Below are 142,553 nucleotides of genomic sequence, written 5' to 3' on the forward strand. Positions count from 1 at the left end.
TCTACATATGAGTTTACTTTAAATGAGGGAGCAAAAGTGAAGATGTAAAATTTTTTATGGACTAAAAGTTAAGTTGACATATTTATAGGGAGCAAAAACATATTTATTCCTATTATTTATATTTCTTATATTGTTAGTATCAATGAAAAATATAAGTATAGTTTGTTACAATATGAAAGAATAAAATATCTATTATTTATACCTAAATTTTAATAAAAAACCAAACGATTTTAATCAAAATTTTATAAAAAAATATTATTCGTAATTTATACGTATTATATGTATAAGAAGGTTTGTCTAAAGTAACACTGGTAATAATAAAGATTGTTCTCTCATTGGTCATGTTTTAATTACCTTCCAACCAAATTATGAATTATTAAGGTTTTTTCCCTCTAGACAAAGGGATAACACACCAAAAAAGTTTATTAAAAAACAATTCAAATAAAATTTCATTAAATTGGATCAGATTATCCAATAGCACTTGAATGAGATGATAAATGATCATTTTCAATTTAACCAAGGGGGATGTTGTATCTTACGAATGGAACACGGATCCATTCACAGGCAGTTGAGGGCAATTGACCCCACTTATTTTTATTTTTTTTATAACCAATAATGAGATGCTTTCATACTTTGACTCTGACATCAAAAATGGTGATGACCTCACATGGTTCTACCAATTACACTTGAGAATGTTAATATTTTAATTACATTAATAGCATATACTCCTTCAGAAAAAGGAAAAAAAAAATAGGTTTACGAATTGGAAGAAACATCAACACAAAATTCAAGCCATTTGTTAAAAAAAAATACGACATTTTCAGAATATGGAAAACAAAATCATAGAGAACAGTTCAATTCAAGTGTCTTTAATTTTTTTACATGCAGTAATATAAATTTTATAATCTACATTTTATTGCTTTTTTTTGTGATATCTACATTTTATTGTTTAACATTAATGATGTCATCATTTGAATATTTTTATATAAATGTTTATAGTAAATAATTTTGACCTCACTTATTAAAATTTCTGAATCCGTCACGGAATGGGCAGACGAATAACAAGAACATTACTTTAAAGAAACATATAGTTGTACTTTTCTCTTTGACACAAATCATGTCTGTGTAATTGTGAAGATGCATTGCTTAAACCAATTCGTAACATTGACATTACCATTCAACCAAAGATCATGAGTTCGAATCAAGTTTTGAGGATGCAATAACCAAAATTAAATTGGATCAGTTTTTCTAATGTGTCGTTTAAACCGACTTGATCCAAGCTACATCGAAGACGCCGTTACTTTTAATTACTTTTACTCTTGTCATGACTAGATCCGGTAAATTTTCTCAAGATTAAAATGAAGAGAAATGCTAACAACTCTCTTATATGATAAAATTCATGTAGATCACCAACTTTAAAAGTAGATGGGTTAAAGAAGTAAATAGTTCATTAAATATAGAAACATTTGATTTTAGTCCGCATAAAATATTCTTTAGGTTTTTTGTCCCTCTAAAATCTTTCATTTATGAAATTAGTCTCTATTCTACATTGAGTATTACACTAGAGCATGGACTAATTTCATAGATGAAAAAATTTAGAGGAACCAAAAACCTAAAGAATATTTTATGGAGACTAAAATCAAATGTTGGTATATTTAAGGGGACTGTTTACTTATTTAACCCAAAGTAGATTATACATAAAGTATTAAATTCGTACAAATTTCATCCATTAAAAGAGTGAGTGATGTTAGAGATAATGTTAAAAAGAGATTGTTGATAAATAATCATCATTCATTGCATAATATCTTAGATTTATAGAGTTTACCAGTCATTCATAGGTCCGGTTTAGCTTCAAACGGTCCAGTTTAAAAGACTGTTAATCAATCCTTCATGGGTCCGGTTTAGCTTCAATCGGTCCGGTTTAAAAGACGATTAACATATTGAGGCTCAAGATAGCGCAATATTAAAGCCACCGTAAAATTATCACATGTTAACACATAAAAATGGATAACACAACACGCCACAAAATCGTAATCCAATGACTACAAGCGCAGTGGTTATTCCATGCAGTAATTTTGAAATCCTCTTCGAGCAACACATCTAAATCCTCACAAGAATGATCGTGGATTTCATCAAGGAAACACCACTAACTCCGGTGTATGCATGAGTATAATTCGCTCTTTGCATAATAATATTCTGATTTATTGAGTTAGCCGGTCCTTCATTGGTCCAGTTCAACTTAAACCGGTCCGGTTCACCGTAAATCAATCCGGTTTAGGTTGAACCGGTTCGGTTTAAAAATACTGTTAATTACATATTGAGCTAAGATAGCGCAAGATTAAAAGCACCGTAAAATTTCCAAATCTGCTTCATCGCAATTCGCAGATTTATATTAGATTCGCGTCCTTATCCCTGAGATCCAGAACAAACCCTAACCTCAAGGCGCTGCACCTTCACCAATCCCCAACACAGAATCAGGTCACCATTTTCTCAACTCATCAATCTCTTTTTCATCATTTCCTTCAATCAATTTCAATTGCTTCGATTCCTCTTAATTTCCTCAATTCAATTCAATTTAATTATCTCTCCTTAATTCGCTTAATGATTATGATTATTATTTCTATTATGTATTTTACGCAAATTTTGTTCGGATTTAGGTTTTTAGTTTCGAGGAGGTGGAAATTCTCCTTCGTGCTAAACTAATTTTAAGCGGTTTAGGATTTAAATATGTGAAATTGTTGTTTCTAGCTCATAGAATTTTATGTTATTTTCATTTTTTATTTTGTAATATTAGTTTTGTTAGTAATTGTTAGTATTATGCTGAGAGTGGCGATTGAATCTTATGTGAGTATTTATTTACTGAATTTTATAAACTAATTTGGCTATTCCATTTATGAAATTGATAGATATCAAGTGGTGAACTGTACCGCGGAACATGGCTCAATACCATGGGGATGAAATGGAGTATGTTCAAGATGATAATGAGATGGCTGAGGTTGATGATGATATGTATTTTCGTGGCGGGAGAGCGCTTGGTGAATCTGATACTGATGAGGATGACGACGATGAATATGATCCTTTGGTTTGTTTTTAGTCTTTTTTAGCTTGCTAAGCCTTTGTTACAGTTTGAATTCGAGAATTTCTTTTTTTTTTTTTTTTTTTTGTGGGATGTTTGTTCTTCTCCGTTTGAAAAACTTTTGAGGGTGTTATATGTATTTTGCTATTTTTGAATGACATTTGTATTATTGGTACTAGTGTTAAACGCGTGCATCACGGGTTGACATTTGTTTTGGTACTAGTGTTGAACGCGCGTGATGCACGGGTAAAATTACAAGTCATTTACATGATTAATATTTACTACCATGTGGCCATTGACATAATTTTTCCTTCTGCTTGCACTTTTTTGGGGTGGGGGCTATGGATTCCTTATTACAGGAAAACCGAATAACAGATACCACTGCAGCTGAAGCTAGGAGGGGAAAGGATATTCAAGGTATACCTTGGGATAGGCTGAGCATTACTCGTGAGAAATATCGAGAAACAAGACTCGAGCAGTACAAAAACTATGAAAATATACCACAATCTGGGGAACTGTCAGAGAAGGTAAGTTCATCTCGTCTTGCTTAGTGCTTGGAGGCATATGAGTAATGGTTTCGAGAGTATATTTTGACCCTATACCTTTTTTTTTTCTTTTCTCTCTGATCCACAGGAGTGCAAAGTAACACAAAAAGGGGGATTGTATTACGATTTCTGGCAAAACACAAGATCCGTGAAGTCAACAATACTTCATTTCCAAGTACGTTAATTCTTAATTATATGCCTTTTAGTTTAATCATTTGAAGATGCGACAAGAGTTGTTTGGTCCAAATTCCATGTTATATTGTCTGAAGATGCGACAAGAGTTGTTTGGTCTAAATTCCATGTTATATTGTCTCGTGATAGATATGTGCCTGCGATGACTGATAAGTTGTTTTGTTATGTGGGAAAATAAGCTAATGTTTTTCAATTTCCATCTAAATCTAGTTAATACATTTTTGCCGATAATTTAATTAATATTAATTTGTAACTTTTAATTTTTCACCTGCAGCTGAGAAACTTAGTTTGGTCAACATCAAAACATGATGTATATCTTGTTGCACATTACTCAATTGTTCACTGGTCTTCATTAAGTTCGAAGAGATCTGAAGTTCTCAATGTATCAGGGCATGTTGCTCCATGTGAGGTAATAATTTGTGCACTGTTTTGTTGTTAGAGTATCACTTAGGAAAAAATATGAAATTTGAAAGTGTGTTGCTAACAGAAACATCCGGGAAGCCTCTTGGAGGGTTTTACTCAGACACAAATTAGTACACTGGCTGTACGTGATAACTTGTTGATTGCTGGGGGTTTTCAAGGAGAGCTTATTTGCAAGGTACTCCTATTTACTTGTAATTTTCTTCTCTGAAAGTACTGTTACGTTTTGGTTATTATGTAATAGATGTACTAAAAGCCAATGTTTTAAAAACTGATGAGACCTCCAGGTTAAGTTTCAAACAAGATCATCATAAATAAATACAACACATTCATTATAAATCTTAAAATTAAACATACAAAATATTTTTTTTTAATATAAACTCTTATGATATGATAATAGCATAGAAAATATGATAATAACACATTTCCTTTTATATATATTTTTTTACCAATTCGTAAGTCTTCAATCGCTTCTCGAATTCATTCCCATATGTATAATTGTGTATGTATTTTCCTTATGTATAATTGTGTATGTATTTTCCTTTTATAACTTTCTGATTTTATTCCCATATGATTTTAGTTATAGTAAATCAACTTCTTGTCCCTTATCACATGAACTTTTTATGGACCGGGCCCACCTGTAACAAACCCTAATACTTTACTGTTTAGAAACTAATTCTACAAGCCAAGTCATGCCACCGCCAGTGAGCAAATGTTCCTCATTGCATCTTTCTTTTTGCCGCTTCTTCATCCAACACAATCACAAACGACTAAGTGAAGATCCGCGGCGTGGCTATCCATGGTGTAGCGAAGATTGACTGATACAACTTGAGTAGAGTACAACTCTACCACTTTTCTTTTTGATATGGTTACTGAGATATATCATGCATAAAATTACAAATTTTCCCTACTTTTGTTGCACAAATTGGTGTATTGATATTATTCTTATATATTAGATTGTAGCAAAAAAATAAAATATATATTGTATAGTATAGATGTTCACCTTTGTTTTTGAGATAGGGTTGAGCTAAATTCTTAATATGTTTAAGTAATAAGTAAAGTTATAGTACTGATTAAAAGTAACAATTTGTTTTTGAGATACGGTTGAGCTAAATTCATAATATTATTAATTAAAATTATACTGATTAAAAGTGACATTAATCTGAGGTTATATTTTCTTATTATTTGATGACACATGATGACTTGCAGTACTTAGACCGACCCGGGGTTAGCTTTTGTTCTCGAACTACGTATGAGGACAATGCGATCACAAATGCTGTTGAGATTTATGAGCATCCCAGGTCTTTCTTTTATTTCCTTTTTTCCCCTTCTTTTTTTCTTATATTTTAGGGTCTTAAATTGTTGGCATGGTGATAGTAATCACTAGTCACAACCCTCAAGGATGACTGCATACTAACAATCAATTCATCTGTCAGTGGAGCTGTACATTTCATGGCTTCAAACAATGATGGTGGAATCAGGGACTTTGATATGGAGACATTTCAGCTTACGAAGCATTCATGCTTTCCTTGGCCAGTAAATGTAAGCCATTCTACTTGACTTTCTGTGGTTGAAATGTAAGCCATTCTACTTGGCTTTCTGTGGTTGAAATGATAGATAGTACATTATTACTAGAAATGATCCAGGATTTTTGGCAAATTCAAAATATCATGATTTAGCTAGTTCACAGTGCTTTAGGATTACAGATACAATGGATTGAGAAGAGGGAAAGTAAATGGATTTGGCTAGTTCACAATGCTTTAGGATTACAAATACAATGGATTGTGAATAGGGAAATGAAAGGGAAAGAACTACTTAATTATGTTTTGGAAAAGTGAATTCTTGATTACAATGTGATTTGAATTATGTTTTAGTTGAGCTTTCCCCCTCTTTTATTTTATTTTTTATTATTTGACAATATTCTGTCTAGCGTTTTGGCTGTTGCATTATGGTTGTTAAGCTGTCTTAAGCTGTTTGCGAATTGAAATATAGTTGAACAACGTTAGAATTCTATTAGAAAAGAAACTGAAGAGAAAGGCTCTAGAATATGTCACAGTACACTAGTAGAAGACAAGTCTAGAGTTAAGCTAATGTCAGCTAAAACCATGATTTAAATAAAACTATACTCTTATAAGACAAAAGCCAATATTGATAATTTTGCTTGCAAAACAGAAATATCATCTTGCTCCTCCTTGAATTGAATTGAATTTCTTTTCTGATGAATTTTCAGATGTTGGAACCTTGTTTAGTGTTCTATTTTCACAATTTTTTGTTTTTTATGATTTTGATAATATACTCCTTTAAGGCACTAACTGGCTACCTGTCAGGGGATAACTTTTCGTGGGTACCTTTTCACCAGTTTGTAGCTGGAATCTGTTGCCGTAAATATATTTTATACTCTTCATACCTAAATGTTGACTATCATTTCAATTAATTGGAGAGGAGGGAAAAGTGGGTGTATTCATATATTTATGTCTCTTGAAACTTAGAAGTACAGAGTTATGGATTAGATAACCACGTAAAAATCACGTACTGACTAAGAAATTGAGAATCCCTCAGCTGGTGTCGTTTTTCATCTTTCTTGAAACCTTAGATCCATTTATTTTTAGCTATTAATTATTGAAAATATCCCTTATTTCTACATGACGAAATTCTTGGGCAAGTTTGGCTTGAGCTTTTCATTTTCCTTTTTTGTTATGAAAATACCCCTTATTTCTACTTGATTTCCAATTTTGAATATTACTACGTTATTCACCATTTTAAATATTTGTATTGTTAATAGAGAAAACAATTGCTTCCTATACAAATATTTAAAAATAGGAAATAAGTAAAAATAAGAGGTGGTATTTTTGTGACTAAATAGGCCATTGATTTATAACCTTCATTTTTCACGTTTGCGTCTATATTTTAATTTTTTTTTTCAAATGCAAACAGTGGCATCATGGGTATGTTTAATGAGGAATAGACTGAAAAGGAACAAACCAAACCATTCATGTGTATGACCAGAGAGCTTTCGAGTAATGTTATGAGTAAGGAAGAAATGATGGGAGGGTGCAGTAGAATGTACAGGTGGGATAAAAGATTTGAGATGGACATTATTCAGCGATGAATGTAAAAGAAAACATTAATTGGAGGCACAAATTTAGGAGTATGTTACGGTAGCATAGACCAGAGGCTTGTGTATGCAAATTAAGTTCTTTACCTACAACTATCTCATAACTATTCTGTGCATTTTATGTATTAGTGTAGATAAATTTGTCCTTTGTATAGTTGAGCTTCTTATTCAACTCTGTCTTGTCTTAATTTTAGTATAGTTTCAATCTTCATTAGAGTTTAAATACATATATCTTAATTTTTCTGTTTGCTTGTGTATTGTGATTGCCCAATTCTAGTATATGAAAATTTATGTTAATATGTGCTCATTGTGTCTGCAGCATACTTCATTAAGCCCTAATGGGAAACAACTTGTAATTGTTGGAGACAACCCAGATGGTTTACTGGTGGATGCTCAAACTGGAAAGGTATACATATTTAATTTGTATATTTATCTAGAACTCTATTAGAATGAGTCAAGTGTGTGGGTGATTGTTGACGAGCTATTGATATATAATTTTAACTTTGTGTATGTAGACTATTGCACCTCTATGCGGACACTTGGATTATTCATTTGCATCGGCATGGCATCCTGATGGTTTCATTTTTGCCACTGGGAACCAAGATAAAACATGCCGCATTTGGGATGTTCGGAATCTTTCAAAGTCTGTTGCTGTTCTTAAGGGGAACCTTGGAGCTATACGCTCAATACGCTTCACATCTGATGGGCGGTATATGGCAATGGCTGAGCCAGCTGACTTTGTGCATGTCTATGATGCAAAGCAAGGATTTGAAAAGGAGCAAGAGATCGATTTTTTTGGAGAGGTCTCAGGCGTATCTTTTAGCCCTGACACAGAGTCGCTTTTTATTGGTGTATGGGATCGTACCTATGGAAGTCTTCTTCAGTTCAATCGACACCGAAACTATACCTATCTTGATTACTTGTAAATTTGTAACTTTGTGAATACATTCAACCATGTACTTTTGTCTAGTATTTAGGAGTTTGAGTGTTTTGACAGTATTTATATTACCAAGGGAAGTAGAAAGAAGAAAGGTGAACTGACATGGCTCATCATATAGTGTAAAACATGGCTTGAGGATGTTGGGGTGTTTGTTGTGCACCATGTTAAATAATAATTAAAGAAAGGGAAGGAGGGAAATATGAACATCTTGCTTATACATGTTTTTGGTTGGTTACATCTTTATGTTATTTGTGCTCTGTTCTTATTTTATTCTATTTCTAGAATGAGACCTGTTGCATTTGTCGAATTTTTTAGTTAAATATGTTTAGTCTCTACAAAATCAGATTTTCAAGCTTAGTTTCTATAAAATTTAGTGGTAATTTTAGTCCTTTGTAATACTTCGAAAACTTGTACAAAAAGTAGATACTTTTGAACTCATTTGGGGTTGGCCTAGTGGTTGGCTTGGGATCTTGGAGTTTGCCCCTTCAATGTCTCAGGTTTGATTCCCTCTGGTGTTAATTTCGGTGGGCAAGTCCATATAGAGCTAAGCTCTGGCTTAAAATGGGGCATCCACAAGTGGGCGGTGGGATTGGTCTCCTCAGATTAGTTAGTTCTTGGATTGAATACCGAGTTTAAAAAAAATAAAAAATAGATACTTTTGGTCTTTAAAATAGTTCTTGTAAACTGTATATAGGAATAATCACTTTTAAGAATATTGCATTAGTTTGTAATAGGTTTTTTAAAAAAAAAATATAAAATATTTGTAATAGGTTTTTAAAAAAAATGAAAATAACCTCAAATGAGAAGTTGTTAAGAGTAATTTAAAAAAAAAAAAAAATAGGTTTATGATAGGATTTTAAGACGAATGGCCCTAAAATTAAATTATAAGATTTCAATTCTAGCCTTGAGTTGGCCGACCTCTATATAAAAGTAGCTGCTCATGATTTACTAATATACGAATCCTAATTCAACAAACGTTTGTGGAGGTCATATTCTCAATTTCTCGTCCTTGCGTGTTATTTTTTTATGGGTGGAAGTTAGAGTTTTTACTCATTCGACTGGAGAAGAGAAGCTCGAAGAATCATACGCTTGGTGCCCAAATGTTTATGTTTCATGAGAGGAAAATTGCTCTTCTCCTGAACGTTTTTGCTCGTTTCCACCTCAAACTTTCTGAATTAAGTAGTGTTAGCTTCTGGTATAGCCGTAGAACATCATTCAATGCAAGCAACCAAGTCATTAATTACGCGTAATCAATACACTCTCATAATTGATCCAAATTACATCATTTCAACAACATTTCACTCATAATACTCATCATAACATAATCACACGTAATTGATTCAAATTACACAAATTCGTCGTTAAATACACAATCCACAAAAATATATCGGTGTAATATCGACCAAAAAGGGGCAAATACCGACAAATTAGTGTTGTGGTCTATCTAACTATCTACTGTTAGGGCATCATCTTCATCTTCTTCAATTACTTCAAATTCGCCTTTTGGTTTTTGGGAGTGGGAGTGTCGCAATAAATTGGATTGAGATGATTTGTTGGATTTTTGGCGGTTTTGTCTCCTTACACATGAGGTCTTTGAACAAGGCTTGTCTAACCAAAAATGCAAAGTGTCATTACTCTGCCTCATCAATCTTGTGATTCTTCCATTATGTACAAGATGGTGGTAGTGGACAGCCGTCTTTCAAATAAACATGAAGAAAGTGGCTGGGAATCAAGCCAAGACACATGATGTGGGCATGTGGGTTAAGTGGTGGAGCACCTCGGATTGGGAAACAACTCTCACATAAACCTCATTTGGGACTTATCAATTGAACAACAACTCTATTGTAACAAGTTGCAACAATGCGATCCATATCCGGTAATGTCAACCACTTATCTATGTATGCAATTCCACCACTATTTGTTGGAGGGTGTAAACTATTCATGATATATTCAAAATGCTCCTCCGAACCAAATACCGGAAATAGTCACGCTTGTTAGTTTTCAACTCATGAATAAGTACACTACAAACCAATATGTGATTTTCCTAATCCATACTCATGTGTCTAGGTATGACCCGGAATCCACAATTATCATTTCCTTTAACATTCACAATATTTTCAATGTAAGGTCTCATGATCTTTGGCATTTGTGAAATGTATGGTAAATCCGGTTCCGTGTGTATAGTAGGCGTTGAAACCGATGAGCACGATGAATTGCCAACACATGCACTTTTCCTCTTTGGAAGTGATGACTTAGTTTGTGACGAAAGGCTATCGGGAAATTGGGAATAAACACACTCATACATAGATGAGATTCAACCCATATATGACTCTTTTGGTATAGACCTAACCCTTTTATTTGCTCTCTTGGTTACCACCTTATCTTTGGAGGTGGAGACAACATTGTGCCTTTCGAAAATGCTAGTTTACACATCACCTCTTTGATTTGGAGTTTCATTTTGTAAGGGACTTTTTTGAAACGTTCTTGAATGTCATTCCACTCCTCCATCACAGAAAAATTATCATCAATTTCTTCTTCACATACATGTAACCTTTGCCAATGAGGGTCTCTATCATCCAGTTGAATAGGCAATTTTTATTTTATCTTCATAGAAAAAATACATGCACAATGAAACCCGTATGATGTCTTAATCACACAACCGCAAACCTTCTTAGCAAATCCGAATGTCTTGTAGCATTTTGCTTCCTCAAAGATAAAAAATCAATGCGGCTCTAGAAACACAACCTTCCAAATCATAATACAAAAAGTTGGCTTTGTATCTATGTTCTAAGACGGTAAGACTCCTCCCAAAACTTGCTTGTATCTTAGACAGCTAGATAGCCAACATTTTGCCTATTTCATCCCAACATGATGTCAAATCTTCCACACTACTCCTCAAATATTTTTTCAACTTTCCATCAGCCGGTTCAACAATGTTGGTGGTTCTACAGCTTAGATGCAAGACACCGTTTGTCCACACCCTCACAAATTTTTCCTTAATGGTGTTCAATATTGTGGTTTTAACATATTCAAGGAACTTTGAGAAATTTTTTCATACATCTTGAAATCATGTTACCACCACTTGTATATGAATCCTTTGTAGGAGATTCAACCACATCATCCCAAGCTCTCATGATGTTGTTCACTACGTCACTTGCCTTCTCCTCCTTCACTTTTCCCATCAACTTTTACATCCTTCGGCTTCGCTTTAACTCTGCAATCCATGATGAACTTCGCTCTTACATTCTTTCCGATATGAAAATAACAAAGTGAAGTAGCAATTTTAGGAAGAACTTTGGCAACATCATTCATCAGAGCATTGTCCATGTCAGTGACAACCACCTTAGGCATGTTGAGTTCTAAGAAAAAAAAATCAACCAACATCTCAAGAACCCAAGTAAAGTTGCCCTATTTTTCAGAGGCAAGAAAAGAAAGGGCAACAAAATATGTCATGTTGGTAAAGGTAACGCCAACAATCTCAAATAATGGCATTTTATACATATTGGTTTTGTAAGTGGAATCCAAGACCAAAACAGTTGGAAAAGTGTATAGTATATTAATAGACTCTGGATGAGCAAAAAATATGTCTTCAAGCGTGGTTTCGTCACAATTTGTTCTTGTGAAATAGACATATTTATTTTCTTCCAACTTCTCAATCAAGCAATGCATCTCCGTCTTGTCACCACTTATAGACTTTCGCCATCTATCCCGTGCATTGTACACTTTTTTTATAATCGTCACACTTTCTTTGTTTTTTTTCCTTCAAATCCATGATAATATTCCTAGGCAACGCCAAGCACTTTGTCACGTCAACAACTTTTTTCTTCTCCTCCTCTCTTAGTCTACTCGTAAGAAGGTGACAGCCTAACTTTGACTCCAACTCATGGTGGTGAGCTCCATTATGCATGGCCAACCACCAATCATTTGTCTTCTTCTCAAAGTAACCACATATCCTAAACGGACAATCACATTTCCTTGAGCCCATGCCTTCAAGCTTCAATTTCTACTTCGTCTTTGGTGGATTGTAATTGTATACACCACTCCTTTCACATTGCAACGTCAATATCGGATCTTTTTTATACTAGATTTATCTATAGATATAGTAAACCCCGTGATGTAAGATTTTTCCTACACGTCATATAACTATGTACACGTGAGTATATATAGGATCGTTTCCACAGGGAGTTACGTTTAATCATAAGCATTTACACAATCGTTCACATTAAGGGTTTGGATATAATTTGTTTGTTTGTAACACTATATCCATATTTGACACTAAAGTAAAAACGAGAGGGGATCGAACTATTTCGCTTGCGGTATAAGATAACGAGCAAGCATAACAGCAGCAATCTCTCGATCGATTAACAGACTCTAGCTTTATAACCAATATTATCACAATCATTTCTACAATATCCTTCGTGTCCAAAGCGACATCGTTATTTCCAAGTTAGCGTTTAAACATTCGTGTCCAAATTCCTTAAACGATAACAAAGTCGATCGGATAACTTAATCGACCGTGTCCAGCCTGATTAAGTATCCGAAAGCATTAAAATCTTGATTAAAAGTAATTATCAAAGGTTTACAAACTTGTCAAGAGTGATATAACATAAGATAGATTGTTATTCTAGTTCTAGATTCAAGAGTTTGTGTCCAAATCATCTTGAATCTCTTTGAAAGCATTAAAAGCAAGAATAACAACAATATTGAATCATTAAGCTAGAACCTTATATATTAAAAGATCAAAAGATTACATAATAGCTTGATAGTTACCTCAATACTACAAAGAAGGTGATAGTTACATATAGACATGTAAACTAATGCAAGGAATGAAGGAAAGATGAAGATTCCATGCCAAGATCCTTGATGTCTCAATGAATCTAGGGTTGAATCTACTCCTTAATCACTTGCTTTGTGTTTCTCTCTATGAAATAGCTCTAACCTCTCTCTAGAAATGTGTAAAATGTTTTCAATGGAATAGTGAATACCTAAAAGAGAGGTAAAAATGCTATTTAAAAGGCCTGTGTTTTTGCACCTGCGCTAATAGCGCAACTCACGCTAATAGCGTGGCAAGGCGGCCTATAATTTGGCCAATGGGAGCCTGCCACGTTGTTCTTGCCCTGCTGCTACGCTCCAGCCACGCTAATAGCGTGGCTCTCTGGAGCATTTACGCTAATAGCGTGAAATACGCTAATAGCGTAGCTCTTCAAACCCAGCTTCTGCTTCCACGCTCCAGGTACGCATATAGCGTAGCTCTCTGGACATTGTACGCTAATAGCTCAGAATACGCTATTAGCGTACTCTTCAAGAGTGCTCCAGATCCACGCCCCAGGTGCGCTAATGGCGTATCCCTCTGACCTTTGGCATTTCTTCATCACGCCAATAGCGTAGGACACGCTAATGGCGTAGCTTCTTTGAACTTTGACATTTCTTGCTCCTTGCTTGTAATTTCCTGCACAAAAAGGGTAGACTAAGGCTCAAAAGCATAAATGACATATTAACACAATATTTGGAGTTTTCCATAGAGAATCTTGCAAAACAAGTCACTAAAACGCCTAAACTCCTATGCGAAATATATCACTTTTAAACACTTATCAAACTCTCCCCAACTTGGCTTTTTGTTTGTCCTCAAACAAATCAATTGAAAAGGAAACTAACAAGGCTTTGGACAAGGTTTTCAACATGGTGTCAAACAATTCAAAACAAAAATAAACAAATGGTGATTCAAAAATGATCGCGTGGACAAGCATGAAGTCCTCCGCTACTCTAGGTTCAAACTAAGAATGCGACAAATGTCCTAAGCACAAACTATACATCATAAACTTCAAGACATAAACATAACTATCTATGAACCACACCTAACACACTTCTATGAAAGCAAATGCAATATAATGATAACAATGAATGAGGTAATGAACACACATCCAACAATCATGCTAACATCCTATTTAAGTTAGGTGTCCATCCAAATATCGTCTCAAAAAGCATAAAAGCATGGATCAAAAGGTCTTGCAAGGGTTATAACTTGGCCGGGCTACAAAAGAAATGTCATATGTGGGGCAATTGATCAGAAAGCCTATCAAAGAGGAACATTTTTTTGTATCACAACTTGAAATCCATATACTTCCCTACCAAGAATTAAAACCTGTGGTGATTAACAATCAAACTTATAACCTTGACAACTTATTCTATTTTTGATTTTTCACTTTCTTTTTCTTTTCTTTTCTTTTCTTTTTCAAATGTACAATTTTTTCTTTGATTCAATGTTGTCAGGTTATTTTACAACTTCACCAGAACTTAACATATAATGCCTCCTTTTTCTCCCCAACTTGAATACAACAAAAACTCTAATTGAATGTTCCCCTATCCTAAGGCAAGGGACAAAGTACAAAAAGGTTAAGGGTTCAACAAAGTAAAAATATCAAAGTCCTATAAGATTCAACCATGAACTGGATTTTTGAAAAATTTCAGGCAAATTCAACAAGCATTGTGCTTATGAATATTGACAGTTCATGTTTGAGGACTTGATTCATTAGGCTCGGATTGGGGTATCAGATACTCGCTCTTCTCACAGGTAGGCTTTATGTGGTCAAGTAGGTTACTCTCAATTCAAAAAGTGCCTTGATCCTTTCCATGCTTTCAAACAATTCAAAATAATTATCAGATTTAACATAACTAAAACAAGTTAGACGGTGATTATTGGTCTCCAGCATATATACAACAGATTGAAGCTACCTCACATTTATGTTAAGTACTAAGTGGTTCAAAAATATTTATGTCTATGAAAAGAATTAAATGATATATATTTTGTGCAAAGTACAAGTTTCAAATTCTTATTAAAAACCTAGAATAAAAGAAAACCAATACCTTGGCCTTACGCTTTATCACAAGTAATATCATTATCACTCACCTGCTTTTGCTCAAACATGGCTCCATGGAGCACTTTAAAATTTATTGTTCATGAGCAATTTTCTTTTGAGAGACACAAGCAAGATGTAAACAAAAATTTCATCCAAAGCATAAGTTATTAAACCAAAAAAACTAAGTTATTAAACCAAATATAAAATAACAAAGTAACAAAGTAACAAATCAAGCACTAAAAACCACAGTGCTTGAAGAGTACAAAATACAACCAAAATAAACATATGTTCCAACATGAAATAAAAACGAAGAGTTATAAAGCAAAAAGAAAAACATCACGAAAAACTCAAGTTCACTGATCATCCTCTCCAGCATCATCCATATCAAGATCCTGGTACACATCATCATCATCACCCACGACTCCAGCATCATCAGGTGTCGCCTCATCATCAACAGCATCAGCCACCCCCACATAAGGATTTGGCCTGCCCTCAGGCCAATGAACATAAGCCTGGTACTGCTCAGGAGTCATAACCGGGTACTCAGCATTTCCCGGATGCATGTGAGCATTGTAGAGGTCCTGGTGTATGCCCATGTTGCTCCTCCAAATTGCCTCATTCTGGTCCATTAAGAAGCTGTTCTGGTCCCTCACGTACTGGTTATGCATCTGCTGCTCCAACATAAAGGTCTGCAAACCTGAAAAGTCAAAAGAACCAGCAGCCTCAGATGGGCCACCTTCATCATCAGAGAAATGGTATTGGGCTGCCCTCTGCTCTGTTTTCTCCCAAGTGCGAATATGAGTGTCAGTAATGGCCCCCTCAATATCCTCATCATAGGGTCCAGTAATGGCCACTCCATTGGCCTTCAGCAATCCCATAATCAAACCCGGGTAGAACAAAGCCACCTTCTTAGCACCAGTGGCTACTTTCAAAGCCACAGCCTTCATCTCATTAGCAATGATGCGAGCAATATCAACAGGCACTTCTTTCATAATGCACCAGATGAGTGGTAGAACGGCTTTTGGGGCATCGGAGGTATGGGCTCTAGGCAGGGCATTGTGGACTAGGAATTGGAAAACTAAGCGGGCAGTAGCGGTCATCTCCTTGGTAAGTGCATGCCTAATCTCTCCCTTGTCATTCTTTACAAAGAGTCTGCCCTTGTTCATAATATCACGCTCAATTTGCTGAAATTTCCAATTTCCTTGAGCGTTCCTCTTACCATAGGTACACAAGGTGGGCACTGTGGGGTCAGGTGATGGCTCAAGGTTTAAGGCATTATCAAGGAAATCATTGATTGCATCCCTATCAAATGGGATTTGCTTTCCTCGGACATAAGAAGTCCAAGAGAAAGTCTCAGCAAAGGTAGCGGGTGAGGCATCAGGGACAGCATTACAATAGAACTCCCTGATTAGGTCGGTGTTAATCTCGGTTGCGGGCACAAGGAGTTTGGTCCATTTGCGACCAGTGAAAATGTGGAGCATATCAGCATGCTCACCACTAGGATGAATGTCAAAAGTTTTCTCGTGCCAGGTTTTGTACTGTGCCATCTTCTTAAACCTGGCAGAGTGGGCAGGGGTGGGGAAACGGTTTGGGATTGCAGGTGCAGCAGAGGAAGAGGCACCTTTGCCTCTAGGACGCTTAGTCCCGGTAGTTTTTTCAACATTTTTCGGTGCCATCTGCAACAAAACCAGGAAACACCAACATATTGCATAGAAAATATTAGCACAAACTACAATTGGTCATTTAAAAATATCAAAAATTTTGAAAATCTGGACAAGTACGAAGAACTACGCTAATAGCGCCAGTCACGCTATTAGCGTATATTTCGCTAATAGCGTACTACTTCGTTCCTGCAATTTTCAAATTTTCAAAATCTTTGTTCCTGCAATTTCTCAGCACAACCCAGCATATTTCAACCCTAGGTTTCATCCTATGTCTCTAAAACACAGTAAAATCATGAAAAGGAATCAGAATCACAACATTGACACACAAATCATTCAAAACCCTTGTTTTTCAAATTTACAAAATGGGTCAAAATCAAAAGATGAATGTTTGTTGCATGTGGGTTATGATTATTGTTCCTTTTCCAACTATTATCATTAAAGAACAATCTCTATTCACAAATCAAAACTCTAACCCTAACCTAACCATCTCTAATCATGTCAAAAACATGGATTTTTCAAATTTAAGAACAAAGATAGGAAGAGAAGATCAAACCTTGTTAATGCAGAGAGAAGCAACACAAGTGCAAGAAGAAATGATGCAAAAATGGATGCTTGAACCAAAATGAAAAGTGGGTTTGATTTCTAGGGTTAGGGAATGGGAGAGAAGTTTTGATGTGTGGTTATGAGATAATGGACAAATGAAACCGTAAAAGGGGAAAAAGAGGGGTTGTGGGAAGTTATGGAGAGTTAATCCCCTGGGCCCACAAAAATTTTTTTTCTCCCACGCCAAACTCACGCTAATAGCGTGGCTCTCTGGAGCTCTCACGCTAATAGCGCAAATTTCGCTATTGGCGTGAGGCTTCAGGATCAGATTTTCAAAGTCTTTCATTTCTGCTGTAAATGTATATGTACTACTACTATATGCAATAACCATAAAAATACTTACAAAACTGGGTGTGCCTCCCAGCAAGAGCTTGTTTTACGTCCTTAGCTTGACACATTTTGAAGAAATCATGGCTCGATTAGTGAAATCGTCGTCAAACACCGATCAATTTCACCACCGAAGTAGGGCTTAAGCCTTTGCCCATTAACAGTCCAGTTGGCTTTGGTGACTGGGTCCTCAAGTTCAACAGCTCCGTACGGTTTGACCTCTTTAACCATGAAAGGTCCGGACCACTTAGACTTCAATTTGCCCGGAAACAACCTCAGTCTTGAATTGAAAAGTAATACCATTTGTCCCGGCATGAATTGTCTCAGAATGATCTTCTTGTCATGATACTTCTTGGTCCTTTCTTTGTAGAGCTTTGAAGATTCATAAGCTTGATTTCGCAATTCTTCAAGCTCATGCATTTGAACTTTTCTTCTTTCACCGGCCTCCTCTTGATCAAAGTTTAGGAACTTCAATGCCCAAAAGGCTTTATGTTCGAGCTCGACCGGTAAATGACAAGATTTGCCATAAACCATTTGGAAAGGAGTGAGGCCTATAGGAGACTTGTATGCAGTCCTATATGCCCACAAAGCTTCATCAAGTTTAGCCGACCAATCCTTCCGAGATGTAGAGACCGTCTTCTCAAGTATGCGTTTGACCTCCCGGTTAGAAACTTCGGCTTGTCCATTCGTTTGCGGATGATACGGTGATGCTACTTTGTGCTTGACTCCATAATGATCTAGGGCCTTGGCAAGTTGTGTGTTGCAAAAGTGTGACCCTCCATCGCTAATGAGAACTCTTGGTGTACCAAACCGGGTGAAAATATTCTTTTTTAGGAACTTCACTACCGTCTTGCTATCGGCTTTAGGCGATGCTACGGCTTCCACCCACTTTGAAACATAATCAACAGCTACCAAGATGTACTCATTTGAATATGATGAAGGAAAAGGGCCAACAAAATCTATACCCCAACAATCAAACACTTCCACTTCAAGGATGAGTTGTAGAGGCATCTCATTTCTCTTTGACATTGATCCGGTTCTTTGGCATTCATCACAATACTTGCAATGTAAATTGGCATCTTTGAATAAAGTTGGCCAATAGAACCCGGATTGAAGTACCTTTGCGGCTGTTCTCTCCCCGTTGAAGTGACCTCCATAGGGCGAATTATGACATTGCCACAGGATCTTCTTTGCCTCTTCATCATCCACACACCTACGCAAGAGATTGTCCGCTCCAATTTTGAACAAATAAGGCTCATCCCACACAAAGTGGTTAGCATCATGAAGGAACTTCTTGCGTTGTTGCCATTCAAAATCTTCCGGAATGAACCCGGTTGCTTTGTAGTTCACCATGTCGGCAAACCACGGTCTCACATTGATAGCTAGCAACCGTTCATCTGGAAATTCTTCACGAACCTCCGGTTCATTCTTGGTTACCTCATTGTTTGTCAACCTTGAAAGGTGATCAGCTACAAGATTCTCCGTGCCTTTCTTATCCTTGATCTCTAAGTCAAACTCTTGAAGCAACAACATCCACCGGATGAGTCTAGGCTTTGAGTCGGACTTAGTAAGGAGATACTTGATAGCTGCATGGTCAGTATAAACAACAATTTTGGAACCTACAAAGTAAGAACGAAATTTCTCCATTGCATAAACTATTGCAAGTAACTCTTTTTCAGTTGTGGCATAATTAATTTGTGCCTCATTTAAAACCTTACTTGCATAGTGAATAGCATGAAAAATTTTGTCCTTACGTTGACCCAAGACCGCACCAACAGCATAATCACTTGCATCACACATTAATTCAAAATTTAAATCCCAATTAGGAGCAATGATTATTGGTGCGGTGGTCAACTTTTCTTTTAAAGATTCAAATGCATCAAGACATTCATTATCAAAAACAAAAGACTTATCTTTGTTGAGCAAGTTGCTCATAGGCTTTGCAATCTTTGAGAAGTCTTTGATGAACCTCCGGTAGAAACCGGCATGACCAAGAAAACTCCGCACACCTTTGACATTTACCGGTGGAGGAAGCTTTCCTATGACATCGACCTTTGCTTGGTCTACCTCGATACCCCTTGAAGAAATCTTATGACCAAGGACAATACCCTCGGTAACCATGAAGTGACATTTCTCCCAATTGAGCACCAAGCTAGTTTCAATACACCGCTTCAGCACGGTATCCAAGCTATTCAAACACGTATCAAATGACGAACCGAAAACTGAGAAATCATCCATGAACACCTCCATGCATTTACCAATAAGTTTGGAGAAGATTGCTTGAACACACCGTTGAAAAGTTGCGGGTGCATTACACAAGCCAAATGGCATTCTTCGATAAGCAAAAATACCAAAGGGACAAGTGAAAGCCGTCTTCTCGTGATCATCTGGGTTCATGGCGATTTGATTGTAACCGGAGTAACCATCTAGGAAGCAATAAAAGGATTGACCGGAGAGTCTTTCAAGAATTTGGTCCATGAAGGGCAAGGGGAAGTGATCCTTCCGTGTTGCTTGATTGAGTCTTCTATAATCTATACACATCCTCCATCCGGTGACGGTTCTAGTTGGGATCAACTCATTTTTATCATTAGTGATCACCGTCATTCCTCCTTTCTTGGGAACTACTTGAACCGGGCTTACCCAAGCGCTATCCGAGATAGGATAGATCATGCCGGCTTCAAGTAACTTCACTACTTCCTTTCGCACCACCTCTTTCATGTTTGGATTCAAGCGGCGTTGCGGTTGTGCTACCGGTTTAAAGTTTTCTTCCATCATGATCTTGTGCATACAATAAGATGGACTTATCCCTTTCAAATCGGATAACTTCCACCCTATCGCTTCCTTGTTGGCCTTGAGAACCTCTACCAACTTTGTTTCTTCATCGATGGACAAGGAGCTACTAATGATCACCGGTTTTGTACCATCTTTCTCAAGAAAAACATATTTCAAATTAGATGGTAAAACTTTTAATTCTACCTTGGTGTCATCAACTTTGGCTTCTTCCTTGGATTCTTCTTTCAAATCTTCAAGTATGGCTTGATTAGGAAGAACCTCCTTCAAGGAATCTAGCTCCTTCAAACACTCTTCAATGGCACTTGCTTCGTCTTCATCAATAGCATTGAGTGCGTCCACCAAAGCACTCTCAAGGGGTGTTCTATTATGCATTTGCTTCCGAGTAGTCAAGATGACTTCTTCGGTTGCATCCATTTTGAAACATGCACCCTTGTCTTTCGAGTACTTCAAAGCTTCTCGGATGTTGAAGGTAACCTCTTCATCATTTACCTTGACCTTCATGATATTATCATCAAGATCAATCATCATCCGAGCCGTTTGCATGAAATTCCTTCCCATTAAGATAGGCACATCCTCATCTTCTTCGACATCCATAACCACAAAATCAGCCGGAAAAATAAATTTGTCCACTTTTACAAGAACATCTTCGGCCATACCTAGTGGTTTTGCAAAGGATTTGTCGGCCAATTGCAACATCATCCTAGTCCGCTTTATACAAAGGTCACCAACTCTTTTGGCAACGGACAAAGGCATGAGATTGATGCTTGATCCAAGATCAAGTAGTGCTTTACCTACATGTGTTATGCCAATAGCTACCGGTAGAGTGACTCTTCCCGGATCTTGCTCTTTCTTTGGCATTGTTCTTTGAATAATAGCACTACAATTGGCATCGATTTGGATCGTCTCTTCATCGTTGATTCTTCTTTTCTTGGAAAGGATATCTTTCATGAACTTCGCATAGACCGGCATTTGCTCCAAGGCTTCTGAGAATGGTATATCAATTTGCAACTTCTTGAAGAGTTCAAGAAACCTTGCGTATTGCCGCTCTTTGTCTTTCTTCGATGGAGCATGTGGGTATGGTAAGCGTTGAGCCACCACTTGCTTCTCAACTACTTGTTTCTTCCCTTTATCTCTCCCCACATCTTTATTCTTCCTCTCCATCTCCTCTTGTAACTCTAGATCTCTTTTTTGATTTTTTTCTTTTTCAACTAATGCTTCTTTATTCTTTATATACACTTCCTCCTCTATCTCTACACTATCCTCCTCGAACTCCTCTTTGTCCTCCTCATTGACAACTTCATCATCCTTTTCTTCAACAACAATATCATCACCTACCCCTATACCTACTACTCTCCCACTCCTTGTAGCTATAGCTTTTGACTGCTATGCCTTGTTGTGCTCCTTAGGATTTGGTTGAGTGTTAGCGGTGAAAGCTCCACCTTGCGGAGGACCTTGAGCCATTTGTTGAGCTAACTGACCAACTTGCGTTTCAAGGCCTTTGATGGACGCGTCGGTGTTTTTCTGGTTAGCCATGGACACTTGCATGAATTGTTTCAAGACCTCCTCGGTGCTTTGGGAATTATTCGGTTGTTGGGGGTTATTTGGTGGTGGATTTTGGTATTGATTATTGAATGGTTGTTGGTAAGGTTGTTGGTAGTAGTTTGATGGTGGATATTGATAGTTATTGTTGTACGGTGTTCTCCAAGGTCTTTGTTGGTTTTGGTTGGCCGGATACCTTCCTTGGAAGTTGGAAGTACCCGGATTTTGTTGTGAGGTTCCGGCTTGTTGTGGTTGGTTAGGCCTTTGTTGGTTTCCCACATAGTTGACCTCTTCCCCTTCAAAAGAACCGGGCTCGGGACAATAGCCGGTGGGATGATCCCCCGTACAAAGTCCACAAGTATAGACTTGAGCGGTTCCTCCTTCTTGCTTGAGAGATTCAAGAATTTGTTTAGGCATAGCTCTCATCTCCTTTTGCATAGCTTCTATTTGTTGAGTGAGGAGCTTATTTTGAGCTAAGACCGCATCGTTTGCTTCTAATTCCAGAATACCGACTTTCCTTTGATTAGGATTCCGGTTGTGAGAGGATTTTCTTGTGTTGAGAGCCATTTGGTTAATGATTTTGACAGCTTCAGCTGGGTTTTTCAAAGCAATAGAACCTCCAGCACTTGCATCTAGCATCGTCTTGGACATGTCTTGAAGCCCTTGACGAAAAAGATATAGTTGCATTTGGCTATCAAAACCATGCTTTGGACAATTCCTTAGCAATGATTTATAGCGCTCCCAAGCTTCACAAAGAGTCTCACTTTGGCCTTGAGCAAAAGTTGTAATTGAAGTTTTAGCCTCAAGATGCCTATCCTCTGGAAAGAACCTTTCTTGAAATGCTTTCTCTAGCTCACCCCAATTTTCCATCAAAGAAGTTGGTTGATCAAGATACCACTCCTTAGCCTTCCCGATCAAAGAATGAGGAAACAATTGCACAAACACACCCTCTTCCTCATCTTCTTTCATACCAAGTGTACCGGCGGTAACATAGAAGTTGGTAAGATGTTTATATGGATCCTCATGATCCATACCGGTAAACTGGTTATGAGTTATCAAGTTTATCAACCCCGACTTCAGCTCAATTGATTTGGCATTACGATTGCCAAGATTAGCTAGCCTCCTCGGACTAATCCACATAGGTAGAGCATCATTATCATTTTCTTGAGCCATGACTACTTCTGGTTCACTCTTCGGAGATGAATGTGGTGAAGAATGTGAAGAATCACCAAGTGAAATAGTATGCACCGAGCCTGACGGAGAAGGAATAAAAAGTAAAGATTCCGGCTGAGCCAGCCTGGCTAATCTCCTAGCTTCCTTTGCTTGCTTTCTAAGTAACCTAGCAGTTTTCTCAATTTCAGGATCAAATTGTAGGTCTTCTTTATCAACGGTACCTCGCATAAACAAAGTTCACCAAGACTATACCAGGTGGTTAGCATAAAAAAATTAATGAATGATATATGTGTATAAGTATATGCATGAAAGAATTTTGTGCAAAATTGACTTAACATGACAAAATTGTTTCCATACTTATAATATAAAAAATACGCTACTCCCCGGCAACGGCGCCATTTTGATGTAAGATTTTTCCTACACGTCATATAACTATGTACACGTGAGTATATATAGGATCGTTTCCACAGGGAGTTACGTTTAATCATAAGCATTTACACAATCGTTCACATTAAGGGTTTGGATATAATTTGTTTGTTTGTAACACTATATCCATATTTGACACTAAAGTAAAAACGAGAGGGGATCGAACTATTTCGCTTGCGGTATAAGATAACGAGCAAGCATAACAGCAGCAATCTCTCGATCGATTAACAGACTCTAGCTTTATAACCAATATTATCACAATCATTTCTACAATATCCTTCGTGTCCAAAGCGACATCGTTATTTCCAAGTTAGCGTTTAAACATTCGTGTCCAAATTCCTTAAACGATAACAAAGTCGATCGGATAACTTAATCGACCGTGTCCAGCCTGATTAAGTATCCGAAAGCATTAAAATCTTGATTAAAAGTAATTATCAAAGGTTTACAAACTTGTCAAGAGTGATATAACATAAGATAGATTGTTATTCTAGTTCTAGATTCAAGAGTTTGTGTCCAAATCATCTTGAATCTCTTTGAAAGCATTAAAAGCAAGAATAACAACAATATTGAATCATTAAGCTAGAACCTTATATATTAAAAGATCAAAAGATTACATAATAGCTTGATAGTTACCTCAATACTACAAAGAAGGTGATAGTTACATATAGACATGTAAACTAATGCAAGGAATGAAGGAAAGATGAAGATTCCATGCCAAGATCCTTGATGTCTCAATGAATCTAGGGTTGAATCTACTCCTTAATCACTTGCTTTGTGTTTCTCTCTATGAAATAGCTCTAACCTCTCTCTAGAAATGTGTAAAATGTTTTCAATGGAATAGTGAATACCTAAAAGAGAGGTAAAAATGCTATTTAAAAGGCCTGTGTTTTTGCACCTGCGCTAATAGCGCAACTCACGCTAATAGCGTGGTAAGGCGGCCTATAATTTGGCCAATGGGAGCCTGCCACGTTGTTCTTGCCCTGCTGCTACGCTCCAGCCACGCTAATAGCGTGGCTCTCTGGAGCATTTACGCTAATAGCGTGAAATACGCTAATAGCGTAGCTCTTCAAACCCAGCTTCTGCTTCCACGCTCCAGGTACGCATATAGCGTAGCTCTCTGGACATTGTACGCTAATAGCTCAGAATACGCTATTAGAGTACTCTTCAAGAGTGCTCCAGATCCACGCCCCAGGTGCGCTAATGGCGTATCCCTCTGACCTTTGGCATTTCTTCATCACGCCAATAGCGTAGGACACGCTAATGGCGTAGCTTCTTTGAACTTTGACATTTCTTGCTCCTTGCTTGTAATTTCCTGCACAAAAAGGGTAGACTAAGGCTCAAAAGCATAAATGACATATTAACACAATATTTGGAGTTTTCCATAGAGAATCTTGCAAAACAAGTCACTAAAACGCCTAAACTCCTATGCGAAATATATCACTTTTAAACACTTATCACCCCGCCATTGCCGCTTGTCGACGAACTCAACCAAGCAAATCATCTCGCTCTCGCATCTATCATTTGTGAAAAAATGAGGCGGTGTTTACTTCTTTATCACGAAGCTTGGAAACACCGGTAATTTTCGCCTCAACGGAAGTTTGAGTGGAAATTTTGACATAAACCGAAGCTTCAATGATATGTTTGACATCAACGAAAGCTTCAATGGAAGCTTCAATGATGACCGGTTTCGGCTCAACACCATCAACGAATTCTAATTAATTGAATAAATATTCAATTTATATGTAATAGTATTTTACATAATATAATAGGTTTGACTTCTTTGTCGAAAAAAATAGGTTTGACTTAGGTGAGAAAAAATTATTTGACTTATTATTTTCACTAGTTAAAGAATATTACCAACTTATATAACTTGGATGCAGTATAGATAAAAAAATGAAGGATAGAAAACATTTTTAAAATATAATTAGATGAATAAATATTCAACTTATATGTAATCCTTTTTTTTATAATTTAATAGATTTGACTTGACTTGATTCTTTCAAAGAAAAAAATAGATTTGACTTGATTATATTTATTTCAACCAGTAAAAAATAATATCAACATGATATAATTTGTGTGCTATATATATAACAACCAATCTGACTAAGGCATACTCAAACCAATAAGATTTGTGAGTCTTGAAAAGATAACAATTACAATATAAGCATCATGAGATTTCAATCCCTTGTTCTTATCCTTGTTGTTCTATTTGCCTCAACAGCAACCAATCAAGCTAACTTTGTAGACGTCAATGATCCACACGTGATTGAAGTCGCCACTTTTGCTGTTACGGAGTACAACAATCAACATACTGAGGCAAAACTGGTATTCGAAAAAGTCATCAGTGGTGTATCCAATGTTGCCGACAATGGGACTAGATATAGCCTCACACTTTCGGCTAATAATAATGGTTCAGCTTCTAACAATTATGATACAATTGTTTTGGAGAAGTCATCGGAGAACTTTAGCCTTATTGCCTTTGCACTTGTTCCTCATGCTTAAATTATTAAGTATTGCTTCTTATATGATCATATAGAAATAAAAGTTTATGTTTTGTATCAAAGTGGATTGACAATCTAAATATATTATATGATCGTTTAACTATGTTTAAATTTTCTTAGAATAAGATTTTATGAAAAGTTCACATTGATTTTTATACTTTTTTTTAAAGAACACATTGATTTTTATACTTGAGTGTTTGAGCATTCTAGAGAGTTTTTTTTTTTTGAACAAACAAAAATGGTATATATATTAATAACTATGGTTTACCCCGTACAAGACGTGCAAAGGGGAGGCTACTCAAGTGTATAAACAATAACATAGTGCCAAATAAACAAAAGCACCACGCAAACAACAGTACAAGGAAGAGAGTACTAGTGGACGCCCATACAAAGGAGCGGATGCTTCCACCAGTCATGATAGCTGTAATGAAAAGTTGCCTGTTGTGACTTTAACCAAGAAAAAGATGTCGGTTTAACCTTTTCAATGAGTATTGTAACACCCCGTTTTCCCAACATAAAAATTTCATCATAAATCAGAGTATTTAAATCACAAACGGAATGTCACATACTTCTTTTAAAACATAAAATGGATAATAATAATTATCTCTCAAATTCAACATCAATATCTAAAATCATGCAGCGGAAAATAGTTCAGCATTTAAAAGTCTTGGCACGCAGGCCTTATTGGAAAATCTCATAATTAGTTCATAAAAGAGACACGTAAGGAATAGAAGTAAAAGCAAGCCCCCATCCCGTTACGTATCAGAGCACCTAGACACCAAGTGAGGAGTCTACTCACGAACGCCTCTAATCTTTATTACCTGCACATTACCCACGGTCGAGGCAACATATACGCAGAAGGGGTGAGATTTTATAATCAATACATTAAGCATATAATCCAATAAAATGCATTTAACAACTTAAACATTAATATCATATCAACAATTAGCATATTTTTCATTTCATAACAAATACAATCATCAAATACCATTACTAATTTTCATCACAAATCATAATCAACTTAACACTTAACTTGACGACACAACTCATCTTTGACCATGCAACTCTATCAACTCAACAACAACTTAACAACACAACTCTTCTTTGACCATGCAACTCTATCAACTCAACAACAACTTGACAACTTAAACATCATGAACTTCTTGATATGCAAATGCATGTGGTACCAATCAACAACAAAATGAGCATAATAGGCTCTTCAACGTGTGAGCACAAAGGCTGCCGGGCCTAAAGCCCCCAACTTTAATGAGCACAAAGGCTGTCGGGCCTAAAGCCCCCAACTTTAATGAGCGCAAAGGCTGCCGGGCCTAAAGCCCCCAACTTTAATGAGTATGCAATGAACTCAACTTCCAACAACTTAGACAACAACATAAACAACTCATACGACTCATAATCATGGACCACTCCTTGAATTCTACAACATAGACCGACTCATGCAACTTCAAGACACTAACAGTCAAAAGCAGGGAACAGCAGCAAGATACAACATTTAATAACATTTGAATGCGTTAACATCATCTAAGGTATGAATTACATCAACATAAATACCATAAAGCATCATTATAACATTCATGCAACCACACTTCTAATCTCAGACACCTGAACAGACTGCAGGGTCTATAAAAACATCCTAAACATCTCTCTTACTTAATTCTAAGGTCAACTCAAGACTACACGTGCGAAGGGATCGCATCGGGACAATTTTGGGCAACTAACAGCCTAACTCGCAGTGGCGAGTAACTCTGCTCGCAATGGCGAGCAAAGCGTGCATTCTGGGTTCCTAAGTCCTTACTCGCAGTGGCGAGTTATTCTGCTCGCAGTTGCGAGCTTACAGGTCACTCGCAGTTGCGAGTTGCATTGCTCGCAGATGCGAGCTCTGGGTTCTAGCTCGCCGTTGCGAGTGTTCTTGCTCGCAGATGCGAGCGATGAATGTCAGTACGGCCAGAAACCTAAAAATCACAACTTTTCACCTATATTCATGATTCCTTCATCCAAATAGCATCTAATTATCATCTTAAGTCATATCTAAGGTCTGTACACTAATTTTGCATCAATCTAACATCTGTTCTTGATTCATTCATCAAAATTGATCCTAACCCTAATTCTCAATTCTCACCAAAACTTAACCTAATCATGCTAAATTCATCCTATAGAATTATACCCTTAATAATATTGAAAATTAGTCTCACCCTTACCTGATAATAGCAGAATCGCAGCCCTCCTTTGGCTCTTCTCTCTTTCTGACTTTTCTCCCTTTTTCTCCAAAAACGTACGTACTACTTTTCCTAACTTATGTCTGTCTATTTATCTCTCCTTTTTACTCTTCTCACTACTAATTGCTCATCTCACCACGCAGCTCAATCTTTAATATTTTTATTTTATTTCTCATATCTTATTTTATTTAATAATAAAATAAGTCACACCAACATAACAACTTCACAACATCAATATACTTCACGTCATTCTAGAAAATCACATAATTTATCTATAAATCATGCAAACTATTTAAATTCTTAAATCATATAAATATATATATAAATAAATATATAAATCCTCGTTAAATTAAGTAAATAATTAAGACGGGCGTTACAACTCTCCCCAACTTATAGAATTTTCGTCCTCGAAAATTTACCTCAAGCAAACAACTCTGGGTAAGACTCCATCATCTTACTCTCCAGCTCCCACGTCAAGCTTTCACCAGTAGTGCCGCTCCAAACAACTCTCACTAGAGGTATTTCTTTGCCTCTCAACGTCTTCATTTTGCGATCATCAATCCTCAAAGGTAAAGTCTCCACCGTAAGGTTGTCTCTAACTTGCACGTCATCACTCTGAATCACATGGGACGGGTCTGGAACATACTTCCTCAGCTGCGACACATGAAACACATCGTGCAAATTCGATAAATGCGGTGGTAAGCCAACTCTATAAGCCACCGTGCCAATTCTCTCAGATATCTGATAAGGACCAATAAACTTTGGAGTCAACTTCTTTGACTTCAATGCACGACCAACACCGGTCGTTGGGGTAACTCTCAAGAACACATGGTCTCCCTCTTGAAACTCAAGGTCTTTCTTACGCTTATCATGGTAACTCTTCTGTCGACTCTGCGACGTTTTCATCTTCTCTTGAATCATTTTCACCTTCTCAGTAGTCTGTTGAACAATTTCTGGTCCTAGAACCACACTTTCACCGGTCTCAAACCAACACAACGGAGTCCTACACCTCCGACCATACAAAGCCTCGAAAGGTGCCATCCCAATACTTGAATGATAGCTGTTATTATAAGTGAACTCTATCAACGGAAGATGACTATCCCAAGTTCCACCTTGCTCAAGTACACAAACTCTCAACAAGTCTTCGAGTGACTGAATTGTTCTTTCTGACTGACCATCTGTCTGAGGATGATAAGCCGAACTCAATCTCAACTTAGAGCCTAAAGCCTCTTGCAAACTCTTCCAAAATCTAGAAGTAAATCGTGGGTCTCTATCTGACACAATGCTCGAAGGAACACCATGCAGCTTCACAATGTCTCGAATATAAATATCTGCCAACTGAGCCACAGGAAAACTAATATTAATTGGAAGGAAATGTGCCGACTTCGTCAATCTGTCAACAATCACCCAAATTGCGTCATCCCCTTTAGGAGTATTTGGCAAACTCGTCACAAAATCCATGGATATACTATCCCATTTCCATTCTGGTACATCTAACGGTGTCATCAACCCAGCAGGTTTCTGATGCTCTACCTTCGACTTCTGACAAATCAAACAAGAGTACACAAATTGTGCCACATCACGTTTCAATCCTGACCACCAAAACAGCTTCTTTAAATCATGATACATCTTTGTAGCTCCCGGATGAATGCTCACGCTACTCCTATGACTCTCTTCCAGAATCATCCTTTTTATCTCATCATTGTGTGGAATACAAATCCTACCTCGGAACCTCAACACACCTTGATCATCGACTTTAAAGTCACCATCTTCAGTTTGATTACTAGCAACCAACAAGTCCACAAACTTAACATCAACCTTCTGTGCATCTCTAATACTTTTCAAGAAATCGTTATCAATTTTCAGCATTCCTAACTTAACGCTCCGAGACGACATTTCACAAACTAAGCTCATATCTCTAAACTGTTCAAGTAATTCAAATTCCTTCACCATCATAGCAGACATATGTAAACTCTTCCTACTTAAGGCATCCGCAACAACATTAGCTTTACCCGGATGGTAATTCAAACTAAAGTCATAATCCTTCAACAATTCGAGCCACCGTCGCTGTCGCATATTCAATTCTTTCTGATCAAACAAATACTTCAAGCTCTTGTGATCACTAAACACCTCGAATCTCGAACCATACAAGTAGTGTCTCCAAATCTTAAGGACAAATACGACTGCAGCTAATTCAAGGTCATGAGTAGGATAGTTTCGTTCATGAGTTCTCAACTGTCTTGATGCATAAGCAACAACTTTACCATCTTGCATAAGCACACCGCCTAAACCCAATTTGGACGCATCACAATACACCGCAAAAGGTTCATCAGGTTTTGGCAAAATCAAAACTGGAGCCGTCGTCAAACGCTTCTTCAATTCATTAAAACTGTTCTCACAATGAACATCCCACACAAAGGTTTTACTTTTACACGTCAACTGAGTTAACGGAAGTGCCAACTTAGAAAATCCTTCTATAAATCTTCGATAGTATCCTGCCAAACCCAAAAAGCTTCTAATCTCTGTAACTGACTTAAGAGTCTCCCGTTGCGATACTGCTTCAACTTTAGATGGATCGACTGCAATACCACTACCAGAAATAACATGGCCCAGAAAACTTACCTCGTTCAACCAGAATTCACACTTAGACAATTTAGCATACAACTTCTTCTCTTTCAGCACTTGCAAAACGATTTTCAAATGTTCTGCATGTTCTTCTTCTGTCTTAGAGTAAATCAAAATATCATCGATGAACACAACCACAAAGCGATCCAAAAATGCATGGAAAATGCGATTCATATACTCCATAAACACGCCAGGCGCATTACTCACACCAAAAGGCATCACCTTATATTCATAATGACCATATCGCGTCCTAAAGGCCGTCTTCTGCATGTCTTCATCTTTTACTTTAATCTGATGATAACCCGACCTTAAATCAATCTTGCTGAACACACGTGCACCCACCAGCTGGTCCATCAAATCATCAATTCTAGGAAGTGGATATCTATTCTTTATAGTTACTTTATTCAGTTGTCGATAATCAATGCACAACCTCATACTTCCATCTTTCTTCTTAACCAACAATACCGGCGCTCCCCAAGGTGAAACACTCGGTCTAATGAACTTCTTATCTAGCAATTCCTCCAACTGTTTCTTCGACTCAGCCAACTCAGAAGCTGACATACGATAAGGTGTCATAGACACAGGCTTCGTTCCTGGAACAAGGTCAATAGAAAATTCAACTTCTCTCTCCGGTGGTACATCAGGGATTTCATCAGGGAAAACTTCAGGAAAATCACACACCACCTGCAACTTATCAATCACTGCTTGATTCTCCAAAGATAAGGATGCCATCAAGGAAAACATCAAGATCCCATCGCGTTCTAATTGCTTCAGCTGCTTAGTAGACAAAAATTCTGCTCCACTTTCCTCTTCAGCAGAAGAGAAACGCACCGACTTACTAAAACAATTAATGAGAACATGGTTGTACTCTAACCAGTTCATACCAAGAATTACATCCATTCCACTCAGAGGCAGACAAACTAAATCAATCTCAAAATCACGATCAAACATAGACAAAGGACATCGTAAACAAACAAGAGAAGTAGTCACCGAACCCTTAGCTGGAGTTTCGACGACCATTTCTCCACTCATATCAGACACAGCAAAACCCAACTTAGAAGCACAATCAAAAGCAACAAAACAATGTGTAGCACCAGTATCAATAATAGCAACTAAAGGAGTATTGTTAATATAACAAGTACCTCTGATCAAACGATCCTCATTTTCAGTCTGAGTACTAGTCAAAGCAAACACTTTCCCTCTAGTCTGAGTCTTCTTCGGATTCGTACACTGAGACCCAATATGACCCTCTTCTTTGCAGTTAAAACACACAATGTTCGCATGCTTACACTCTGCAAGTGTATGTCCTTTACTGCCACAACGAAAGCACCGTTTAATATCCTTAGTACAAGCATTACTCATATGGCCTTTCTCGCCACAAGTGTAACAAACAACCTCAGCACCAGCATCCTTCTTATTTGACCTCCTCTCATCATTAGCTCTTCCTTTTCCTTTGTCAGCAGGAGCACTGTAAGGCTTTGGGCGACTTTGTTGGCCCTTACCCCTCTTCTCACTCATAATCTTATAATGAGCTTTGCTGTCATCTTCATAGATTCTGCATCTGCTCACCAAAGCAGAAAAGTCACGGATCTGTTGGTAACCAATGGCTCGCTTAATATCAGCACACAAACCATTCTCGAACTTGATACACTTAGAGAACTCAGCATTGTCCCCAGTGTAGTGTGGATAGAACTGAGCCAGCTCCACAAACTTTGCTGCATACTCTGTCACCGACATGTTTCCTTGCTTCAGCTCAAGGAACTCGATCTCTTTTCTTCCGCGAACATCCTCAGGAAAATATCTGTTTAGGAACTCTCTCTTAAACGCAGCCCAAGTAATAACTGCATCATCCTGCTCTAGGGTAGGTTGGAGGCTCACCCACCAGTCATCAGCTTCCTCAGCCAGCATATGCGTTCCAAAACGCACCTTCTGATCATCAGTACATTGCATAACTCTGAAAATTCTCTCAACCTCCTTGAGCCACGTCTGTGCTCCATCAGGGTCGTACCTTCCTTTGAAGGTAGGAGGATGATTTCTCAGAAAGGTCTCCAACATTCTCACATCAGCATTCGCACCAGCACCAGCATTTGGATGTTGTCCCACAGCTTGGGCTACAGCTTCCAAAGCAGCAGCAATCGTAGCATCATTTCTCCAGCCATTCTAGTCCTCTTATAGCAAATAAGATTCGCAGCCTCCAGGTCTCTTCTCTGCACAACACACAACATTTAGAATATCATAATAGTGATATTCCAACTCCTAAAGACACAACTCGACTCACTACTTGGCCGGACGGACCGACCTGCTCTGATACCAATTGTAACACCCCGTTTTCCCAACATAAAAATTTCATCATAAATCAGAGTATTTAAATCACAAACGGAATGTCACATACTTCTTTTAAAACATAAAATGGATAATAATAATTATCTCTCAAATTCAACATCAATATCTAAAATCATGCAGCGGAAAATAGTTCAGCATTTAAAAGTCTTGGCACGCAGGCCTTATTGGAAAATCTCATAATTAGTTCATAAAAGAGACACGTAAGGAATAGAAGTAAAAGCAAGCCCCCATCCCGTTACGTATCAGAGCACCTAGACACCAAGTGAGGAGTCCACTCACGAACGCCTCTAATCTTTATTACCTGCACATTACCCACGGTCGAGGCAACATATACGCAGAAGGGGTGAGATTTCATAATCAATACATTAAGCATATAATCCTATAAAATGCATTTAACAAGTTAAACATTAATAACATCTCAACAATTAACACTTAGCATATTTTTCATTTCATAACAAATACAATCATCAAATACTATTACTAATTTTCATCTCAAATCATAATCAACTTAACACTCAACTTGACGACACAACTCATCTTTGACCATGCAACTCTATCAACTCAACAACAACTTAACAACACAACTCTTCTTTGACCATGCAACTCTATCAACTCAACAACAACTTAACAACACAACTCTTCTTTGACCATGCAACTCTATCAACTCAACAACAACTTGACAACTTAAACATCATGAACTTCTTGATATGCAAATGCATGTGGTACCAATCAACAACAAAATGAGCATAATAGGCTCTTCAACGTGTGAGCACAAAGGCTGCCGGGCCTAAAGCCCCCAACTTTAATGAGCACAAAGGCTGTCGGGCCTAAAGCCCCCAACTTTAATGAGTATGCAATGAACTCAACTTCCAACAACTTAGACAACAACATAAACAACTCATACGACTCATAATCATGGACCACTCCTTGAATTCTACAACATAGACCGACTCATGCAACTTCAAGACACTAACAGTCAAAAGCAGGGAACAGCAGCAAGATACAACATTTAATAACATTTGAATGCGTTAACATCATCTAAGGTATGAATTACATCAACATAAATACCATAAAGCATCATTATAACATTCATGCAACCACACTTCTAATCTCAGACACCTGAACAGACTGCAGGGTCTATAAAAACATCCTAAACAGCTCTCTTACTTAATCCTAAGGTCAACTCAAGACTACACGTGCGAAGGGATTGCATCGGGACAATTTTGGGCAACTAACAGCCTAACTCGCAGTGGCAAGTAACTCTGCTCGCAATGGCGAGCAAAGCGTGCATTCTGGGTTCCTAAGTCCTTACTCGCAGTGGCGAGTTATTCTGCTCGCAGTTGCGAGCTTACAGGTCACTCGCAGTTGCGAGTTGCATTGCTCGCAGATGCGAGCTCTGGGTTCTAGCTCGCCGTTGCGAGTGTTCTTGCTCGCAGATGCGAGCGATGAATGTCAGTACGGCCAGAAACCTAAAAATCATAACTTTTCACCTATATTCATGATTCCTTCATCCAAATAGCATCTAATTATCATCTTAAGTCATATCTAAGGTCTGTACACTAATTTTGCATCAATCTAACATCTGTTCTTGATTCATTCATCAAAATTGATCCTAACCCTAATTCTCAATTCTCACCAAAACTTAACCTAATCATGCTAAATTCATCCTATAGAATTATACCCTTAATAATATTGAAAATTAGTCTCACCCTTACCTGATAATAGCAGAATCGCAGCCCTCCTTTGGCTCTTCTCTCTTTCTGACTTTTCTCCCTTTTTCTCCAAAAACGTACGTACTACTTTTCCTAACTTATGTCTGTCTATTTATCTCTCCTTTTTACTCTTCTCACTACTAATTGCTCATCTCACCACGCAGCCCAATCTTTAATATTTTTATTTTATTTCTCATATCTTATTTTATTTAATAATAAAATAGGTCACACCAACATAACAACTTCACAACATCAATATACTTCACGTCATTCTAGAAAATCACATAATTTATCTATGAATCATGCAAACTATTTAAATTCTTAAATCATATAAATATATATATAAATAAATATATAAATCCTCGTTAAATTAAGTAAATAATTAAGACGGGTGTTACAAGTATGCATGGTCTCGATGCCATGTTTTTAAACACACGGTCATTCCTTTCCTTCCAAATAACCCACACCGATGTAAACCAAAGAATCCTGAAGAACTTATGAGTAAATCTAGGCAGCCCCGACATAGTAATGAATTGGGCTAACCAAAGCAAAACCAGAGACCAAAGGGATCCGAAAACGTCACATCCCGAAAATAAATGTGTTGTCGTTTCCTGACACCCACATCCGGACACACAGGTCGCATCTTCCTGAGATAGAACCCTTCGACGCACCAAATTGTCCTTAGTTGGAAGTCTGTTGCGGAGAAGGCGCCACACGAACACAGACACCTTAGAAGGAATCTGCTGATGCCAAACGTCGACAACTTGTGGCCTATCCCCCACTTCAGCCGAGGTAGTAAGAAAGCAGTATGCCCCCCGTGCCGAATAGCCATGAATAGGATCAAGCAACCATCTCCAAGTATCTTCAACATTTTCCTGTAAAACAATATCATGAAGTAATACAATACACTCCCTCACACTCTCCTCCTCCCACGCCCACAACCAACGGCGCCACAACCCCTCCCTCCCATCAACCGCCCCTAGACCTCTCCTCATCTCCTCCACCGAACACTCCTTGTCAACAGACAACTCAAAAAGGCGGGGAAATTTAAGTTTCAAAGGAATTTCCCCAACCCAAATGTCATGCCAGAAAGAGGTACTCCTACCATTACCAACTACCCTTCGAATATTGTTTTCAAACCAGTAACCAACTCCCTCACCCACCCCATCACGAATCCTACTCAAAGTCCGCCACCAAGCCGAACAATGGCCACCTCCCTCCTTCAACCGACCCCCCTCCTCACCGTACCGAGCTTTCAGAACACGGTACCACAATCCCTCTTTATCAATCTATCTATTATTATTATTATTAGGGAAATGTTAACAAGTGTCCCTTAGGCACTTGTTAAGGGTAGTGTATTCTACTTTTTGAAAGTTGAAAAAGTATTTTTTTATTGCAAAATTTTACTTTTCTTTCTACTTTTAGTGTGTTAACTAGTTCCCCGGAGGCGCTGGTTAACAGGACCCTTATTATTATTATTATAAATTGGAATATAGTTATGCAAACCCTATTCCCCAACTTTGAAACAATAGTCTTATTTTTAAGGGGTTTAAGATTAATAAAATAGGACCAAATTGGTGGCTAAAACAAAGATAAATGACCATTTTGAAACATTTAATGGTCAACAAAAAGAATTAAGTTAAGGGATCAGATGATCAATTAAACCAAAAAATTTGGTTAGGAGAGGAGAATCCACCTTGTGTGTTTCCCCAACGACGGAGATTAGTCAAACTAATCGGCACTGAAAATTTCGTACCAATACCATACTAACAAAACAAAAACAAAAAAAAAATTCTTTAAAATTTATTACTTGGTGTTTAGAGTTCTTTAATACTTCAATGAAATTAATAAAATTGCTCTGGAATTTTTTTATAATTTTCTTATAGTAAGGTAAAACTAGTAGATGTAAAATATTGAACGTTCTAGTTTTTATTTTTTAATTAAACAGTAAAAATTCACTTCTTTTATATAGATTTTTTTTTAAGAAAAACTAATGATAGTCTAAAATAAGAGAACTACTTTTTAGTTCCTGAAATCATGTTTAAATGAAATTTTGTCAAACTTTAACCAAATTGTGAATGGTGTAACAAAATATATCAAAATCATGCAAAAATTACAAGTTTCCAAATAAAATTGTAATTATATGATTGATACTATTTTCCTTCAAAAAAAATGATTGATACTATTTATTTATTTTTGGTGAAATAATATGTTTATATTATTTATGCAAACACCGAAGTTTCCAAGAACAAAAGTTTAAAATTTAACTTAAAACATAGACAACTGGACTGTAACCATATATGACTATATCATATCACGATCCTTCGTCCCCGTGAACTTAACTTAGTTGGCAAAGACAATGCATAATATATGCAAGGTCCGGGGTTCGAATCCCGGACAACACCAAAAATATCACGACCCATCATACGAACTAACATATAGAAGTTTGTGATATTACTCAAAATCACAATTGAGAGAATGACTCAACGGGTATTGTTAAAAAAAATGAAAGTTTGTGATATTACTCAAAATCACAATTGAGAGAATGACTCAACGGGTATTGTTAAAAAAAATGATAATGCTTAATGCTTTAAAATTCAACTTATATTTTTGTTGAACAAACATCAGTGTAGAACCTTACTCAAAATCACAATTGAGAGAATGACTCAACGGGTATTGTTAAAAAAAATGATAATGCTTTAAAATTCAACTTATATTTTTGTTGAACAAACATCAGTGTAGAACCTTAAACCTATCATCAAAGTTTTGAGAAATTTTTAGACATTGATTCATAACATGCGGCACTTCTGTGCCTGAACAAAATCCTTTTCAAAGCCTCCTGCACAGCTCTATTTCATTCTCAACTTGTCAATAAGCATTCTTTACAACTTCATCACATTCATCTTTTTCGAACCTTATTCTTAAAGGGTCTTTTTATGACACCAAATAAATTGAACTTTAAAGTTTCAACACTTTCAAGTAAGTGCTACATCAATTGATACCACAACCATAGCCAAAAAGACAGTGCTTTTGCACAAAATTAAAGTAAAAATGATTTACAAAAGAGACATAGTTGTTATCAATCACTGTTGCAATTAAACTCAAAGTAATGGTCATTATCACAGTATTTATTTTTCTACTTAATCTTCCTATTCTCAATAAAAACTTTAAAGTGAAATTGAAAAAGGAAAAAAAGTTCTAAAATCATGCAACACACATTTCCAAATTCCTATAACTACAACAGCATCATCTTTGTTTGAAGTTAACTATAACAGTATCATTCTTACATTTGCATAAAAATGCTTTTCAAAAAAGCACAACAGTATTAAATTCAAATATTGAATTCTGGATTGATTCAGCATCCAACTAGTTATGACTTATGGGTTGTCAGAATCGTTTTTCAGAAATTTGTTCAAAATTTATGTATGATAATAAGGAGTCTATAGACTAGAAGCCCTGCAGAAATAAGAAATATGATGCTTGCCTCATTTTAGAGTTCAAAAAGACCAACACATTTTTCAAATCGACCATATTCAATATTGACATCTAAATTGATGGTGATATGATGCTCATGCTTCACATGCCTATGCCAAAATCTTTGCAACCAAAATAGCTTTTATCAGTTCCACTAAAAATAGTCATACTCATACAAGCTTTACACAGGAGGGATAAAAATGGGTGCAGCTCCACCATTCTCAATTCAACCTTTCCCACAAGATGACTAATTCCATCACAAGAAACAACTGGAGCATCCTGTTTCAGCTGCACATACAGGTCCTTCCTTCCATCCCTTAGAGTCTCAATTTAAATCCTCGGGACAAGAAGTCATCCCTGTCGAGAAAAATGAATCTCATAAAAGTAAGTTCAACAATATCACAAAAGAATGTTCGATAAAAAACCATGTTTATGAAAGGAACTATGTACAAATTTGGAGTAATTTCTTCTTCTCTTTATTACATACACATATATCAAACCACTGCAGGTAGAATAGTCTCAACATTCAGAAATAAGGTTGTCAATAAATTATTTAGGAGTGAAGATCTCAAACAATAAATGAAAAAGAACAACGATTCATACCAAAATTCTTTCTATAAGCAGCAAATTCTTTAGCTAGTCACAAGGTCAACTCTAAAACTAACACATAGCGTACATACGTTGTCTTTTTTGTTGCTTTTGAAATCAAGCATATACACATTGTCAAATACATATACATAAACAATTACTTTGTCAAATACATAGACATAAACAAAGGTAAAGACTCCAAAGTAATTGGAGAATCCTCATCCTGTGATAAGAATTCAATTTGACCAGTGACCACTTTGTTAAACCAGAACCATCAAACTACTAAATTTGGTTAAATTGTGTTTCAATTAAACCAGCACAGTATAACATAGAGTTTAAGGTCAAAGGTCCATTGAACACATATAACTTGCACAACAACAACAACAACAACAACAAAAACTCAGTTAAACAATACAAAGTACCTTCTCTTGCTTGTATGATTCTCCTTCTTCCTACGATTGTCAACAGGTAAGGAAGGTGGGACAAGACTTCCAACACAAAACATAGTTTCATTCATATCAGGAATTCCTTCAACATAACTAACTTGTTCACTCTTCAAATCATACCAAATCAGCTTCTTACAATCGATTTCCAATAGAACCTTACTCCCATCACTGGAATAACCTAGAGGCCTCAAAGATTCCAAAGGTAAATCCAAACTTGATTTAACCAAAGTAAAAAGTTTACACCAACTATCTCTAGAACCATATTCTTTCATCACCCAAACATCAAATTTAGTAGTTTGATAATTCGCGGTCAAACAAAGACACCCACCCAAAACAGCAATAGAAATTTGAAAACTTTCATTACTAACTATTTCATCAGGAAGAGGAACCTCAATGAAAATCTCAAGTGATAGATTAAACGCAGCAATTAAACAAGGTTGTAACCCATCAAGTTTCGGAGTCATTATCCAGTGAAGAGAATTCTCAACAAAAACACCCATGGTAAGATTATAGTAAAGAATATACGGCATATCGGGAAGTGTTTTCCATGAGTTTGTTTTCAAGCTGAAGAGTGTCAAATGTGGATTATCAAAAGTAGAGTGTTGTCGATTGACAACCCAAGAGATTCTGAGGAGTTTGTAATCGGCGGATAATGAATCAAAACCGAATCCGTGAACGCACAAAGCGAAGTTGATGTCAGATTGAGAAGGAGGAGGAATAGGAACAGGGATAAAAGGGATAATCCGATGTTTTCGGATGGTAGGGTTCCAGAATGTGATTTCATTGGCGTCATTAGGGTTAGTGAAAGCGATTTCACCGTTGGAGATGGCGACGAGGCCGTTGCATGAACCGAGAAGAGCGATGTTGTTGCTGTGATGCTTGAAAGGATGGTTAAGTGGAACGGCGGTGGTTAGGTTAGGGAAATGGAGGTGGTAGAGGTCGGTTTTGCGACGGAGGATGAGGTTGAAATTGAGGGAATTTTTGAGGTGAAGGTTGATGAATTTTTGCGAATCGATTAAGGATTTAATTGATTTTGAAGTTGATCGGAATCGGAGAAGTGATTTTACCGGTAAGCGGGACAAGATTTCGGAGAGAATTTCCGGCGGAAGATCCGCCGCCATTGTAAGGAAGGTGCTAGGGTTTAGGATTTTTTCATTTCTTTGAACAACCGAAATGCAAAACCCGCCTTTCTTTCTTTCTTCGTTTATATGTTTTCTTTGTTTTATTTTTTTCCTTGCTTCTTATTCAATTTTAAAGTTGTAAACAAGTGTCTAGAAGTAGGGGTGTTCGCGGTGCGGTTTGGATCGGTATTGAGGCAAAATGTCAACCGATCCAAAATAAAAATCACATGCGGTTCGGTTCGGTTTGGATGAGTATTCTAAAAAAATCCGAACCGAACCGATCCAAATATATGCGGTTTAATTTGGATCGGTTTTTGGATGTCCAAAATGCAAAATATATTTTTTTATTTACTCTTTTTTGAAGAATATAATTTTTTTTTATTAATATTAATATTACACAAACACGGTAAAATAATAGGTTTGATGCAAAATACATTAAAAAAATAAAATTATAGTATGAAAATTATCGATTATTTTTGAAACATATAAAGTAATAATAATATAGATTAAATTAGTGCAATGTATAAGATTAAAATTTAACAAACAACATAATAATGCAATCTATAATACTAATAAAAGAATAAATAAGTATTAATATTTATTTTTGCGGTTCGGTTCGGTTTGGTTCGGTTTTGAAAAAGTGATCCGAAATCCGATCCGATCTTAGCGGTTTTTACAAAACAACATCCAAACGCATCCAAATATATTCGGTTTTTTGCGGTTTGCGGTTTTATTTTGGATCGGTTTGGATTTGAACACCCCTATCTAGAAGTCCTCCATCAACTCGTAAATACCAAAATAACATGACCGGGCGTCGTGACCCGGGTTCGAATATAAGAACTTAAAGTTGTGTGTAAGTTTATTTTTAATGAATTATCACTTCATCTAAGACAAAAAAAAAGTTGTAAACAAGTATCTACGAGGAACGAGTGTTAAAAAAAATAATATTATAAGAAATAATATTTGTATATTTAGTTTTTAATAATTTTTGTGACAACTTTCTCTTTTATACTCACATCATGTTTTTACTTTTTCTCTCTATTGTTTTGGTTTTTTTGTTAATACCTCATTTTTTTTTTTAAATTTATAGTTGTCATCCAAATAATTTATCCAATAACACAACTCATAAAATTATTAGCATTATTCATGCGTGTAATTGTATAAATCAATATTCGAATCAAGTATGATTATAATAAGTGATAGAATTATCCCTTGAAAAATAATAGACAAAATTTCAAAATTCATCCCTTAATTTTAAATAACATTTTTGTCTTTATCTTATATTTTTCGATTTAATCATTTATGTTATAATCTTGTAACATTTTCGTCTTTTATCTTTTTATTTTTTTCGTTTTCGTCTTCTACGTTATAAAATGTCAACATTGTTATCTTTTTTATCAAGAAAAATAAAAAAATCATAAAAAAAACTTATGAAAAATTCATCAAACTCATAAATTAACTCTAATAAAAAATAAATAAACAAACTAACTCAAATTTCCATCATACAAACCCAAGTTTCATTGAAGAAATCCCATAAAAAAGGATATTAATGCTGACATTTTATAACATAAATGATTAAATCGAAAAAAAAATGAGTAAAGACTAAATTATTACCTGATCGTAACATAAAGGATTAAATCAAGAAAAAATACAATAAATGACGAAAGTGTTATCTAAAATTAAGTTAAGGAATGAATTTTGTAATTTTTTGTCAAAATAATAATATTAAAGAGTTAAATATTTTGAAAAATTATGAACTTAAATAAACTAGATTGATCAAATATTGTAAAGCTAGAGCCAATATAATGATTCATAGTTTTTTTGGTGGTCACCGGGATTGAACCTCGAAATGATTCATAGTTTTGCTAGAAGATCTAAATTTTAATCCAGCCTCATTCTTTTTCATTATCCTCTGTATTGCTACCGCTATTCACGATAAATTAGCTATCTTTAAAAAAGAAAAGAGTCAATTTGTTTTTAACGTAACGACGAGGAGATATATACTTCTTTATAATGAATATAAGTTTTTTTTTTTGGACAAAATGCATATAATTTCTGTATTCGTACATAAAAAGTGATCTTTTGGACAAACATGTTTTCTTCAAAATGGCTTTTTATCCTTATGATAATTTTTTTGTCATAAAAAAGGTCACTTTAATAAAATTGTGTCCAAATAAATTAAAAATCATTTAACGAATGTCAAAATCATACATCCACCTACGGGATCCGCACTGTACAACAGCCATGGAGAAAATTTCTCACTAACTCGTCACCAATGCATCGTACAACTGCCGTAGACAATTCATTTTAGTTATATGTATGTTGTAATTGAAGTGTTATACATACATACTTAATATTTCGTAAACACTATGATTTAATTCCTCCGAGCCACAGAATAATGGAGTTATTACTGTGAGAATAAGATTGTCTTTACAGTGTTGGTAAAAAAAAAAAATTCCTTATGATATGAGGTGAAATAGTCATAACTGGTGTATAATACAAAAGTATCATATGTTACTTCTTTCCCGTGAATTTGTTTCCTCCAAAAAAATTTGTAACTATGATATGATACAAACATGTGACCAAGGCATAAAATGAAGCCAAATAAGTCAAATGAGCATCTAGCCATATACTAAAATTTCAGTGTCACAAATTAGCTGTAAGTTGGTTAAAATTTGTTAGCTTAGTTAGGATTACTACATAAAAGTGTATCATATATTCAGAATAATCAACTTTTTTATTCAATCAATTCCAAACAAAACAAAAAAAGCCTCACCTAAAAAAAGTTCTTAGTTCTGCATTCCTTCATCAATTTCTTCTTCCACATTCTCTAAAACTTGTTTCAGAATGTTTTCTTCCTCTGCTTCAAGCTTTTGAATACACTGTTCAAAAGCAGATACTAACACTGGACTAAATATAGAATCATCACTAGTTTCATTTGCATAATTGCATTCCTAATGTTCATTGAAGAATAGCTTCCAAATTTTGGTGTGACATAAGATCCAGGAGCGTATTCTTTCTACCTCCACATTCATCTTTTTTTGAATAACCTTATTCTTAAATGATCTTTTTATGAGAGCAATTAAAATTTGTTTTTTTTTAATGAAACTCCCGCAAGTAAGTGCTACATCAAATGATGCTACAGCCATAGGCGAAGGGACAGTTCTTTTGCAAAAGAGAACCCAGAAAGGCTAAAGCAAATAGAAAATGCATAAGAAACAAACAAAAATCCTATAATTCACTAATAAATATGGAATAAAGGGAGTCGCAGTTGCTTAAAACGAAGCATGAGGAATGCTAGCAAGACTCTCGTTTGAGCACTCTCTCTAGCACTCACTATTTTATTGGGTAAAATCAATGCATGTCCCACCACTTTATGTGTGTTGCATTTCCAATGTGTAGGTCCCACATTAATTTAAACCAATAAAAGAGTGAGTACCAGAGAGAGTGCTCAAAAGAGAGTGTAGCTAGCATTCCTCAACGAAGCACTACCCATCACAGTTGCAATTCAACTCACAGTACTGTCACAGTATCATCACAGTTACTCATACTAATGCTTATCACATTATTATCTTTCAACTTGATCTTCCTATTCAAAATAAAAACTACAAAATGAAATTAAAAAAATAAATAAATGTTCCAAAATCATGCAACACACATTTCCAAATTCCTAAAACTATAACAGTATCATTCTTACATTTGGGTAAAAATGCTTTTAAAAATAGCACAATTTAATTGTATGATCCTTTAAAAAAGGTTTCACTATCTCGTTTAAAATAGTATGCAATATTAAATTTCAATATTGGATTCAAGATTAATTCAGCATCACACTAGTTTCAATATTGTGAGAATTGAGAATAGAAGCCCATTTTCAATATTGTATGATAATAAGGAGTCTATAGAATAGAAGCCCTCTTGAAAAGTTCTTGCTTCCGGATAGAAATAAGAAATAAGATGCTTGCCAAATATTAGAGTTCACAAACACATTCTTTAAATCGACCATTTTCAATATTGACATCTAAATTGATGGTGATATGATGCTCATACTTCACATGCCTATGCCAAAATAGCTTATATCAGCTCTACTAAAAACAGCGGTACATCAGTTTTACACAAGAGGGATAAGTGTGTGACCTCAGACAATTCAAAAAGAGGGATAAAACAGGTGTACCTCCATCATTATCAATTCAACCTTTCCTACAAACCAAGGTGACTAATTCCATCACAAGAAACAACTGGGGCATCCTGTTTCAGCTGCACTTCACTCACAGGTCCTTCCTTCCATCCCTTACAGTCTCAATTTAAATCCTCGGGACAAAAAGTCGTCCCTGTGGGAAAAAAATGAATCTCATCAAAGTAAGTTCAAAAATATCACAAGAATAGTTGATAAAAACCATGCTTTTGAAAGAAACTATGCATAAATTTGTAGTAAGTTCATGGTAGGCCAATTTCAACAACAACTATCTTCTCTTTACAGACACAGATATCAAACCACGACAGGGTGTAATAGTCTCAACATTCAGAAATAAGCTTGTCAAAATAACTATTTAGCAGTGAATATCTCAAACAATGTGAAGGAAAAAAAATTCAGACCAAAAATATTTCAAATTAGGAATCCTTATCCTGCAAACCACGTCATAGCATACATTGTTGTCTTTTTTTTTTTTTTTTGGTTCTTTTCAAATAAACCATACACACATTGTCATATACACAAACAAAAGTAAAGACATCAAGGTAATTAGAGAATCTTTATCCTATGATAAGAATTCAATTTTACCTATTAAAAAAAAAAAAACATCAAAGGTTCATTGAACTAATATAACAACAACCAACCTTTTCTCGCTTGTAGGATTCGCCTTCTTCCTACAATTATCATCAGGGAAGTAAGGTGGGACTAGACTTCCAACAGAAATCATAGCGTCATCCAAATCAGGAATTCCTTCAACATAGTAACTAACTTGTTCACTCTCCAAATCATACCAAAACAGGATACCATCTACCCTCAACAAAACCATTTTTCCTTCAATCGAATAACCTAAAAGCTTCACAGATTTCAAAGGAAAATCGAAACACAAATTAACCAAAGTAAAAAGTTTACACCAACTATCTCTACAGCCATATTCTTTCATAACCCAAACATCAAGTTTAGGAGTTTCATAATTCACAGGCAAACAAAGACACCCTCCCAAAACAGCAACACGAATTGCAAAACTGTTACTATTAACTTCTTCACCTATTTCATAAGGAAGAGGAACCTCGTTGAAAGTCTCAAGTGTTAGATCAAACGCTAGAACTAAATCAGGTTGAAATGGTTGAATTTCCCTCCTCGACGCTACCCAATGAAGAGAACTAGAATTCTCAACAAAAACCCCTATTGTTAAACCATAGTAAAGGGCGTACGGAAAATTAGGAATTATTTTCCAGGAGTTTGTTTTCAAGCTGAAGAGTCTGACATGTGGATCATAAAAAGGGTTTTGCAGATCGAACAAGTGAGAGATTCTGAGGAGTTTGTAATCACCGGATAATTGATCAAAACCGAAGCCATAAACGCATAAGCAGACGCGGTTGATGTTATCAGATTGGAGAATGTTAGGGATTGGAAGAGGGGGAAAAGGGACAATCCGATGTTTACGGGTGTTAGGGTTCCAGATTGTGATTTCGTTGGGTGCGTTAGGATGTGTGAAAGCGAGTACACCGTGGGAGATGGCGAGGAGGCCGTTACATGAACCGAGAAGATCCATGCAGGTGTTACCCTTGGAAGGATCGATGTTGAAAGGGTGGTTGAGTGGAATCATCTTCGAATTGGTTGGATTAGAGAAATCGTCATCGATTTTGAGTTGGTGGAGATCGAATTTGTGTTGAATGATTAAGGATCGATTGGGGGAATTTTTGAGGTGAAGGTTGGTGAAGCTGGGAGAATCGATTATGGATTTAAGTGATTTTGAAGTTGATCGGAATCGGAGAAGTGATTTTACCGGTAAGCGGGAGAAAATTTCGGCGAGAATTTCCGGCGGGAGTTCAACCGCCATTGTAAGGAAGGAGAAGGAAGGTTCTGTTAGGGTTTAGGGTTTTTCATTTCTTTCCTTCTTACATTCTTTTTTTGGTGGTGTATTCTTTCTTACATGCTTTCTTCATTTATATGTATTCTTTTTTTTTTTTTAAGCATTTATATGTATCTTTATCAGTATAATTTTCTTCTTCTATTTTTATATTTTTTGGTACATTTTCTTCTTCTTCTATTTTATTAACCTTTATTTGTTATTATCAACAAATATTTTGTGTGCAACTGAATAGACTAATATTCGAGTCGGTTAGAATTACAATGAATGACAAAGTTATTCTTCACCATATTTGACGGTGCAAATTATTTCTCGTGGTTACATAAGATTAGAAGGTCGTTGTAGAGAATGAATTGTTTAGAAGAATTCTGATTTTGATTTCTAGGTAAAATAATTATTTTGTCAGACTTTATTTTTCTTGTAGACAACTCAAACCTCGGATTACCAATGAGTCATTTCCTCTAAGAATGAGAGGGTTAACACAAAAAAAAAAAAATTAAATAAACTAGATGGACCAAATATTGTAAGCTAGAGTAGACTTTCTTTTTTTGGAATGAAGCTAGACTAGACTTTTATTTACATGGACAATGCCAAAGTTTTCTTGTGAGTTTGTTTTTATTTTTATTTTTTATAATAGTATAGTGACTATAATTTCACTTTTTAAGACAAACTAGTTACAAACCCGTGTTTCGCACGGGTTCAATAACGTATTCGATAAAAAAATTCTTCGAAAGAAGTGATGTTAAAACGACGGAACATTGTTATTCATCATAAAATATGTATGGGCTGATTAAGAGAGCATATAATCAGTTTATGAGATTGGGAATTGACATAATATTTAGGATGAAAACGATTGGAACCAATAAAGGAACCAATGATGTGTGAATTATGATTATATTATCCAAAATTATAAAAAAGAGTGTTGTTGTTATAGAGTTACCAAAAAAGGATTGATACCCATATTTACATCAAATGAAATCAAGCAAAGAAGTAGCATCAATGAGTGAAGATAATCTAGTCTAGGATTAGAGTTAAGGTGATCTGTTGAAAGTGCGGATCATAAACACCAAATCTTTATTTGGGAACGACTTGAACGTGCATGTTTTTAGGTGGCTTCTCTAGATCAAAAATTAACTTATCACCTACCTCTAACATATGTTCTCAGCAAAATTTGAAGCATTGGCCACCTAAGTATTTTTTGTAACTTGCTCTCGTTGTCGTTATCAATCGACACTTATACCTTTTTTGAGCTTGTTTGTCGATGACTGTAATTGTTTTCCGTGTTCCTTTTAGAAATGTCCTTGATATCTCATTTGGGAAGTGCTAGGTACAAAACAAATTGCAGTGTTAATTAGATGTTATATATATATATACATATATATATATATATATATATGTATATTTCTAAAACATTTACCAAAGCATTATAAAGATTTGATGTAGGAAAAGAGCATGTTTTATTTTGTTCAAGAGATTAGGAAAACAACATTATAATTAACATTCACTCAAAAAAAAACATTATAATTAACATGATACAAATTGGAACCAATGAAGGAACCAACAATGTGCAGATTAACGTTACATAATAGTTAGGTTTATAAAAGAGACTACAAGTGTCATAGACTAACCAAAAAGGGATTTTATCAATATTTACATCAGACAAAATGAAAAGAACAAATGACATCCCAAAGTCATGATAGTTTACGACTACAGTCCAAAGCGATACGTCAAAATAGTAGAAATTCAAATAGTTCAACAACAAAGATCTACTTTGGAACAACTCGAACGTGCAAGTTCTTCTGTGACTTTTCGAGATCAAAGATGAGCTTACCACCTTCTTCCATCACTCGTTCTCTGCAGAAATTGAACCACTGCCCACCCAAATATTTTTCATAGCTTGCTCTATCGGCGGTAATGAGGCGACAGTTATACTGTCTCTGTGTCTGGTCATCAATTAGAGTGATTGTTTTACGCTTTCTTTTTAGAATTGTTCTTGACACCTCGTTTTGGAAATGCTAAGCAGGGAAATAACTGCAATATTAGTCTAATGCATAATAACATGGATAAGATGTATGCGAATATAGTTACATATAATTTAGAAAATAAAGGTAGTGTTCTGGACCGACCAAAAGGATTCTTGGCCCATTAACTTAGGCCCAATATCTTCTAAAGCCCAAACTCCACGTTTGGCAGCATTGCTTGCAACATACTTCTTCCCCGCGAGGGGGGTGCACGAAGCAAACGAGACCGGTTCAAAAGAACTCCAATGTCTCTTTGCTCATTCTGCAGGTTCCCGCAATAAACTCTCTGGCGGTTACACTTCCCACGATTTTGTAACCGCCAGAGCCTGGTGTGCCACAATAACGGCTCTGCAGCCCTCCACCTCTATAAATAGGGGACTCAATGCTGTCCCCAAGGTAGAACTTTTTCTTCCTCTCAAACCCTCACTATCTGAATCTTTACTGACTTGAGCGTCAGAGTGCCTGCAGGTACACACCCCCCATCCGTTCCAAGAAGCATTCCAACACATTCTACCACCGTAGCAACCACCGCATTCAAAGCACCGGCAGTCACCTTCTGATCAGGTAGCATAACTGATTTTACGCTAAAGAAAATGTACCATGACTTCTAATTTATCTTCCTATAAAGTCTAGATAAATGCATGCATGTACATTATATGTACCCCATTGACCAATTAACATTGTTGAAACAAATGGAAATTAAGCATCACTTCCGCATGTGCATATATAGCTAGCACCATTTGACATTGATGTGTTCGAACATTTGGTGCAACTCTCATAATACAATCCAAACTGGTTAAGATTGAATTTAGTTGTTTTCCATGTAGTGATGCAGTATGTATCCTAACACAAGTTATGCACATGAAATAAAGAATAATGCAATATGTATTTTTAATTTGTGCGTAAAAAAACTCAAAGCATGTTTGTGCATAAAAAAAGCAGACATTGACTAAGTTTATAAATTCAGTAATTAGCCTAACCTGAGACAGTTTTGAAAAATCGTTCGTTGTACGAAGTACGTTGAGAAGAAGTCGAACTCTGACTTAAGTTCTAACTGAAACTTTGACTCTGAGATTGAGAAGTGTTAAGGTCACGACAACAATTCAAGAAACATGGTCAAAAAACAATCAAATGGGATTGTGAAATAATAAGTTACTCTAACACTGTATTGTGAAATCATAATGCAAACTTACTAAGTCTTAAACTTCACAACAACCGGATGATGTAGGTTGATGAGCAGCCTCGAACCTGACCAATTATTACATATATTTGGGTTGCCATTGACTACAAAATGGAAGCAAAAAACTCAAGGTAAATATATGGTAAATGATAAAGTTACTGAGTATTTTTCCCATAGTGTTACATCAACTATATTCCCACTACATAAGGAAAGACATCTTTCAGGTCATTATCAAACTTATACAAAATCCTATCATCTGATGTTGACAAAATAGAAAATAATACCTTTTCTATTTAGTAATGTTTAGTTTTTTTGAATAAGAAAAAGATATGCATAGTTTGTTACAATATAAAGGTGCAATATATATATATATATATATATATATATATATATATATATATATATATATATATATATATATATATGATAAGCATAATTTTTTTAGGCATTTATACCTTTCTTGAAGAAAAGACATCTACAATTTTACTTTTAATTAAAATCAAAATTTTATAAAAATAATCATTCGCATTATGCAACGCCAAAAAAATTATACGCATTAGCGTAACAAAAAACAGACACACATGAAGTATTACTCTAAACGCTAATATGTGTGTGTATTTGCGAGGTTGAAGAAAGAAAATAAAAATATTTGGTACCATTAAATGATAGCGTGAATAAAAATATTTGTGAGGTTGTTATGATTAAACGATATTTAAATTAAATATATAAGTGATAAAAAGATAATAAAATTCCTTTGAAAAAAAGGTAATAAAATTAAATGGAATCTCCTTAAAAAAATAAATGGAACGGTTAAAAAAATTAAATGAAAAAAAAACATATTGAAATATAATATTAGAAAATAAAACAAAAGGTTCCCAACGTGAATTGAAGAGAGATGCTTGTGAAATAAATTGTCGAGAAGTAGTTTTTTGAAGTAGCATTCAACAACTTTTGGCCAAAGCATGTTCCATTCAATTTTATGCATTAAAAAAAGTACCTTTTTTAGTAAGTACTTAATTGATATTGTACTTGGCCTAACTTCTCCTTAAAAATGTAGAGAAGTTGAAAAAAAAACCGGGTCAAACGGTATCTTAATCTTCCACAATGGCAGTGTAGAAACAACTGAATTTGGGAGAAAAAAATTAGTAAATAGTTTTTTTTTGACAAAAAAAATTAGAAAATAGTTAAAAATAAAAAAATTGGAAAATAGTCAAAAGTTTTTAAAAATATAAAAAAGTTAAATGAAAAAAAAACATATTGAAATATAATATTAAGAAATAAAAGAAAAGGTTCCCAGCGTGAGTTGAAAAGAGGTGCTTGTGAGATATATTGTCGAGAAGTAGTTTTTTAAAGTAGTATTCAACAACTTTTGGCCAAAGTTCATTTCATTCAATTTTATGCATTAAAAAAAGTTTCCTTTCTAGTAAGTACTTAATTGATATTGTGTTTGACCTAACTTCTCCTTAAAAATGTAGAGAAGTAGAAAGAAAACCTGGTCAAACGGTATCTTAATCTCCCACAACGGCATTGTATAAGCAACTGAATTTGAGAGAAAAAATTGGAAAATAGTTAAAAATAAAAAAAAATTGGAAAATAGTTAAAAGTTTTTAAAAATATAAAAATTGGAAAATAGTTAAAAAAAAAATCGGTGAGGTAGCACTCAACCAAGCAACACTAAAAAAAATTATATGCATCAGCGTAACAAAAACACAGACAGACAGCATGAAATATTACTCTAAACGTTAATGTGTGTGTGTAAATATTTGCGAGGTTGAAGAAAGTAAATAAAAATATTTGGTATCATTAAATGACAGTGTGGATAAAAATATTTGTGAGGTTGTGATAATTAAACAATATTGAAATTAAAATAATTGATACTGTGTTTGACCTAACTTCTCCTTAAAAATGTAGAAAAGTTGGAAAAAAGCCGGGTCAAACGATACCTTAATCTTCCACAACGGCAATGTAGAAGCAACTGAATTTGGGTGAAAAAATTGAAAAATAGTCAAAAAAAAATAAAAATAGGAAAATAGTTAAAACTTATTAAAAATTAGAAAATAATTAAAAAAAATTGGTGGGGGCAAAATGGGAAATATGCCATAAAAATGATGAGGTGGCACCAACCACATCCCACCAAATAGGAAAATACAAAATGGCCCTAATAGGGGCAAAATGGTAAAATCATAGGGATTAATATTTAATATATAGTAATTAGATAAACTGGGGACTTCAAGATTTGAACTACAGGGAATGTATCAAATGAGAGGAATAGTTAAAATGAGAGATGAGAGGAGTACATAATGGCCATTAGATTAAATTAATGGTTAGGATTAAATTTAGTTTTAAAGTGTGTTGTCCCTTCTGATCTCTCTCCACACGCCTCTTCAGTTTCTTCTGCTTCTTCTCTTTCTGCACATCACCATCCAAAATTCACCATCGTAGCTCAAGCAAGGGAACCCATTCAGATTTCTTTTTATCACCATTTGAATTAATTATGATTGTGACTGAGAATTATTGTTACGTTCAAAATGCTGAGTCTCAAACATTTTTCCTAAATTATGTTAAAAATGGGATACATTATATTCACATTTTTTCTAAATTATGTTAAAAATGAGATTCATTTTATTCCCTTTTTTCCTTGTGTCTGTTAATCGTACTCCACTGTGTTGGCTTGTTCATGTTGGATGAATTACACATTTGTTGTGAGAAAAGTCACAACTTTGGAGGGGTAAAGATCATCTCCATTTGTAATTTGTTCCATTTGTTGCAATTTGGAGAGAGATAGACACAAAAAAATTAATGATGGTGGGATCCACTTAGTGATATGACCCACCACTTATTTTTTTGTGTCTATCTCTCTCCAAATTGCAACAAATGGAACAAATTACAAATGGAGAGGATCTTTACCCCAAAAAATAAGTGGTGGGTCATATCACTAAGTGGTGGGTAAAGATCCTCTCCATTTGTAATTTGTTCCATTTGTTACAATTTGGAGAGAGATAGACACAAAAAAATTAATGATGGTGGGATCCACTTAGTGATATGACCCACCACTTATTTTTTTGTGTCTATCTCTCTCCAAATTGCAACAAATGGAACAAATTACAAATGGAGAGGATCTTAGCCCCTTTGGAGGAATAAACAAAAATCATGTTGAATCACACCTTTGTTGTGAATTCCATTTGTTGCTTGTATCGATCACAAATATGCAGAAAAATTAGTAATTAATTCATATGATATAGGATGGGTTGGATCTGTGATGTTTCTCGCCGACATGGAAGGGAAGAGAAGAGAATACAAGGAAACAAGAATCATAGGGGCCGAGGGAGCGATCTGGAAGGGTAGCACATTTTAAAACTAAATTTAATTCTAACCATTAATTTAATCTAATGGATATTATGTATTCCTCTCATCTCTCATTTTAACAACTCCTCTCATTTGATACAATCTCTATATATTCCAATGCATTATCTCTATCAAATTAATTTTGTTCACGGAAACTATAAGTATAATTAACTAAAAAGAAAAACTTAAATCTACATCATAACATTGCTATGAAATCTCATTTTATATAATTTCATCTCCTCAATCCCTTAGACCGAATAGAACAAGGTTTTCACACCACACTGTTTGAAAAATGGACGGAATGGCTGAATTATATATTTTTTATTCCATTTTAACTTTTTAGATATAGAGTAAAAAACAAAGGTGAAATATTGTAGAATGTGAAACAAAATAAACATTTGCAAGGACTGAGATGAGATGTATATATGTATTGTAAAAGATGCAAGAAACTTCTTTCAGTCCTCTATCTAGAAATCACAAGGTAAAATAAAATGCAGAAAACAAAGGTGGAATAAACTTGTTACAAAACTAAATGTAAGAGCCGACATCCCATTAATATTACAATGGTGTTGTATATATAAACAAATAAAGAAATGCTCTTTTTTGGCTTGATCAAAACAAAAGTAAAAAAACTGAGAAGAAATTAACTTAGAAAAATAACCCATTAGCCTATAAAAATAAACCGGGACAATTGTTAGTCACTTTCCTAATTATATTTTGTTTGATTGATGAAGAAAATATAGAGGAAGTAAAAGAAAGTGAAAGAATGGATTATTTATAAATTTGATATGAAAGAAATTTATGACAAAAAAAATTGTATCCAAACAAGTCAAATGAGCATGCACTAAAATTTCCCTGCACTATTAGCTGTAAGTTAGTTCAGACTTATTTAGAATAATCAACTTTTTTTATTCAATAAAATTCCAAAACAAACAAAAAAACTCACCTAAAAGGAAAATATGCACTGTAAATTCACTTGCATACAAACACTGAAGATATGAAATAAATTTTCTCTAACATTTATCTGTTGAAAACAAAATCACCAAAAAAGTATGAGTTTAACCATTTATGCATGGTAAAGTACTAAAGTTCTTAGTTCTACTTTCCTTCATCAATTTCTTCTTCCACATTCTCTAGAATTTGTTTTAGAATGTTTTCTTTATCTGCTTCAAGCTTTTTGCATACACTGTTCAAAAGCAGATACTAACTCTGGAGTGGACTAAATATAGAATCCTCACTAGATTCATTTGCATTGCTGATGTTCATTGAAGAATAGCTTCCAAATTTTGGTGTGACATAAGATCCAGGGAGGAAGTCATTCTCTAAGACTAGCAATATCTGTAGATTCAACATTGGATGGAACTCCATGGGATTCTAGTCTATTTGCTATAGCCTTTCTCTTATTTCCCTTCTCAAGCATTTTTGTTTTATGACTCGGAACCACTTTCTTGTTCATGTTCAAGCATACTAGTTGCATCTTTTTGATGGAAGAATCCTTATCCTGATTATGATGAGTTCTGTTAGATGTAAATTCAATACCTACTAATGAGGTGCCAACTCAGTTGTAAGAGCTTTTATAACAAAGTTGAATTCCCTACGAGGACAATCGAATTTAGATACCAATCCATGAGATGTTAACTCAATTATAAAAGTTTGACCTTGTAACCTCAAAGGACTGGTTCAATCAGATCCCCTTGGAGACGATCACAAAATTCGTCACTAGTGTCACTTTTTTAATTGAAAGATAAAAATCACAATAAAATTCAGATACCTGAAAGCCCATTTTGATTACTGAGCCATCATCATCTTCATTATTAACCTCACTTTGCTGATCAATTTGTGACTTATTCAACCATATTCTATTAACAATGTCATCATATTCCTCTCAAATGTGTGAAAACTCCTATTATCTAAATCACTCTTAGATCTCAACTCATCTTTAGCTTGAAAACCAAATAAATTCTCCTGTTTAAGAGGAGTCAACAATATGCTGGGGAAAATGCCAACTTTTGGACCTATTTTTGTGATCATTCTCAAATTGTTTCCCTCCTTGTATTACACCTAATGTTGTTGATAGTTCCACCTTTTCATCAATAACTTCAGAACTTTCGGGTTCAATAGCCAGTTTTGAAGTGGTGTTGGAACTTAAGCTCTTATAATGCAGTTTAATGGATTTTTTTGTTTGTTGTGCATACAAGAGCAAGGTACTGGTCACTAGTGGAGATGATTAGATCTTCCAGCTATGGAATGCCATTAGCTTTTCTCATTGATCTTTGATTTCTCTGGAAATTGGTTGATCTGGCTATAATAAGTTTTGAAGAAATTCACCCCATGGTAAGGAAATATTTATTAATGAAACACTTCACACCTCATTGATCTATGAAACACTTCACACCTGATCACAAAGTTGTAAGGAAATATAAACAAAAACAAGGCTTTCAGCAATCACTTCCTTAGGTATTAAACAGAAATGATTTATTAATGATACCTAAACTTCAACAAATGTTAGTAGAGGCCATTTTCTCGTCCTACTATGTTATTTTTATGGGTGGAAGTAGAGTTTTTTTATTCATTCGACTGGTAAAGAGAATGTCGATACGATTTTGCCAAATTAGTGGAGTTCTAATCAGAGTTGATTACTTGGTGTTTAGAGTTCTTTACAGAAGCCATCCGATCTAAAGGAAGATTTGTGTGTCGATTCGTGTTTGGAGAAGAAGTGCTGACATGATTATGATCAATACTTCATTGAATTAAATGAATATCTCTGCTTTTTCTTTTTATATAATTTTCTTTTAGACGATGAAACTAGTAAATGAAAAATATTGAATAGTTCAGTTTTTTTTTATTTTCTTAAATAAAACAGTATATATTCACTTTTTTTATACAGTTTTTCTTTAAAAAAAAATATTAGTTCATTGAAGATATGAAATAAATTTTCTCTAACATTTATCAGTTAACAAAAACACCAAAACCGTATGAGTTTAGCCTTTTGTGCTGGAGCCCTAAAGTTCTTAGATCTGCATTCCTTCATCAATTTTTTCTTTCAAAATCTCTGAAATTTTCTTAAGAATGTTTATTTTTTCTTTCACATTCTCTGAATTTTTCTTAAGAATGTTTTCTTCCTCTTCTTCAAGCTTTTGCATTCAAAAGATACTAACACTGGACTAAATATAGAATCATCACTAGATTCATTTGCATTTCTAATGTTAATTGAAGAATAGCTTCTAAGTTTGGGTGTGACATAAGATCCAGGAGAGTATTCTTTCTACCTCCACATTCATCTTACTTTGAATAACCTTATTCTAAAAGGATCTTTTTATGATACCAACTAAATTTAACTTCAAGGTTTCAACACTCGCAAGCAAGTGCTACATCAAACTCGATTTTCTTTTGCAAAAAATTGAAATTATTTACAAAAGAGAACCAAGAAAAGATAAAGCAAATAGAAAATGCATCAGAAACAAACAAAGATCCTATAATTCACGTCTTAACATGGAACAACGGGAGACGCAGTTGCACCCATCACAGTTGCAATTCAACTCAAAATAATACTAATGCTTATCACAGTATTATCTTCCAAACCTGATCTTCCTCTTCTCAATAAAAACTACAAAAAGAGATTAAAAATAAAAATATGTTCCAAAATCATGCAACACACATTTCCAAATTCCTAAAACTATAACAGTATCATTCTTACATTTGGGTAAAAATGCTTTTAAAAAAAGCACAATTTAATTGTATGATCCTTTAAAAAAGGTTTCAATATCTCATTTAAAATAGTATGCAATATGAATTCCGAAATTGAATTCCAGATTAATTCAGCATCCGACTAGTTTCAATATTGTGAGAATTGTTTATCAAAAATTTGTTCAAAACTTATGTATGATAACAAGGAGTCTATGGACTAGAAGCCCTGTTGAAAATTTGATGCTTCCCTGAAGATCTTATGTATGATAACAAGGAGTCTATGGACTAGAAGCCCTGTTGAAAATTTGATGCTTCCCTGAAGATATAAGAAATAAGATGCTTGCCTCATTTTAGAGTTCACAAACACATAAATTTTTTAAATCGACCATTTTCAACATTGACATCTAAATTGATGGTGATATGATGCTCATGCTTCACATGCCTATGCAAAAATGGCGTTGATCAGTTCCACTAAAAAGAGTTATTTATCAGTTTTACACAAGAAGGCCAAGTGTGATCTCAGACAATTCAAAAAGAGAGATAGAAATGGGTGCACTTGCCACTTCCATCATATCAATTCAACCTTTCCCACAAACCAAGGTGACTAATTCCATCACAAACCGGTGCTTCATGCACTTCACAGGTCCTTCCTACCATCCCTTACAATCTCAATTTAAATCCTCGGGACAAGAAGTCGTCCCTGTGGGAAAAAATTCATCTCATCAGAGTAAGTTCAACAATATCACAAAAGAATAGTTGATAAAAAAAAACCATGTTTACGAAAGGAACTATGCATAAATTTGGAGTAATTTCACAGTAGCCAATTTCTAAACAACAACTTTCTTTACATACATAGAAATCAAACCACGGTAGGGTAGAATAGTGTTTTAGGAGTGAAGATCTCAAACAATAAATGAAAAAGAATAACAATTCATACCAAAATTCTTTCATTAAGAAATTTTTTTAGCTAGTCCCAAGCTCATCTCTTAAACTAACACATAGCATACATTGTTGTCAACTTTTTGGTTCTTTTGAAAGCAAGCATATACACATTGTCAAATACATAAACATAAACAAGGTACAGGCTTCAAAGTAATTAGAAAATACTTTATCCTATGATAAGAATTCAATTTGATAGAGTTTAACTACATATATGATATGATAAACAATAGCTCATTCTCCTTCTTCCTAGGGATAATCTGTATATGATATGAAAATACTTTATCCTATGATAAACAATAACTTATACACAACAAAAACTCAGTTAAACAATAAGAAGTACCTTCTCTTGCTTGGATGATTCTCCTTCTTCCTACGATTATCAACAGGGAAGGAAGGTGGGACAAGACTTCCAACACAAAACATAGCTTCATTCAGATTAGGAATTCCTTCAACATGACTAATTTGTTCACTCTTCAAATCATACCAAAACAGCTTCCTATGCTGCACCTCCAACAAAACATGAACTCTTTCCAACAGAACCTTCCTTCCATCACTAGAATAACATATGGGCCTCAACAATTTCAAAGGTAAATCGAAACACGACTCATCTATAGTAAAAAGTTTACACCAACTATCTCTACATCCATATTCTTTCATCACCCAAACATCAATTTTAGTTTTATAATCCACAGTGATACAAAGACACTCTCCCAAAACAGCAACATGAACTTCAAAACTCTCACCATTAACTTCTTCACCTATTTCATCAGGAAAAGGAACCTCATTGAAAATTTCAAGTGTGAGGTTAAAGGCAACAATTAAAGAAGGATGTAACCCATCAAGTTTCTTGGTCATAATCCAGTGAATAGAATTCTCAACAAAAACCCCCAAATCGTATAAATGTTGAAGATCGTACGGCATAGCAGGAATTATCTTCCAGGAGTTTGTTTTCAAGCTGAAGAGTCTCACTTGTGGATCATAAAAAGGGTTTTCTAGATCGAGTAAGTGAGAGATTCTAAGTAGTTTGTAATCACCGGTTAATTGATCAAAACCGAAGCCATGAACGCATAAGGAGCATTTGTCGTCGTAGTTAAGAATAGGAATAGGAAGAGGGAGAAAAGGGATAATGTGATGTTTACGGGTGTTAGGGTTCCAGATTGTGATTTCGTTGGGGTTGTCAGGATGCGTGAAAACGATTACCCCAGTGGAGATGGCGACGAGGCCCTTGCATGAACCGATAAGAGACATTTTACTGTTACGGAGGAGGTCGGTGGGGCTGCGCGTGGAAGGATCGATGTTGGTTGTGAAAGGATCGTTGAATGGAATGATAGATTTGGTTAGGTTAGGGAAATGGAGTTGGTAGAAATCGGTGGTGTTGTGACGGAGGATGAGGTTGAAATCGAGGGAATTTTTGAGGTGAAGATTGATGAACTTGTGGGAATCGATTAGGGATCGAAGTGATTTTGAAGTTGATCGGAATCGGAGAAGTGATTTTACCGGTAAGCGGGAGAATATTTCGGAGAGAATATCCGGCGGAAGTTCAGTCGCCATCGTAAGGAAGGAGAAGGAAGGTTCTGCTAGGGTTTAGGGTTTTTCGTTTCTTACTTCATTTCATTTCTTCGTACAAACCAAATGCAAAAGAAAGAAGAGATAAATAAATAGAAGAAGAGAGACATGCTACTATTTTTCAAAATGACAAAACTATCCTTCAGGTTAAGAGTCAAAATAATTTATGATTAATTAAATTATTAATATATTTAAATTCAATTTTTATAATGAACTTAGTTTTGTTAAATTTATATTTATTGATAAAAAAAATTTAGTAACCCAATCTCAAAGCGTGCTGGCAATCAATGTGCGGATTTCATGGCTAAATTAGGAGCTTCAACAAATGCTGAATTTACAATCCATACTTCTCCTCCAGAGGATTTACTCCCTCTTCTCAGGACGGACGCAGGCGTTAGTTCTTTTGTTTTTCTTTTTTCTTCTGTCTTTTTCTTTTTGTCTCTGTTTCGCTTTGTAACCAAAAAAATAGTGTGCTGGCTAGCAAACCTACCACAATGCCATTTTTCTTAACTTAATTTACTTAACACACAATATTTTAGAGACGTGTTATTTGAACAATTATTTGTATAACAACTATAAAATTTTTATAAATAAAAGTATTGACACTAAAATCAAAACAATGGAGTGAGAAAGTAAAAACATAATGTGAACATGAAAAATAAAATTGTTATAAAAGTTGTCATAAATAGTTGTACAAATATCATTTTTTATAATAAGAATGAACTAACTCACATTTTAAAAAACAGGGTTAAATATGTTTTTGGTCCCGATAAATATGTCAACTTTTCGTTTTAGTGCCTCTAAAAAATTTCTTCAACTTTTACTCCCCTAAAAATTTTACATCTTCACTTTGGTCCATCCTTTAAAGTAAACTCATGTAGAATTAATATTTTTGAATAAAATTTTGCAGAAAATTTATAATATTATAATAATCTCTCCAAAAAAAATTAGAATTTTTTAACAAAAAACGAATTAAATAATAATCTCTCCAAAAAAAATTAAATTTTTTTAACAAAAAACGAATTAAATATGAATTTTTTATATTTTTTGGGGTTAAAAATTTATGTTTTGTTGAAAAAAATTCTAATTTTTTTTTAGAGATTTTACGATATTCAACACATTTATGCACAATTTCATTATAAAAAATACAAAAATTAACTTAAAAATAGGAATCAAAAGCAGTGATTGAAAATTTTTAGAGTAATTAAATCAAAAAATTAGTATATTTATAGGGACCTTAACACTAAAAAATAACGACATAATAAACATTTTGCCATTTTTCAGCTCTTTTTTTCAGTTCAAAAGAGAAAACAAAAAGGTGTGGATCCTAGGGTTGACAATGAACCAAACCAAGTCGATTAAAGTTTGAAATTCAACTCGATAATTGAATTGTTGAACTTGGTTCATGAACCTAATGAGCTGAACTTGAGCTGAAAACTAAGTCCGTTAAATAAATGAGCTGAACTTGAGTTATATGTAATTTGACTCGTTTGGTTCATGAGTTAGCTCAATTATAATATATATATATATATATATATATATATATATATGATTTCATATATTTAAATAATTTTGTAGTTAGATTTTGAAACTTTTTATATTTATGAAATTAATTAAATATTTTACAAAAAAAGACCTTAAGACTTACTCCCTCCGGTCTCAAATGTAAGAAACTTTTCACTTTTTAGATTCATTCAATAAATGATGTATGTGATCTTTATTATAGACCACATACTTCCTCTGGTCACTATTATAAGCAAAAGTCAAATTTTTAGGTTCATTCATTAACACTATGTTTGGCAAAGAGAAGAAATTAGGAAGAGAGAAAGAGGTGAGAGAGAGAATGAGAAGAGAGAAATATGTAAGAAATAGAGTAGATTTAAGAGGTTGTTTGGTATAAAAGAAAGATGAGAGAAATGGAAGAGAGAGAAGTGTAAACCTCCTCTCTCTCTTGTTTGGTTGAGTAGAAAGTGAGAAGAGAGAAATGACAATATTTTACACATTGACAAAAATAACCTTGTTATAATGAAACAATTTAACACTTTTTTTTTTTGACAAAACAATTTAACACTCTTATTACCAAAACTTGAATTGCTACAAAATACTACAAAAGCTCATTATTTGAATTTTCGGTGAGATCCTGCTCTCGATAAATTATTTTAAACAATCAAAATTTAGTGATTTTTTTTAATAACCAAAACTTTTTTTTATCATTGTATCTTGTAGAAGAAGTACACAAACACAATAAAAAGTGAATTTCAACAACATAATAATAGGAAATAAGGCTAAATAGTGTAAGATATGATACACCACTGAGATTCCTAATCAAACTGTGATTTCATTTCATTTTACACCCCCGTATTTCTGGTGCAGTATTTTCATTTTGGGGAATGGGACCTAAATAACCAATTTGATGGTGGGACATCGGCACCTGATGGTTGGACTATAAATTCTTCCCCTAACGCAAGTATGGCATGCAACACAGTGTGAAAGTGACGACTGACAGTCTCTCCCGAACGATAAAAGAAGAAAGATACAGTACGATTTTTAACATTATGTCCTACAATATGCAAGAATTTTGCCACTTGCTCTTCTACAGTAGACTTTATAGTATCCTTTACTATGCCCGTACCTCTTATTTTTAGACACAACTGCATGAATGCTTCAGGCCCCATTCGTATGATGTCCCGACACTTATCTGTGTGCACTAGATAACTCATTAACTCGCAACGTCTACGCTCACTTTGTGGAGAATAGGTGACTCGACTATGCATACATGTTGATAAGATTTGATTCAAATACAATGCATGGACAGCATGACACAATAAGACAACAGAACCAATATGTTGCCTCCTTTCCATCTCTTTTTTAGCATGATTTATAACTAGCATTTGAATAGACATTCCAACATCAACCATTTCATCTTCATCCAAGTCCACTTCATCTATTATTTCAATTCGTTCATCATTGCTTACGTCTTCAACACTATCTAGATTTGACATTACCTCCACAACAATATGACACTCTCAAAGGCTTCCCACATGTAGCACAAATGAGCAATTGAATAAATGTTCCAATTCATAGTAAATAAAAAGGAAATGACATATATATACTCTTAAGTTTTTATTGTAAATACAATACAAATTATGAAACAATTACTAAGATTAATATATAGAAATCCCAAAACCTTTTTCTTTTAACAGCATAGATTTATTAAGGCCTCATGAACACAAGACATGATCAAATAGCAAAAGGAATCAAAAATAGTACAGAGACAAAACAAGTTTGGTTTCATTTATATTTGTTTTAGAGAATTTTGTTGTAGGAACATTGACCCTTAGAAGACCATCATTTTTACTCATTTTCAAGCAAATTTTTATAATGCCCTGAAATTATGAATACAAGATTACATAAAACACAAGTCATTCTAAACAAGTAGATATGATATATAGCAAAAAATAAAATATAAAAGTATGATTCAATATCAGAAAGTGACCTATACAAATTCTACCTGGAGAAATCTATACACATCAACCTTAGAAATTAAGAAGTTAAGCTCAAAGTCAAAAATGATTGTCTACAAAGAAATGGCTAATTATTCTCAGCGAAATTTCTTGACTTAAATAAGAGGCATTACAAATTAATCCATGACTAACACCTTACGTTTATCCAAACTTGTGCAACCCATTGAAAACAAAGTTATAAACACAATTGCTGCCATATTAATGACAGATACATGGAACTATATATTCACAAAGAAAAACATCATAAAAAAAGTTTCAAAAATTTGACAAACACACTACATCCATGGTACTGCATGCCCTTTTATATAAGATCAACAACATTTATTGACAAATTCATCTATATTGAACAGAGAAAAACACATTAAACAGATTGATTTAATACATTCATACCTATGATTTGTAGTTTCCAGATCTAGTCTTGATGTGGTACTGTAGAGATCTAAGAAGGATAGATCAAGAGAAGTTGCAGTCCATCACCACACTTTAGAGGATGAGTGAGGAAGATAATAATGACCCAAAGGAATAAAAAGGTGGGAGGAGAGGAAGCGCGGCAACTCTCCCGCGAAAACCAAAAAGAAAAGGGCAAAAAGGGGATAAAAAAAATTGAGCAGTGTTTTCTCTCCACTTTCTTCGCTGTTGAGAGAAGAAAGAGATTTTGAGTGGGGCCCACGCTGCAGTCTTCTCTCTTCTCTTTTTCTCTGCTCACCAAACAAAAGAAATTCAGTGTCTCTCTTCTATTTCTCTCTTCTTTAACTCTCTCCTTCTTATTTCTCTCCAACCAAACAGAGTGTAAACGATGTATTTAATCTATAATATAGACTAAATACATCATTTAATGAACGAACCTAAAAAGTTTGTTTTTGCTTATAATAGTGACCATAGGGAGTACATCATTTATTAAATGAACCAAAAAAGTGAAAATTTTCTTACATTTGAGACAGGAGGGAGTAAACCTTTCCGTTCCTTTTCTTAAAAAGCATGGGAAGTAGGAACTTTAACATTATTGTATGTATTTATTAATTTTACAATTTCCAACTTCCATCATCATTACTTTTCGGTTCTTTTCATTTCTAATTGTCCACCGAAACAAACCAATTATTTTTTCTCTTCTCCTTTGTTGTACAATGGTAACCGATAAGAATGTTGCAAGCAGCAAGCTAAAAAAGTCCACACCAACAAGTAAAAACGCTGCTCTCTTCGTTTCTAATCCAATATTTTGTGCATGTTTACTTTAGTATTTTTAGTTTATCTCTCATCTTGTGGTGTTCTTGTGTTAACCGTTGAGTGATTTAAAGTAGAACTTAGATGAGTTTGTTTTGAGATTCTTGAATTCCAATGGTGTTGTGGCATAAAAATAAAAAGGGTCTTGTTAACGAGTGCTCCTGGGGCACTCTTTAAGCATTCTAAATTAGGAAATTATTTATTAAAAAAAGTCAAATAGTTCAATTTTCAAGGCGTTGAATACACAATTTTCCATAAAAAGATTACTACTTTAGACCCTTATAAAGTGCCCCGGGGGCACTCGTTAACATTTCCCAAAAATAAATGGTAGTTTTTTTTTTTTTTGGTACAGCTGACCATGATTTCTCCTCTTGAATTCTGATGATATTGTTTTAGTAAAAATGATACTTTTCCCTATTTTTGTTTAGCTTAGTTTGTTCATAAGCCAAAATAATGATATTGGGATGAATTCTTATTGTGAGTATGTTGTGTCTTATCCTATCGAGTTGTTTTATTGTTTTTTTCCTTAAGTGGTATTTTTGTAGGTTGTTTACGATTCAAAGTAACTATCTAGTCTTGTAACAAAAAAAAAAAAAGTAACTATCTAGTCTAGTTGCTAAGAAGAACAAAAACAGAATTTGACTATGAACTTGGGGTTCATTTAGCTTGGACCAGTGCATGTTTTGGTCCAACTTAGGCCACTTAAATGACCTGGTATTATGGGTTGTCTTCCGGTCAAACATGCCAGACACTTTATTATTCAAAAACACACTCGCAGTTCCATTTCCTCATTGAACTTACAAAGTTTTTTTTTTTTTTTTAGATCTAACAAACCCCATGATTGTATTGGCGGTGGAGAGAAATTTGTTGTTCAATTCTGTCTTATTTGTTTGCGGGTTCAAAGATTCTTCGTTTAATTGATATTCAGAGCTTAATGTTGTACTTCATTTTCATTGCACAGAAGTCACTAACTATATTAAACAAGGTTTATTTTCTGGAATTGCTTTGATAGAATTCCTCTTTTTATTTTTTGAACAATATAAGTCAAACATCTATGAATTTTGACAAAAAAATTGACTTTTGAATTAAGTGATTTGAACAAAAGAAATGAACTTATCAAGCCGAATCGAACTGTTCGTGAACTTTAAATGAGCCGAACACGGACTGGAAAAAAGTTCGTGCCGAACTCGAGCCGAGTTTCGAGCTAAACCAATTCTTATCTAGTCGAACCAAGCTCAGACGAGTTCGACTCGACTCGACTCATTTCCAACCCTAATGGATCCCATAATTTAATATTCTCTCTTTTCAATTTATCTCCTCGCCAAACAGGAGAAAACCCCAACTTGTCTTCTCTTTCTATCTTCTCTATCACTCTCTTCTCTATTTTTATCAAATCATACAAAGACATGTAACGTAACATACATCCTTTCCTTTCCTACATAAAAGTGATTTTTTGGACAAACATTTTTTTAACAAACAAACATGTTTTCTTCAAAATAATTTTTTTATTCCAATGGTATTTTTGTAATAAAAAATAACATTTATGAAATTATATATTACCGTAAACAAACACAAAATAACATCTCATTTAAAGATGGTTTACTTCCGCAGCTGCAGGCTGATGCCCGACGAGAAATATATCACATAGATTAATTTTTAGTTGTTTTTTGTTTCTTTTCTTTTTGTTAGTTTCTTTTTCAAAAAAATGTCAAAATCATACACTTTTTAACTTGTAACAAAGGACATTAACTAAACTGCTTGTTTCTTTTCCATTGAGAGTATAGAAATTGAACAAGTATGCGAATCTTGAAACGAAAATTATATCAAATTGTTTTTGCGTCAAATTGTCGCAACAATTTAAAAATTACAGCATTTAATACATCATCAAAGTATCATCGAATACAGTAAACTGATTGGCATCAAATTGCTGCAATACGTCAAAAATTATATAGCTTAACGTCAACATGTACAACAACTGCTAATGTGGCATAATACTCTCTCATTTCGAAAGAGAGATGTTATGAACACTCTTTTTCTAGTATTTTCTTCAACACTCACTTTTTTATTGGATGAAATATACGTGAGTCTCATTCCTTTATGTAAGATCAATTTTTAAAGTGTGGTACCTACATGAATTCCATCCAATAAAAGAATGAGTGTTTAAAAGAGAGTGTCCATACTCCATAGCACTTCTCCCTTCATAAAATAACCGATTTTGTATGATTATATACATTATTTATTTCACCCGATAAAAGAGAGCGTTTGAAAGAGCGTTAGAAAGAGTGTTTGTATCACTCCTCCCTTTTTAAAATGACCGATCTTGTATGATTATATACATTATTCACATAGCATGTTTTGATCTTATTTTTCTACTGATATATAATAACAAATAGTAACATGTATGTTTAATTTGTCTCGAAGACATTTTTCAAAATATCAACTTTTAAAAAAAATTCTAATATTTAATTAAAGATATTAAAGATCAAAAACATGCATCGACATATGTGAACAATTATTTAGGTTGGTCATTTTGCCACATAGGGAGTATTCCACAACCAAAGCTTTGTCAGTGTTGGTATATCAAGTGTGAATAGTACTCCCTCCGGTCCTATTTATAAGAGAACTTTGGGTCAACAAAAGTGGATGTATTTGGTCCAATTTTTTTAACCAAATACATTAACTTTTGTTGACCGAAATTTCTCTTGTAAATAGGACCTGAAGAAATATGTCATACATCGTATGAAAAAGTAAATATTGAACGCTTTGTAAATGAGAGGACCCGTAAACTAATTGTTTTAAGATTTTAGATTAAAATATGACATCTCACCCTCACTTGTATGTCTATTCGAGACATAATGTGATGATCACTCCGACCCTTCATGACCCAAGAGCCAGCAAGGGTCAAAGCCTATGTCACAAAGGGTACAATTAGGAGGACAATTTACAATTTGGTAGAATAAATTGAGAAATATTTATTGACAAGTGAGATGACAACACAAATTAAGAAACAAGTGGTAGAATATGCTAAAGAAATCTATAGTCGTTTTTTTAGTCTGACCGGTTGGGCTTAGAATCGACCAACATTCTTGTCTAAACAAGCTGGTTAATCGCTTTATTGATAAACCCGATGAAAATCCACAAAACTAAGAAAATTGTTGAGTTGTAGGTTTCTATTATCAGAATAAGATAGTCTTACAAAATTAGTAAAAAAAAAAATCCTTGTTTAACCAGATGAAAATCCGCAAAACCGAGAACATTGTAGGTTTCTATAGTGAGAACAAGATCGTCTTACAATGTTACTTCCTCCATTCCAAAATAAGTGACCGTGTTGGCCTTTTTCACACATACCAATGCACGTCTTTGATCTTTAATATCTTTTATTATGTATTAAAAATTATAAAAAGTTGTCGTTCAAAATAAAATTTATAAAAAGTTGATATTTTGAAAATATTCATCGAATAGAATCCAACAATATCTTACATGCTATAAAATGAACCCAAATAAGTCAAATGAGCATATACTTAAATTTCCCTGTCACTATTCGATGTAAGTTGGTTAAAATTTGTTAGTTTAGTTAAGATTACTACATGAAGTGTATCATATATCCAGAATAATAAACTTTTTTTCATATCAAAACAAAAAAGAAAGCCTCGCCTAAAAGGAAAATGTGCTCTGCAAATTCACCATTTTAAATAAATTTTCACCAAAACAGTGTGAGTTTAACCTTTTATGCATGGTGGAGCCCTAAAGTTCTTAGTTCTGCATTCCTTCATCAATTTTTTATTTCACATTCTCTGAAATTTTCTTAAGAATGTTTTTTCTTCCTCTTCTTCAAGCATTTGCATACACAGTTCAAAAGGATCTTTTTACGAGAGTATAGCTTCCAAATTTGGGTGTGAAGTAAGATCCAGGAGAGTATTCTTTCTACCTCCATGTTCATCTTATTTTGAATAACCTTATTCTTAAGGGTAATTTTAATTTGGACCACTTGAAGTATTGGTCCAACTTAGACTACTTTTTTTTCACCATTAGATTTGTCTATGCACATAATACTATGATACACCCCCTGCACTTGATTTTTTTCCTTTCTCTCTTCCAGTTTTCTCCACCAGGAACCCATACATTAACCATGACCTCTTTCACTTCACAGTACAAGCAAGCGACTCTCACTAATAAATTTTTGCAACTAAAATCACAAAGAGGATCCTATAATAATACAACTAAAATCAATATTTATGCAAACAAATTTCGCTTAATTAACACAAACCTTTGACACACACGCACACACTAAAACAACAATCATCAACAAATCCATGGAGGTCTACAAACAAAACACATAAATTGAAGGAACATTTTCTTAAAGAAATTATTGGTGTGAGGTAAAATTGTAGCAATAAACTATCTTGGAAATCATATTTGATGATTGTTGTTAATTAAGTGAACCAATATGATTTTTTTTTAATTGTATCGTCACTCATCAATTTCTAGCAAGCAACAATGCGGTGGTCGGAACTCGGAACACGACGGAGGACGGTTGAGGGTCGCTAGCTTGTATTGTGAAGTGAGAGAGATGGTGGTTGGTGTATGGGTTGCTGGTGGAGAAAACTGGGAAGAGAAAAGGGGAAAAAATCAAATGCAAGTGGTGTATCGTGCATAGATAAATCTAATGGTTAGAAATTGTGGTCCAAGTTGGACCTATACTTTCATGGGTGCAAACTAAACGGACCCTATTCTTAAAGGATCTTTTTATGAGACCAACTAAATATAACTTTAAAGTTTCAACACCCGCAAGTAAGTACTACATCAAATGATACTACAACCATAGGCGAAAGGACAGTTATTTTGCTAAAAAATTGAAATGATTTACAAAAGAGAACACAGAAACATCCTATAATTCACTTATAAATATGAAATAAAGGGATAGATAGTTGCTTAAAACGAAGCATTACCCATCACAGTTGCAATTCATACTTACATTTGGCTAAAAATGATTTTAAAAAAAAAAAACACAATATAATTGTATGATCATTATCCAAACAGGTATCTCATTTAAAATAGTATGGAATATGAAATTCCAATATTGAATTCCCGATTAATTCAGCATCCACCTAGTTATATGAGTTGTTAGAATTGTTTTCCAAAAATTTGTTCAAAATTTATGTACGATAATAAGGAGTCTATAGACTAGAAACCTTGTTGAAAATTTGATGCTTCCATTCAGAAATAAGAAATACGATGCTTGCCTCATTTTAGAGTTCACAAACACATACAAATATTTTAAATCGACCATTTTCAATATTGACATCTAATTGATGGGTATATGATGCTCATGCTTCGCATGCCTATGCCAAAATAGCTTTTATCAGCTCCACTAAAAATAGTGATTTAACAGTTTTACACAAGAGGGATAACAGTAATCTCAGACAAATCAAAAAGAAGGATAAAAATGGGTGCAACTCCATCATTATCAATTCAACCTTTCCTACAAACCAAGTTGACTAATTCCATCACAAGAAACAACTGGAGCATCCTGTTTCAGCTGCACTTCACAGGTCCTTCCTTCCATCCCTTACAATCTCAATTTAAATCCTCCGGACAAGAAGTTGTCCCTGTGGAAAAAATGAATCACATAGAAGCAAGTTCAAAAATAACACAAAAGAATAGTTGATAAAAACCATGCTATTGAAAGGAACTATGCATAAATAACACAAAAGAATAGTTGATAAAAACCATGCTATTGAAAGGAACTATGCATAAATTTGGAGTAATTTCATGGTAGGCCAATTTCTAAACAATTTTTTTCCTCTCTTTACATACACAAAAATCAAACCAAAGCAGGGTGGAATAGTCTCAACTCTCAACATTAAATAATAGGGTCCCCCTAATATGGTCCCTTTTTTTAAAGGTCCAACCGTGGACCTCTTAATATAACTGGTTATAACAGGTTCCCCATCGCTTCTTAAAAACATAGATTCTGGTGTACCAAATAGTCTATAGGTGAAGATTGCAATCGAATTGGGGGACAATGGAAGTAGGGGAATGTGGACAGAATGAATGTAAAGGAGAAAGGAAAACTCTCAAATTTCATAATGTCTCTCAAATTTATGTTCACAATTCCATTCTTTTTGAAAGTTGAGCTGAGAGCTTATTAACTTTTTAATAATGAAATTTTGCATCTCGACACCACCACATATAAAACAATTATCATATTAAGTTACAATCCATCACATAAAACAACCCATAGAAACGACCACATAAAACGACCATAGAAACCGCCATTATCCTACGGTTCACATCTTTGTAACCCTATCGGAACAACTACTCTACCATCTTCTCTTGACTTAAAACTCCAATGAAAGGGGAATTGAGGACCCAAGTCCATGTTTACAGTCAGATCTTGCGGAACTTTTTGTTATGGATATGTGTAGTGTAGAGAATGATGTGATTTGTTTTTTATAAGAAATTAAAATAAATACAAAATAATAATCTAGACTTTCAGTTTCAGCCTGCGCTTTTTGTAACTTGATTTTTATTAGCAGAACCAAGACATAAAAATTAAAGACCATATCTAACCCATAATTTTAATTAACTCACACAATATAATTTGTTTGTGTTTCTGAAGATGATAGAGAAAAAAAACATGGTGAACGTGCCGAACCTACCTGCTATAACTGGTCATATTAGGGTCATGCTAGGAGGACCGTATTAGGGGGGTTAAGCTTGCCGAAATAACTATTTAGCAGTGAAGATCTCAAACAATGTGAAGAAAAGAAAAAAAAACTCATACCAAAAATCTTTCTTCAATGTAATTTTAAAGAAGAGGAATGCTGCACATTCTTTAGCTACTCACACAAGGTCAACACTTAAACTAACACACAACATACATTGTTGTCTTTTTTTGTTTCATTTGCAATAAAGCATAGACACATTGTCATAAACATAAACAAAGGTAAAGACGTTAAAGTATAATCAGAGAATCCTTATCCTATGATAAGAATTCAATTTGACCTATAATATAGAGTTTAATGTCAAAGGTCCATTGAACTGATATAACTTATACACAACAAAAACTCAGTTAAACAATAAGTACCTTTTCTCGCTCTCGCTTGTAGGATTCTCCTGCTTCCTACGATCATCAACAGGGAAGTAAGGTGGTACAAGACTTCCAACACAAATCATAGTGTCATCCAAATTAAGAATTTCTTGAACATAACTAACTTGTTTACTCTCCAAATCATACCAAAACAGATTCTCAACATCTACCCTCAACAAAACCTTTTTTCCATCACTCGAATAACCTAAAAGCCTCAAAGATTCCAAAGGTAAATCGAAAGACGATTTAACCACAGTAAAATGTTTACACCAACTATCTCTAGATCCATATTCTTTCATCACCCAAACATCAATTTTAGTATCTTTATAATCCACAATCATACAAAGGCACCCTCCTAAATCAGCAACACGAATTTTAAAACTCTTACTATTAACTTCTTCCTCTATTTCATCAGGAAGAGGAACCTCATTGAAAGTCTCAAGTGTTAGATTAAACGCGAGAATCAAATCAGGTTGAAACGGTTGAACTTCCCTCGTCGCTACCCAGTGAAGAGAACTAGAATTCTCAACAAAAACCCCCATTGTTAGAGCATAGTAAAGAGAATAAGGCAGATTAGGAATTACTTTCCATGAGTTTGTTTTCAAGCTGAAGAGTCTGACATGTGGATCATAAAAAGGGTTTTGTAGATCGAGCAAGTTAGAGATTCTGAGAAGTTTGTAATCGCCGGATACAGAATCAAAACCGAAGCCATGAACGCATAAGCAGCCACGGTTAGGGTTGTCAGATTGGAGAATGTTAGGGATTGGAAGAGGCAGAAAAGGGATAATCCGATGTTTACGGGTGTTAGGGTTCCAAATTGTGATTTCGTTGGGGGCGTTAGGATGCGTGAAAGCCAATACGCCGTGGGACATGGCGAGGAGGCCGTTACATGAACCGATAAGAGTAATGGTGTTGTTACCCTTGAAAGGATCGATGTTGGTGCTGTTGCCAGTGAAAGGGTGGTTGTGTGGAAAAAGTAGCATCGATGTGTTTGGATCAGAGAAATCATCATCGATTTGAATTTGGTAGATATCGAATTTGATTCGAAGGATTAAGGATCGATTGAGGGAATTATTTTTGAGATGAAGGTTGATGAATTTGTGGGAATCAATTAAGGATTTAAGGGATTTTGAAGTTGATCGGAATCGAAGAAGTGATATTACCGGTAAGCGGGAGAAGATTTCGGTGAGAACTTCCGGTGGAATATCAGGAAGATCAGCCGCCGCCATTGTAAGGAAGGAGAAGGAAGGCTCTGCTAGGGTTTAGGGTTTTTCATTTCTTTGCTTCTTACATTCTTTTTTCGGTGGTGTGTTCTTTCTTACATGTGCTTTCTTCGTTATTTTTTGAAGGAATGTATTCTTTATCTTTATTTATCTTTCTTACATGCTGTTCTTTTTTATTCACCTTTATTTTTTATTATCAACAAACATATTTATGTGCAACTGGGTGTAATAATACTCGAGTCAGTCGGAATTATAACGAGTGACAAAGTTATTCTTCACCATATTTGATGGTGCAAATTCTTTCTTTTGTTTTTAGATAAAATTAGAAGCGCATCATACAAAATGAATTATTTAGGAGAATCTAAGTTTAATTTCTAAGTAATTTTTTTTTTATCAAACTTTATTTTTTATTAAATGAACTCGAACTCCGAATCACCAATGAGTCATCTCCTCTAAGAACCAGAGGGTTAACGCAAGAAAAAAATTTAAATAAACTAGACGGACCAAATATTGTAAAGCTAGATTGGACCTTTATTTACATGGACAATGCAAATGTTTTTTTTAAGTCTATCAATGTTATTTATTTTTTGTCAACTAGTATAGTGACTATAATTTTACCCTTTAAAATGAATAAGTCAACGAATTTAGGATTTGAACCTCAGCTTCTACATATTTCAATGTATTATCTCTACAACTGAGTTATGTTCATAAGGGAGTGTAATTAACTAAAAAAAACTTAAATCTACATCACAACATTGTTATGAGAAATCTCTTTTTATATAATTTCATCTCGTCAATATCCCAGGGACTTCTCCCTTTTATTCATTAAAAAAAAAAATTCATCAATCCCTTAGACTCTGTTTAGATTGATGATACATCACAAAGATGAATGTAATAAAATGAAATGGAATGAGATGAAGAATCCATTCTATTGTTGGGTAGTTTATGACGAGTCAGAACAAAGTTTCCATACCATTGTTTGAAAAATAGACGGAATAAAATGAATTATAAATTTTTTATTTCATTTTTACTTTTTCAACATGAAGTATAAAACAAAGGTGAAATATTGTAGAAGCCGAAACAAAGTAGAAATTTGCAAAGGACTGAGATGAGATGTATATATTGTAGAAGATGCAAGAAACTTCTTTCAGTCCTCTATCTAGAAATCAAAAGGTAAAATAAAATGCAGAAAACAAAGGTGGAATAAACTTGTTATAAAAATAAATGTAAGAGCTAGCATGCCATTAAAATTACACAGGTGTTGTATATATAAACAAAGGCTTAATTACATTTTTTGTCCTCTAACTATTTAATTGGTATCGGTTTGGTCCTCTAACTAAAATTTGATTTATTTTGGTCATTTAACTTTCTCTTTTGAATTATTTTGGTCCCTTAACTTTCTCACCGTTACTATATTTGGTCCTTTCTGTTAGTTTTTGGTCCCTTAACTTTTTTGTTACTATATTGCTGGTCCTCTAACTTTATTTATTAGTATCATTTTGGTCATATACCTGATTAATTATTATGATTAAATAGTGACTGATATTATTAGTAAATGTTATGGTTCATATGTATGTGTGAAACAGGAGGTTTGGTACCCACATAACACAAACCCTAACGTTTATTTGAATAAAACTAACAGAAAGGACTAATGTAGTAACTGTGAGAAACTTAGAGGACCGAAATAAATCAAATTTTAGTTAGAGGACCAAACCGATACCAATTAAATAGTTAGAGGACCAAAAAGGTAATTAAGCCATAAACAAATAATGAAATGCTCTTCTTTGGCTCGATCAAAACAAAAGTCAAAAGCTGAGAAGAAACTAATTCAGAAAAATAACCCGTTAGTTCATGCAAAATGCAAACAATTTTTTTTGAATAAATGCAAACTGCAAACAATTGACGTTCGGTAGTGTTAAGTATTGAATAATAATCTGAAGCGATCTGCAAACTCACGAACACATGCGGTGGAACAATGAAGAAGGAAGATAATTTTTTTTGAACAAATGAAGGAAGATAATTAGTTTGAGAAAGGGAATGATATATTTGTAGTTTGATCGTTGAAAAATAAATTATTTGGTGGTTCCATCCCATTCCTCCCAAATCCCAAATCGGAGGATATGCAAAATATGAATAAGTAATAGAATAGATGCTATTGAATTCCACTCCATTCCATCTTTTTAATGAGAATCGAAACAATAGATCATTAACTTATTATATCATATTTTATCACTTTCTATCAATCTAAACATAGTCGAAAGTTTAAATGAGGTGGAACGGGTTCCTTCACTCCACTTTTTGAAACTATTTCCGATATCACATCGTCATGCATTCTTTTATGAGTAAATAGGCAATTTCCCCCCGAAATTGCAAGGTTTGTCAAATACCCCCTGTAGTTAACGAAACATCAATTACCCCCTTGAAATCAATTACCCCCTTGAAATTGCATAACGTTAATCAATTTACCTCCTCCGTTAATTTTTCTGTTAACTGTTTACGGTTATGATCAATTACCCCCCTGAAATTTTACACTTATGTGCAAAATGCCCCCTGAACTTAAAAAATTAAAAAAATTTGAAAAAATTCTAGAAAAATATTAAAAAAATTCTGGAAAAATGAAAAATCAATTAAAAAAATTGAAAAAAAATATTAAAAAATTCTGGAAAATTGAAAAATTAATAAAAATGAAAAAAATCTGAAATTTTTTTAAAAATCTGGAAAAATTAATAAAAATAAAATAATCTAATAAAATGAAAAATAATGAAAAAATTCTGAAAAAAATAAAAAAAGATTAAAAAATTCTGGAAAAAAATAAAATTTCTAAATTTCTAAAAAAATTAAAATTCTGGAAAAATGAAATTTTCGAAAATAAAAATGAAATTCTGGAAAAAAGAAATTTTAATGAAAAATTTTCGAAATTTTTGAAATTTTCATTAGTATTTCTCCAAAATTTTCCGGGAATTTTTGTGTATTTATAAACCGAGAATAAGGGAAAAAATATGTGTATTTATAAACCGAGCTTAGGTTTTTTATGTATTTTTCGAAATTTTCATTAGTATTTTTTCCGGGAATTTTTGTGTATTTATAAACCGAGAACTTTTTGTGTATTTATAAACCGAGAATAAGGGAAAAAATACACTGAAAAAACCTAAGCTCGACATATATACTAATCAAAATTTCGGAATTTCGAAAAATACATTTTTTCCAGAATTTCGAAATTTCGACATATATACTAATCAGAATATTTTTTATTTTCCAGAATTTTTTCATTATTTTTCATTTTATTAGATTATTTTATTTTTTTAATCATTTTTTATTTTTATTAATTTTTTCAGATTTTTTAAATTTTTCCAGAAGTTTTAAATTTTTTCAGATTTTTTTTCATTTTTATTAATTTTTCAATTTTCCAGAATTTTTTATTGATTTTTCATTTTTCCAGAATTTTTTAATTTTTTTTAAATTTCTAAAAAAATTAAAATTCTGGAAAAATGAAATTTTCGAAAATAAAAATGAAATTCTGGAAAAAAGAAATTTTAATGAAAAATTTTCGAAATTTTTGAAATTTTCATTAGTATTTCTCCAAAATTTTCCTGGAATTTTTGTGTATTTATAAACCGAGAATAAGGGAAAAAATATGTGTATTTATAAACCGAGCTTAGGTTTTTTATGTATTTTTCGAAATTTTCATTAGTATTTTTTCCGGGAATTTTTGTGTATTTATAAACCGAGAACTTTTTGTGTATTTATAAACCGAGAATAAGGGAAAAAATACACTGAAAAAACCTAAGCTCGACATATATACTAATCAAAATTTCGGAATTTCGAAAAATACATTTTTTCCAGAATTTCGAAATTTCGACATATATACTAATCAGAATATTTTTTATTTTCCAGAATTTTTTCATTATTTTTCATTTTATTAGATTATTTTATTTTTTTAATCATTTTTTATTTTTATTAATTTTTTCAGATTTTTTAAATTTTTCCAGAAGTTTTAAATTTTTTCAGATTTTTTTTATTTTTTTTCATTTTTATTAATTTTTCAATTTTCCAGATTTTTTTATTGATTTTTCATTTTTCCAGAATTTTTTAATTTTTTTAAATATTTTCCCAGATTTTTTTTAATTTTTCAAGTTCAGGGGCCATTTTGCACATAAGCGAAACATTTCAGGGGGGTGATTGATCATAACCGTAAACAGTTAACAGAAAAATTGACGGAGGGGGTAAATTGATTAACGTTATGCAATTTCAGGGGGGTAATTGATGTTTCGTTAACTACAGGGGGATAAACCTTGCAATTTCGGGGGGGGGGGGGGGGGGGGGAATTGCCTATTTACTCATTCTTTTATTGTAGTAAACATTTAAAGCATAGATCATCACATTCTCTTTCATTTGCTCCCTGAACTATAATAAATAGTCCAAAACTACTCTCAATCCATCAAGTAAGTCCATGAACTATCACTCTTTATCATATTTTGTAGGTAATTGAAGGACTAACTTAAAAAATTGAGAATAGTTTAGTGATTGTAGTTACAGGTCTTGTATGTAAGCAACAGATTTCTTATTAGATGGTCTCAAAAATAAACAAGAGTGAGGATCCAACTTTAACCTTTGAAAGAATTCGCAAAACCAAATTTAGTACCTTAAAAGATTGAAAGCAACTTTTAGACCATAAGAAAAAATGAACGGGATAATAAGTTGGTCACTTCTTTAGTTGCACTTTGTTTGATTGATGAAGAAAAATATAGAGGAAATAAAAGAAAGTGAAAAGAAGGGATTATTTATAATTTTGATATGAAAGAAATTAAAAGAAATTTATGACCAAAAAAAAAATGTACCCAAATAAGTGAAATGAGCATAAAATGTACACAAATAACTATGATATAATACAAACATGTGATCAAGCCATAAAATGTACTCAAATAAGTCAAGCCATCAAGTAAGTCCATGAACTATCACTCTTTATCATATTTTGTAGGTAATTGAAGGACTAACTTAAAAAATTGAGAATAGTTTAGTGATTGTAGTTACAGGTCTTGTATGTAAGCAACAGATTTCTTATTAGATGGTCTCAAAAATAAACAAGAGTGAGGATCCAACTTTAACCTTTGAAAGAATTCGCAAAACCAAATTTAGTACCTTAAAAGATTGAAAGCAACTTTTAGACCATAAGAAAAAATGAACGGGATAATAAGTTGGTCACTTCTTTAGTTGCACTTTGTTTGATTGATGAAGAAAAATATAGAGGAAATAAAAGAAAGTGAAAAGAAGGGATTATTTATAAATTTGATATGAAAGAAATTAAAAGAAATTTATGACCAAAAAAAAAATGTACCCAAATAAGTGAAATGAGCATAAAATGTACACAAATAACTATGATATAATACAAACATGTGATCAAGCCATAAAATGTACTCAAATAAGTCAAACGAGCATACACTCAAATTTCACTGCCACTATTAGCTGTAAGTTAGTTCAAATTTGTTAGTTTAGTTAGGATTACTACGTAAAGTGTATCATATTCATATATTAAGCATAATCAACTTTTTTTTATTCAATAAATTCCAAAAAAAAAAAAAAAAGATCACCTAAAAGGAGAATATGCACTGCAGATTCACATGCATAATTGCATACAAACACGGAAGATATGAAATAAATTTTCTCTAACATTTTACTCTTGTTAACAAAATCACACCTATGAAGTATGAGTTTAACCATTTGTGCATGGTGGAGTACTAAAGTTCTTAGTTCTGCATTCCTTCATCAATTTCTTCTCCCACATTCTCTAGAATTTGTTTCATAATCTTTTCTTCATCTGCTCAAGCTTTTGCATACACTGTTCAAAAGCATATATACTAACTCTGGACTAAATATAGAATCCTCACAAGATTCATTTGCAGTCCTAATGTTCATTGAAGAATAATAGCTTCCAAATTTTGGTGTGACATAAGATCCAGGAGAGCAGGTATATTCCATCTTCAGGAAGCCATTCTCTAAGACTAGCAATGGTTGGAGATTCAACATTGGATGGAACTATTCTAGTCTATTTGCTATAGCCTTGCTCTTATTTCCCTTCTCAGGCAACCACTTCCTCATTCTTTTTTAAGCACAATGGTTGCCTTTTCTTGATGGAAGAATCGTCATCCAGAGTATGATGAGTTGTATATTAGATGTAAATTGGCAAAGTGTAAGCTCGTGATAAGAGCCTGATCTTGTAATCTCAGGGGGCAAAGTTTAAAACCCCTTGGAGACAGCCAAATTCAGCTACATACCTATGAATTGTTAGCACAATGATAAGAGCTTAACTTTGGAACCTTAATGGATAAAGTTCAAATCCTCTCAGACACAACTGAATACGACTGAATCATATAACGACCCTTCATACAATCTAGAGTAGACTGATGCTTGAAAATCTTTAGAACTAGCAAATGAAGCTTCATGATATTACACAAAATCATAATTGAGAGAATGACTCAATGGGAGTCGGTTCAAAAAAATCAAGAAAAACAAATAGTAATGCTTCAAAATTCAACTTATATTTATTTTCTTATGTTTGTTGAACCAACATCAGTGTACAGAACCTGAACAAATTCCATTTCAAAGCCTCCTGCACACCCTTTTTTCATTATGAACTTGTCAACGAGCATTCTTTCTACCTCCATTACATTCATATTTTTTTTAATAACCTTATTCTTAAAGGATCTTTTCATGACACCAAACAAATTGAACTTTAAAGTTTCAACACTTGCAAGTAAGTGCTACATCAAATGATACAACAACCATAGCCAAAAGGACAGTTCTTTTGCACAAAATTAAAGTTAAAATGATTTACAAAAGAGAACACAGAAAAGCTAAAGCCAATAGAAAATGCAGAAGAAGCACACAGAAATCCCATAACTAACTTGTAAATATGGAATGAAAGGAGACATAGTTGCTTACAACGAGTCATTACCCATCACAGTTGCAATTCAACTCAAAGTAATAATCATTATCACATTATTTTTCTACTTGATCTTCATATTCTCAATAAAAACTTCAAAATGAAATTAAAAAGTAAAAGTTCCAAAATCATGCAACAAACATTTCAAAATTCTAATAACAATAAATGCTTTTCGAAAAAGCACAATATAATTTAATGATCCTTTCAAAACATGTTTCACTATCACATCTAAAATAGTACGAAATTCCAATATTGAATTCCCGATTAATTCAGCAACCAACTAGTTATATGAGTTGTCAGAATTGTTTTTCAGAAATTTGATCAAAATTTATGTATGATAATAAGGAGTCTATAGACTAGAAGCCATGTTGAAAGTTTCTTGTTTCCCTGCAGAAATAAGAAATAAGATTCTTGCCTCATTTTAGAGTTCACAAACACAAATTTATTAAACCGACCATTTTCAATATTGACATCTAAATTGATGGTGATATGATGCTCATGATTCACATGCCTATGAATATTTGCAGCCAAAATAGCTTTTTATCAGTTCCACTAAAAATAGTGATATATCAGCTTTACACAGGGATAAAAATGGGTGCATCTCCATCATTATCAACTCAACCTTTCATACAAACCAGGGTGCAGCTCCATCATTATCAAATCAACCTTTTCCACAAACCAAGGCGACAAATTCCATCACAAGAAACAACTTGAGCATCTTATTTCCGCTGCACATCATAGTCCTTCCTTCCATCCCTTACAATCTCAATTTAAATCCTCGACACAAGTTTTCCCTGTGGAAAAAAAATGAATCTCATCAAAGTAAGTTCATCGATATCACAAAAGAATAGTTGATAAAAAAACCATGCTATTGAGAGGAACTATGCATAAATTTGGAGTAATTTCATGGTATTGGTAGGCCAATTTCTAAACAACAACTTTCTTCTCTTAACATACACAAATATCAAACTGCAGCAGGGTGGGAAATAGTCTCAAGTCTCAATGTTCAGAAATAAGCTTGTCAAAACAATTATTTAGGAGTGAAGATCTCAAACAATGAATGAAAAAGAAAATAACAATTCATACCAAATTCTTTGGCCAGTCACAAGGTCAACTCTTAAACTAACAAATAGAGGATTGTCAAATACATATACATAACAAAGGCAGAGGATTCAAAGTAATTAGAGAATCCTTATCCTATGATAAGAATTCAAAATGACTTTTAATATAGAGTTTAACTACATATATCATATGATGGGTCCATTGAACTGATATGACTTATACAGAACAAAAACTCATAAACAATAATAAGTACCTGTTCTTGCTAATACTTTCAGATCTCAACTTGTGTAGATTCTCCTTCGTACAATTATAAACAAGGCAAGGGAGGTGGTACAAGACTTCCAACACAAATCATAGCTTCATCAAAATTATAAATTCTTTCAACATAACCAATTTGTTCACTCTTCGAATCATACCAAAAGAGCTTCTTACAATCGATTTCCAGTAGAACCTTACTCCTATCACTAGAATAACCTAAAGGCCTTAAAGATTTCAAAGGTAAATCCAAAAACGATTTAACCAAAGTAAAAAGTTTACACCAACTATCTCTAGAACCATATTCATTCATCACCCAAACATCAACTTTATTAGTTTCATAATGCACAATCATACAAAGACACCCTCCTAAAACAGCAACACGGATTTCAAATTTCTTACCATTAACTTCTTCACCAAGTTCATCAGGAAGAGGAACCTCATTGAAAATCTCAAGTGTTAGATTAAACGCAACAATTAAACAAGGTTGTAACCCATCAAGTTTTCGAGTCATTATCCAGTGAAGAGAATTCTCAACAAAAACCCCCATGGTAAGAGTATAGTACATAACGTACGGCATATCGGGAAGTATTTTCCACGAGTTTGTTTTCGAGCTGAAGAGTGTCAAATGTGAATTATCAAGAGTAGAGTGTTGTCGATGGACAACCCAAGATATTCTGAGGAGTTTGTAATCACCGGATAATGGATCAAAACCGAAGCCGTGAACGCAGAAGGCGCAGCAATTGGTGTTGTCAGATTGAGAGCAATCTGCAATAGGATTATGGAGATAACGGATAATCCGATATTTACGGATGGTAGGGTTCCAGAATGTAATTTCCTTGGGGTTTGAGAAAACGAATTCGCTGTTGGAGATGGCGAGGAGGCCGTTACATGAACCGAGAAGAACGATGTTTTTGCTGTTACGCCGCGTGAAAGGATGGTTGAGTGGGATGGGGGTGGTTAGGTTAGGGAAAGGGAGTTGGTAGAGATTGGTGTAGTTGTGACGGAGGATGAGGTTGAAATTGACGGAATTTTTGAGGTGAAGGTTGATGAATTTTTGGGAATCGATTAAAGATTTAAGTGATTTTGAAGTTGACCGGAATCGGAAAAGTGATTTTACCGGTAAGCGGGAGAGGATTTCGGCGAGAATTTCCGGCGGGAGATCAGCCGCCATTGTAAGGAAGGTTTGTTTCCGGCGGGAGAGGATTTTTACGACACAAATGCAACGACTTTTCTTTCTTTCTTCATTCATATGTAATTCTTTTATTATATTTTTTTTATTCACTTTTATTGTTAACCCATCAAATAAACTTATAATAAAAAAAAACTAGGTTCAAGTAGAGTTAATGAGTTTCACACGAATTGTTGATGAGAATTTCAGTTCAATGTCTGGGTAGAATGACTTGAAGGTTTAATAGCAGTTTTGGCTTCAGTATCTGGAAGTTGCGATTTTGGCCCCATAACAAAATAAAATAAAATACAATTCAGCCCCCTAAGTACTGCCTCTTTTGCAGTTTTGGCCCTCCAGACCAATTTTGATCAAGTCAATGCTGACGTGGATGTCACATGTGTAAATTTTTTATTTTTTTAATTATTAAAAAATTTAAAAAATTAAAATAACTATTTTATTATTATTTTTAATAAAAAATATTAAAAAATTATTTACACATGTGGCGTCCACGTCATCGTTGAATTGGTCAAAATTGGTCTGGGGGGCGAAAACTGCAAAAGGACAGTACTTAGGGGTTGAATTGTATTTTATTTTGTTAGGGGATCAAAATCGCAACTTCCTAATACTTAAAGGGCCAAAACTGCTATTAAGCCAAACTTAAATTACTTACTTGCAAGTGACCAAAGAGAGACAATACAAGATGCACCCTCACAAGAGATGAAATTACAATACACCATACGTACAAACAAGTGTGCTTATTTAGATTAGTTTCGATCTTACCAAAAATATATACTCAAAAGTTTCCTTCTCCGAGAATGTGGTGGATGGAGATGTTTCAATCCTTAATCAGATAACTTCGAATTAACTCTAAGAGATTGGCATAATGATGAAATTTTAGTGTCTCCTTTGCCACTAACTGAACTACATTGAGAAAATCAGAAAATGACGTAATTTTTTTGAAGCACACTTACGAGCTGAGAGTAATTCCCGTTAGAGTTTGAATCTATGCATGTAAAACGTTTGACAAACCACACTATCATAGAAACCAAACTAAAATTGCTCATAAGAGTGATTATGCACAATACCACCATAGTCTGCTTGTCTCGGATTCATCGTGCACCACCATCAACATTTAGGACCAAAGTGTTATTGTCACCATGCTGCCAACACACTTTCCTCAGAGGTCATGACAAGGAAGGGGAATTCGAGCCACCAAACGTTCATTGTGATATGTGAAGATGGCAAAAAAACTAAAACAACAATAGACGCAGTCACCATTATAAGCTAGATCGACAAACTAGTGTAAAGCTAGACTAGAGCTTTATTTACATAGACAATATTGCCAAAGTTTTGTTATAAATCTATTTAACTAATAATAAGTTAATTCTACATGATAGAATTTCTATGAGAAATACTTGATATAATTTCAAATCCTCTATCCCTTTAGTTGAAAATTTAAACAAGGTGGAACTAGTTCCTTTACTCCACTTTTTGAAACTATTTTCAGTATTACACTAGCATGCATTCTTTTATTGTTAAGAGTAAATATTTGGACCATAGATTATCACTCTCTTTTTCATTTGGTCCCCGAACTATAATGAATAGTCCTAAACTACTCTCAATTTATCAAGTCCATGAAGCATCATACTTAGTCATATTTTGCAAGTAAATGAGGGACTAACTTAAAAGATTAATAAAAGTTTAGTGATTGTTGTTATATTTTGATTGTTCAAAGATTAAATAGGAGAAAGTGATAATTTATCAAATTAAATATTTACTCGTTTCCTCCGTCTCGTATGTAAGCAACCAGGGGCGAATGGTAGTATAAGGGAGGGGTAGCCCTTGCTACCCCAAAAAAAATATTTTTTTAAGTGAGTAGGTATATTTTTATATTTAGCTACCCCTAATAATATATATTTAGCTACCCCAAGTTTTATTTTAAGTGAACTAATTTTTTTCTATCTTTATTTAACTTTCGGTTGAACTTCAAATTATTTAATCGTGTCGTATAGGAATCGGAAGATTAACACCCAAAAGAGATAAATAATAATAATCTTTATAGTTTATCTAACAGTAAAATAATACAAAAGTGGGCCCATACCCACAACCCACCACACAATTATTATTAATAAAAAAACAAGGTAAATTGGCTTTTTAACTCCTCAGATCACAACACAACACACAACACGGGATCCCCACACAACACAAAATAAGTGATGATTTTCTTTCAAATAATTTGATTATCTACATTGAAAAGGACATTGTAAGTCAGTTTAGCTTAGATGCAATTATGGATGAATTTGAGTTTTTGAAGGGCCGTCGAGTTCAATTTTCATAAATAGCTACTATTAGTCTTTATTTCTTTTGTTGTAGCTTTTTTGGTACAATCCGCTATTCTAATGTGGCTTTTTTGGTACAAAATAGTTTATTGCCACATTTTTTGGTATAATCCGTTCTTGTTGAATCAAATGTATATTTTATTAAGAACATTTTATATAAGTAATAGTTATTGTGAATTTTTTTGCCTACTGCATTAGATTAGTTTAAAAAAAAAATTATATGTGGCCACCTCATATAATTATCACTAGCTTCGCCGCTGTAAGCAACAAAACATATATAAATAAAGAGTAAAGGCTCATTTCATTCAATAAATTCCAAAAAAACTCACCTAAAAGAAAAACGTGCACTACAAATTCAATGGCATGCAAACAGTGAAGATGTGAAACAAATTTTCTCTAACATTTATCTTTTGTTAACAAAATCCCCAAAATTGTATGAGTAACCTTTATGCAAGATGGAGAGCTCAAGTTGTTTATTAGGTCTGCATTATTCCTTCATCATAGAATGGTCCTCATTTTTATGGGTCCTCTCACTAATAAAATGTTCAACATTCACTTTTTCATCCGACGTGGGATAAATTACTCACACTTGATATACCAATACTTACAAAATGTGGGTTGTGGAATACTCTCTCCATTCCAAAATGATTGTTCACATATATTAATTCTCAATGACAATTATACATTGATGTCATTGCATCATTGTCTTCAACCCTTTCTCTTTCTTCTCCATGGTGGAGCACTTAAGTTCTTAGTTCTGCATTCCTTCATCAATTTCTTCTTCCACATTCTCTAGAATTTGTTTCAGAATGTTCTCTTCCTCTTCTTCAAACTTTTGCATACATTTTTCAAAAGCATATACTAACTCTTGACTAAATATATAGAATCCTCACTAGATTCATTTGCATTCCTAATGTTCATTGACAAATAGCTTCCAAATTTTGGTGACAAGATCCAGAAGAGTATTCTTTCTACCTCCATCACATTCATCTTTTTTTAAATAACCTTATTCTTAAAGGATCTTTTTATGAGACCAACTTTTTTTTTATTTTTAGAATCAGCAAATATTATAACGGCGCGGTTGTGTAAGACACACAACAAAACACGCAAACAGGCACAAAACAGACAAGGTCTCTGATATACCAGAAGACCAACAGCCCAAAAACAGCAGAACAAAAACTCCCCCAACAGGTACAGCAGCGCTTCCAAAACAACAGAACTGCCCAAACTGTTACTGGCAAGGACCTGAGGCTACCATATACTAAAATGACAGCAGACCTGCAAACAGGCAGTAGCAGAACTAGCATACCCCAGCCTCAAACTCCTAAAACTCAGATACCAAAAGACTACCGCAATAGGCATTCTCTCGGGTTCCAGCACCATTCGTAAAATAGACAAGCCGGCACCTTCACACGAGTCAAAATCCACCTCCACGACACAACCTTAATTGCCTCAACTAACTCCTCCACGGTGCTAATAGAGTTGTTAAAAATGCCATCGTTTCTCGCGTTCCAAATACTCCACACAGCCGCGTGCCAAATTAACCGGTAGCCATTGCGAACCTTTTTATTGGTTGTAGAACCATTCCAACATTCCCAATGAATGAACAAATTAGGAGGCGACAGAAAAAGAAATCCCCAGCCAGCTAAACAAACCAGCCCACACCCCTTTTATGAGACCAACTAAATTTAACTTTAAAGTTTTAACACCCGCAAGTAAGTGCTACATCAAATAAATATACTACAACCATAGGCGAAAGGACAGTTCTTTTGAAAAAAAACTGAAATGATTTACAAAAGAAAGCCGAGAAAGGCTAAAGAAAATAGAAAATGCGTAAGAAACAAACAAAAATCCCAGTTGCTTAAAACAATGCATTACCCATCACAGTTGCAATTCAACTCAAACTAATACAGCACTAAAGCTTATCACATTTCAACTTGATTTTCCTATTCTCAATAAAAACTACAAAATGAAATTAAAATAAAATAATAATATTGTTCCAAAATCATGTAACACACATTTCCAAATTCCAAAAACTATAACAGTATCATTCTTACGTTTGGCTAAAAATGATTTTAAAAAAAAAAAAACTATAATTGTATGATCATCTCAAAACAGGTTACCCTATCTCATTTAAAATGGTATGGAATATGAAATTCCAATATTGAATTCCCGATTAATTCAGCATGCACCTAGTTATATGAGTTGTCAGAATAGTTTTTCAGAATTTTTTTCAAAATTTATGTAAGATAATAAGGAGTCTATAGATTAGAAGCCCTGTTGAAAATTTGATGCTTCCCTGAAGATATAAGAAATAACATGCTTGCCTCATTTTAGAGTTCACAAACACATACAAATTTTTCAAATCGACCATTTTCAATATTGACATCTACATTGATGGTGATATGATGCTCATGCTTCCATTGCCTATGCCAAAATAACTTTTATCAGCTCCACTACAAATAGTGATGTAACAGTTTTACAAAAGAGGGATAACTGTGATCTTAGACAAAAAAAAGAGGGATAAAAATGGGTGCGCCTCCAACATTATCAATTCAACCTTTCCTACAAACCAAGGTGAGTAATTCCATCACAAGAAACAACTGGAGCATCCTGTTTCAGCTGCACTTCACAGGTTTTTCCTTCCATCCCTTACAGTCTCAATTTAAATCCTCGGGACAAAAAGTCGTCCCTGTGGAAAAAAATGAATCTCATCAAAGTAAGTTCAAAAACATCACAAAAGAATAGATGATAAAAACCATGCTTTTGAAAGGAACTATGCATAAATTTGGAGTAATTTCATGGTAGGCCAATTTCTAAACAACAGCTTTCTTCTCTTTACATACACAGATATCAAACCATAGCAGGTTGGAATAGTCTCAACATTCAGAAATATTTTTTTAGGAGTGAAGATCTGAAACAATAAATGAAAAAGAATAACAATTCATACCTAAGTTCTTTCGTTAAGCAAATTCTTTAGATAGTCAAAAGCTCAACTCTTAAACTAACACACAGCATACACTGTTGTCAATTTTTTGTTTCTTTTGAAATCAAGCATATACACATTGTCAAATACATAAACATAAACAAAGGTAAAGACTTCAAAGTAATTAGAAACTCATTTATCCTATGATAAGAATTCAATTTGACCTTTAACATAGAGTTTAACTGCATATATAATATGATGGATCCATTGAACTGATATAACTTAAACACAACAAAAACTCAGTTAAAACAATAAGTACCTTCTCTTGCTTGTATGATTCTCCTTCTTCCTACCATTATCAACAGGTAGATTCTCCTTCGTACAATTATCAACAAGGTAAGGTGGTGGTGGTACAAGACTACCAACACAAACCATAGCATCATCCAAATCAGAAATTCCTTCAACAAAACTAACTTGTTCACTCTTCAAATCATACCAAAACAGCTTCCAATGTTGTACCTCCAACAAAACATGATCTCCTTCCAACAGAACCTTACTTCCATCACTAGAATAACATAAGGGTCTCAATGAATCCAAAGGTAAATCCAAACTTGACTTAACCAAAGTAAAAAGTTTACACCAACTATCTCTAGAACCATATTCTTTCATCACCCAAATATCAACTTTAGTGGTAGTTTTATAATCCACAGTCATACAAAGACACCCTCCTAAAACAGCAACACGAATTTCAAAACTATTACGATTGACTTCTTCACCTAGTTCATCAGGAAGAGGAACCTCATTGAAAGTCTCAAGTGCTAGGTTAAACGCGAGAATTAAATCAGATTGAAATGATTGAATTTTGCTCTTCGCAACCCAGTGAATAGAACTAGAATTGTCAACAAAAACCCCCATGGTGTGATAATACTGAAGAACGTACGGCATAGTAGGAATTTTCTTCCACGAGTTAGTTTTGGAGCTGAAGAGTCTGACATGTGGATCATAAAAAGTGCTTTGGTGGTCGATTAAGTAAGAGATTCTGAGGAGTTTGTAATCGTCGGATAATGAATCAAAACCGAAGCCGTGAACGCATAAGGAGGCTTTGATTGTGGGGTCAAGAATAGGAATAGGAAGAGGGAGAAAAGGGATAATACGATGTTTACGGGTGTTAGGGTTCCAGATTGCGATTTCATTGACGTCATGAGGGTTAATGAAAGCGAATTTGCCTATGGTGATGGCGAGGAGGCCGTTACATGAACCGATACGAGTCATGGTGTTGTTAACCTCGAAAGGCTCGAAAGGGTCGATGTTGTTGGTGTTACCCGTGAAAGGATGGTTGAGTGGAATCCTCGATTTAGAGAAATCATCATCATCGATATGGAGTTGGTAGAGATCGAATTTGCGTTGAAGGATTAAGGATCGATTGTTGGAATTTTGGAGGTGAAGGTTGATGAATTTCTGGGAATCAATTAAGGATTTAAGTGATTTTGAGGTTGATCGGAAACGGAGAAGTGATTTCACCGGTAAGCGGGAGAATATTTCGGCAAGAATATCCGGCGGAAGTTCGGCCGCCATCGTAAGGAAGGTGAAGGAAGGTTCTGCTAGGGTTTAGGGTTTTTCGTTTCTTACTTCCTTTCTTACTACAAACCAAATGCAACTCCACCTTTTATTTCTTTCTTTCTTTTTTATTTTTTTTTTTATTTTTTTGGTTACATTCTTTCTTCATTTACATTTATTCTTTATTATATTTTTTCTCTTTTTTGTCAATATTATTGTTATGATACATGATGGAGTACAAATTACAAACATGTGATCAAGGCATAAAATGTCCCTAGCAACACTCTTTTTTAACACTTACTCTATTATCGGATGAAATTAACCTGGACTTCACTACTTCACATGAGATCAATTTATAAAGTGTAAGATTTAAGAGAGAGAGTTAGTGAAAGTGTTGCTAACACTTATCATGTACCCAAATAAGTCAAATGAGCATAAAATATAATTTCACTGCCACTAGTTGTAAGTTAGTCAAGATTTGTAAGTTTAGTTAGGATCAGCGGTGAAGCCAAGAATTTTATAGAGCCTGGGCAAAAAATTTATCGTAATTCACATGTGATATAATATATACTAGAGAAAATACGGACACTCACGTGCCCGTTTTTCCGTCCTTTTTATTGCGCTAATGTTTAAAAATTATAAACGGTATTTGTTTATGAAATATATACACACACATTAGCGTTTAGAGTAATACTTTATGTCCGTCTATCTGGTTTTTTGTTACGCTAATGCGTATAATTTTGTTTTAGTGTTGCATAATGCGTATAATTATTTTTATAAAATTTTGATTTTAATTAAAAGTACAAGTATAGATGCCTAAAAATATTATACTTATATATATTTTGCACCTTTATATTGTAACAAACTATGCATATCTTTTTCTTATTAAAAAAAACTAAACATATCTTTTTCAATGACACCAACAATGTAACAAATATAATATCATGATATAAATTCTTATCTTTTTGAATTACACAAAAAATATGGTATTCTTATAACAAAATGTGTTATAGTGTATGATTGGAAAAGAAAAAACCAACTATTTTGATATTAATATTTATGTTATTATTTGAAATAGTCATAATATAGATAAATAGTCATAAATAGTCCCTGTGAGCTTAGCAAGGACAATGCACAATATATGCAAGGTCCGGGGATTGAATCCCAGACAACACAAAAAAAAAAAAAAAATCATCAATAGTCATAAATCGAAATAAAAGAGGTCCGTCATTTTGTCAACAAAAGTACAATTAGAAATAGGAGAGATGAAATATAACCTACCAATAGTGTGCTAAACAAAATTAGAAGGTAAATGACCTAGTTCGAATAAAGTGACTTTTGTTGTGCGCGTGTGAAAAATATTTGAGTTTGCCCAATTTTTTTATTTGTTTTAAGTTGGTTAATGGGCTATTAGAATGGACCTAGTATAAAGAAAGTATCGACTGTGTCCGGGCTAGCTGGGTGGTGTCTCCGCCTATGGTTAGGATTATTATATAATAGTCGAAGAAAATTTTTTAGAGGGACTAAAATGAAAAGTTGACATATTTATAGAGACCAAAAATATATTTAACCCTAAAATGTATCATATATTCAGAATAATCAACTTTTTTTATTCAATCAATTCCAAACAAAAAGAAAAACCCAGCTAAAAGGAAAATGTGCACTGCAAATTCACATATAAATATAAACACTGAAGATATGAAATAAATTTTCTCTAACATTCCTCTGTTGCTAACAAAATCACCAAAAAAGTATGAGTTTAACCATTTATGCATGGTAGAGTACTAAAGGTCTTAGTTCTGCATTCCTTCATCAATTTCTTCTTCCACATTCTCTAGAATTTGTTTCAGAATGTTTTCTTCCTCTGCTTCAAGCTTTTGCATACACTGTTCAAAGGCAGATACCAACTCTGGGCTAAATATGGAATCCTCACAAGATTCATTTGCATTCCTAATGTTCATTGAAGAATAGCTTCCAAATTTTGGTGTGACGTAAGATCCAGGAGAGTATATTCCATCTGCAGGAAGCCATTCTCTAAGACTATCAATAGATGGAGATTCGACATTGGATGGAACTCTAAGGGATTCTAGTCTATTTGCTATAGCCTTTCTCTTATTTCCCTTCTCAAGTATTCTTGTTTTATGATTTGGAACCACTTCCTCATTCTTTTTTAAGCATGTGGGTTGTATTTTCTTGATGGAAGAATCCTCATCCTGTGTGTGTTGAGTTATATTAGATGTAAATTCTGATACCTGTACATGAGGTGAGGTGTTATCTCACCGATAAGAATTTGAAATTGTAATATTAAGAGACGAATTTCAAAACCCCTCACATATCTTAATACAGATAAATGTGTTAGCTCAGTGCTAAGAGTTTGACCTATGAAATTTAAATCCCCTCCGGAATAATCATAAAAATGGTCATACTATTAGTTACTTCAATTAATAATAATTTCTCCTATTTCCAATTAAAAAATAAACTAAAAATAAAATGTAATTCAGATACCTGAAGGTCCATTTTGATTTCTGAGTCATCATCTTCATTTTTAAACTCACTTTGTTGATCAATTTGTGACTTATTCAACCAAAGTCTATTAACAATATCATCATATTCCTCAACTGTGTGAAAACTCCTATTACCTAAATCACTCTTAGATCTCAACTCATCTTTATCTTCAAAACCAGATAAATTCTCCTGACTAAGAGAGTCAACAATATGCTCAGGAAAATGCCAGCTTTTGGACCTGTTCTTGTGATCATTCTCAAATTCTTTCCCTTCTTGTATTTCACTTAATGTTGTTGATGATTCCAACTTTTCATCAATAACTTCAGAACTTTCAGGTTCAATAGCCAGTTTTGAAGTGGTGTTGGAACTTAAACTCTTAGAATGCAGTTTATTGGATTTTTTGTTTGCTGTGCAGACAAGAGCAAGGTACTGGTCACTTGTGGAGATGATTAGATCTTCCAGCAATGGAATGCCATTAGCTTTTCTCATTGATCTTTGATTTCTCTCTTCATGATAACTGATTGATCTGGCTATAATAAGTTTTGAAGAAATGCACCCCATGGTAAGTATCTATGGAACACTTCACACCTGATCACATGATTGAAAGGAAACATAAACAATATCATTAATAAGACATAGGATATTTACATATTACAATAGGATTCACAAATTGGAAACAAATCCCTTTGAAATTAACAAGTTCCTTGGAAACAAAGTACAGTAGTTGTTTTAGTAGCATAAATTTAGACTAAGAATATAAGTATATAAGTGTAAGTTTAGATTTAACCTCAAATTTATTATTCAATCCACTTTTACATAAATTATTTTACATGCAACTCGCCTTTAAGCAGAAAATAAACAAACTCATGAGTCTAGAGGATTGAAAAATACTTACCAGTAGTTGATGCCAAACCTCAAGTCCACACCTGCAAAAGATACAAAACTAGGATCAAAAGAGGGCTTAATGATTCATTGAATACCATAAAGCAGGATACTTATAGCCTTTGACTTATGGCAATACAAGCTTCATGGTATGAACATGAAACAAGAAACTTTAAGATGAAAAAGCAAAATACAGCATGGCACTTTTAAGACAAAGACTCTTTACTTTTCAGCTCTATGCTTTAAAAGCAAAATCCAGCATTACACTAAAGCTCATATTTATTACCTGATGATATAGTATAATTTAGTAACTCATGTAACTAGGGTCAATGATGAACATGCCCTGAAGTTTTCAGACTAAACAATATATTGTGTTGAAACACTGTTTTCTGCTTTAGACTAAACAAGTGGAGTTGTTTAATTTTGAAATCTTGGAGTGGTTTGTAAAATTGGAATGACATACACCAATGAGGAGAATTGGTTTTGACTTTCTTTAGTTTAGGACTACAAAATGATTTTGGTGACATCTGTTTCTGCCTTTTCTATGTATATATAAATTTGTTTATGTTAATTGCACAATGCTCAATGTAAACTGCATAATAAACAATCTCAATTCTAATCCGGGTTTTGTGCAAATAAATATTTTGTCCATATAAAAAGGCTATGGATTGAATTATATTTTAATCCTATGCACCAACTTTTCTGCCAACATCAATTGGCCAGGTGGAGGATCATGATAAATAAATAAAGAATGTGCTTGTGTTATAAATTTTATTGCTATATATTCATGCATATCAATTTTTTTACCATCAAGACTAACACAAGTGGTTGATGCGCAATGTGTATGTACCATAAAGTTTGGATTACCAAATTACACTTTTAATCACAAGACAAATATTTTTATTTATGAAATTAATACATATCAAATTAACTCAAGGTTTTGTAAAAAAAAAAAAATTAATTCAAAGTTTAGACTTTGGGGTGGTCAGCATAAGGACTAAGGAGGCTATAAGAGACATGGGTCGGTCCCACTATTGATTAAAATTTTAAAGTTTGAAATTAAAAGTTATGTATCTAAAGTCAGCATTAAATAATGGTACTATAACCTCTGTAATCTGCCACGTGAGTAGAGCTGTCAAAACGGGCTACCCGGCCCGCGTCGGGCCGGCCCATGACGGGCTCGGGCTTTTGCGGGCCGGGCCAAAAAGGCCCGGAAGATAAACGGGCTCAAAAAAAATTGTCCAAGCCCGGCCCTTTGCGGGCTACGGGCTTTCGGGCTAGCCCGGTTATTTAAAGTTTTTAATTAAAAAATTACACTAAAAAATACAAATCAATGCTAAACTTCACAAATTACCAATGTTAATTTTTTATGTGCCAAATATTACATTTTAAAGTAGACATTGTCAATGAATTACATTCAAATCGACAATAATACAATCAAATGAGTGACATAAAGTTCAACTTCAACGTTCCAGGTGCACTGCAATTTCAATAATACAATTAAAAGAGCAAAATATGATACAAAATCAACACCACACTACCTTGATTAAAACTCATACAATCACATAAGACAATTCCTACCATGATAAATACACCCATCTTTGCTACTTAATACTTATCCACCTAAACTGGACTGGGTTAGCAAGTCCTTGTATTCAGCACCTAAGACACAAAACAGAAGTCACCCTCTCTGTTTGATTCTCATCACAGACGAGTTTGGCATTTTGTAAAAATGAAATACTCAATTTTTAGAGATGATAATAATGTACTAATTGTCAAAGAAAAAAATGCACTAGCTACAGCCAGCAGCAAGGCCCGCATAAAACATGTACCCAGGCCAGCAGAACATCACCAAAGATCTTCATTTTCCTGATGCATGGGCTGGGCTGTAGAAAATTTAATATTAAAAAAATTATTATAAAATAAACGGGCTACCCTCGGCCCGGTCGGGCTAGCCCGCAACGGGTTCGGGCCTTAACGGGCTCGGGCTAAAAAGGCCCGGTTTTAAACGGGCCAAAATTTTTATGTCCAAGCCCTTCATTTTTCGGGCTTTTTCGGCCCGGCCCGTTTTGACAGCTCTACACGTGAGTAGTGGCATCAAAATGTAGTGTGTGTTTCGTTCAGCTTTGAATATAATTGATTATGACAGAATTGATTTTGATAGAATTGATTCTGACAGAATTGATTCTGAGAGAATTGATTTATGTTTGGATACAATTATGTAGAATTGATTAAACAAACTGAATGCTGTTTGGATGATTTTGATCAAAATTGCTTTTGAATGTATAATTACTAAAATAGACATAGCTAAAGGAGAATTGATAAAGAAGGAGAATTGATAAAGGGCAATAAAGGAAAATAATAGGTTGTAATAATAAAATATACAATTTACTGTTTATAATTGATTCTAAAAAAGCTAGAAGTTAGGATTTGTAGCTTCATGGATAATTGTTTTTGGAGGATAAAAACAATTCTGAAAAGCGTAGAATTGCTTTTGTCACTGTAGAGAATTGCTTAAAAAGCCAATCCAAACAGGCTCGTATTACACAACTCCGTTTATGATGTTACATCATTGATAAGAAAAAATGAATTGGACAGCAATGGATGTCCCTTAGGCTCAAGGAAACTGGTTCCAGTTCATACATGAATTAAGAAATGAATAATTAATTATAGGTGTCCACCAGTGCTCCGGGCACTGGTTAAGGAAACAAATGTAGTAATATTTGTCTTGAAAGTTGTGTAATCAAAAGATTAAAAAATGTCTTTTTTGACTTTCATTTTCTTTTTTTATCTTCCTTAACCGGTGTGTCGGGGCACTCTTTAACATTTTCCTTAATTATATTGACTTTTATGTTGATAATGATAATGATTAATGATATGCCGCAGTTGTTTTGTTATGCTGTGAAGGCACAATTTCAAGACATAAAACATGATACTTACCCCATTCATTTTTTATTAGAGAATAAATACTAACAAATGCTTCAAAGAAAATGTTAAAGAATCAAAGAAACTTTACCTTATAAGTTGTGTATTTAAAAAATGTCATTTTTAACATAAAATTTTAGACTCTTCAAAAAAAAAAACATAAAATTTTAGACAAAATTTCGTTCGTTGGTTTTCTAACTTGAGCACTTAAAAGACATAAAAAATTTGTCATTTTTTTTATTAATGTTTTAGATAATTTTTTTTTAAGGGAATAATTTTTTTTTCTTGGTTTCTTAATGTTTTAATAAGGGTAAATCAATACATCACATAAATCATAACTACTATCAATTAATAATTTTCTAATTTAGCCAATAGAGATCCTTAAGGTTGATAAGAAGTTGACTCATATTAATTTCAAAAAAAAAAAAAAAGAAGTTGACTCATATTATATTTTAGACATAAGAATCTTGTTGATAGATGATCTATAAGTATCTATATTGCCGCTCTTTGAACTTTGAAGTCTACACTGACTATAGTGAGCCTTCGAGACTCAACTCACCTAACTTTAATTTCACTCAAAAAAAAATCTTAATTAATGAAACTCAACATTAAACACCAATAACACTTGTGTTCCAAAAAAGAAAAAACATCGGTAACACTTTGAGGTGTTAGTAAGAGTTTAGTTAGTCTTGTAAGCTTAAGATAGATATAGTTTAAATCTCTTCGAAGACGGTTGTAATGATCAGGGCCGTCCCTATATACTTGGAGGCTCGGCTCTCAATAAAAAATAGACCCTTAATAAAATAAAAATATAATTTTTTTTAAAAGAGCAATCATTTACTTTTTCAAAAAAAAGTGCAATCATTTATTTTAATTGAAAATAAGATCCATAAAAATAAAAATACAACTTCAAGCTAATATCTTTATCAATCTTTTAGGTTGTTAATTTCCCTAGTTTAATTTGCACACAGGCAAAAATATAATATTTATAATGTTTTATTTGAGAGAATAATTATAATGTTTGTTCTTTAAAAAAATTATAAAATAAAAATTAGAGCTTTACCATTTTATAAGATAAGTATGGACTAAAAATTACAAGTAGAATTTGACTGAATTGGAAAGAGTATTGAGAATAGACGAGACTAAAATTCATAATAAATTATGTCCAAATCAAAGTTATCTCATGCTAAAAAAAATTAAAAGAGAGAAAAGGAAATGAAAAGTAATTTTTTTTTTGTTTAAATGAAAAGTCAATCAAACAGGAAAAACGAAGAAAAGGAAAAGAAAAATCAATCAAAGAAGGAAAAAGAAGAAAAGGAAAAGAAAAATTAATCACTAGGACAAGACAGCAATTGTGAAATCAATGTCGCGCTGCTTCTATATATTACTTTTTTATGCAGTATATTTTTTTTAAAAAAAAAAAAAAAGACATTTGGGCCCCCAAAATTTGGAGGCCCAGCACCTCCTCAAGGACTGCCCTGGTAATGATTAACTAATTTTGATATACTCCTTTTAAAATTACAACGTAATGTTTACGTAAAAACATTATTTTCATAACATTATTATTATCATGTATGTTTTTGACCCTTTAAATATATCATATTTTGTTTTTAGTCCATGTAAAAACCCTTTATATATATATTACTCTTTACCAATATACATTTGTTTTGCTTTTGGTTGTTGTTGTTTCTTTTGATCCCTAAATACTTTTTTACTTTAAAATTGATCATGTAATATGTAAAACATTTGATTTTATTCCCTCCAACATTTTCGACATAATGTTTAGAAATATCACAATTATCATAAAGATTGATTCCAATATGAACAAATTGTATACGGAGTAAAAAACACGACAATGGCCAAAAACATATTTAAACCTGTTTTTATTTAAGGGTTATATTGTTATATATACATGATTTTATTTTTGACTGATTTGTTATACATAATGATTGAAATAAAATAATCTTTTTATAATTTCTCAATAGATAAAATTTCTTGTTAATAATTAGGAAAATCGCATATGCCAAATATTCTATGAATATATTCAGAAGTCTGTCATATAACCAATTCATTGTAAGTATCAAATTCATTGAAATATCATGGTGTGTCTGATAACATAGCAGTTTAAGCAAGTCAAAGATAAAAAGCAAACTGAAAACAGCTGCAATTAAACAAAGTAGCAGCAGAACATGATAATCAGACCAGTTGGTTCACAAGACAAAACCATTTGCCAAATTATAGGATTAAGACATGATCAATGCTACCTAGACTATGGTGACAATTATTATCTTACTGATAAAACATTCCATAATTTTGCAGCTAGCTATATATACATGACAATATACAAATATCAACTTTCAAAGTAAAAATTCCCCTTAACAATCTAGACTAACTGCAGGTTTTATTTAAGTATTTAATTATCATTTTCTTGTTTACACAATATAGATACAACACATACACATTTATTGTATAACATAAATATTTGCAAGCAGCATATTTAATAAATTGTCACATAGCTTTGTGAATTGAAACTGATTTGGTCAGTGATCACTGGCAGCCACCAGGTGCAAAGCCAACCCTGGAATTGGCAACATCATAAGCCACCTTCACTGTTTGTTGTTGATAATTCCCAATAATGGCAATGGAATTGCTCAAAGAAGAACCAGCCATTGCCAAACAAGTAATTCCCATCTCAAGTTCTACAAGGCTATTGTGACCCTTAAGTTGTAAGTCAGCACCCCCTTTAAATACTATCCGAATGTCTGGCACTACTTCTGACATACCTGCAAGACTACCCTTAAAACAAGTATCTAATAGAGAAATTCCTGGTGCCTGTGGATACTTCTTGGACAAGATCGTCACATAAGCATTTTTCAGTGCGGTATAAACAGGCGTAGGTAACCTTGTGATAACTGTTCCAGAATCAATGATAGTAGGAACCTTATAACTTGATGCTGCAACTCCTAAAGGTCTTCCTGCCACGGTGATTGATTCCAAATCTATAAAATATAAGCTAGGATTGTTTGGATTCTTAAGCAAAGGAGTGAACTTGTACGATGAAGACGGTGTCAATGATGAGGCTCCAATGGATAAGAAACCTTCTTTGGGAGAATTTGGTGTAGAAAATGATGTAGGAAGACAATAGGAAAAGGCGTTTCCATATTTTCCAGACAATTGTGAAAGCATCGAGAGTTCATTGTTGGCTAGACCGATTATACCGTCGGTCCTTCCAAACAAACCTTGATTATCCTGTCCACATCCGTATACAAAACTTGATAGTGTCTGTGATGGTGTTAAGGTTAGCACATCTTGACTCAAGTAACCAAGTGAGAAAGACGAATCACCATAGCTTGCTTTGTAGACACAAGCATTAGATTGTTTTGAACAAGTTGGTTCATTGAGTGTGGCAGATTTTAGAGAGGAACATTGAGAGGATGAACATGGTACGGTTTTATAGGTCTTTGACGCGGAAGGGTTGAAAACTGGATCATCTTGTATATGACAGTATATAGTACAAGGTTGGCATTGGAGCCAGGAAAAGGAACTACCAGTGTCTACAATCATGGTATAGTACTTTGTAGGGCTACCAAGTCCCATTTTCACATAGTAATTGCCTGAACCCATTGATAAACCTGATTTCAATGGTATGCTGGCAAGTTTTGGACCTCCTACCTTCTTGGAAGAGGCATTAGCATCAGAATTTTTGGCTAATCTCGAATGAAAATACCTGACGCGTTCTTCGTCTTTCGCGAACATGTAAGCGAATAATAATGATGTGGAATTTGGAGAAGATTTAAGACTTGTCATATGATACAATTTGAGCTGCATGTCAGGTTGCTTGTGCTTTAATCCACTATCTGCAGAATGAACAGTTTACAAGTTTAGTATATATAATTGGTTGAGCAAAATTCAGAATTTAACCATTCTTATATTGAAAATGAAACCCTTTACAAGGTTATTTTTTTTAATTAGGTATTACCCTTTACATGTGATGATGTTCTTGTGAATTAAAGAAAATTAAAAACTGCTATGGAATAGGGGAAGCTGAATAATTGAATATGGTGAAGTACATAGGTATATTGAGTTGATTAAGAGGAAGCTTCTGCTTTCTGATATTAAGAATCAGCTAGCAAGCTTTTGATATCATACCTTTAAGAGAAGATGCTATTGCAAGATGTGCAGAGAAAAATAGAAACCAAAAGAGACTCATCTTTACAATGCTTGAACAAGTCTACAGATTTGGTTAGTGGTTAGTTTCTTACTCTTAGCAGATATATGGTAGCTCTACTTGTAAACAAACCGACACTATTCAAATTTGCAAAAATTAGGTAAGGGTGAAATCATTATCAATTAAAGTGACACTAATGATGATTTTATAAATGGTTTCGAAGGGATTTGAACTTTGCCCCTTAAGGTTAAAAGAACAAACTTCTTACTACCGAAACTAATTAAAATGTGCACAAAAAAAATACTCCCTCCATCTCAAAATAACCGACTTATTTGCAAAAAAAAAAATCCAAAATAACCGACCAATTTCAAATTTCAATACAAGACTAATTATTTTTTGTCAATTGTACCTCTAATTAATACTACTGAAAGCACTCTTAATATATAATATCTTCCACTTTACATTTATGGTAAAGATGAATACACCAATATATGATAAGGGTGTTTTTAGTAAAAATATTCTCCTCTATTTCATTATACATTTTTCTTAATTGGTGTGAATTGGTCAATTAGATCATTTACTTTGTGATGGAGGGAATAGTTTTTAGTATGGGGCCAAGTGTCAAATGAGTTCCCTTCATTTGCTTCATTTGGTAGTGAATGCTTTAAATACCCTTCAACCTATTTCATCCTCAACTGACCCAAGGAGTTTACATAACACACGAATTGTGATAGGGTAGTTAGCTGAATGGTCCATTGTGATTTGTGACCCTCTTGTATAATCAACCATGAATAGACTATGGTTGTTGCAACAACATTATTAGTACTCAAACCTACACATCCTTTGGCAATAATAACATCATTAATCACATAATCCAACCACACAAAAGTGAATAAAAAGAGTAAAGGAAAGAGTGACTACACTTGCCAAATATTAATTTAACAGTCTCCTTTGAGCAGCTGTTGTGCTTTTCTAGATCATAAGTGAATAAGGAAACGAATGAACTAGCCATAAATGTGACAAACTTATTCTGCTACATTACTACATCATAGTATGTACTCGTTGGCATGAGAATTATGTCACGGCAAGTTCTGTGGTAGGAGGTCCACTGTCGATCAATACCCTAAAATTGCTTAAAACTCGAACAATGATCGATGACACCTTTTAGAAGGCTAAGTTCAAGAACCTTCTCGTTCCTAAGGATAAGATAGTGACCTGATCGATGTCAGTTTGACAAAAACAATGAATGAGTTAAGGTTTAAAACGCACATATTCGTTTTTTTGTCAAACTTGCTCCGATCAAGTCACCATCTCAGCCGCAAGAACGAGAAGAATCGTACGGTTCTACTTTTGGAAGGCTTCTTTTGTTGTCTTTGGAATTTCAAACTATTTTCAAGTATGAGTCCATGTTGAACCACCTATCAAAATAGTGCATATAATTTGCCTTATGTAACGCAAATGCATCATACCAAATGTTATGTCACCCAAGTGCTACCCGGGAGAATGACTTTCATGCATATAAGTAGTTGAGATACCAATAAACCGTAGTGCTGTTGGAAATAAGTATTTAATTTATTGATATTATTGTGAAGTGATAAATATTTTTGTAGGAAATGCATTTAACAAGTCTAATCACAATTAGCCATTCACATGGGTATGAGTTGAGTGATGAAATTGGCTTTGGTGTTCATCTCAGAAAACAGGTGACAAAGACATGCAACTGTAATGTGCACTATCATATACTTTTAACCAATGAAGAAGCTTTGCATAACTATCAGTAGCTAGATTAAGCACAATAGTGCTTCCTTTGATTGTAAAGCAGCAACCTCATCTTTTTCCCTGCATATCCCTTCTGGGCATAAGATCAGATATATTTCCAGCCTGTTAGTTCCAGTGTCACATTTCATTAACGCTTTTATTAAACTGAATCACCATAATGTCATCCAAAAACAGATGGGTAAGTAAAGGTTTTTCATCTTTATTGGGGAAGAACTGGTAATCTATCTAAACATTTGTACTTTTGATTTTATTCAAGTACAGAGTCAGAAGAGTAAAATATGCAAGTAGAGTAGGTAATTCCACCAAATCACAACTTATTTAAGGTACTAAATGATGTCTTACTGTAAAAGAGAGTACACTGACACTTGGAAATAATAGTATGTGTTTTGAAAACTTTGAATTTGTTTACTGTCTACTTGAGAAACAAATAACAACACAATTTAACCAAAAAAACAATTGGCGCAATTTCATTCAGTGCATTTAATCAAACATAATTAAAAAACTAAGTTTACTTAAAATCAAACATAGTTCCAAATATGGTCGTAGAAATTTTTAATCAAATGGAGTTACATATTGACGTAAAGTTTGGGGTTGAGTTTTATATCCATGAACACATAATTTAATAAATGTATCCGCTTTCAAATGTCGGAGTTTGTTGCACGAGTATTTAGATACCGACAGTTCAACAAACTATAATACATTTGATGAGTCATTCACAATTTCACAATCTAAATTAATTTATAACACATGCATGACTTTAATCTTAGAGACAAATATATGACTATTGTCAGAACCAACCAGATACATTCATTAATTACTTCAAAATACAGTAATATAATACAAAAATAAATACAGTATGGAAGATTGGTAGTGCACCGAAAAATTATGTCAGATGAAACATGAATACTTCAAAATCACAACGAATATTGAAAATTTCAAATCATGAAGGATAAACTATGAATCCTTAATATAATATCTCATTGTTACATATTTTACATTCTCATGTTCATATTCTCAAAACTGTTGTAATGGATGAAATTGAGATAATGTGAACGGAGAGGATTCATTCCAATATTTGATACACAGTATGAATCTTATGTTGGTACAAGGACAGGAAAACACTCATGTAAGGGTCTAGAGACAACTGAAATAACTAAAATTAAGTGATAGAAACACCACAGGCAGCATTTACCGCCTAAATGCATTGCCTTCACCTCCAGATCTGCCTTGAGAATAATGGGTCCGCCGTCGGACACTCTCGGCTATTGAAGAGCTCCCGCCTTCTGCAGCACCATATATACTTTTTTGAGCAGTATCCAAGAAATTCTTCCCACTAGAACTGGTGTTCTGGATTGCTTCCTGTGCATCAGTCTCCTCAGCCTTCTTTATACGTTTCCATCTCTCCCCTTCATGTAACTCAGCAGCAAGTTGCATCTGCCTAAGTTTAGCAGCCCTCTCTTCTTCTGAAAGCTTAGGAGCCACATTTCTCCGCTTATAGTGTGATTCACGTCCGAGTGAATTAGCAGAAGATCTAGTAGAGCTTGGTTCTCGAAAGCTCCCATTTCCCCTTTTAGAGACATCAAAATTGGACTGACCTTCTGGAGCATATCTTCCTGACTTTGGCTTATTATCATTTCTGTCATCAACATCTTCTTTATAATCTTTTCCTTTGCTTTGACTCTGGTGATGACTGGGTAATCTTTCTCTGTATTTTTTGTCTTCATATTGATTCTTCCTTCTGTTATCAGCATCTTCTCTATAGTCTTTGACTTTGCTTTGACTCCGGTGGTGACTGGGAGATCTTTCTTTGTATTTTCTGTCTTCATAGTGATTCTTCTTTCTCTTCCTTTCTCCTTCACTTGATTCATTCTCTGAATCTGATCGAGCCTTGTGACGCTTCTTGTCAAGGTCTTCATCAATGGTCCTTCTTTTTCTCCTTTCAGCAATGTCATCTTCGGAATCTGATTGAGCCTTGCGATGCTTCTTGTCAAGGTCTTCATCACTGATCCTACTTTTTCTCCTTTCTGCAATGTCATCTTCAAAATCTGATCGAGCCTTGCGACGCTTCTTGTCAAGGTCTTCATCACTGGTCCTTCTTTTTCTCCTTTCGGTAATGTCATCTTCGGAATCTGATTGAGCCTTGTGACGCTTCTTGTCAAGGTCTTCATCACTGGTCCTTTTTCTCCTTTCTGCAATGTCATCGTCTGAATCAGACTGTGTTTTATGCTTTGATTTACTGGATCGATGCTTCTTTTTTTCCTTCTTACTGTGATCTTTCTTCTTGTGTTCCTTTCCTTCAACCTGACATTGTTACCAAAGACAGGCCATAAATTAGAAACAGTTGTTTTTGTCATCCTGATTAGTAAATGCAATTTAAAGTTTTTAAAATGCAAGCAGTGAATTACAAATAAAAGCCCAACACATGAGACATGAGTATTTATAAGCAACATAATTTCATGGTTTTACACTATAAAAGTCAGCATGAATAAGAATAGTAGTCACAAATAGCATGACCATTCCTTAGGAAGCCGTAATGGACAAGGGGCTGCATGGAATGGATGGTCCTAAACAGAAGCTGAAGTAAACGAGGAGGTTAGGAGAAATCACAGAAATCGTGAGTGTTGAGAAATATATTTATAGCAGCAGAAGGGTGGTCAAAATCGAATGACAATGTTTTGGGAAATTCCTACAATGTTATGGTCTAACTTAAACTTAGCTGATGTTCAATAACAAGGCTCCCATGCAACTTAAGATGGAAAATAAAATTGAATCAGAAGGCTTATGGCAGCAGAGTGTATTGGAAATTCCTTAGTTACAAGGTTTTGGTAGGTCAGAACAATTTCTTCAATTCGTTCCACAATGCATATTGCATCCCCGGCAAATAATGGCAAAAGGTACCTACACCAGCAAGTTCTAACAATTTACAAGTGTGACATCAAAGTTAAAATACGACCCCTGTAATTCCTCTTACCCAAAGTAAGAAATCTGGTTCACACGCACAAGTGTACTGGTTTGACTTTAGTCAAGTGTAAAAACAAGTCAATTACCTAAACCAACAAAGATCAAAAAAGGAATATTGAGTTTTCTGTGCGCCCAAGTAAAACAGTATCTATCTACATAAGTAGTCTAGTTAAGTTAATTAAAGAATAGTAGTTCCTGCCTTGCAATTCACTAACTCTCGATCAAAAACTGACTGAACAAATGTCCATGTAACATAATTTAATAAAACTTTGAACTCTTTGTATCTCATTTCCTCGTAGTATTGTGTTATAAATGCGAGAAAATTAGAGAAAACAGGTAAAAAGATGCTATCGGTTATGATCAAACATTCAAACTGCATTCAAGACCATGCATAAGGCTGACCCAATAATCAATCAACCAAAGCTAAACTACGAGCCGAAATACAATAGTAACCAAGCGTACTGGCTTGACTTTAGTCATCAAGTGTAATAATTAGTCAATTACCTAAACCAACAAAGATCAACAAAGGAATATCAACTTTTTTGTGCGCCCAAATTAAACAGTATCTATCTACACAAGGAGTCTAGTTAAGTTAATTACGGAATAGTAATTCATGCCTTGCAATTCTCTAACTCTCGATCAAAAACTGACAGAACAAATGTCCAACTAATAATTTCATAAACCCTTGAACTCTTCATATCTCATTTGCTCATAGTATTGTGTTATAAATGTGAGAAAATTAGAGAAGGCAGGTAAAAAAAGCTATTGATTATGATCAAGCATTCAAACCGCAGTCAAGACTATGCATAAGGCTAACCCAATACCCAATCAACCAAAGCAAAACTAAACTACGAACTGAAATGCAATAGTAACCAACCAAAAATGCACAACTATAAAGAATGCTAATATTTAAAAATCCAAAAGAAAAAAAGGCTTACCGATTTTCTGATCATGGCCATCTTGACAGGGTTGTTTTTAATCTTCGCAAGCGCTTCCTGTTCCCGCTGGCGAATCATAAGCAAGGGATCAGAATGAAGTTTCCTCCAAGAATCATTAGCAGATTGAGGCTTCTCCTCAAATAAAGCTCCAGGAACACTTGCATCCTGCTAAACCACACAAAAACCATGATTCAATTCACTATAAACAAAACAACCCTAAATTCAAATTCAATCAACAACAATAAAAAAAACAAACTTTTGCTATAAAAACAGAAAAGAAAAAAAATCATTGGTAAGATCAGATAAACAACATACCTTAGAAGCAGAAGATGAAGGTGCATCTGTTGGATCGGATTTAGGCAAAGCTTCAAGTGCCTTGAAACCTTCAGATGTTTTACCAACGGATAATCCCGAATCGTATAAAAACTCCAACCTCTCCTGGTGACTGCAATCAAATCGAAGTCAGTAAAATTTTCATGATTTCAAGTGAAAACCCCTAACCCTAAAAAATCAATTTGGGATTTTTCCAATAAAAATTGAGAATTGAATTGGGGGAAGAGTAATTACGGAACGAGGCCAGCTTTTTCTTGAAGAAGACGAAATTCGCTACGTTCACGTTCTTCTTGAATCTGCTTACGAAGTTCATCGAGTTTTTTCTCTTCGGCGCTATGCTTTTGTTCGGCTTTCCAAACATTTTCAATGTTCCGAAGACTTCCCGTGTGCCAACCCTTTTTGTTCAAAAATTTCATACCCATTTTGACGTCGGATTTTGTTTTGATCGATTGATTTTGGTTTCAGCACTGTTTCTTCTTCTTCTTCTTCGTAGCTTACAACTTGAGAAGAACGACAGAGAACGAAGAAAAGAAAAATCGCGCTATTGCGGTTCTGTGTTGACCCCCAAATGGGTCGGGTTCCTTTTTAGTTTTTTTTTCTTTCTAAGAAGCTAAACTACCCAAATTTACACATCAGAGAAAATCGAACCTGAGCACACTCCTAAGTTCCAAGCCAATACTATTATGACATTGGTTCCTTTTTAATCTTTTACGGACTACGTTGCTTTTTCTTTTTTTAAGTAAAGTAAATTTGTTTATTATTTGTATTTATTTTAAAATAAATCTTTTTTTAATTATGAAATTAATGACTCCTAAAACTATAATATTATCCCATTTGAATTATTTGATATGTTGTTAAAACTATATCCTTATTTATTAATTTTGTTACGTATGCAGCAACTTAACCTAATTTTTTCCCGCTCATTTCCTTTATTAGGTTTGCAATTATTTAACCTAAGAAATTTCATCTAAAAAAATGCATTGCACATCAATTTCATTCCTATCCTCTTGCCTTTTTTTTTTGAAGAAAATATTTTATTTTCTACCATATCAATAACCTTACGGGTTAAAGATTATTTATTGGCCTCTATTATAGTCGAGAAAACCCGTGCGACGCACGGGTCAAAAGTCTAGTTTTTTTTTTTATATCTTTTGTTTCAACATCTCCCTGTTATTTCTCTCTTTATTTAATAATTGCCTCGATTAAAACAAACTTAAACAAATTTAGCCAAATTAAACAAATTTACTCCCGATCAAAATAAATTTTCATATAATAGTAACTCACTTTCTAGACAAATTTTCCCATGATAACTCATTTTCCACTTTTAAATATTTAGAGTAAAAAACAATCTCCAATAAAAATTGATAATATATAATATAATTATGAAACTTAATTGTCAACAAAAACACAGATATATCATATTCTTATCATTTAACGCCTCAATATTTTTTACTCTTTTGTGTCTTTTTGTAATAAAATCACTTGTATACAAACAAACTAAATTATTTTTAAAGAAATAGTTTTTATTACGATAAACAAACAAAAAATATGTTTTTTCTATAAAATCACTAAAATAAATTATTTTTAAATTATTGAATGTCAAAATCGCATGTATTATAATCTGTAATAGATAGACCCTATGAGACCGTTTGTTGTAACTTTTTTAAGGAACAAAATCACTTTTTTACCTCTAAGAAAATCACTTTGAAAAGTATTGTATGCACTTTAAAAGTGTGGATTTTTATAAGGTAAACTTAGCCTATTAGGGAAAACTCGGGTGATTTTAACCAATTTACCGAGTTTACGATGAATGATTTCCAAAATAATAGAATCATTTTAGACTTATTGGATGACCTGAGATCAATTACATGATGTTAAAAAACAATGAAATAATCAAAACACGGTGTTAAAAGTTAGAGAAGGAAGTTCGGGCGTTCACTCTCTGGCTGTGGAAGCTGGGGCCTGGAGTTGAGTTATGCACATTTGTACTAATGAATGATTGATTCAAAGCTTGCATGTCAATCTAGTCGGGGGATGAGTGAAAACTTAACTCACTAAGTAATAAAATGGTTCAAATCGTGATATACCATTATATGAAACTATGACATTTTTGGAATTTAATTATTTTGAAAATGGTGGGGATTGTGAGTAATTTTCAAAATAATGCAATCATTTTAGACTTATTGGAGGACCTAAGACAAATTACATGATTTTTTTTTTTTTTTGAACATGATGTTAAATCACAACGAAATAATCAAAACATGGTGTCGGATGCTAGAGAAGGAAGTTCGGGCGCTTAGTGTGCTTGTGCAAATCACATTAAGGAAACCAAAAGTATCTTAAAGAGGATTCGCTATTCATACCATTTGCGCCCAATATGCTTATTGGTGATGATGAATCGAACCTAACGGTAAGTATGGAAACACACACTTTGGTTTTACATACAATATTCATCATCTTTTTCATTAATCAACTGTTGCAGCCTCTACCCCAACAACAAGATAAACACCATTTACAACGTGTTAACTAGGTTTTGAGTCCAATTTCGGCAAAAAAATGTTTTTACCACCCATTTAACACGAATTTACTACTTAAAAACGTAAACTCGTCTGACTTTTCAATTTAACATGGGATTTGTAAAACACAGGTTAAAACTCTTGTGTTATACTTTGACATATCTTACGTTGGAAAACATTTTTTCGTTGATAATATATTTTATTTTAACTCCTGAAAAAAAAAAAAAACAACCGTACATTTTCAAAATAACTATCGTAAAATTTTTGTCACTCTCTTTTTTCACTTTATGTTAATGTTAATATTATTTGCTCACTAAATTTTTACAAAACTGCTATATATTTTGTGAGTAATGCTAAATGGTGCGACATACCACGCATTTTCCATATTTTGTTAAAAAAAAAAATGCAATACAGTACAAAGCTTCCCAACGAAATTTCACGAACATGTAAAACTATTTTTTTTAACAAACAAAATAATTAGATATTGCAAGTTATCAATAGAACCTCTAAATTGGTCAGTTAGACTTAGATTTTGCTTCTTGCCGTGTATTTTTTGGGTCATACGTTATTTGCAAGAACAGCATATTTGGTCCAGTTGTTAGAAAATTTCAGATTTCAATTTATTGTATGAATATATATTTTTACATACATGAGAAAATAATCACAAAAATGAAAGTTCAAAAGGTTCACTGCCAAATTTGTCCCTATTTGAAGCAAACATTTCATCATGCAAGGACAAAGTGTCCTATTCCTTTTTTCTATTGACATCCGGTGAGTGAAACAGGGAGAGAGAGAGAGAGAGACCATGCTAAATACTAAATAGGCTCAGTCCTACACTGATAAGAATACAGAATGCAACTTCCTGAGATAGCAAAAAACAAAAAAATTGCATATTGGTCAATCATGATCCTCTCTCCCCTTTTTCTCAATAAATGGATAAAGAATGTGAAAGAAAAATGAATCTGCAGGTCTTGTACTGTTGATGTTCAACAACCTATCAACAGAATCAAATGTGTGGTATCTCCACAGTTGCAATTGAATCATCAGTTGCTTGTTATTTCATTATTCTTATTTGTATGGCAAATTGAATGTAGTTGAATTAGTTGGGCCCTTAAGCTACACTCCTCCACCTGAAAAATATAGCACTTTCCTGATTAATATTATGAAGTGCTGGAGATAAGCAAGCATTCTACATAAAACTGGAATTCAGTCATTCTCTACAGTAACCATGGATGGATCGTGTGCAACACAAACCTGTGACTTATGTGTCTTCGACAATAAACCTCCGCACTCTTCAATAAGAGCTCTTTCTCCTCCAACAACTCTGGCTAATTCAGAAATAGAAGTATCTGTTTCTTCTGCCTGGTGTTTTTGAAAAAACTTTTATTAGTGCAGAAAATAAAGTAAATCTATTTTCCACACATTATGAATGTTATAGGATGTCTTAATGTGTTTCTTCACCTTTTGCTCTTAGAGAAAGTTATGTAAACAAAACTGACCAAAAAACATAGTAGGGGTGAGGAAGATTTATAACCAAAACATTATAATCCAATCCAAGTTTCATATAACCTCAAGACTGCAGTGTTGGACCATGGAATACCAAACTGATGGTTTGAAGCGAAATAAATGCAGTTCTAAATAATTAAAAAGATTTCTTTCATTTGTCTAACCTTTGGCATTAATCTTTGGGTATTGGAAATAATTGTCTCCATCACCTTTAGCGCTGAATTCAGAGATTCCCCCACCTCTCTTACATCAACCTGTGGCATTAGACATTTTAATGAATTAGAAATTGTCGCACTATCCCAATGAATAAGTATGGAAGAAAGGAAATAGTGCCAGTTGGAGTTTTAATCATACCCTGACATTCCCACCAGTTGGAAGTCGTACTGAGGCATTCAACAGAGCCTGAATTGCTTCATTGATAGAAACAGAATAATTTTCTTCCATAGCAGACCACTCATCCAGATATGGAATCTGTAATTGCATCCAAAACAATATACAAATTACTTATTACTGATACATATATTAGTGTGAATTTACAAAATATAAAAGAAGCATTCAAAATCATTGGTGTGCGTACTTGAGCTTCAAGAACTATTGATAGGGTCTTCGATCTCCGCAGAAGCTCAAGTTCTAAGCGTTTCCTGTGCACAGAATCGCGCATTTCTGATATTTTCATTGCACGAGAAAATAGTGCTTTCTGCAAGGATAGAAGAAAAGAAACAAAAAGTGACAAGAAGAGCATTAGGTGGTTAAATTGTATAGTCCCAGATTTTAAACCGTGTCAGAACCAAGTGAAAGTGAATGTAAACATGCAAACGAAAGTTTTGAATAGCGAAAGCACAATGACACATTTGAACCTAAGTTTGGTACTTATCCAAAAAAGCCACTTAAACCTTACTGGAGTATAATTTGAAATAAACTAGACCGTGATGACCAATATAAATGAAGATGTGATGTCATAGTCATTACATTCAAGTCAAAACTAAATAACTTAGTTTAGAACTGCTTTTGAGTGGAGATTAAGATGTGATGTGATACTTATTATACTCAAATGTCATTTTAGCATTTCATCCAAGTTTTTTTTTTTTTAATCAGCAAAATTTTATTAAAATTCAGGTCTCTGCATTTCATCCAAGTTGCTTATGCATTGTAATAGAGACCCCCCCTTCTTATAAATCAAGACTCGCACTCCCTTAACTCAACAAGAGGAATAAATGGAATTAAGTAAGATTATGAACTGTCTGGTCAGATAATTGTTATCAAAGCAATTTAGAAAATGAATACAACTCCAAATTCAAATTATGCATCTTTTGTGAGGCACTGTTATAAGGAGCTGTCAACACAACCTTTTAAATAATTTCTTGCACATGCCATTTATCACAGAAGTACCCCTTGCATTTTTATTGTTACATTGAGGGAGTGATTGATCCTAATTCTTACATAACTACTGTATAGTTTGCAACTTGGCACAACTTTGACACAACCATGTCTACCAATTTCCAAGTAACAGTACTAATAGTTAGGGACATAAGATATTGCCTCAATTTGTGGCCTTCTCTAATCTCCAATTCCATCATTTAGTACCTATTAGAGGTAGAGTTGTATATCCGATCCCAAGAACCAATTTTCTGGTTGTTTAACAATAATTTCACGAGTCTATGGTTATGTTTTTAGCTTATCTGCTGCTTGAATGTGATTGTTAACATTTTGGTTGTGAAGTATCTTTCTAACGGGGCAACTAAGTTGGCAATTGGCATGAATTTTATAGTCTTCCGTAATCCTTCATATAATTAAACAATCATTAAATAATACCACATGACTTCGCATCGGCCCCTATCTCTTATCAAATAACAGCCAGCAACACAACCACACAATTCAGCAGAGAATTGTTTCCACAGACTCCTATAACTATCTATCTAACTATATTTTAAATATACTTTTCATGGTATTTTCAAGCGGCTATACAAATGAGTAAGACTAAGCAGTAGCACTACTACTATACAGTTGTTACTTGTCAATAACCAGGAAATAAAATCTAAACAACAGACCTCGCATTCTTTTTGCTGAACTTTCATCGCATTGACCGCTCTCGCATTGGCAAATCTCCATTGCAGATACCGATTATAAAACATTCTAAGTGAATGCACATCTTCCTGATGACTAGACCCTTTCTTCCCTTTCCTCGTATCCACCACAGGTTTCGCAAATTGTGGAGCCACCGGCGGCTTTGAAACAGAAGCATGTTGCCTCTCAGACCCTCTTACCAACAAATGATCAATCCCAGAAGAACTCAAACTAACCGAACGCGACAAATTGTTATTACCAATCTTTTCAGCCACGGATCCATTGTTCACATTAGATTGCTGCTGTATTATTAAAACCTCCCTATCACTATCACTCTCGGAACGCAGTTCAGGAAGTGATTGTGTACTACAACTAATACCAATATCATCATGTGAGTGTGAATTCGAAGAAATTGAATTTCCTCTTGACAATGAATTGACACTAGACTGAACCAATTTCGTAGCAGCTGAAGAACGTGAATTGCTAATAGACCTATGGTGTTGTTGGTGATGATTTGGTGTGTGTCTGTATCTCGACGAAACAGAAATTGTTGGAGTATCAGGTCTTGAAGCACAAGGAGTGGAAGTAGAATTGATTCTTTCAATTCTTGAAGTTGTTGACTTAGGAGGGTGATGAGAATGAGAATGAGAATTAGGGTTTGGGGTATTTTCGAAAACCCTATTATTTGTAGATTCTTTGAAAAGTTTAATAGCTCTTTGTTGTAATTGTTTTTTCTGAAAAGAATAACCAATTGGAAATGAAGATTCGGAATTTTCGTCGTCGGAATCGTCACGTTGTTGGCGTCGATGAGTGGTGGAGGCAGAGGGGGTCATGAATCTGGAGCTGACTTCACGGGTTCTTGGGCGGCGGTTGTTTGTTGGTGGCGGCGGAGGCGGTGGAGGGGGAGTAGGGTTGTCGGAAACATTGACGGCGTTGGTTTCTTGCATCGTGTTTGGTTGTAGAAAGTTGAAGTTGAAAGAAAGAATTTGAGTGACAGAAAGATGAGGAAGAAGAAGAATGGAAAGAAAAAAATGGCCGTTGAGGTTTTGGGTAATGATGTTTGTTGTTTGTGATGTTTGTTTGGAGAGTGTGTGGGTTTACGTTGCAACGGTTATTTTCTGATTTCAAAAATCGATAAATAATAAGCAAGCATATCACAAACGGGATTATTTTAGTTTTAGTTGTGTGACATGACATTGTTACACTGCGCTCTCGTCGTTATCGTCACATCCATGACGTGACTAATAAATAATGCTACATTTTTTATTTTGAAAGAATTAATAATGCTACATATCTTTCAAAAATAATAATGGTACATATGTTTATTTGGACGAGGAATTGATTTTGAGATGAGAATGAAGTGGAAAAAAAAATTAAAACCGTGATTGCAAAAATTCTAACAGATACGTTTAAAGGTCGTCAAGTGTCGGTTTAAAACAAACTTTACACTGACGATCCATGAAAATACTGATTTTGATTCCTTTCTCATATTTTTACCCATAAACGGTGATGTGAAATACTTTAATTAAATGATATGTCATTAGACTTGATGATTATGAAATGATCAAAATTACCAAAAAACTTGAAAACTTCAATATAAATATGATATATCTTCATCTTTAAGTTCAAAAATATCATAGAGGGACCAAAATTGAGTCATTTTAAAATGGAGGGAGAAATTTTTTGAGCGTGAAAGTAAATAGACCAAAATTGTCATTGCGCCAAAGAAAAACCGAAAACAGTTGTAATGTTTTTTTTTTACCAGACAACAGTTGTAATGTTATGTAAAAGTCTTGTCCTACTTTGAATGTGTTCATGAACCGACGGTCCACCGTCTTTAAACTCAAGAGGTATTGTGTAGTTCATAAACTTAATTATAAATTATTTAAAAAATTCAATTACAAATGTTTTTAATTAAATAATCTATTTAAACTTTTCAGATTAGTTCAGGGACCAAAAAATTAACAAAACATTTCCTTCATTCAAAGAATAATTTAGATTTTTTTTTTTTGAAGAATAATTTAGATTTTTTTAGTTTCTTTTAGCAAAAATAAATTTGAGTCATAAACACTAAATATAAGAAAGTAGATACGCCCGTTATAAGCTCATCAAAGAAATGACAACAAAAAAAAGTTCACCAAAGAAAAGCCATCTTAAATAAATAATTTTGGGGTCTTCTAATCATTGCTGGGTCACACAGTTCTGATTTTGTAAAATTGATTTTAATTTTTAAAAGTAAAGGGATTTGTGTTAGCAAAATGAACCTTTAATTTTTTGGGGAACAAGGGGTTGCTTCTGCGACACAAAACCTTTTACTTTTAAAAAATAAAAATCAAGTTTACAACATCAAAATTACTTATAAATTTATCCAAAGGCACTATAAAGCAAACCTGAAAGTGCCAAACAACGCCATGAAAAATTTAAATTTGATAAAAAAAAAATCATGTATTCAGTAATGTGTGGAGCGTACAAACTACTTCCAGTCAGCGAATAACTTAATGCAGAGAGAAATCTCATCCATACTACATAACTGTATTCATTGTCACAATGGTGAAGTAAAACTAAATTTCAGAACTCACTAGAACTACACCTAGGTGAGAAACCTGTAAAAGCGTATACATAAAAATAAATGTGTAGTCAGTTCCAAATTGTGAACCTCCATCTCACATGGCAGGGGCATACAGTCATCAACTTGCACAGAAAGCCAATTTTGCAACGAAGTGTCCTTGTCCAACCCAGTAAGACTTAAGATCTCAATAACTTGGTGTAGGAGATAAATTTGATTCTTGTATTATGCCAATTCCTACTCTATTATAAATTGCATGGTTGATATGTACAGAGGAGATTTTGAGAGTGTTGTGTTGTTTGAAAGAATCATGGCGATGCATAAGGGCTCTGGCCGTGAAATCCTGATCTTGAAGAAGTAAAAGATCTCGCAGAAGTAAAAGGCTCGGCTGTTAAGAACAAGAAAAACAAAGTGGAAATACAATGTCAAAACAAAATTAATCCAGTCACACAACCAAATAGAATCAAGAAAAAAAAATTCAAAGATATATTCAAGTATAATACATCCAAGACCATAAATAGAAAATAATTAGCAGAAATGCAACTAATAGTCCATGAAAATTGCAAGCTAACGATGAACAATTAATAAGATTGATGCATATGTATGTATAATGTGTCTAAGAAGTTTTACGTTCAAAAGACTCAAGACAATACTTCCAAAAGTGTCACAGAATAAAACTACAGATTTTCATGGATACGCCCTAAAAGGTCATGATCATGAATACTTAAAAACAACAATATGGTCAAAAACCCTATCTCAAAATTTTTAATAAGACTTGACCCTTGAACTTTATAAAAGCCTTGTTTAATGAAAAATATTTAAAAAAAATAAAAATTTAAAACGAAAAGAAGTCCAAGAAATATCTGATTCCAAAATTGGGTAGCTCATAAGTTTGAGAGTGACCATTATACAAATTTAGTAAGATGGAAACATAACATGACAATTGATTATTGTGCTTATTGGAAAAAAATTACTCAAGATAAAACCAATTTAGGTTAAAAGAAAAAATAGGACAGATATCAATACTCTATACCCATCCATTTAATAAATTCATCAATGAAATGAGACAATTTTAAACAGTCAAACTTGCCTTCTTCATCCTCATCTCCGTTATGGCTTGTAAAGAACGGGGTGAGATAATTTCTATCTAATGCCGTAAAAGATGCGGCACTGCAACAAAGAAGTGAAGAGAAATTAGCATTGGAAACGTCATTACCAGAACATAATAGCACTGCAATAATTTATATGATTGATACATTTCAAGAAAGTGTATGCGCGCCTATGTATACATAACAATGTAGTAGTTTAATTATACCTCTTGTGGAATTCTTTTAGCTTCATCTTTATTTTGTTCCCAGATGACGATGATTGGTCCTCGTATGAAGGAGCAATATAACCATTGTTCTCCCCGTAATTCTTGCAAAGGAAACAGAAAATATTAGATGAAATAGAAACGGACAAGAGACACATAAAGTAGATTCATCAAGTTAAATATATTATCCATTGTCAGGAATCAGAATCAATGGGACTGTAAAAATTGAGGTTTTCAAAGCGAAAGTAAACAAAGCCATTCGAGAACAAAAACTTATAACAGAACATGGGTTCTTAAAATTTAAAATCACAATGCCGCATTGGTTGTTGAAGTATGTTTATCCGAGTATCAGGTGAGCATGGGAAAATTATATCACATACTTAGAATTCTATTTTAGCCAGGGGGCAGTCATCAACCTCTACTTCACAGGTTTGGACTTTTTGAATGTTAATTTAATTGAATGGTTAAAAACAATTTTTTAAATGCAATTCAAAAACATAACAACAAGCTCAATCACATGCTTCAACCTTTTTCTGCACAAATCTTAGCCCAATTATTCGTATAAAAAAAAATCATTTTTGCACACGAAAGGAAATACTATTTCTATACAACCTTTATTGCATGCTCCCATTGTTTAAGAAAGCAAAAGAAACTTATCTTATGTGCTAAGTCAGCGCACAAGATGAGCCAAGAGTATCACTTAAGTGACAAAACCAAAATGAATTGTGCATGAGGACAGAGTTCACAATTAAATTATAATACTACTGAGTTACTACAGATGTTTCCCAGTTTAAAAAAAAACATGCATAACAATGCTTCAAATAAAATAAGAGTAGAATAAATTAAATGGAATACCAGCACTGTAAGGGCCTGTTTACTTTGTTTTATAATTTTCATTTTCTGTTTTCAATAATATACACATATTATTGCACACATAATAAAGAAGATAATATACAAAGTGAGATGATATACATAGTCAAGAAGTATCATATTTGGAGATGGTGAAAATGCTACAAATTTGTTTTCACCATTTCCAAATATGTTATTGCTTCTCGCACCACTAATCCCAATTTTGGATATCATTTCTTTGACTACACATGTACGAACATGTGTATTTTATTGAAAACAAAATATGAAAATTTGAAAATAGACTAAATGAGCTCTAAGGCCTCAATTACTTTGTGAGACGTTTTTTATTTTCATTTTCTAAAACAAATAGATAATAGAGTATTGAAGGGAACAATTGTGTGTATTTTTTGGAAACAAGAAAATGCATCATTCCTAACTAGCATTTAATCTTCTCTCCATCACAATGGTTCACTTCAAGAATCTCACATCTTATTAGCAAACTAAAATGAACACATATTTTGGAAAATAAAAATAGAAAATGTCATCACAAAATAAACAGGGCCTAGTTTTTTTACTTCAATAAAAGACAACACATATTTTTTAGTTTTTCAGGTCTTTCAACCAATAATGACATCAATATCAATATCTCTTTAACAAGAAAAGTTACATTGTATAAAATGAATATGACATATAGCATCTTGGAGCAAGCCCAGATCATATTTGTATTTGGCAATTTATCTTCCAAAAACATTAAAGATGGGTGTCGCTTCCAAATGCAATTTCAATGTAAAAATCATCATCATCATCAACAACAACAACCACCAAGCCTTATCCCACTAAGTGGGGTCGGCTATGGAGATAGAATACCCAAAAATAAACAAAAGTAGGTCATAATTGTCATTTCTTGCAAAACTTACTGTAATGGGACCAACTGAAGCCAAAGAGCTATCGCTGTGAGTATCACCGCCTACGACATCTAGAGCTTCCAGCATGGTACCTGTTGAACCACCAATCAGCAATACCTGAAACAGATAAATAAATTTTCATATTGATATCCTAGATCAGCAATGGTGATTAAATGAAATGTTTACCCAATTAATAAATAGCACTTTTATATTCTTTCACAACATATAAATAATTTCCTTCATTTATAATTAAATCACTGTATACAAACCCAAGTCTCTCTCTGTCATCTGAAATCCCCAAATGGTATTTTATTATAATCATACCAGAACTCAAGTAGCCTGCGATCTCATGAGCTCGTTGCTTAAAATTAGGAGATATTGCACTCTTTGTAAGGTTCTCAAATAGAGGTAAAAAAATGTTTTAGATCTTAAGTTGGAATATGTTGTTGATTTCTTCCACTGCCTCATTTTTCCAATAGGTTCTAATCCAACCTTCTTCTGAACAAATCCACTCATGATCCCATATTTCCTTGTATGTCCACTTATCTATCTCAATATATTCATATTCACAAGACACGGCTTTAACACGTGTTGGCACAATGTGAATCAAAACAAAACTCACAATTTACACACAATGTACAGCGTGGCCATGTCCATTACAATACCCTCATTTTTTTTACTGATTAGTTTAATTAAAGAGACAGCAAAAGTGTTCCTACCGTCAAAACAACTATTGCTGTAGTTGCAGTGAAGATGGTTTGTCCATGTCCTTCAGGAAGATCATGAACTGATTGTAGAGCAAGGGCAAAGGCCATTGCCCCTCGAAGTCCTGTTCACGTCCACAAAGTGCAAAATTTAGAAAAGAATAAAGAAAAAGACATAGGAAAGAAGCAGTTTCTTTCATTAGCAGAACTAATCAAACTTCACATGGTAAAGTCAATGAATTGTGTTGATTGATTCCTTACCACTATACCAAAGTGCCTTTTGGTGTTTTGGAGGTATCTTTCGATGAGCAGGTCTGACCAGATTGACCAGGTAAGCACAAGAGAAGACATTCGCGGCTCTGCATGAAATCACCCAAGAATCTTGTTGTCAACTTTCAAGTGAAATGTCAAAGCAAAGCATAAAATTGTCAAGTTTAACTCTGGTCTCAAGTATAAGCAAAAAAGAAGTCATATTTGGTGGTCCAAATTATAAGCAAAGTTGAACTACTTTGACCTTTTTTTTGAGGTACTTTCACCTTATTTAATTACTAATATTCTTAAAATACCCTTTAATCAAACAAATTCTCAAAACAAAATTAAATGAAAAGAAAGGATAATTTGTGAAATGCAATTAGTTTTTTGATTACATCCAAAAAAAAAAAAATGAGGTTAACTATAATTCTTAATGTGTGTGTGGTTAGTTAGTTTTGCTTATAATTGAGACCGCGGGAACACATGCTTATCTTTATCCAAAAAGCCTGAAATAAACATGTCACTTTAATTAAAGACTTAATGATAGCAATCAGTACAAATACCTTGCAATTACAATGAATATCTGAAGTGATTATCACCGAGTTAAGGAAAAAGCACTAAGAAGAACCTGAAATGCTTAGCTAATAGAAATCACAACGCTTGAATATTATGGGAGAAGAAGAAAGGATACAACGGAGAAGAATATAAATCCAACGTGCGACCAGCTATGTTGTTCCATAGCAATGTCAAAGCCCATGTATATAAATCTGTAAGAGACAAAAGGTGTCCACACATCATTTAGAGGTAATGTTTGAACACGGGAAAATACTGTAAAAGAAATCATCCTTACATAAATGTTTCTGCTAATGATGATATCAACTCAAAAAAAGCAGAGACAAATCTTTGAGAACTTTGTGACAAATTTGAATATGCATAGTGCTTCATGACCTAAAACAAAACACCAAAATAGTCACCACAATGTTTTGATACAGAAATGAAATAACCCAGGAAAAATGTCATATGCACTTACAATTCCTGTGAATAATATTGATACAATACCAGACAGACCAAGGCCTTCAGCCAGCATGTACCTGAAAAATTAAATAGTTTACACTGATCTGCACCATGAGTGGAAGAAAATAAGAAAACTTTGTGAAAAATTGATCAAGAAATGGTCCGTGAAGGTGAAGATTTCTTACGAGAAATATGGGAAGAGAACAAAAAGACAGCTCTCCAAGTTCTGAAGGCTGGATAGAATAATAAAATTCTTCTGATTAGTATTTTTCACATGTAATGAGAATCATCAAACAATAAATATCTGAAAGAAAACTGATATTTGATACTTACTTGTCAATATCCAAGCCTGCATACTTAAATAGGTTCCGGCAGTCAAGGTTTTACAAAAAATTCTTGGTTTTTAAATTTCTAAAGAAGTATATTGCAGATATGTAGGACAAGAGTGAATTTTAAAGGATATCAAAGCAGATGTAAACCCAACTCCAACACCTGCAGAGACACCAAAAGAATCACAATTATAACTTTAGGAATACGGAAAATATAAATAATAATTCATGACAATACACAATTGTATCCAAGACTTTAAGTTCATAAAATAAACAAGTTCTTCAGAGAGGCTCTCCCCTCCTTCACCCTAGTACAGCCAAAGCAGAACATAGCTAAAGACTGACCTGCAGACAAAGACCCAACAAAAGTCTCCAAAAATCTAACAACCACCATGAAGAAATTTTGTCCAGATGGATTATTTTTAACCAATGACATTGTCCTGTGAAACAAGTGCTTGGGTTAAAAGTGAGAACTTCATTCAATTATGGCTACTTCAGATAAGCATAAGATACTTCAGAAGTTTAGGTACCTGTACAAAGAAATTGCCATCTGCCCATAGTGCAAGAGGGAGGTCAGGACAAAAGAAATAATATATACAATGGGGAAATATAAAGAATAAGATCAGCCTTAGCACCATCGATCTTCAAATCCCGTCTGAACTCAAACGATAAAAAGAAAGACTGTAGCAAAGAAACTTACTGCATCATTCAAAACAGATTCTCCAAAAACCAAGGCATACAGATTGACATCTGTGCCCAGCTCCTGCAAAGAGGGCAGGTTAATTTCAAATTTCAGAATCAAGTGAACCAGATGCTATATATTTACCATAAACACAACACTCAGAATTGAAGTGGGGCCTTGACGCAATCATTGGATTTGCTGTCAAGTGACCAATAGGCCACGGGGTTGAATTTGAATATTTAAATCAACCTCTTGCAAATGGAAGGTAAGGCTGCGTACAATATATCATATATCCATACTATGTTCGACCATTCCTAGTAGGACCTTGCCATAGCAGGAAGTTTAAAGCACCAGGTTGTCCTATTTTTGTAGTACTCCAAATTACCATGGACAAGAAAGACGTGCTAAGAAAAAATGTTAGGGAAGCACCACCACCATCTTGTAACCCACACAAGTATTATCATGTTCTCGGCGATGCACTCTCTATTTTTCTATGTGTGTGTGTGTGTGTTAGGCCTCTTGTAAATATTCTTTATAAGAGGAACTGCCTACTGCACATTAACTCCTTCTAGTAACTGCTAATAAAATAATTAACTGTCTACTGCTCACATTAATTTCTTCCTATCCTCTTGTAAATATTCTTTAAAGAGGCCTAACAGTTATGTCATGTCGTATACTTTAGACGTAGCCCATGTTGGCATGTCTGCATTATATCTATGTTGGTACTTCAAAGATCATGAGTATAGCCGATTAGAGTTTTGAAAATCTTGAGTTTGCCAACCAAGGCTTTACATCATTTCCCTAGTCACGTGCATTAGTAACATTACAAAACTATGTTCTGGAACAATATTTTTGTCATTTACTTGTCATATTAGAAAATCTTACGATCACCTAATCTCGATGTTCAACTGTGCGAAATACATAGCAGCTGAAGCATGGGCCACAAACAAGCACATATAGATTTTGTAAAGGGAATGAGTCCTGCCTATTAAGCATTAACCCTCCACATCCTATGTTTTAAACATGTATATTGGTTCATGAGAATTATTAATTGTAACCTAGGAAGCCTAAACATCAACATGTGTGTGGACTAACAGGGTAGATATAAATGGATGAATTATAATACAGAAAAAGTGGTAAATCACCTGGAATATGGACAAAACAGTAACGGGATCAGTTGCTGATATCAGAGCACCAAACATCATGCACTCAACAAAAGGTAGTCTATACATGAGGAAGACCAACCCACCAAGATAACTGCAGAACATATGACATAAACCATAAGCACTGGATTGAAAAAACCTAATAAACCATACCACCGTTATGTGTTATGCATCCTAAGTGTTAAAATAGACACTTAAAAAAAGAGGAGTGGAAAAGAAAACTTACACCAAGGCACCCGTAACAAATGAAGCTAGAAAGGTACCAAATATAGCAAATGTGACAATTGCACCAAAATTTGAGAAAAAAGGTTTCTGCAAAAACCCACATTACCACAAAGTCAAACAAGGCGTGTCTAAAAGAACAAAAAAAACTACAACTCTACAAAAGATAAAAAACTATAGAGGGACTTACAGGTGCAAGACTGAAACCAGACTGAGTAAACATAGGAATCAAGGAAACAAACACATGATAAAATAAATGCATGCATAAGCTAACCAACCAGTATGCATAAATTAAAGAGTAAACCATCAAATTAGCCCCTAACTTTGTAGGGTGCGCTCCAATAGTACCCTGAGATTATGAGTATTTCAAAAAGTCTTTCGCGGACTGGCTCCATTAAACTGTCAAGTTGGTCTCCATATTTAACCACTTACTATCAATTATTAGATTCCTGTATTTTAATTTTAACAACATACTAACAATTTGGTCTGTGTTTAACTACTTACTATCAATTTGGTCCCTAATGTACTCTCCGGAGGACTAATATGAGTAAAATTGACGGAGCTGGGAACCCCTTTGAGATATTTATAATTTCAGAGACCTGTTTGACAACATCCGGAAAGTCGGGATGAATGACGAATTTGATGGTTTAATCATAAACTAAATAATAAAAACTCAATATAGTAGATAATAATGATGAAAACAAGTGTTGATAAGGATATAATATGATCGGAGGTAACAGGAACAAGAAAAAAAACTCCTCATGAAAATTGAACCAAGCCCTGTGTAAAAATGAAAAACAATAATTTAGACAAGAAAAATATACACAACAGAGAAAACAAATAAGAAAGAAAATTAACCTGATATTAGTTTCAGTATCTGAAATGTTAGCTAAAATACCAACAATTAACCCTACAAAGTGAGGAAAACAGAGAGAATTTAGGTTAGAAATTGAAAGTGATGAAAAAACAGAAATGAAAGAAGAAATTGAAGCAACGAACCTATGAGAAGAGAAGCACTGGCTTCGGGAATGATGTAAATCTTCTTGCGACGGAGAACGTGACCGAGAACGAAGGATAAAACTAACATCATGATCTGAAGAAGGATTCCGACTCCGGCGGCTTGTTGTTCTTTGCCGGGAGGAGCCTTGTGCACGTCGGCCGGAGAAATTTCATTCTCCGAGCCCATTTTCCGATTCACGCCGGGAACCACTCGATTTGATTCGATTAGATTAGATTACTCCGCGTTTCTAGTTTGATTATTCTGTATTTGACGATGATGATGTGAATGTGCTTCTAATTTCTAATTTTCTTTAACTTCAACACGGAAACTCTCTAGTTCTATAGCTCTCTCTATTATTTTAATCATTACTAATTATTAAATTAACTTAATTATAATGATGATCGGAATTAATAAGCTGTGTGATCCATTCATATGTTCTTCCAAAGATCCGTTACTTTGTGAAATGTGATTTTTTATTTTTTTGACTAATTGTGAAATGTGATTATTAAAGTCTAATGATTTTCTAAATATCTGTAAAAAAATATTAAAAAAAATATTTCTTTATTTTCATTTTTGTTTTACATGTCAATAATCTTGATGTAATTAATTAATTTCCCTCAAAAAATATCGTGATAGTAATTTAATTTCCTAAAAAAAGTTGTTCATAGGTGTATTTTTATATGTTTTGCTAGTATAAATAAATAAGTTATTTGGATAAAAAAAATAACAAATGTGCCTTTTTTCCTATTGAAGGGCTGTATGCCTCTTAAATAAACAAATGAGCCGTCCTCGTGAGCTTAGCTCAGTTGGTATAAACAATGCATAAAATATACAAGGTCTAGGGATCGAACCCCGACAAAAAAACAAATGAGCCAATTTTGTATTTTGTAAGAAAACTAGTTACAAACCCGTGCTTCGCACGGGGGTTCAGTAACGTATTTGACAAAATATTATATTGGAAGGATAGATTGTGAAATGACAGATAATTATAAACCATAATACAATATTTAGAGTACTCTTGCATTACGGATTACAAAATTAAATCTTTAAAATGGTTTGATCACAAGTAACAAATGAAAACATATTTTGTCAGCGGTAGAAACACTTTTCCAGTAATAATTGATATCTATCTATAAACCAATGAAAACCCTATTACCAAAGCTGCCTGATTTATATCATTTTGACTTTCAGCTTCAACATATATAAATCATTTCACATGATCTACAGCAAAGACAGATATTAACTGCAATTTAGTATCCAGATCTTTCAGGCGAACAAACTTCTGCATCAGATAGATAGCTGAAAGCCTCTCTACCTAATTTATATCATTTTGTGTTTTAGCTTCAACGTATATAAATCTTTTCACATTATCTACAGCAAAGGCTAGGGATGTCAATGGATACCCATGGGTACGGATAATATGATACACGTCCCCGCCCCGTTGGATAAGTATGATACCCGTGCCCGCCTCGTATCCTCATGGGTACTCACCATACGGGTACCCGTGGGTATTGAGGTATCCATGGGTACCCATGGAGTTTTGAATTTATTTATTTTTTTGTACAAATGATAACTTTTTTTAATTACCAAAAAACTTCAACTTTTAAACATCCATACATAATCCACTCAAAATTTCATAAATCATACATAATTCATAGAAAATTCATGATTCTTATATAATCTATATGTTTTATGATGTGAATGAAGTGGAAACGGTGAACTTAATAAGATGAATTAAAAAAATTTAAAATAAAAATAGGTTATTATTGAGGATTTTTAGGTGGGGGGTAAAATTTTCTTCAATAAGGTACCAACTTTAAGTAATAAGATATGATATATAAAGATATATTAGTAATTTACTTAATTTATTATCGGGTATAGGTACCCGTAGGTATGGATACAATCCAATCCGTGTCTGTGTCCATATAATAATGGGTAGTTAAATACCCGTTTATTATACCCGTGGATACCAGTTTAGCTACCCGTGACAGATTTTACCCACGGGTACCCGTGGGCATGGGTATTTTTGCCACCCCTAGCAAATGCAGATATTAACTGCAATTTAGTACCACGTATATAAATCCTTTCACATGATCTACAGCAAAGGTAGATAGTAACTGCAATTTAGTATCTATTCCTTTCAGGTGAACAAACTTCTGAATCAGACAGATAGTTGAATGCCTCTCTACTTGATTTATATCATTTTGCCTTTCAGTTTCAACGTATATAAATCATTTCACATGATCTACAGCAAAGACAGATATTAACTGCAATTTAGTATCGAGTCCTTTCATGTGAATTATAGGCACTTTTAAAAAACTTATTTGAGAATGAAGGTCGCATAATCCAAATATTTGTGATGCATGGTCTAAAGCATGGGGTTCAGTAACGTATTTTGTAAAAAAAATTGTTCCGAAGGAAAAATGAACAAATTAATGAATATTGCACAAAAATTATAAAACTTTATCAAAATATTTATGAAAGCTTTATCAAGAGCAGAAAAACATCATAAATTACATATTAGTTAAAATTATAAAAGTGAGCGTTACTGTCATAGAGTTACCAAAAAAGGATTAACGCCAATATTTACATGACACAAAATGAACGAAAGAAACACATTAAACTCTTTAGCGTCTTGTGTAGGAACTTGGTTATTAGTAATTTGACCGTTAAAAAATAAAAAATCTCTTTGACGTCAAAAAAGTAATATCAGCTGAGCAATATTCAGTCTCTTCACATATGCTTAGTAATATTCACTCTGGAAGATTACATTGAAAGGATAGATGGTAAAATGACGGATAATTGTGAATCATTGTAATATGTCAAAATATAAACCTTAAAAACCATGAACCATCAACTTAGTTTTAAATAGTTAAAAATAAAAAATTGTAAAATAGTTAAAAGTTCTTAAAAATATAAAAATTGGAAAATAGTTAAAAAAAATTGGTGAGGTAGCACTCAACCAAGCAACACTAAAAAAATTATATGCATTAGCGTAACAAAAAAAACAGACAGACGGACATAAAATATTACTCTAAACGTTAATGTGTGTATATATTCGCGAGGTTGAAGAAAGGAGATATAAATATTTCGGATCATTAAATGACAGCGTGAATAAAAATATTTGTGAGATTGTGATGATTAAACGATATTGAAATTAAATATATAAGTGATAAAAAGATAATAAAATTCCTTTGAAAAAAAGGTAATAAAATTAAATGGAATCTCCTTAAAAAATTAATGGAACGGTTAAAAAAAATAAAGTTAAATGGAAGAAAAAAACATATTGAAATATAATATTAAAAAATAAAGTTTTGTCAAAAAAATATTAAAAAATAAAGAAAAAGTTCCCGGCGTGAGTTGAAAAGAGGTGCTTGTGAAATAAATTGTCAAGAAGTAGTTTTTTAAAGTAACATTCAACAGCTTCTGGTCAAAGCTCATTCCATTCAATTTTATGCGTTCAAAAAAAGTACTTTTTTTAGTAAGTACTTAATTGATATTGTATTCGGCCTAACTTCTCCTTCAAAATGTAGAGAAGTTTGAAAAAAGTCGGGTCAAACGATACCTTAATCTCCCACAACGGCAATGTAGAAACAATTGAATATGGGAGGAAAAATTGAAAAATAGTTAAAAATATAAAAATTGGAAAATAATTAAATTTTATTAAAAATATAAAAATAAGAAAATAATTAAAAAAATTGGTTAGGGGCAAACCCTATTACCAAAGCTACCTGATTTATATCATTTTGAATTTCAGCTTCAAAGTATATAAATCCTTTCACATGATCTACAGCAAAGGCAGATATTAACTGCAATTTAGTATCCAGTTCTTTCAGGTGAACAAACTTCTGCATCAGACAGATAGCTGAAAGCCTCTCTACCTGATTTATATCATTTTGTATTTTAACTTCAACGTATATAAATCTTTTCACATGATCTACAGGAAAGGCTAGGGATGTCAATGGATACCCATGGGTACGGATAATATTATACCCGTCCCCGCCCCGTTGGATAAATATGATACACGTCCCCGCCCCGTTGGAAAGAATTGTAGTAATATTAGTTACATATCATCTAAAAATGAAGGTAGCATAACTTATTTTAAAGTAAAGAAAAATACTATTAATTTATTTTATTAGCAATCTGGATTAATTAATTCGTGCCCGTCAGCTTTTTCTAATGCGATAACACATGTATCTAAACAAAAATGATAGCACGGATTAATTGAGAATAGTAAAGAATTGTATTTCTTTAAGCCAATCCCGATGCCATCATTGCATTCATTTTTCTCATTTTAAATTTTAATCCCTCATCTTTTTTTTTTTCTTCTAAAGCAGTGAAGTTCAAACTCACCGTAAATATATAAAATTGAATAATTGAATGGTTGGAATTAGAAATATGACCCCGCATTTCTTTTCCAACATGATATAATCAAGTTAGAGAGTACCATGCCTACAATGCCACTCTCACCTGTCCAATCCAGTAGTAGTAACATACGAACATAAATTTTTTGACATTGTATACATACACTATATAAAAGTACACTCAATACCATGTTAGTTTGATTAAAAGAGAGAGAAAAAAAAGGATTTGAATTAGATGAAGGTTTACAACCTAATCATCAACATTGCTAGTTGAGTCAGGCCTTACAAAAAATAATCTTATATCATCTTAAAACAAATGGTAGGGAATTGTATATGAATACAAAAGATAAAGAAAAAACTATTGGCAGTGACTTGTATAATTAAGGGAACAGTATTTTATGCGCTCATCCTTACCGCCCTTGCAAAAGAAAGAAAAACAGGCAATTGCAGTAGAAAAACAGGCAGCAGAGGATCTCTTGCCCCCCTGCAATACTAACATCTATGAGCTTAAATTATGTTGTCCTCACAAACTCCTACTGACGTAGCAAAACACATCTGATCTATTATTGTCTTTTATCCAATGTTTAATGGTAATGACTTTCTGATGCACCAAAACATCAGAACTTTACTTCCAACATATCTAGTTTTATTTCATGTTAAAATAGTATATGTGCTAAAATAAAAATAAAATAAAAAATATGATTGTTATCTGGAAATCAGCTATATATACAGGGACCTGTTACATATTTTTGCTATGTATTGTTAAAATTTGAAATATTATCATCAAGAAGAAGCAACATGAGGCCTCATCTTAAACTTTCTAATAGTTTACAACTACCACATATGAAATAACTCAAATTCCATATCCTGTGAAAAATCTTCCTATATCAATTGAGTAAGGATCCTGCATTAAAAAGAATAACACAAGTGAGTAATGTAATAATTCTTTTGCATTTTGTAACATTCTATTTTTCTTAGGTAAATATTGTGTAGAAGATATAGACCTTGAAGTGTGTGAGATTAAGAGTTCAAAGCAAAAAGTTTTTATAAGTTTAAAATCGTTGACAGCAGGATGACATTTGACTATCCAAAAAAATTGATGGCAGGATGAGGATCCCACAATGACTCTAGGTGTATGAAAATTAGCCTACCAGTCACTTCTACACAAATAAAACTTTGACAGCATAAACATCCAATTCTTGCACAAAACTAACATTTTTCGTTTTATCAGAAATTCGTAGTCATAGGGCACCTATGATTCAATGGCTGCTTCACTTGATATCCAACAGATGTTCCAACCAAATTTAATGGTAGTTTACCTTACCCGTGCCAACAAAAATCACCTGCAACAATATGGCAGTAGCAGAAATGGACCTTCGATTATGAGAGGAAGCTTTGTCATGTTGCAATCCTGTATAAATCAGACAACATATAACAACTCTGGAGAATCCTTTAAATAGTTTTAACTTCAACGCATTTAACATTAATGCTCTGATCAGATGAAGTCATGAATGCCGGGGTGGATGTAGTTTCAAAAGCTTGAGTGTACTTTAGAAGACAATCGGTGATTCAAAAATCAAACAAATGAATTTTACAAACTTCATAGTTAATTACACAGTGATGCCAATTTCAACCATTAAGTTTCTAATCACCGATTATAACACTGTATTTTATAGCCTAAAGTACGCCCCAAATGCAACAAAATAAACCAAAAAATAATAGAAGCTGACCTGGATATGTAAGTAGCCCTCATAACACAACCCACTCATATAATCCTGCAACCTGAAAAAATGATGTAAAGAAATCAGGAAAATGAGGATGAGATAGCCAAAGCCAGACATTTTAACACCACATCTAAACTCATAAATATCACCTTTGCTGCATATTTATCTCCATTGACTTGCAATATCCTAATGCAACCTTCAAACTGCAACATCATAATCATTATTCATTAGGAAAGTGAAACCAGAGTATGAATATCAAATATGACACTAACGACTACACAACCTATTAGTTATGATCTCAAAGCAATAACTCAAACAAATAATCAAGGGCTTTGTGGTATGGCAACTTAAACTTGTCATTTCAAATTGCATAAATTAATTTCAAATAGGCATCTGCAGCTATAAAACTGCCTAATGTGACATGTTCAATTATATGGCATAGCCTAAAATTTTTGAAGTTAACAGAGAGCTCATTTTGAATGACATTTGAAATTCCAAGAACCAATTCAAACATCAAAAACCTACTATGACTATGTTGCAGAAATATGATGAACTTGATTTAATTTTGTCTTTGCCTTATTACTTGTGAAATAGGAAGAAATAAAGTAACTAAACTTAGATGTGCCATGTTTTTTTGTGGTGAAAAAGTTGAATGCGCTCTATGAACAGAAGGACATACCAAGATGGCCCCAAGAGGGTCAAGCCACCAGTAGAATTTGATGGCTAGCACTGTCGTGGCTAGACCAATTGAGTTTGTAATGACATCAAAGAAATGGTCTTGTGCATAGGCTCTATCTATTTCATTTTTGAACCTGCAACAATATGTCATGAGCCCAATTTTTACAACTGTGCCTGTCACCATAATTCCTATCATCCACTTTTCTTTCACAGGATCCCTATCAGGTTAAGCCTGTAAATAAATAAAATTGAAATAGGTAAATGTTGAGTAGTGTCTTTGCATTAATACACTTGAGTTTATAGAATCTATTAGACACTGGTATTTAAATAGGATTCAGATTCTCTCCCACGATGCAGCGATGCAATAATATCTTATTCGTGTTAAAAAAGGCTACCATGCAAAGTGGTATATTGTCCTAGTTAAAAAACTATTGGAGCGCTGCATCGTGGAAGTGGATACGAATCCATTTCGATATAATACCTTTTATTTCTCTACCTTTACGATGATTTCCCTTGTTGATTCAAATAGTATTTGCAATCCAAGAGTTGCCAAGACAGAAGCAAATACAACTATCCCCTGTAAATATATTTTGTAAACCAAAAGTTATTAAAATGGATGACTCATTTGAAAAGAGCCTAATAGCATTTATTTTATAAGATATCAATCTAAAACTAAATATGTGTGAGAAATGAACTTGTCAAAAAAAAATGTGTGAGAAATGAAGTAACATACAAATTAATATTATGAAAATTAGCTTAGGTGTGTTCTAAGAGAAGGAAGCTTCTACCACAGGTTGCATACGGTTCTTGCCAATAAGGTATTGATCATAGTTTGGTTTACTCATAGTATGAGACGTGAACCAAAGTATAAATCCAGACAAGAGATCCAAGATTGAGTCCTAAGTTGATGCAATCACAGCCAAAGATCTACTTTGAATGGAAGCATAAACTTTTGCTACAAATAGCACCATGTTCCCTATGTTCCCTTACATGAAACATATCCCAATCTGGCTGCATAAATTCACCAAGGAAAATAGTATTGTAAGCAACTGATGCAATGTGAATTGTGTGAGATGCAGGGTCTCTTGGCCACAAATCATCTGAAGCTCTAATAACAGCCGAACGCTTTGAACTGCATCAAGTAAATTCATTAAAATAAAGTCCTTATTATATATAAATCTAGGGTAGATTTCATAAAAACATTCACTTGAGTTTTTGTAAGTAATCCTACCTATACAATTCGTCTGTATTGTGACTCATGCAACAAATGATTCCATTATCAGGAAAGTTCCTAGAGATCGACGCCTCCAATGCCTGATGATATTTCCTTGCAAGTTTCACCCTCCCATCATGTCCTGCTCCAAGAGTTTCAAAGATATTCTGAACGTCAACTTTGACACCATCAATACCAACCGATGCTAGATATGAGTGGAGTTCATCATAAAAGTGAAAAACTTTCTCAGGATTCACAAGGCCAAGCCCATTAATTGCAATGGTATCTAAAGCTTCATCTGGTTGGTTGGACTTGACTCCAGGAGATGAGATAGGGAAAGCTATCTCTGACTCATAATGTTCCATGCCACTAATCCCAGGTTTAACACCACCCCAATATCCTGTTATTGCATGCCACACATACCCATGCCTATAAACAAAAAAGACGAAAAATTTGCAACGATCATTAGTTGTTGAACTGAATATGTTGAGAAGTTTGAAAAATAAAAAAAACTAAAATAACATACTTTATAGCATGTTTTTTTTTATATATTGGTTCCAATAGCCTCTTCTATGTATTCATGTATCATTCGCAATGTGGTTATAAAACTCCTCCCATGTATACTTTTATCTGCAAAATTCATGGTGAAGAGAGTATATCCTATACACCAACTTTTCCATGTCAGTGAATATGACTTTTCCAGCTATAATTCTCAGAAACACTTCATATCATATTTTTATTCTTTCTAATATTCCCTTCTTATTCTTGCTTGAAAATTAGTCTTAACTACTTCCTAGCTCTCCACACTATTGTTGAAAACAAAGACCTGTCCTGCCAGCAGGTTACTACATAACTATTTTCTTCTCTCATTCTATATCCCTCACAAATATAACCCTGTAGAAACCTTCTTGCCTGCAGTATACCATAATAGCTTAAAGGGACATTACCAAATCCACAGAAATCAAGTCTCATAAACCATAATAGGTACGCTTAAAAGTGAACTGATTGCGAACATAGATAGGAGCCCAACATGGTCTTTATGGTTCTTCGAGTATCCGCTAATAAATACTGTTACAAACTAAGTATCTAATCTCACATAATCCATTAGATATTAAGTTGTTAAATATTGGTTACCTAAAATTATTCATGCTTTTTGATAAGAGAAACAAAAATACAAATAAAAAACCTTATCTGTAATAATTTACACACAATCACAAATCGCAACAAAGATATATGATGACCAAGGTTTTTCTATGTCACTTGAGAGTTGAGATAGTGGTTCAAAGCTTGATTCCTTGAGGATTTAGATAGTCATGTCAAGGCCTTTTAGAGGGATGGTAACGGGTTTAGTGACACGAATCTTATACTTCCACAACTTGAATTCTCCATTCACAAAATTATAATATCCTGCCAGTAATGCTAATGCTAAGTTCTTGTTTCTTATTTCGCTATCAACATATGGATATTCAGGTTCGCTAATGAGTTATTCACCGATTCCTGTGTATATAAAGTGGTGACTAATTAATATTTAAATTTTTGAAGTATGGTTGCTAAATGAAAATTAAAGCATATATAATCGACGGGTTGAATAACATATCTTGTAAAAAAATTGTTCCAAAGGAAAAATGATCAAATTAAGGAATATTGCACAAACATTAGAAATATTTCAAAATAAAGAAAGGAGTGGATCATTGAGGTGGAAAGGTTATAATTGAAATTTCAAAATAATCCATACAATCATATAAATCAACTATATGGGCAGCTAGACAGAATGAAAAACTAACAATATGATACCCAGAGCTGTGAAAAGCGGACTTAAGTTTATGAGATTTAGGACTTCAATAACTACCAACCATTTTCTCTAACTTTTCTTCATCTAACAGCTTGTTTCTCCTTCACTTCCTCAAATTCTTCATCAGAGCTAATAACAATAACTTCAGGTTCTGCAGGCTTCTAAGCATGTTCCACCCTTGTTGCAGGAACAAAGTTCTACAACAACAAAAAGAGTTCCAACAAAACAATTTTAGTGATACAATGTATTAAGGAAACACAACCTTTGAAAATGGAACAGAGTAAACATGATAGCAACAACAACAAATGTACCTTGTTCTTCTCGGCTGCGGCTTGAGCAAGAACCGCTAACTGAGCCCTGCAGCAACAATAAAAACAAATAAAATCAGGCAAATTATAAAGATACACAACATGAGGTAATGATTTAATTTCAATTGTAAAGTTATGGAATCAGCACCTTGTGAGGCATTTGGTGACATTAGCATTAGCACCAAGATCTGCTGGGTTGATTACAAGATTTTGGATATCTTGAAGTACTTTTCTGTTTCTTCCTTCAACCCCCACATTCTTTTGCTTATTCTTACCTAATTCCATTAACCAAAAATTATAAATCAGACATTATTTCACTGAACAAAAATTATAAATCACACCATAGCAGAAAAATGTAAAAGAAAGGTACCACCCATGGATTCACTTAACATTTTCTGGATTATCACATAACCTTAATACTTAACTAAACCACCCTCAAATTTCATTTCAAAATCTATGAAAATTTGATAGACCCATATACACACAGAACAAATTAATCACAAAAAATTCAAACTTTGATTGTTAAATAAAAAATTAACAACTTTTAAACACAAACAACTGAAGAAAAACACAAATTCAGAAGATCAAATCAAAAACATCAATTAAATCAACAACAACATTAACAACATAATTAACAATTTCATTAACAATAACAAAAACACAAAAACCCAATCAAACAAAACTCACCATAAATCATAATTGAGTGGGTGAAATGAAGAATTAGAACTTGATAGACCATTAGATTAGGCTGAAGATTACAAAATCCTATTTGCATGTGTAGTTTGGTGAAGAAATTGGTGAAATTTGATGGAAAGTAGAGAAGAGAGGGTGAGGCGTGTTTGAGAAGAGAGAGGGCAGAGAGTTCTGCGGTTTTTAAATTCCTCTCCCCTTCTTCCTCTCCCGTTCCCGTTTCTCTCGTCCCCCTTCTTTTGTTTTTTTTTTCTTTTCACATATATATAGGCAAGGGGAGTCCATTTACTAATTGACGAAAATGCCCTTATTAAGGGCAAAAGGGTAATTTCCACGGACATTGATTTTCATATTTGGTTTAGTAGATTGTAAGAAAAGTGCACTTTCTTAAGCAGGAAAGTACATCGGTGGAGAAGGGAAGCCATCTACTTTTCCACTTTCTTAAGCAGAAAAGTGCACTTTTGACTTTTTATCAAAGCAATGTACTTATTCATATATTTTATTTTTAGGCTTTTGACCATCTCTAAACCAATACAGTTTTATAATAGTGTGGTTAGGCATAAATAAAAATTGAATTTCTTGATTACCTAAATTTTTTTTTAATTCAAATTGAATATTTTTTAAATTAAAAATTATTTTTGAGTGCGTAATTATATTATATAAATTTTTTTAAGCAAACATATAAGGTTGAAAATAAACAGACGGAATTAGATTTTTGTTAAGGCTTAAGCATAACTTGATAATTTTTTTTAAGATCTTAGCCTAATTGTTAACTTATTTAGAGGTTTATTTCATAGTAACACATTTAAATAATTAAGGATATAATTTTACTTAAGCTGATGTGAAATTCACTTGGCTTGCTTTGGTGACGTTGATTTGAGTTCTTGGAGTGTGTTCATCCTCGTCATGTCTCATGTTCGATTATTTCCTGTATCAATTTGAGTGGATTAGTTTAACTTCTTCAAGAAAAATTAAGCTAATGTGATACGATGGATAAGGTGTTATGTACGGTCGTAGGGCTGGAAACGAGTTGAGGAGTCAAACCTGCCTGAACTCGACTCGATAAAAATTGGTTCAGTTTGAAACTTGGTTCAAGTTCGACACGAACTATTATTTTAGTTCAAGTTCGACTAATTTAAAATTCGCGAATAATTCAGTTCAATTCGTTAGGTTCAGACCAGTCAAAAGTCAATTTTCACCAATATTCACACGGATTCAATTCGGTCGCAAAAAGATTTACATCATTCCCGAAGCCAGTGCTTCTCTTCTCATAGGGTCTGTTTGGTAACACCCAAAAAAGAGCTTATAAGCTCGTCTGCAAAAAAACTTTGTTCCAAAAAAGAGCTTATAGCTTATAGCTGATAGCTTATAAGCTCGTCTGACAAAAAAACTTTGTTTGGTAACGCTTTTTTACAACGAGCTTATAGCTTATTTCAGGAGCCTATAAGCTAGTTTTCAGAAGCTACTTTAAGTAGCGTCTGAGCTTATAGCTTATAGCGTCTCACTTTTAATTCCAGTTTTACCCTTATTATTTTAATTAAAATCCACTTTTACCCTTAATAATAATAATAATAATAATAATAATAATAATAATAATAATAATAATAATAATAATAATAATAATAATAATAATAATAATAATAATAATAATAATATTATTACTTATATTTTGTTCAAAAAAAAATAATATTACTTATATAATTTAAAACAAAATGAGGCTATTACCTTAACGTACAACGTCGAGTGGGCACTTCAAATTAATATACGATTTTTTTATTGCAATTTCTTTTTCTAAAAAAAATGTCATCGCTGTATATTTATACAACTCGTCCCTTCAATATATATGCATCTTTGTTTTTTTTCCTTTAGCACTTTTTTTTTATCTTATGGGTATATTATTTTGTATTTTGATTTAAAATAAAACTTTACACTTTAATTTTTTATAAAGTATAGAAACTGAAATGAAAAATAATTCAAAATAAAATTTTAGGAAAAAAAAGAAACTAATTTAATAATATATAAATACTTAAATTACCAATTTCTTTAAAAAACAAGAATTTTTCAAGTATCTAAAATACTATTAGTTAATATAAATTTTATTACGAATCAAGAATGTCCTTTGATGTCATTTTATATTTATCAGCTAGTTGAACCATTAATTTTACCAAACACTTTAATTAGATTATCAGCTATAAGTCAGCAGCTATCAGCTATCCGTTATAAGCTATCTGTCATCAGCTATCAGCTATCAACTAGCTTATAAGAGCATCCACAATGGAGACCCTCACATTTGAGGTCTTAAACGGGTCCCACATGGACACATCACTTTTTTATTATTTTTTAATAATAGTACCTAATAGGTACTCAACCACTCCAACGGAGATCCTCTATCAAAAAGTCTAAATGGGTTCCAACAATAACTATTTATTAATGAAAATCAACAAAAGCAATTCAAATAATGATTATTTTATTGAAAAGTGGTGTGGGGTCCACTTAAGATTAGGGGTCTTAAGTTAGACCTTGGGTCTTAAGAGACCCTCAATTTTTTTCCCCACATTGAGGGTGCCTATTAGGTACCGGGACTTATATGGTAAAGACCCTACAAATGCGGATGCTCTAAAACCATTTACAATGGTGAAAAATATTCAACAACACTCAACACCCACTTTTTCAATTCTCAACACTTCACATCATTTTCTCTCTCTTATTCAACACTCATTCAACTTTTAACCTCTAATGGTTTTTCATTCAACACTCTACCCCATCACTTTTATTTCTTATTCTTATTTAATTTTATATTTTTTTACATTACATAAAATTACAATTATCGATTATAATTAAATTAAAATAAAAAAACACTTAACAATTTATTTTTTAGTTTTTTGTAAAAACAAAATTTATTTAAATAATTTATTTTTATTTTCTTAACTTAAAATGCAATACAATAAACTAAGGACATTCCTTCAAAAATAAACTAAGGACGCGACACACAAATAACTTCAAATGCAAGACAAAAACTAAGCATGTGACACACAAATAACTTAAAATGCAAGACAACAAACTAAGCACATAACACACAAGTAACTTAATTAGTACGATACAAATCATCTTCAATCACGAAACTTCAAAAGACTAAAACTTCAAAAGAAAAACTAATAGAAAGCTAATAATAAGATTAAGATAGTGAAAAACTTAATTTTTTTCTGTGTTCAAATCAAATGAACCAAGTCTCTATTTATAGACAAAAAAAATCATGAATTTTGGTAAAAAAAAATTTAAAAAAATTATTTGCAATGAAATAATTGAGTTTAAATTATTAAAATGAGAAAAATCGAAGCAGCCAATCAAAATCTGCCAAGTGTCCCCTTATTATCCAAACAGCCTTCTCTCTCCGCGTCCTCTGTTCCCCCACTCGCGCCTGTCGGCGCGTGTAACTCACTCGCTGGATTTGCCAAATGGAAACGTGACACGTGGCGCTAGCGTGTCAGAATTCAACATGTTTATTTATTTCATCTCCTCTCACCTCCACATCATTTTTCTATCATTTTAAACACACCCTTCTAAGAGCATCCACAATGGAGATTCTCATCTTTGAGGTCTTAAATGGGTCCCACATTGACACATTACTTTTTAATAATTTTTTAATAATAGTACCTAATAGGTACTCAACCACTCCAATGGAGACCCTCTAACAAAAGGTCTAATTGGGTCCTACCAATATTATTTATTTAATACACTATCTATTTTAATACACTTTTAAATTATTATTTTAATAAAAAAGGTGATGTGGACCCATTTAAGAATGAAGTTTTAATTTAGACCTTCCATTTTTTAAGACCTTCATTTTTTTTCTACAATGGAGGTACCTATTAGGTACCAGGTCTTAAATGTTTAAAACTCTCATGCTCTACTGGTTCAACATGTTGAGAGTGCCTTTCAACAAATCCATTGTAAATGGTCTAAGTTATTCGCTATTTTACCAACAGAGCCATAGGTTCAATTTCTTCCTTCCTTTTTCCCTCCCTTCTATAAAACTCAATCAAATACTTTTTTTTTTCTTTTTAATTTTACTCAAATAGTTTCGAACGCTTCAGAAGAAGATGCTGAAGCGTGCAGTGGCGCAGCCATTATCATCTTTCCACTCTCACTCCGACCACCACCAACTCCTCCACCGACCCATTTCGGAACTCAACTCCCTCATCACCTCCTACATCCGACGCGGCCACCCCATCTCCGCATTTAACCTCTTCCTCTCTCTCCGCCGCATACGCATGGACCTCGACTCCCACACCTTCACCCCTCTTCTCCGTCCATCCTCTCCATCACTCGGTAAACAACTCCACTCACAAATGATCAGAACCGGTTCAGACTCTGGAACCGTTCCAAAAACCGCATTACTTGACATGTATTCAAGACACGGCTCATTGAATAACTCCATCAAGGTGTTTGATGAAATGCTTCATAGAGATGTTGTTGCTTGGAACGCTTTGCTTTCATGTTTTTTACGGTGCGGGAAACCAGATGAGGCTATTCGTGTTTTGAGGGAAATGGGTAGGGAGAATGTTGAGATGAGTGAGTTTACATTGTGTTCTGTTTTGAAGTGTTGTGCTTCTTTGAAGGCTTTGGAATTTGGTAGACAGGTTCATGGGTTGGTTGTGGCTATGGGGCGTGATTTGGTTGTTTTGAGTACTGCTCTTATTGATTTTTATTCTAGTGTTGGGTGTGTTCATCATGCTTTGAATGTGTTTTATGGCTTGAAAGGATGGAAAGATGATATGATGCATAATTCGTTGGTTTCTGGGTGTATTAAGAATGGGAGATATCGTGAGGCGTTTAAAGTTATGAGCTTGGTGAAGCCTAATACTGTTGCACTTACTAGTGTTTTAGTTTGTTGCTCTGAGGAGTCGGATTTGTTGACAGGGAAACAAGTGCATTGTGTTGCGGTTCGTCAGGGTTTTACTTTTGAGACTCAATTGTGTAATGTATTGTTGGATATGTATGCTAAATGTGGGAAGATTTTGCAAGCCCGATCGGTGTTTGATGGGGTTTTTCGAAAGGATGTGATTTCATGGACTTGTATGATTGATGGGTATGGAAGAAATGGGTGTGGATATGAAGCTGTCGAGCTATTTTGGAAGATGATGGACGATGGGAGTGAGGTGTTGCCGAATTCTGTGACCTTTTTGTCTGTTTTATCAGCTTGTGGTCATTCCGGGTTGGTGGAGGAAGGAAAACAATGTTTCAATATTATGAAAGAGAAATATGGTATTGACCCAGAACCGGAGCACTATGCATGCTTCATAGATATCTTAGGCCGAGCTGGTAAAATAGAAGAAGTATGGTCTGCTTATCAAAATATGATTGAGCAGGGTACTACACTTACTGCAGGAGTATGGATATCATTGTTGAATGCTTGCAGTCTCAGTCAAGATTTTGAAAGAGGTGAATTTGCTGCAAAGAGTCTCTTGCAGTTGGAACCCAACAAAGCTAGCAATATTGTGCTTGCATCGAACTTTTATGCAGCCATTGGTAGGTGGGATTGTGTTGATGAGCTGAGAAGCATGATGAGGGCAAAAGGGTTGGTCAAGGAAGCAGGCAATAGCTGGATCGGTGAGGGCTTCAATGGACATGCCAGACCATTTTCTGCTTGATTTTTCGGCTAAATTTAAATAGAACACTAAGGAGTTTTGTCCAACCAGTGTGCTACCAACTGATCGACACCGCTACTTGTTATCTGGGATGACCCTGCATCCATGACCACGACCACAATGCCACTCCTATTTGAGTCATCCAATGAGAATGCTCTCAGGTATATTCAACTCTAACTTAAACATTTAACCTTAATTTTCCTGTTATTGACTTGGGCATTAGGGTGTCATTAATTATTTCATATATATATATATATATATATATATATATATATATATATAATATTGTGGTTCATATGCCAACCGCCAAGTAGGAAACTCTTTGGCTTGAACAAGTAAGCAACAAACCACCTCCAAGTAGGCAAGAAAACATATCACACTGTTGATTGTTCTCATGTTTTATCAATATTTTTGTTTTATAGTCGTTGACCCTGGCACCAAATAGAATCCATGTAATTCATGACATGTATATATGACAAATAATGGATGTATTTTAGAATACTTTAGAGTGTATTAATACTTTGGAGTTTCATTTGTTATTTTCTGTCATTATTTAAGTGTACCTTTATATAGTTCCTTATTTTCTCTTGTGATTGTGGCAGGAAAGTTTGCAAAAATTGAGCTTATGGATCAAAACCAGGCTTTTGCTGGGTTAGCAGAAGCTCAGAAAAAGATGATGAATATGCCACTAATACTTCAGTGCTTCACACTTTGAACTGTACTTGGATATGTCCCTGTGTCAGCGAGTTTACTTGCAACAAATCCAGGCCCTGTCTTTACTTGCAACAAATACTTTGAGCTTATTAATACTTCATGTACAAAGTTTGGATCATAGTGTCTTATCAAAATCTGAAGAACAAAGTGGAACTAAAATCTGACATTACAATATTCAAATTACGCATCACTGGGTATGAAAAGTTGAAAATTAGCAGTTCTTTCGAGTGCAAGAAGATGCTCCCACAGTTAGATGTACACTTAAAGTGGAAAGGAGGATTTAAAAGAGTTTAACTTACAAAAAATGTTCATGGAAGAATGCCAACGGAAAATTTCATGGAGACTAAAAAGTGTAATTCTTTTCTTCTAAAAATCAAAAATGAAATTCTTGATTTTTATAGGAATAATTTACTTAAGGGTTGTGTTAACCAGTGCCCCCGGGCACTAGTTAAGAAAGTTAAAAATAGATTTTTTTTTTATTAAAGACAACAACTTTTTGACTTTTCTAAAGTAAAACATTTCACTTTTCATCGTTTCCCAATGCAAAGTTTCCATATTAATCATCACCTTAACTAGTACCCCAGGGGCACCGGTTAACATTTCCCTTTACTTAATTAACCCTTTTTAAAAACTTAAATGTTTTTTTTGAGGGAAAAAACTTAAATGTTAGATTGTAGAAAAATGACATTTGATGTAAATTTTTGACAACAAATCCCACAACAAAGTAAATGGTTAGCGCGGTTCAATTGATAGTTAATGAAATTAACAAAGTTTCACAATTTTTTTTATGTGAACAAAGTCTCACGAGTCATTAACCATTCATCGAACATAAATAATCAAAATGTATATCTCAAAATAAATTATGGGTGATGAATCTCAACTATACTTTTAAGTGTAATTGATTTATAGTGTAAAATATCTTACACTAATAGAATCTAGTATACATGGATAGGGTTAACATAAAATTTGGAGACTATTATTATCAAGAGTAATGATATTTTGACATCCATTTGATGACAACTTTGTTGACAACCTTGTTTTTCTCACTTCTTATTGGTCAAAAACATTGGAGAGAGAAAAAGGAAGAGAGAGGATGACAACATCATGTGAGTATGAGAGTGAAAGTTGTCCAAAAGTTGTTAAAAAGTGGTTGTCAAAATATCATTTCTCTATTATCAAAGGGTTAACATAAAAAAAAACTACAAAATCAGATAAATTCATAAATGGATAGTAAATTAGATTATTTTTCTCTATATGAGAATATAAATTAGATTATTTTTCTCTAGATGAGAATACAAATTAGATTATTATAACATACTAATAATTAACATGCACAATTTTTAAATGGATTAACATACTGATATACTGATATTTGTATAAAAAAATGTATGCATTGTAAAAAAAACTACTAGACAATATTTTTTTAATTTTTTTTTTAATATGTGCAATATTACACTTGTTAAAACAACTAAAAATAAGAATAAAGATTGATAGACACCCTTAATGTGTACATCTCTTTGTATCACTTTTAAAAATTTCAGTTAACCAAATATATGGTCTGTGTGACGATATTTTTCAGTGACGTGACCACTATTTAGAAGCTGAAAAATGTGTGGTCACGCAACTAAAATGCACGTGACCACTTTATTAATTTTCCAGAGTGATACACGTTAAGGGTGTCTACTTAGCTCAAAAATAATACATAAAATCCATTTTTTGTCATGTCCTTGTTATATCTTTCAATTTTCTTTTCTTTTCTCAAAGTTTCGTTACAAGTCTCTAAATTTGATACTATATAACAGCAAAGTCCAGAATCAAAGAAGAATAAACGAGTATCACTATACTCAATACCCTCCGCAATCAGATCGACAACAAATCAAAAACAATAAATTCTACAAACGCGCGATTCAGAAAGCGATTATTAGATCCATCTACTACTCTCATTCACATATCGTCACAGTTCTTCTCACTCTCAACAATGGACAAATCAAGCGCGTTAGAGTATATCAATCAAATGTTCCCCAACGGTAATTTCAATTTCACTTTCATCGTTTTCAATTACAATCGCAAAGTGCTTTTAATTGATAATCGATTTCTCAAATTCGTTACAGAAGCATCACTCTCTGGTGTTGAACCGTTGATGCAAAAAATCCAGAACGAGATTCGTACCGTTGATGCTGGAATTTTATCTGCAGTTCGTCAACAGGTATTCCATTTTTCCGATTAATTAACACTGCATTATTCCTTTCGTGTTTTTTCGCGTTTTGATCATGCCTTTGTTTCTTTGATTTTAGAGTAATTCAGGAACTAAGGCTAAAGAAGATCTTGCTGCTGCGACTCGTGCTGTTGAGGTGAATTAATTTTTTATTTATTGATTCGGAATTTTAACCTTTCTGTTGTGTTCTTAGGTAGGTTTTATATGCGATTTTTTAAGCTTTTTTGGTTTTGTGATGTAGGAACTTATGTATAAGATTAGAGAAATAAAAACTAAAGCTGTTCAGAGTGAAACAATGGTTCAAGAAATATGTCGGGATATTAAGAAATTGGACTTTGCAAAGAAGCATATAACTACGACGATTACTGCTCTTCATCGTCTCACAATGCTTGGTATGTGTTGTTTTATTTAGTAAAAAACATTTATGGTTATTTATTAATGGTTCTAGAGCTAGTTTTATTGATTTAGAATTTGAACTTTATGGCAATTCAATAAATATGTTAATAACTTGAACAAGAGTAGGTTTTTAGGAAAAAGAAGTAGATATTGTGTAATAACTGCCGTGCCAAGTAGAACAATAAGTAGGATAGGAGAACTACCACTGGTCAATAGTAGACCAGTACTTGAAAATTGTTTAAAACTGCAATGATGGTCTATGTTGACCCTCGGAAGTAGAAGCTAACAGTCCTTCTCGTCCTCACAGTTGAGATAGTGACCTGCTCAGTGTTGATTCGACAAAAACAAGGACAGATGAGTATGAGTGTCTCAAAACTCCACTCAAATTTGTTTGTTTCCCACTATTTTTGT

General features: G+C 33.8%; 16 protein-coding genes and 1 pseudogene across 59 annotated transcripts in view; 4 read left to right on the forward strand and 13 right to left on the reverse strand.

Annotated features, from left to right (window-relative positions):
• Positions 1–2,346: 2,346 nt before the first annotated feature.
• LOC146944867 (putative WD repeat-containing protein C2A9.03) lies at positions 2,347–8,523 on the forward strand. The gene is made up of 10 exons (XM_085743209.1): positions 2,347–2,478; positions 2,907–3,082; positions 3,436–3,603; positions 3,710–3,796; positions 4,088–4,222; positions 4,301–4,411; positions 5,443–5,534; positions 5,670–5,775; positions 7,668–7,754; positions 7,864–8,523. Exons 2-10 carry the CDS (start codon positions 2,936–2,938, stop codon positions 8,272–8,274), a joined length of 1,344 nt encoding a protein of 447 aa, XP_085599335.1. The 5' UTR covers positions 2,347–2,478; positions 2,907–2,935; the 3' UTR covers positions 8,275–8,523.
• Positions 8,524–25,792: 17,269 nt separating this feature from the next.
• Positions 25,793–26,273, forward strand: LOC146944868 (cysteine proteinase inhibitor 5-like). Its single transcript, XM_085748808.1, has one exon. The coding sequence runs from the start codon at positions 25,840–25,842 to the stop codon at positions 26,170–26,172; it is 333 nt and encodes a 110-aa protein (XP_085604934.1). The 5' UTR covers positions 25,793–25,839; the 3' UTR covers positions 26,173–26,273.
• Positions 26,274–38,550: 12,277 nt separating this feature from the next.
• On the reverse strand, positions 38,551–40,853 carry LOC146944869 (F-box protein CPR1-like). The gene is made up of 2 exons (XM_085743210.1): positions 39,570–40,853; positions 38,551–38,916 (listed from the first exon to the last, which is right to left on the reverse strand). The coding sequence occupies exons 1-2, from the start codon at positions 40,712–40,714 to the stop codon at positions 38,877–38,879; spliced, it is 1,185 nt and encodes a 394-aa protein (XP_085599336.1). The 5' UTR covers positions 40,715–40,853; the 3' UTR covers positions 38,551–38,876.
• Positions 40,854–43,344: 2,491 nt separating this feature from the next.
• Positions 43,345–46,922, reverse strand: LOC146944870 (F-box protein CPR1-like). Of its 3 annotated transcripts, none has more exons than XR_015026152.1 (3): positions 45,548–46,922; positions 44,886–45,042; positions 43,345–43,596 (listed from the first exon to the last, which is right to left on the reverse strand). XR_015026152.1 is itself a non-coding variant. In XM_085743213.1 (2 exons), the coding sequence occupies exons 1-2, from the start codon at positions 46,741–46,743 to the stop codon at positions 45,003–45,005; spliced, it is 1,236 nt and encodes a 411-aa protein (XP_085599339.1). In that variant the 5' UTR covers positions 46,744–46,921; the 3' UTR covers positions 44,630–45,002. The 3 variants fall into 3 exon arrangements, 1 of the variants encoding a protein (XP_085599339.1); XR_015026151.1 differs by having other exon boundaries at positions 43,345–43,905; XM_085743213.1 differs by lacking the exon at positions 43,345–43,596 and having other exon boundaries at positions 44,630–45,042; positions 45,548–46,921.
• Positions 46,923–57,235: 10,313 nt separating this feature from the next.
• LOC146944871 (F-box protein CPR1-like) lies at positions 57,236–59,578 on the reverse strand. Its single transcript, XM_085743212.1, has 2 exons — positions 58,289–59,578; positions 57,236–57,706 (listed from the first exon to the last, which is right to left on the reverse strand). Exons 1-2 carry the CDS (start codon positions 59,497–59,499, stop codon positions 57,667–57,669), a joined length of 1,251 nt encoding a protein of 416 aa, XP_085599338.1. The 5' UTR covers positions 59,500–59,578; the 3' UTR covers positions 57,236–57,666.
• Positions 59,579–61,877: 2,299 nt separating this feature from the next.
• Positions 61,878–63,831, reverse strand: LOC146944872 (uncharacterized). Its single transcript, XM_085743206.1, has 2 exons — positions 63,429–63,831; positions 61,878–62,547 (listed from the first exon to the last, which is right to left on the reverse strand). The coding sequence occupies exon 2, from the start codon at positions 62,514–62,516 to the stop codon at positions 61,893–61,895; it is 624 nt and encodes a 207-aa protein (XP_085599332.1). The 5' UTR covers positions 62,517–62,547; positions 63,429–63,831; the 3' UTR covers positions 61,878–61,892.
• A 5,709-nt stretch (positions 63,832–69,540) lies between these two features.
• Positions 69,541–72,701, reverse strand: LOC146944873 (F-box protein CPR1-like). The gene is made up of 2 exons (XM_085743207.1): positions 71,350–72,701; positions 69,541–69,868 (listed from the first exon to the last, which is right to left on the reverse strand). The coding sequence occupies exons 1-2, from the start codon at positions 72,579–72,581 to the stop codon at positions 69,829–69,831; spliced, it is 1,272 nt and encodes a 423-aa protein (XP_085599333.1). The 5' UTR covers positions 72,582–72,701; the 3' UTR covers positions 69,541–69,828.
• A 7,255-nt stretch (positions 72,702–79,956) lies between these two features.
• LOC146944874 (F-box protein CPR1-like) lies at positions 79,957–82,093 on the reverse strand (annotated as a pseudogene). The gene is made up of 2 exons (XR_015026153.1): positions 80,831–82,093; positions 79,957–80,309 (listed from the first exon to the last, which is right to left on the reverse strand). The product of XR_015026153.1 is annotated as an F-box protein CPR1-like (transcript).
• Positions 82,094–86,590: 4,497 nt separating this feature from the next.
• LOC146944875 (F-box protein CPR1-like) lies at positions 86,591–88,975 on the reverse strand. The gene is made up of 2 exons (XM_085743214.1): positions 87,588–88,975; positions 86,591–87,034 (listed from the first exon to the last, which is right to left on the reverse strand). The coding sequence occupies exons 1-2, from the start codon at positions 88,841–88,843 to the stop codon at positions 86,995–86,997; spliced, it is 1,296 nt and encodes a 431-aa protein (XP_085599340.1). The 5' UTR covers positions 88,844–88,975; the 3' UTR covers positions 86,591–86,994.
• Positions 88,976–90,375: 1,400 nt separating this feature from the next.
• LOC146944876 (uncharacterized) lies at positions 90,376–92,866 on the reverse strand. 2 transcript variants are annotated; one of them, XM_085743216.1, is made up of 4 exons: positions 92,499–92,866; positions 92,226–92,256; positions 91,331–91,918; positions 90,376–91,038 (listed from the first exon to the last, which is right to left on the reverse strand). In XM_085743216.1, the coding sequence occupies exons 3-4, from the start codon at positions 91,889–91,891 to the stop codon at positions 90,619–90,621; spliced, it is 981 nt and encodes a 326-aa protein (XP_085599342.1). In that variant the 5' UTR covers positions 91,892–91,918; positions 92,226–92,256; positions 92,499–92,866; the 3' UTR covers positions 90,376–90,618. The 2 variants fall into 2 exon arrangements, with proteins under 2 accessions (XP_085599342.1, XP_085599341.1); XM_085743215.1 differs by having other exon boundaries at positions 90,376–91,077; positions 92,499–92,864.
• A 4,480-nt stretch (positions 92,867–97,346) lies between these two features.
• On the reverse strand, positions 97,347–99,397 carry LOC146944877 (aspartyl protease family protein At5g10770-like). Its single transcript, XM_085743217.1, has 2 exons — positions 99,287–99,397; positions 97,347–98,994 (listed from the first exon to the last, which is right to left on the reverse strand). Exons 1-2 carry the CDS (start codon positions 99,345–99,347, stop codon positions 97,685–97,687), a joined length of 1,371 nt encoding a protein of 456 aa, XP_085599343.1. The 5' UTR covers positions 99,348–99,397; the 3' UTR covers positions 97,347–97,684.
• Positions 99,398–102,010: 2,613 nt separating this feature from the next.
• On the reverse strand, positions 102,011–105,875 carry LOC146944878 (uncharacterized). 2 transcript variants are annotated; one of them, XM_085743219.1, is made up of 4 exons: positions 105,551–105,875; positions 105,299–105,428; positions 104,984–105,148; positions 102,011–103,385 (listed from the first exon to the last, which is right to left on the reverse strand). In XM_085743219.1, exons 1-4 carry the CDS (start codon positions 105,736–105,738, stop codon positions 102,273–102,275), a joined length of 1,596 nt encoding a protein of 531 aa, XP_085599345.1. In that variant the 5' UTR covers positions 105,739–105,875; the 3' UTR covers positions 102,011–102,272. The 2 variants fall into 2 exon arrangements, with proteins under 2 accessions (XP_085599345.1, XP_085599344.1); XM_085743218.1 differs by having other exon boundaries at positions 104,984–105,151.
• A 2,542-nt stretch (positions 105,876–108,417) lies between these two features.
• On the reverse strand, positions 108,418–113,286 carry EDE1 (ENDOSPERM DEFECTIVE protein (DUF566)). The gene is made up of 6 exons (XM_085743220.1): positions 111,387–113,286; positions 109,916–110,035; positions 109,693–109,809; positions 109,503–109,592; positions 109,087–109,194; positions 108,418–108,962 (listed from the first exon to the last, which is right to left on the reverse strand). The coding sequence occupies exons 1-6, from the start codon at positions 112,347–112,349 to the stop codon at positions 108,876–108,878; spliced, it is 1,485 nt and encodes a 494-aa protein (XP_085599346.1). The 5' UTR covers positions 112,350–113,286; the 3' UTR covers positions 108,418–108,875.
• A 549-nt stretch (positions 113,287–113,835) lies between these two features.
• Positions 113,836–122,712, reverse strand: NHX6 (Na+/H+ antiporter 6). Of its 2 annotated transcripts, none has more exons than XM_085743223.1 (22): positions 122,400–122,712; positions 122,259–122,310; positions 122,121–122,180; positions 121,591–121,615; positions 121,405–121,490; positions 121,161–121,272; positions 120,034–120,096; positions 119,864–119,883; positions 119,679–119,773; positions 119,468–119,496; positions 119,338–119,369; positions 119,190–119,237; positions 119,021–119,081; positions 118,841–118,938; positions 118,682–118,757; positions 118,554–118,573; positions 118,000–118,097; positions 117,754–117,863; positions 117,047–117,151; positions 115,284–115,384; positions 115,059–115,138; positions 113,836–114,353 (listed from the first exon to the last, which is right to left on the reverse strand). In XM_085743223.1, exons 1-22 carry the CDS (start codon positions 122,584–122,586, stop codon positions 114,277–114,279), a joined length of 1,635 nt encoding a protein of 544 aa, XP_085599349.1. In that variant the 5' UTR covers positions 122,587–122,712; the 3' UTR covers positions 113,836–114,276. The 2 variants fall into 2 exon arrangements, with proteins under 2 accessions (XP_085599349.1, XP_085599348.1); XM_085743222.1 differs by having other exon boundaries at positions 113,836–114,356.
• A 4,731-nt stretch (positions 122,713–127,443) lies between these two features.
• Positions 127,444–133,405, reverse strand: LOC146944881 (putative galactinol--sucrose galactosyltransferase 1). 37 transcript variants are annotated; one of them, XM_085743245.1, is made up of 13 exons: positions 133,167–133,405; positions 132,628–132,754; positions 132,483–132,528; positions 132,233–132,368; positions 130,906–131,876; positions 130,398–130,808; positions 129,955–130,298; positions 129,663–129,743; positions 129,168–129,398; positions 128,638–128,691; positions 128,495–128,546; positions 128,108–128,175; positions 127,444–127,668 (listed from the first exon to the last, which is right to left on the reverse strand). In XM_085743245.1, the coding sequence occupies exons 6-7, from the start codon at positions 130,742–130,744 to the stop codon at positions 130,094–130,096; spliced, it is 552 nt and encodes a 183-aa protein (XP_085599371.1). In that variant the 5' UTR covers positions 130,745–130,808; positions 130,906–131,876; positions 132,233–132,368; positions 132,483–132,528; positions 132,628–132,754; positions 133,167–133,405; the 3' UTR covers positions 127,444–127,668; positions 128,108–128,175; positions 128,495–128,546; positions 128,638–128,691; positions 129,168–129,398; positions 129,663–129,743; positions 129,955–130,093. The 37 variants fall into 37 exon arrangements, 25 of the variants coding, with proteins under 25 accessions (XP_085599371.1, XP_085599369.1, XP_085599365.1 ...); XM_085743243.1 differs by having other exon boundaries at positions 128,089–128,175; XM_085743239.1 differs by having other exon boundaries at positions 128,084–128,175.
• A 3,735-nt stretch (positions 133,406–137,140) lies between these two features.
• LOC146944882 (Tetratricopeptide repeat (TPR)-like superfamily protein) lies at positions 137,141–139,742 on the forward strand. Its single transcript, XM_085743251.1, has 2 exons — positions 137,141–138,978; positions 139,420–139,742. Exon 1 carries the CDS (start codon positions 137,270–137,272, stop codon positions 138,818–138,820), a length of 1,551 nt encoding a protein of 516 aa, XP_085599377.1. The 5' UTR covers positions 137,141–137,269; the 3' UTR covers positions 138,821–138,978; positions 139,420–139,742.
• A 1,615-nt stretch (positions 139,743–141,357) lies between these two features.
• The window catches only part of HIT1 (Membrane trafficking VPS53 family protein), a 13,045-nt gene continuing 11,849 nt past the window's right edge, over positions 141,358–142,553 (forward strand). For both annotated transcript variants that reach the window (XM_085743253.1, XM_085743252.1), the window contains exons 1-4: positions 141,358–141,558; positions 141,643–141,737; positions 141,826–141,882; positions 141,988–142,138. In XM_085743253.1, coding sequence (XP_085599379.1) covers positions 141,510–141,558; positions 141,643–141,737; positions 141,826–141,882; positions 141,988–142,138 — 352 coding nt within the window. In that variant the 5' untranslated portion in view covers positions 141,358–141,509. The remainder of the gene's footprint in view (positions 141,559–141,642; positions 141,738–141,825; positions 141,883–141,987; positions 142,139–142,553) is intronic.

Source organism: Medicago sativa, chromosome 2 (genome assembly GCF_051527215.1).
Source record: "Medicago sativa cultivar Bolivia chromosome 2, Bolivia_mono, whole genome shotgun sequence".
Classification (NCBI taxonomy): domain Eukaryota; kingdom Viridiplantae; phylum Streptophyta; class Magnoliopsida; order Fabales; family Fabaceae; genus Medicago; species Medicago sativa.

Coding starts and splice junctions, on each gene's coding strand:
- LOC146944872 (XM_085743206.1), bottom strand. CDS start 62,516: ATGTCAAATCTAGATAGTGTTGAAGACGTAAGCAATGATGAACGAATT.
- LOC146944876 (XM_085743215.1), bottom strand. CDS start 91,891: ATGGGGTGCATTTCTTCAAAACTTATTATAGCCAGATCAATCAGTTAT. Junction 91,078..91,330: donor AAATCAAAATGGACCTTCAG/GTATCTGAATTA, acceptor CCTCATGTACAG/GTATCAGAATTTACATCTAA.
- LOC146944877 (XM_085743217.1), bottom strand. CDS start 99,347: ATGAGTCTCTTTTGGTTTCTATTTTTCTCTGCACATCTTGCAATAGCA. Junction 98,995..99,286: donor AATAGCATCTTCTCTTAAAG/GTATGATATCAA, acceptor TTCATTCTGCAG/ATAGTGGATTAAAGCACAAG.
- LOC146944881 (XM_085743247.1), bottom strand. CDS start 130,744: ATGGAACATTATGAGTCAGAGATAGCTTTCCCTATCTCATCTCCTGGA. Junction 130,299..130,397: donor AATACAGACGAATTGTATAG/GTAGGATTACTT, acceptor TACTTGATGCAG/TTCAAAGCGTTCGGCTGTTA.
- LOC146944870 (XM_085743213.1), bottom strand. CDS start 46,743: ATGGCGGTTGAACTCCCGCCGGAAATTCTCGCCGAAATTTTCTCCCGC. Junction 45,043..45,547: donor AATCCTACAAGCGAGAAAAG/GTTGGTTGTTGT, acceptor TTTTTCCCACAG/GGACGACTTTTTGTCCCGAG.
- EDE1 (XM_085743220.1), bottom strand. CDS start 112,349: ATGCAAGAAACCAACGCCGTCAATGTTTCCGACAACCCTACTCCCCCT. Junction 109,593..109,692: donor CAACTGGTGGGAATGTCAGG/GTATGATTAAAA, acceptor CTAATGCCACAG/GTTGATGTAAGAGAGGTGGG. Junction 108,963..109,086: donor CGAAGACACATAAGTCACAG/GTTTGTGTTGCA, acceptor TATATTTTTCAG/GTGGAGGAGTGTAGCTTAAG.
- LOC146944867 (XM_085743209.1), top strand. CDS start 2,936: ATGGCTCAATACCATGGGGATGAAATGGAGTATGTTCAAGATGATAAT. Junction 3,083..3,435: donor ACGATGAATATGATCCTTTG/GTTTGTTTTTAG, acceptor TCCTTATTACAG/GAAAACCGAATAACAGATAC. Junction 3,604..3,709: donor CTGGGGAACTGTCAGAGAAG/GTAAGTTCATCT, acceptor TCTGATCCACAG/GAGTGCAAAGTAACACAAAA.
- LOC146944871 (XM_085743212.1), bottom strand. CDS start 59,499: ATGGCGACTGAACTTCCGCCGGATATTCTCTCCGAAATATTCTCCCGC. Junction 57,707..58,288: donor AATCATCCAAGCAAGAGAAG/GTACTTCTTATT, acceptor TTTTTCCCACAG/GGACGACTTCTTGTCCCGAG.
- NHX6 (XM_085743222.1), bottom strand. CDS start 122,586: ATGGGCTCGGAGAATGAAATTTCTCCGGCCGACGTGCACAAGGCTCCT. Junction 120,097..121,160: donor CTGTTTTGTCCATATTCCAG/GTGATTTACCAC, acceptor CCCTCTTTGCAG/GAGCTGGGCACAGATGTCAA. Junction 115,139..115,283: donor CTAAAAGAATTCCACAAGAG/GTATAATTAAAC, acceptor TCTTTGTTGCAG/TGCCGCATCTTTTACGGCAT.
- LOC146944882 (XM_085743251.1), top strand. CDS start 137,270: ATGCTGAAGCGTGCAGTGGCGCAGCCATTATCATCTTTCCACTCTCAC.
- LOC146944868 (XM_085748808.1), top strand. CDS start 25,840: ATGAGATTTCAATCCCTTGTTCTTATCCTTGTTGTTCTATTTGCCTCA.
- LOC146944869 (XM_085743210.1), bottom strand. CDS start 40,714: ATGGCGGCGGATCTTCCGCCGGAAATTCTCTCCGAAATCTTGTCCCGC. Junction 38,917..39,569: donor AATCATACAAGCAAGAGAAG/GTACTTTGTATT, acceptor TTTTCTCGACAG/GGATGACTTCTTGTCCCGAG.
- LOC146944878 (XM_085743218.1), bottom strand. CDS start 105,738: ATGGGTATGAAATTTTTGAACAAAAAGGGTTGGCACACGGGAAGTCTT. Junction 105,429..105,550: donor GAAAAAGCTGGCCTCGTTCC/GTAATTACTCTT, acceptor ATTTGATTGCAG/TCACCAGGAGAGGTTGGAGT. Junction 103,386..104,983: donor TGGCCATGATCAGAAAATCG/GTAAGCCTTTTT, acceptor TAACAATGTCAG/GTTGAAGGAAAGGAACACAA.
- LOC146944875 (XM_085743214.1), bottom strand. CDS start 88,843: ATGGCGGCCGAACTTCCGCCGGATATTCTTGCCGAAATATTCTCCCGC. Junction 87,035..87,587: donor AATCATACAAGCAAGAGAAG/GTACTTATTGTT, acceptor TTTTTTCCACAG/GGACGACTTTTTGTCCCGAG.
- LOC146944873 (XM_085743207.1), bottom strand. CDS start 72,581: ATGGCGGCGGCTGATCTTCCTGATATTCCACCGGAAGTTCTCACCGAA. Junction 69,869..71,349: donor ACAAGCGAGAGCGAGAAAAG/GTACTTATTGTT, acceptor TTTTTTCCACAG/GGACAACTTCTTGTCCGGAG.